The sequence below is a fragment of the Lepisosteus oculatus genome, chromosome 5 (assembly GCF_040954835.1).
Source record: "Lepisosteus oculatus isolate fLepOcu1 chromosome 5, fLepOcu1.hap2, whole genome shotgun sequence".
NCBI lineage: Eukaryota > Metazoa > Chordata > Actinopteri > Semionotiformes > Lepisosteidae > Lepisosteus > Lepisosteus oculatus.
This window is the reverse complement of record NC_090700.1, coordinates 3,995,277-4,116,281: the sequence shown is the minus strand read 5'-3', so window position 1 is coordinate 4,116,281 and position 121,005 is coordinate 3,995,277. Positions and strand designations below refer to the sequence as shown.

Sequence of the window (121,005 nt, the reverse complement as noted above, 5' to 3'; positions counted from 1 at the left end):
GAACTCCACAATCCTCAAGCAGCATTCCAGTTTGCAGGACACAATCCCCGCTGTGGCACAGACGCACCTGAAGCATTGCTCATGCTGAACGGACTTTCCCACAGACAGCGAGCGGGCTGGAGCTGGGCAGTGTCTTACCACCGAGCCTCCTTGGTCCCCGCTGTCCGTGCCGTGACCGTCTGCCCCGCCATGGCCGCCTGACCTTTGAACTGATGCCGCTGCCATAGCAACAGAAACATCTGCCCCCATCTGGGCGTTCACTCGCTCCCAGACGGAGCTAAACGATCCTAGGCACTCACCTGGTTTAAAGAGTAAGTCATCTTTCACCTGGGTGGAAAAAAAAATATTTCGTTGTTGTTGTTGTTGTTGTTGTTGTTGTTAATAATCATCATAATAATTTGTTGCATTTTTATGGCATTTTTCTTCCAAAAGGATCCCAAAGTTCTTTAGGAAGGCCAGAGAGGAATTAGCCAGGACATTGAAAATATTATCCTTACTCTTTGAAAAGGTGTCATGGGAACTTTAATGACCAGTGGAAAGAGCGCCACCTACTGGTCCACCCACCCCACATGCAGCCACAGTCTTGTTTTCATTGGAGGTGTCTTCTCCCAGTACTGACCAGATCTGACCCAATTAGGCAGGCAAAATTGCTGCCAGAGGTATGCTGCCATCGTTTAAAACTCACTTATAGACCAAGCAGCTCATGAAAGCCTTTAAACTGTAATTTAGTTCCCACTGGGGCTGGTTGCTTTGTTTTTTTTCCGTCTGTCAGCTGTGATATGTGTGACAGTGTACAAAGAGCCCTGAGGTTCTTGAATCGTATGCAGATACTGTAGTATTATTGCGTTTATTATAATTAGAGCATAGTACAACATCTGTCTTAACAGTCCCCCCCCCCCCAGAGGGCTCGCTTTGTAGGCATGTCTGGACCTCATCCAGCTGGACTTGATGGTTTCTGGGTGTCAAGCTGACATCAGTATCAGTGCCTCTGGGCGCCTCAGCGGAGGCTCTGAGGACCGGAAGCCAGGCTCAGGGGGACAGAAGGCAGGGCCTGTCTCCTGCCCCCAGGAGTGGGTGTTCCTTAAAGGCTGCAGTGTTGAGCCAAGGCAGGCCGGTCTGAGTGACCGTGGCGGTGTGGGGAGTGACATTGCACCTCGGCTGCCTCACTATCTCCTTCTGCCCGTCCAGCGCGTTGCACACACACACCCCCGCAGAAACAAAGACCGAAATCCGGGTCACACATCCCAGGTGACAATGTCAGGGCGTCCTGAAGGCTGGAGGCGGGGGGGAGGGTAAGAATCCGAGCTGCCCGGGGTGCATAAGAAACCGCCGGACAGTCCAGTGCATGGAGCCTCTGCCCTCTCCCGCCTCGTGCCAGATGGGGCGAACAAGGGGTCAGCGCAGCCTGCTGTAATGACACCAACATAGAAACAGGATCAGAGATCAGAGCCCCTGCCGGTGGCTGGATTTAGCTCCTGCTCCGCTCTCAGCACTGCCTGGGCTCCGCCATGGCCTCTGTCTCCGCGCTCTCCTCCGGCCCCCTGGCCACGCGCCTCCTGATCGCTGCCTTGGCAGGTAAGAGCACGGCGACTCCGGTGCGCGCGCCCGCTCCCGCAGGCTTCCCCAGGGGCTGTGCAGAAACCGGCGCCGGCAAACGGGAGCAAAGCCTTACAGCTGCCCGCGAGGCAGCACAGCGTTAGCAGCACCCTCCTGCTGTAGTCTGATGGTCTTCACATTGTGCATGATTCTTCCCAGGCGCTTATCGGGCTGTGCGGCTACTGGCGTTGTTCTTGTGCTTCGGCTCTCCTCTGTGTGCATGCAGTTACTCAGGAGCCTTATCAGAAGCAGACCATCTAAAGAAAGGAGGACGTGCACAGGAGCCTTGTGGCTTCTGTCCTGTCTGAAAGTGCTGTAGGGGCTTTCGGCTTGATAGATACAGCCAGGAGGCTCATTTCTGTTGCCTTTTCTGTGTTTTAAAGTCGGCCGACACTGCAGCATGGTTTACCAGGTGCTCTTTCCAGATGTGTATTAGATTTTGGCTGATACAGTACACGTTTAAGGTGTCAGGGTTTTTTTTTTGTCAATGCTTTTGCAAAACTAGAGTGGAGAGTAAAAGCGCAGCCTCTGAAAGCTTCGGAAAATGTTTTGAAATTCAAAACCCCAGGCAGTGTCAGAGAGAGTATGGATATCCCTAAGTAAGTGAACTTAACACATGAAACAATTTTGTTTATCAATCGTACTCCAACTAAATAGACACGGGATTCAGGGCCCATAGGAGGAGAAAAGTTTTCTTTCTTCCTACATTTTCTACAGTTAATAAGATCGCCCTGCTGCTATTCTAAAAGTGGAGTCATATAACATTGACTGAATTTACACAAGCTCTCGTGTGCAGGCGGTTTATTCTTTTTCATAACCACATCAATTAACTGGACATTATTAAACCTGGCCGAAAGACAGATAGGTGCAGTATTCTGTTTGCACTGCAGCTGTTGTTTTCTCTTCTTGGTTTGATTTACTGCTTTGACTGAGGGTCCCCTTGTGTGCCTGTTTTAATAACTACTGTGTTTACGAAGATCTTATTCATACGTGTCCCAGTCTAAACAGTGGTTTCTCTTTACAATCGGCATGTCTCACCAATATCATCAACTGTGGGTTTAAACCTCAGAGTATCTAATAACAAACTCAGTGCCCATAAGGTTAGTATAAAAGCCTGTAAATCCTAATTTAATGTAGCAGGTGTATGCAGAAAGTTTAGATTAATGTGTACTGCACGGCTGATGATAAAGCATGTGACTTGGTTTCTAATTTTAGAGGTCTACTTCTAGCAGCTCATTGATATTTATAGCCAGGGGAATAGCTTCAATACCTTGGCTTTACAAACACCCTGGAGTGGCCCTGTCAGCGGAGCAGGTCCTGCTGCCAGTGGCTCCTGGAACAATCGAGGCAGTGTTCAGTATCTGACAGCTGTACCGAGACAGGGAGAGATGACACTGAACCCCACTCCACACTCCTGAACAGGCTGTTCAGTGCATGGAAGTGCCATTTTCTCGGGTTGAGGTGATTCACACTGTCTACTTCTTTTTCAGTTCAAATGTTATTTTCCCTGGTCTTTTCCTCTGCTTAACTCCCTGAGCTGGTACCTGCCTTTTATAGAAGTGAACTGAATGTGCCTAGCCCTCACAAACACCGGGGCTGCTGTAACTGAGGAGGCTCTTGCAGGGCAGCGTGGTCACAGACAGACAATGGTTCTACAGTGGAACCGTCATTCGGTGTCCTGCTTCACCGACAGCAGAAGCTGTCGACTCCAGCTGTAGTACTTAATATTACTCCAAACACCAGGGAAGCAGAGACACAGAGAAAGCTTTTGCCATCACCTGTTGTGAATCTGACAGAAGTGCTAGTTTTGGCACTGTTTTGAGCTATTCCACACAAAATCCACTTGATGACAGTTTTGCACAGGAACGACAGCAATCCCACAGTGATGAAGACGAAGAGCACTCTCCAAAGTGCCATGATGTGACGCATGTTAACTCCAAGTGGAGTGGCTAGTACAGGTTCTGTCATGGTTTTTTCTTCAAACCTGAATAACAATAAAACAATGCCTGCAAATCAAAAACCGATAAGCATGGTACTGTACATGTGTGTTCTTTAAATAAAGGATCAACGGACGTTCATTCCTGTTTGTCCTTCATTTCCCAGCGGCTGCTTTAATCCTAGTCAGCCATGTTGCTGACGGAGCCACAGTTCCCAGCTGGACGGCTGTTGCGAACGCCGCAGATGACCCTAAAACCGAGGGTTTGGGGACGCCCCCCAGACCGGTGATCTTGGGAGCCCGGCTACCTGACAACAGCACGGAGCAGCCGACGCCCACAGAGACAGTGGGGCACTGGCTGGAGCAGAGCCCCCAGAAAGAGAAGGCGGTCGAGGGGGAGAATGTGGTCTTCTCCTGCCTGCTGAAGCCTCCCAGCCGGGGCCTGGAGGTGAAGTGGGTGAACCAGCAGGTGGAAGCAGATCTACAGGTGCTGGTGGAAAACCAGACGGTGGAGGGCGGGGGGTACTCCGGGCGGGCCTTCCTCAGTGGAGACCCGCAGGCGGGAGACGCCTCCATGACCCTCCTGAACGTGACCTCGAATGACTACGGCATCTATTTCTGCAACGTCACGCTGCCCAGCGGCGAGACTCTCAAGGGGCCTGGCACCAAGCTGAGCATCCGGAAAGGACTAGGTGAGTCCAGCTGATCTTGGACAGTCTGTGCAGGGGGACAGAGGCTCTAGGTGAGTCCAGCTGATCTTGGACAGTCTGTGCAGGGGGACAGAGGCTCTAGGTGAGTCCAGCTGATCTTGGACAGTCTGTGCAGAGGAACAGTGGCTCTAGGTCCGAACCCAATGCATAACCAACCTTCAGAGGACTATATTAGCTTTAAATGGATGAAAACTCAGACTGCCCATAACAGGAGCATGACAGCCGACAACCAAAACAAGCGACAGTCGCAGAGCAGGATTCCAGTGCAGAGCTGAAGCTCTCTGGAGCCGTGACAGAGAGTGCCGGAAATAGAAAAGAAAAGGAATGTCTTGGTGCAGAAAGAGGAAAGATAGGTTTCTTCAAAGGCTTTATTTTACATGACTACAGAAGGGTCCGGCAGAGGAATCGATTTGACCTGCCCTGTCAATAGCTGAAGATGACATGACCCATGCTGATGGATTGCTAGATCGCTTTCTGAATAAAAAACTGTTAATCTGCTTTAGCCTGATTGCAGGAAAGACAGTTCTCCCCCACAGAGTGGTGCTGCAGTGGGTTCTGAGGATGCAGTCAAGTTGCCAAGTAAGAAGAACAGGTCAGGCAAATGGGAGATGCTGAGGATATTCCCAGGAGGACACAATTTGAGAATCTCTCTGTGTCCTGCTTGCACCTGTGATGATATATTGTCAGGTATCTGATAATGTCAGTATAGCACACTTTAACACACCAGTATTCCTTCAGGAAGTCGAGACCCCAGCTCAAGGTATCATAATACTATGTGGCTGCTTTAGATTCCTGTCTGAAGCTGCTGACAGTGACAACAGTTTCGTTGCAAACTATAGAGCCAGTCTGGAGGGGTGCAGGCTACCCCGAGAGTGGCTCTAATCCTGGGGTGCTCTTCCCTGCTGCTGCCCGGCAGGTCTGTTCGGCATGGAGGAGTCCGTTGGCACAATTATCGGGGTGGTGGTGGCGGCCGTGGGGGTGATGGTGGGACTGGTGACCATCATAGTGCCGCAGTTCCGAGAGAAGCTCATGTGTCTGAAGAAATGAACAGATCGACTTCGGGTGAGTAACCGAGATCGCCAAGGTGGGCAGCAAGCACACTTCCTGTCGCCATCCCTGATGGGTGGGCGCCAGTGGCTACCCCCTGCCATGTGATTGAAGGACACAGGTTCGAATCTGGTCTGTTCCACAGAGAAACAGATCTCAAGGGTTCCGGTTTTCATTCTGAGAATACTGCTTGTGCAAATATCCCCAATGTGTAAGTCCCTATTTTTTAAATTTAAAGAAAATAAACATAACACTTATATAGTGCTTTTCTGGACACTCCACTCAAAGCGCTTTACAGGTAATGGGGATGCCCTCCACCACCACCACTGTGCAGCCCCACCTGGATGATGGGACGGCAGCCATAGCGCGCCAGAACACTCCCCACACACCAGCTCTCAGTGGGGAGGAGAGCAGAGTGATGAAGCCAGTTCAGAGAGGGGGATTATGAGGAGATTGGTAAAGGTGGATTGAAAAGGTCCCTTGATTCATGATAAATGCAAAGATTAAATTTCCTCTTATGGCTCCTTTAAACTCTTTCTGCTGTCTTGGCCGGTTTTGGGGACAGGTTCACTCTGTGAAAATAAGGAATAAAAGGATGTCCTTTCTCTCCAGCTCCCTGCACTGAGGGAGCACTTGGAGAGCTAGACCTGGGTGGGGGCAGCTGGGTATGTTTGATTCCTCCTCAGCCCACGTGTATATAAAGCACCCCAGGACGTTTACGTACGTGAGCTCTTAAGGAGCCATGGGCCAGCATGATGTCTCATCCACTTTAGGCTGTCTATGTCCCAAAAAAGTCCCTGGTGCCTGAGGGTTCAGGTCGGCTCCATTGTTTGGCTGTCAGACTGGTCCCTGACGTCACTGTGGCTCGTGGATATTATTAAGCCTGCCCTTTGGCTTTTTTCTCTGGCTGACAGGCCCCCGGAGCTGTGCCAGGAGCCGGCTGCTCCCCTGTCACGTCCCCAGAAATGTCCTTGGGATGATCTGGGTCAGGGAGAGGAGTGACAGCTGCAGGTGACACAGGGGCCGGTGGGGCAGCTGTCCTGCCTCCGCATGCAGCAGCAGGCGGGTAGTTTGCCCCCCTGTGTAGAGGGCAGCCGCTCGAGATCTCAGCCCTGCTCCGTGTTACCTGGGCTGGAGTGGACCCGTTATTGTTTAAACACCCTGGTTCTCTGTGCCCGGGGAGAGGGGTCAGGCTTCACACAATTATGCTGAACTCTTCTGTCCCGGGAAAGGTCCCCTAGATCCCTAACCACAGCTGAGCCGTCATTGTCGATGTCTGTCTGGATTTGTCCGGCCGTGTAATTCTGGAGGGGCTGCCGAGAAGGACAGTTTGTGCACCAGTGTCATTGCATTGTCGTTTGCATTGTTCTTATGGCAACCCAATAAACAAGAGTTAAACAGAAGGCACAAGGTATCTTATTGCACACTCATTTCCCCCGGACAATACGTTTTGTCCTTTAGAAAGTCGTTTTTATTCGTTAGTGTCCTGTAGTACTCAGGAGGGTGCTGGGAAGAGGGAAACTGTTTTACTTTTCTAAAACTGAATGTTAATACCAACAGAATTGAATATTTTGTTTCCATGCTCTGTGTTAGGGATACAGTATCCGCCAGTATCGTATTGTGGAGGAGGGAAGAGGGTGTTCTTAGTGGTTTTGTTCCTAAGCTCTTGCACTGCTTGTGTTTCCCAGGCTGAAGAGGCTGGCCGGAGGTCTGCGGCGCGTGGACAAACCCATTCCCAGTGTTCACGCCTTCAGCAAACTGATTCGTCTGACTCGAGACCCAGTACTTGGGGATCGGTGCACAAAAGGTGGACTTTTTAAAATAAAAACAGATACCATAAAAAGATGCTCAACAAGACCAGCAGGGTTAAAAAAGTTAAATATTTATTAGGATGTTCTTGAAATAAACTGTTGGGTTTTGATATAAAAGGCTCTGAGAAATTTTGATTCCTCTGACAGAAACTGAGTTTTTATCGAAGCCCTAACAACCCCCATCAGTACATCCTGAAAAATCGCATTTCATGTCTAGCTTTTATATAACTTTAATACTGGGTGTTGTTTTCAAAAGTCATCTGTGAACTGTTCATTCTTCACTTAGCTGAGCAGGAATGTGGCAAGACGCTATTGTTGCTTTAGGTATCCGGTTAAATCTTGTTCCGCCAGGCAGCACTGCTGATAGCTATCTCACTCCTCCTACAGGTATGGGCCCAGATTAGTAGCTGTCAGTGACCAAAAATGTAAGTCGTGACATCCACCTCTCTCGTATCTCGAATACAGCGGATGGCTGTATCCTAGGGTAGTTTGTCCCGTTACCCATCTACGAGATGCAAGAAGGAAAGAAATGTTAATTCAGCTGACAAGGGGCGCAAACCGTAATTCCACTGTAATTATTCTACGACAAGAAGGGACTGCTTTTTGTTTTGCATATTCATTCTTTCCTCTCCGTGCACCTTTTTAACTTTTAGTGGGCCATCCAATTCCAGAACCAGCACTGTTCCCATTAGGAAATGATATGTTGCTCCAACCTGCAGCTCTTCCGTGATGCTGGTTGGCAGTGTGAAGCCAGAAACTAATCTGGCAAGCAGACGTGGGCTGGGAGAAGACAGACCCATAGGGTTTACTCCCAGAAGTGAATGTTACTGGCTCCACACTTTGGCTAGAGCACTGACTGCTCTGAACACGATGCACTACATTACAATGAGCGGCCGTTTCTTTAACACCCTGTATATACAGTATCTCCCGCCCCATCTGCCTTGCATGATTACTGGGTGATGTGACTACTGGGGAAGAAGAAGGAGGAGAAAATGACTTCCCTCCACTCCAGCATGGAGTGCAGAACAGAGCTGCTAGACAGCGCCAGACCCCAGCTGAAAGGGTCTAAAAACTAAATGCCCTTGATGAAACTATGAACGCTGTTGTCCTCTCCCTCTCTCCACTGGAGGGCGCCGTTGAGGCATGCTTGCACGTGAGCTGGGGTGACAGGCAGATACACAACCGCACTGAGCTGAATGCGGAGGGGCTCCAGCAAGCTGGGCCTCGACCCCTGTTCAAACCCATGGGCTCAGGACCCATTAGCTGGTAGCTGTGTCTCAACCAAGGGGGAGATTTAAGAGCGCAGCAGGTCAGGAAACTGGAAGGGCAGCTTAACACGAAGGGTTGTGATGGTCTGGAACACACCTGACGTAGTTTTCTTAGGATAAGATCTTTGGATTAACTATCAGGCACCCAACTGGCTAGGTGGGTCAAATGGCCTCCTTTTGTATGCAAACCTCTTGCCGGATTTCTCTTGCATATTGTCAGCTCTTCTTCTTAAAAGGCTTCACTCCTACATGGCAGCCCCTTTATCCACACCCCGCCTCAGGTTGTAAACGTTTTGTAATTGTTACTCAAACAGATGGAGGGGTAATTGATTTGTTTATGCTACAGTATTTCTTCTCCTTTGCAAATGTACTCAGGAAAACGTATAAAATTTGCTTCGAGACACGGAAAACTTCAAAGACGCAAATGTAGCAAAGGGTGACCCAGGTTAAGACAAAACGAGAAACTCGTCTATTCTCCCCCATTGAAACATTTTTAGAATTAAAGGCAAATTTTATTTCAAGGTAGCAAATCACAGGAAAGCTTTGCATTAGTTTAAAATACTTGAACCATGATCCAATTTGTTAAAAACTTTAGCAATGTGATTTCAGTCATGTATGAGGTGTTAAGCAGAAGGTCCAGCTGCTTGGAAATAGTGTTTTTTCCAAAACACCACAAAAGAGGATAATCAAAATTTCCTCTCTTGGATGTGGGACTGTTGGTCTAATTCCCCCAGTTTTCCTATACTTTTCTTTGCCCGGTCTGTCAGGGGTCACACCAGGCACTCACTCCTCACAATAGCTCCAGGACAGACTTGTCTTCTGTAGAAACTGCTCTCTATAACATGGACACATGACAACACAACGCCAAGAATAACAGGCAAACCAATTAGATCTGATCACTTTATTCTTTGGGACTCAAACAACTTAACACATGAACCACTGAACAGGACATGAAAAATGTGCACCTCGGCGCACAACCACACACACAGCAAACACGATTGACTAAACCGTGAAAAAACAAACAGAAAAACACCTGAAAATACAGAACCACAAACAGGCCTCTGTAGCCTGCCTGCAATAAATATACAACTGTTCCATCCCTTGTTTCAAACTTGAAACATCTGCAGTTTTTAAGTTATGACTATTAAGTTGTTTTTCTTTATAGAAGGAACATCAACAATAAGTACATCCATTGTTTTTTTTATTTATTTAAATCTACAACTAGATCTATGAGATGATAGCAACGCCAAGTAAAAAAAAGAAATGGAAATGTTTTGAAATCAGAGCTGGAGAGTAAATGGGCTTCAGAACCGCAATGTTGAACTGGAACAGGGACAAGAGGGAGGGAGGGAGGGAGAGAGAGCACGCTGTGTGGACACAGACTGCGGTCAAAGAGCAGGACAGCGGACAGCCGCAGAGAGGGGCGGTGGACATGAGGCACTGCAGTGTCTCGGTCCCTGTCTGGGCCTGTGCTGGGGGTAATGGACGCTTCTGACAACGGCCACTGCAGCAGACCACTCAAGGTCAACCCAGTTGGCCAAGTACACCCTTTATACCCCTTATTTAGTTCCTGTTCCTAACTGGCCATTTCGCCTCGTCTGTGCTTCTGGCCATACTGGAGAAGATGTTCAATAAGTTTCACAGTTTCAGGTTGTAAAACTATTTTGTCTGAGCCCTCAGGTCCCCCTGTGCATTCGAGCGCTGCAGGTATCGAAGTGTTCCTCCCGGCGGCCTGAAACAGTGCTTCCTCCCTCCCGCATGGACGTGCGTGGAGACTGCACGGGACGGGCCTGGGGCGAGAGGCACACCCAGCTGGGCCGCCCGTCCCTCGCCCTCCGCCTGCATGACCGCTCGCACGGAGCTGGGGCCTGCCTCCCTGACACACCCCTCGGCGGGACAGCAGGCCTCAGACACCGACGATCCTTTCACACGACATAAAGGCAACTCAACACATTTTAAATCTCAACAGAATTTAAAAATTTCAAGAAGGTTAGGAGAAGGTTATAGAGTTTAGGAATGTACAGCTGTGGGGGGGGGGGGGTTGGAGACACCAGGGTGTTGTTTTGCTGGAATACTGCACTGCACAGGGAGCTCCGACGCCCGCGGCGCTGTCCTGCAGGGGGCGCTAGTCCTCCAGGCTGCGGAAGCCATTCTGCATGTCCTCCAGCAGCTGGGCGTAGTCCGCCTTGATCTTGGCCTCCCCGTCCTTCACTGGGTCCTGGAACACAGCCGGAGGCATGGTTGACACCGGACCAAACACTCTGGCCTCGGCCCGCTGAAACTCTTACTTTACTGTCCCAGGTGGGAACTTCGCTTTGCAGGCAGGATAAAGACACGGAGGCACAGCGCTTTTAACACAACACGGGCCCCCTAAACAAAATTAGGGACAAACTGTCAATTGTCCAAATTGAGCAACTTAACAGCTGTGGGACTAAAAGATGGCTTGGTTCTACTGCACTTGAATCTGGGCAGTTGAAATCAAAGCCCAGACGGGAGGGGCTCAGGTTCACCATGCAAGGGGTGGTCACGACGCCAGCCCTCGCGCAAGTGAGTCGCGGATTTTTAGTGCAACTTGACCCGCGACACGTTAGGATAAGTTAAACGGCACGGGAGAGGTGCCGGGCCGCCTGCTACCGAGGTACCTTGAACTTCATGGAGCTGAGCTTGTAGAGCGTCTCGCCCATGTGCTCGCGGATCATGGCCCAGGTGACCTTGTTGTCGCTCTGCGCCGTGGACTCCACCGCGTGCCGCGCCATGTCGTAGAAAGCAATCATGTTGGAAAGGATGCCCACCGTCTTGTAGAACGGGCAGAACCTGAGGAGAGGGCGACAGGGCGCGAGTTAAGAGCCTGGGAGCGCAGTGGACGCTGCCCGCTCACGACGGCACAGGGACGTGTCCGCAGACCTGAGCTTGACCAAGAAGGAGCAAGCATGGCACCACAAGCCAAGACTATACCAATCCTCAAACATCCCTAACCCATTCCAACAGCTGCAGGGCTTTCCAATAATAATAATAATAATAATAATAATAAAATCATAAAGCACCCTTAGGAACCCAGGGATGCTGTACGTAATGATAAAAAATAAATAAAATAGAACAAGAAACTACAAGACAAACTGTAAGACAAGCAGACATGGCTCCTAGTAAAAAGGTGCATTTTAAGTTTCGATTTAAAAGCCGTCAGGGAATCTGCCTCTTGAAGAGACCTAGAAAGGGTATTCCATAATAATGGAGCAGTGACAGGAACAGCGGGGTCACCAAACTGTCCCTCTTTCAGTCCCCGGTTACGAGCAGAGGACCAGCCTCAGCTGAACAGAGCCTCTGGGAAGAAGTATATACTGCACATGCAGGAGCTCAGAAATGTATAATGGGACCAGTCAATAATTCAGCACCCCAAAAATGAATGGGTACAAATGTTCCCTTTGTGACTTTTTATGCCCTCGTACAAATGGGCCAAAAACCCAGACTAAACTTCTGCCAAAGCGGAAGGCGATTCTTTACCTGTCATACGGTGTGTAGCCGTTCTGCTGCAGGAAGTCATCTTTAATCAGCTTGGCCACTTCCAGCGTGATCTTGTCAGACTCTGCCAGAGAGGCCTACAGAAACACAACCAGGTGAGAAAAGCCGACAAAAACGCTCAGCGCAGATCTGTGCGAAAGGCGAACAGCAATGCCAAGGTTTCTGGGGCTGATCTCTGGCTGTAGTCGGCCCCGGCAGGAATGGCCTCAGAACAGCTGCAGGTGGCTCCCCTTCCCCTGGGAGAAGGGGCAGAGTCTGAATGAGGAGCTGCCCTGAGACTGAACCCCAACTAAGCCTGCGTCTGTATCACAGCTGTGCAACAGGGCTCAGTGGCCCCACTGCTCCATGGGCGAGTGGTCCAGACTGGAGTCAAGTGCTGTGCAATGGGAGTCTTACTGCTATGACAGGGCACCCCTATTGCTCGGGGTCTTGGAAGCCCCTCTCCCTGCTGACCAGTGACCCAAGCGGTGCTGTCCAGCAGCTCGGTCATGGAGGCCCCTCTCCCTGCTGACCAGTGACCCAAGCGGTGCTGTCCAGCGGCTCGGCTCCCCCACAGCTCACCTTGCCCACCAGCTGCACGATCTCAGCCAGGTCCTCCTCCTCCTGCAGGATCTCCTTGGCCTTGGTGCGCAGGGGCACGAACTCGGGGAAGTGCTTGTCGTAGTACTCGTCCAGCGCCCGTGTGTACTTGCTGTAGCTGATCAGCCAGTTGACCGAGGGGAAGTGCTTCCTCTGAGCCAGCTTCTTGTCCAGACCCCAGAACACCTTTCAATTAACAAGTCAAGAGCAAGACAGAGAGAAAAACAGGGAGACAGAGAGAACAATAAAGGATAAATGAACACAAAAGAACAATAAAAGAACACAGATAAAGGATACTGTGAACCAGTGACCATAGGTACTGCACATCTAAATGTGCAACCTCTATGAAAAATGAGCATGTGAGAGCTGTGCATGGTTACCTGGACTATACCAAGAGTGGCTGAAGTCACGGGGTCTGAGAAATCACCACCAGGGGGCGACACACTGAAAGAGAAGACAAACTTTAGCAAGAGCACAGGGCTGAAAATCACACACTGATTTTACACACACTGGATGAATGGAAATTATTCCGCGTCTTCTCAGTGACGCTGAGATCATTCTAATCCAGCATCTCCAATAAGAATTTTTCCCATGGAGCGTCAGCGTGAAACCACTACCTTCAAGCCCAAGAGGAGACGACCAATCAAATCAAACACGAGCGCACATGAACGGCCCCCTTTGCTGTGAAAGAACGGTCTTAACCCACTGGACACTCCAGCTCTCCTCGTGTTCCCTGGTCTGTGCCAGCTTCTCTACTGGGGGGGGGGGGGTGAGGGGGCGCTCTAAAATCGTCACTGCTGTATGAGAGTGAGGAGATGTAGTTTCGGGGGTACACTTACGCTCCCACGATGCTCACGCTGCCTTCTCTCTCCGGGTTACCCAGGCATTTGACACGGCCAGCCCGCTCGTAGAAGGAGGCCAGGCGGGCGCCCAGGTAGGCAGGATATCCGCTGTCTGTAAAACAGCGAGCACACGTTTCACAGAACACCTCCGTTTCCGGTTCCGATCAAACCGACTCCCAGAACCAGAACCAGAACCAGAACCAGAACCAGCCACGGCTTTGCAGAGCAGCATGCCCAACAGCATGAAGCGGGCGCTTCTGTGGGCTTAGGACTGCTCAACTAGACAGAGAGCTTCCTCCTGTCAGCTGGTTATTAGAAACCTGTGGCCCAGACTCTGACCCATCATTAATGCTGAATCATGGCAGCGGACAGTTTTGAAACCCAACTGCTTTTTATTTATCTACAACACAGACTCATATCTCAACATAGACTGTCACGATAAAGACCGGTCTGAAGAGGTCTTCCCACAGAAAGAGAGCACAGGAAGATAATGAGATGAGATGATACGGCCCCTCTGTGCTGTCCCGCAGCCGGTAGAGCTAAAGGGAGGGATCCCCACACACATGGCGAGCGGGCAGCGGACTCACCAGCAGGCATCTCCGCCAGACGGCCCGAGATCTCCCTGAGCGCCTCGGCCCACCGCGAGGTGGAGTCTGCCATCATGCTCACGTTGTAGCCCATGTCTCTGAAGTACTCGGACAGCGTGATCCCTGCGGGGGGAACCGAGAGAGACGGACTCACCCTCCTGTCTCCCCAGGAAGCAGCCCGACTGTACGGCTCTCTGCCAGGCCGCTTCAAGGATTTCGCCCAGCACCTCCCACACTGGAGGCCCGAGACTGAGCTGCACTAAACTGATGAATGAACAAGTGCCACTGTGTGTGTTTTTTTGCCAAATGCATATTGCAGCCATAGCTTGTGACCATATGCACTGCTCTGTTTTTCAGGCAAAAGACATTAACTAGAAACAAAGACCTACTGGTGCTAGAAGACTCTTCCATTCTTAAAAACCATGCCTCATGAGGGTGTTGCTGTCACCTACTGGCACGGTGGTATAACTACACATGTGTCTAAACCACTAGAAACGCCCGATTTACCTCTAAACAGGCTGTTATTCTTAATGTGCTCAGCAGGTGCCTTATTCAGGAAAGCAACCAATAAATAAATCAACAGAAATTCTAGCAGCTACATAGGTGCCTTTAAAAGACAGATGAACTATGGCATGTTGGGTTTGTTTATGATCAAAGGAAACATTATTTCCATGAAAAGAAATCTCTCTGGAAAGCAATTCTGGTTAATAGTATTAATAGTATTAGAATAAGGCAGTGACTGGCAGCGGTAAGTCAGTGGCATTGGCTGGGTATTGCTGGATATTGTGCACCTATACACACTGCTACTGTGTAGCAGAAGTTCAAGTAGGGAACTGCGTCAGCGTGTGGAGGCTGCAAAGGGACAGGTAAAGGTTAATTTCATGCTGAAATGAAAAGAAAAGAGATGCAACATTTCAGCTGTGGAGCTTTTACACGCCTGAAGAAGGCTCCACAAATGAAAAGTCATGTCTCTTTTCCTTTCAGCATGGAATAAACATTTACCCCTTACTGTGTAGCAGTGTAGTTTAAGATTGGTTATAATTGGATGTGGAGATTGTCACTGCTTGCAACTGGCTAGTGGGTACCACTGGAGATAGAATATGGGTTGTACTAGTGGAGATGGAAGCCGGGTTATGATTGGATGCCGTGTGCTTGTGCAGATGGAAGCAGGGTTATGACTGGATGCCGTGTGCTTGTGCAGATGGAAGCTGGGTTATGATTGGATGCCGTGTACTTGTGCAGATGGAAGCCGGGCTGTGATTGGATGCCGTGTACTAGTGGAGATGGAATCTGGGTTATGATTGGATGCCGTGTACTTGTGCAGATGGAAGCCGGGCTGTGATTGGATGCCGTGTACTTGTGCAGATGGAAGCCGGGCTGTGATTGGATGCCGTGTACTAGTGGAGATGGAATCTGGGTTATGATTGGATGCCGTGTACATGTGCAGATGGAAGCCGGGCTGTGATTGGACGCCGTGTACTTGTGCAGATGGAAGCTGGGCTGTGATTGGATGCCGTGTACCTGTGTAGATGGAGGCTTCTCGGGCGGCCACAGGCATGTTGGAGGTGTTAGCAACCAGCGCTGTCCTCTTCATGATGCTTTCCACCTTCCCATCCACCTCCATTGTCAGCTAAAAGCACCACAGGAAAAGAAAGCGTGCATTAGATTTAGTCATATTAGTCATCAAACAACTTAGCCAGTTAACTTTAAACTAAAGGCTCGAATGAACAATTGGAGAACCCAGAACCAGTTCTTCATTGCACTTTATTTATCCTAACACCATATTATTTTATTACTCTATTCCTAGTCATTCAATGAACCAAATACCATGCTGTAGCATTCACAGATACTTCTACATGTTTTCTCAAAATCCTCTTGAATGCAAGCAATGGAAAGAACTTAAAGTACTATTTTCCGAGCAGGGCTGCAGCGTAAAGGGACTGTATTCCCTGAAGACGGCGACACGGAAGCCCAGGGCTCGGGCTGAAGGACAGCTTCCGGGGGGCCTGACCTCGGGGAAGTCGCGCAGCACTTCCGACATCTCGTTCCCACGCTCCCCGCAGCCCACGTAGATGATGACGTCGCTGTTGGAGAACTTGGACAGCGACTGCGAGATGACAGTCTTGCCGCAGCCAAAGGCTCCTGGGATGGCGGTGGTGCCGCCCTGCACACACCTGCACCCAGAGAGAGAGAGAGAGAGAGCAATAACCTTTCACCTCTGACCTTTCACCTCCAAGGCGTGCTGCTGACAATGCACAGGCCGTGCAAGCCGGATATATAAAAAAGTGCAACTCACAAATAGCCCCAGGTGGCCACCTGTGCTCCTAACTCAACTGTATTCTCCAGTCTGTAAGAAATGCCGGCTTGTTTCTGCTTTTCAACACAATGCCCCAGTATGAGGATAAGGGGTCACAGTGCTGCAGGAACTGCATCACCCCTGGTAACATCCAGAAGTATGGGGGTGTTAACCCCAGTGTCTGGACGTGCACAATCTGACCACCTTAAATTCCTCCTCTTACTGGACTGGTGAAGCGATTTCTCACGTCTCCACACGACCTGCTGTGGAGTGGGGCTGCTGGTGCAGAATGGCTGCCAAGTGTCTCCCAGGTGGCACCGCTGTGATCTGGGCTGGCTGGGAACTCACGGGAAGAGTGCGTCCAGGACCCTCTGGCCAGTCAGCAGGGGATGGTTGGCGGGCAGCTTCTCAGTGACCGGGCGCACCTGTCGCACTGGCCACACCTGGACCATGGTGAACTTCTCCTTCACGCCCTCGAACTCCAGCTCCAGCACCACGTCCTGCGCAGGGGGGCAGCGGAGAGGCAGGCGGGGAGAAACAAAGTGGTCAGTGCCTGCAGGGAAGGGCTGACTGGACACCCAGGGGTGCCGGGCGCATTTCGAGCCCCGCGTTCTGCACGAGCAGCCTACCTGCTGGACATGTTTGCTTAGGACTTACGCGGTGAGTTTACTCCTGCACTGGCGCTGCTGCCCCACGGCAACAGCAAGGGAAATGGCCTTTGCTGACAGAGGCCCTAAGCGACAGGCGGCCCGATGGCGTAACCGAGCCCGAGAGAGCCTGGGGAGCGTCATCACTCACCGAGATGTCGTAGTGCCCCGGGGGTGCAACGTAGGTGACGGTGCCCCTGTTCCGCGGCGGCAGCATGAGCTTGTGCTTGATGAGGGAGTTCTCGTACACCAGGCCGTAGATATCGCCACCGGTGATGTGGCTGCCCACCTGCGCGGCGGGGGAGAGGGAGGAGCAGTGAGAGGCAGGAAGCGGAGAGTGGTGCTCACCGTCACCGAGGTGGGAAAACGGAAAGGAGGCCGGGGGGGGCGGGGGATAAACGTCCAGAGACGGCCTCACCTTCAGGTTCTTGAAGGGGGTGAACTCCCACTTGATGTCGTGGCTCAGCGAGCTGATGTTGACGCCACGGGGGATGTAGATGCTCTTGGTGAGATCGTTGATGTCCTTCAGGGGACGCTGTATGCCATCAAAGATGGAGCCCATGATGCCGGGGCCCAGCTCCACCGAGAGGGGCTTCCCCGTGCGCAGGACGGGGTCCCCCACCGAGACGCCGGCTGGCGGGGTGGGGTTAAGGAAAGCGAAGGCCAGCGCTCTCATGGGCCACATTCACACCACCCACCTCCTCACAAGACCAAGCTGACGCCTCAAAGGCCTTAAGCCACAGCAGTCCTGGGGGGCCGCAGTGCCGGCTGCTTTTTGTTCTCCCTCTGCTGTTCATGACCTCACTGAGCTGAACATTTGCTTGGATCTGGACCTGTTTAACTCTTTCCAAAAGTCTCCTGGCCGTCAAATTAAAGAGACTTAGGGCACCTGCTGGGTTCTGGCCATCATGGAAATGTGCATCTGTGCTTCCCAACCATGGCCCTGGTGACCCCCACACTTGCTGGTTCTCATTGCAGCCCACCTTAAATAAGCTCATCGAAGCTTCAATTGATCTAAGAAGCCGCTTCAATTGTAGCAACATCTGCATTTCATTTCTAGTCAGAAGTTGGGCATTTTATTTCCACTCACACAACAGAGCGGTTCAAGACTCCAGCATGTCTAAGAGCTGGGAACAAACAGTTCAGATTAATATGTTGCTATTATTAGGTCAATGAAGGGTCTGACTCTGGACCCCAGCAGGTGTGTGTGTGTGTGTGACCTGCGTCCCTGGTGCTCAGACCGGTGCTGGAGAGCAGCGGCGATGAGGTCAGCGAGCCGCTGCGCTGGGCCTGCCAGGCCTCTCGTCAGGATACAGGTTTCTTCGTAGACCTGGATGGTGGCCATGTCTCCCTCCAGCCGGATGATCTCGCCCACCAGCTCACAGTGCCCCACGCGCACCAGCTCGTACATGGCTGCGCCCGCCATACTGGTGGCCGTCACCACTGCCGGCACAAACAGGGGGAGCAGGTGCCACCGCCAGTTAACGCCAATTAACTAGAAGGTGCTAACGAGCACCTGAAGTGAAAAGGCAGGGCTGGTATCCCCTCCCCCCAGCTAAAAAGAACTTCATGTTGGTAAAATATTTAAAGGGAACAGGCCAGTAGATGAGTTTAATGCCAGGCAAAACTAGCAGGACCGAGATGCTCACAGTCTTTGGCTACAGACTGTCAAGAAGGAGATCTGCCTCACTTCACTGTGGAGAAAACCAGATTCCTAAACTCGACCAGGGAACGTAAAAATAACTGCATGGGAAGCAATCTCAGTCATTTTATTTTATCATCTTAGCTCAAGTTATAAATGTATAGGATTAAACATCATACCCATGTTATAATGTTCAGTACTAAAGATTATAATCAGATTAACGGTTTATTAATTTTAGTAAAACAAGATTAAAACAATAAACGGCAGAGTTGTTACGGAATTTATTAAGCTCTGTTAACTGATGTCAAGGACCAAAAAAAATAAAGTCAGATGTACCGATAACTTTGCACCAGAAAGTACTGGCCCAAATCAAGCACTGATCCTAATGACCACTCTATTGAGTGTCTGAGAACACATAAAAGCACTGAATCATCACTGAAATGGAAGTGCAGAATGCCTTAATCTGTCTGCAGTTATACTGACATTTACAGCAACATGGCTGCAGATTAAAATTAATTTTGAAATTATTCTCAGAATTAGTTACAGTACAATTGACTACAACACAACCATTCTTTGTTTTCTAGCTTGCTTATTTCTTCAGCTAGGCAGTCACCAAAGAATTAATCTTTAACAGGACAAAATCGGGAGCAAAAAATATAAACCTGACAAAGGGGAGGAAAAAATAATTTTACTGTTAAATGTCAGCCTCCAAGAATGATCCAGCCAGTGGGTACTGTACCTGCCCAACCTGCTTGCCTACAGTGAGGCAGAACCTACAGTGACTCTAATTATTACCAATCTTTTTGCATAAACGAGAACAAACTGTCCTGTTGGCTACGTCTAATGCACTATTAGAAGCTGGAGTTCTAAAACTGTGATCAAGGCTACTTTATACTGCGGTAGGTCCAGATTACATCAGAACTTTGACCTGCTACAAAGATCACAAATAAAAAGCTGGGTTTTTCTCTGCATGGAAGTAAGGAGGCCCAAGCAAACAAGCCTCCCATCGCAGTAAACGGACAGAATACAGGCTCATTTCAACATATTAACTTCAGTATTTTTAATTGGATCACTGTATTATTGTAATCATTAATCACAGAGGTTTTTGCATATAAAGCAACGTTATTTCATCCAATTAATATGATTTTCGTGAATGTGAGCCGTTTAGTTTTGCCGATTTGTGTCTGGGCGCGGGCAGGAGCAGGCCGATCCTGCGATCAGTTACGCTGCCGCACCCGAGACAAGCCGGAAAGAAAAGTGACTGACCAGGTCCCGACACCCCATGCACGTATCCAAACTCGCTCTCCCGCTCTTCATCGCGGATCTTGGGCAGCTTCGAGAAATCCATCCTGGTAATTTAAATCTGGAACATAAAAGGAATAAACGGAATTAAAAAAAAAATAATCAGTGGTGGCACAGCTCAGCAGAGTCTCACTTCACTGCAGCGTAACATGGAGAGCTAAATCTACCCTTTTCTCTAACGTAGCCTATTTGATTCCAAAACTAACAGGTCACAATGTTTTTATACACAACATCCTTCTGCATCCGTGTTTGTATTTTTGCAGCACTCCTGCTTCAGTCTGGTTTCAGGCACTGCTGTCCCCTCTGAACTGCCTGCGACTGGCTGAAGCCCACAGAACCCAGAACACAGGGCAGCTAGTTTAACAGTTAGTTTACGGAGCGGTGGCTCTGTGGCTCAGGATCTGCGCCTGTGGCTGGAAGGTTGCCGGTTCGTATCCCGCGGCCGGCAGAGGAATCCAACTCCGTTGGGCCCCTGAGCGAGGCCCTTAACCCCAGCTGCTCCAGGGGCGCCGTATAAATGGCTGAACCTGCGCTCTGACCCCAAACTTCTCTCCCTGTCTGTGTGTCTCATGGAGAGTAAGCCGGGGTATGCAAAAAAACAAATTCCTAATAAAAAAAAAGAGCAACAAAGCTCGATGCAATAAGGCTATTCTAACCATCTAACTCATGTGGCTGCTTAGAGCTAGTAAATAAGAGAATCTCATCCAGATGGTCCTTGAAGGAAAGGGCATTGACTTCAACATGACTGGGCAGCTTGTTCCAAATCCCTACCTCCCTTTGCATTTTAGATGCTTAAAAATGTCCCCTATTGTCAGTTTTAAATTCCTCATAGTTTCCATGTGTGTCCTGTTTCGTGATTCATTGTTGACTCAGTAGTCTATGGGTTATCTCTGTCTATACCATTGAGAAATAAAAGAATGGGGTTCTTTTCGAGACTAATACAATTTTAATTCTTAATTTTCAATTCTTCCTACAATTTTAACTTTAAATCATAAAATTCTCATTGGCTTTACTGCTTCTAGACGAGAGCCTACAAGACATAAATGAGGTGTCAACATAAGCGTCAAGGTTCTTCCTTGAGTAGGTAGGAGGTTTTTCCAAGAATGGATTCTTGAGGCTCACCGTTTCCAGTCTTCTGTCCGGAATTTTGTTTTTGCTACACGCATGGAACGTTTTTATACATGCACGTACAGAAGTGTCATCAAGATGAGTCATATTCAAGATCTTCGTTCCTTCTCATCATTCTTCAATTACATTCAGGAAGATTTAGACATAGTCTACGGCTTCTGTAGCCTTTGCTGATAAACTTAACCAAATCTGGAAGAGCACCTCAATTTCATATAGCATCCACTATCAAGATCTGAAGAAATGGGAAGCTTCTGTAATGTGTGGATGACGAAGCCCATTCTGGACCAGCCCATGTGAAACAGTGACCTTACATGCTTCCACCCATGACACTGTGGGATACAGCTCAGGCCAGCGCCCCAGCCTTCCACCACCCCCCTTCCTGCCCTCCCCTCCCCCATTCGCACGGCCTTGAGGAAGGTAGCAGGGCCATGTAAAGTCAGGATAGGATGGCAGGGTGCACTGTGTACGGACAGCTCACCGCTCTCATCCAGGCCCAGCACAGGGGAACCCCCAAACTGGAACACGCAGGGGAAGCCACAGTAACAAATCACCACACATATTAATGGACTTGTTTGACAAAGATCAAAGCCTAGAATGACTTAACCTGCGTATTCACAAGATCTTTCAGTCCTATATGTTGTTATAGGAGCAGATGCACGTCCTGCGATAAGCAAAGTTCCACAGTTTTTCCCTGCAGTAACTGTTAATTTTTTTTATTGTTAAGAAATGGAGCCTGAAAAATTTTACATCACCTCACAGATTGCCATTCATCCTTTAAGAAAAAAAAACAACAGTTTGATTCACCAGCTTCATCCCTGCTGCTCTTGATTAAACTGCAAGAACAGGAGAAGAGGGAGGTAACCACTCACCCGGAAGAGTCCGACTGCAACAGTACACTAAGCATACACACACAGCTTAAAAAATGAGGCTGGAGCTGGATTTCAGCAACTGGTTTTGTAAACTGAATGCTGTTGTTTCCTATACAACACATGACAGACCTGGGGAGGTGAGAGATTCAGCTTTCGCTATCAGATTACACAGTTTCTGCTTGCATATAAAGAAAACCAGAGAACAGATCTTGCGATGTGTCAAAAGCTTTTCAATCTGGTTAATGTAGTCTTGCAAATGTCTCCCAGAAACAGAGTAATAAAAAACAAAATATTGTATAGGTAGATCAGATCCAGTAATCAATACAACCTTTCTATCTCAATGAAGACTTCTTAGGCAATACACACCATCCATTTTTAAGATGTTGGCGAAATAGACTGCATTTACTACAAAAGCACTGGACTGTAAAAACCCACTGTCAGAACCGAGTGAATAAAAACCAGTATTGCCAACGGGTGACTCACTGCCTCATTCCATTTAAATAGCTGCTTTTGATTTAAAGAAGTCTTATTATTCAGGCATCAGAAAATACCATTTAGCGACAATAACACTTGGCTAGCATTACATAAAATGATCCAACATCTAATCAAGAGACAGACAAACCAGGCTGCGGCCTCCCACGACTCTTTTCTGGTATTCTAGTGCTTCGCAGTATGTTATGCACATCCATCCACCTGGTAATCGCTAAATAAACAAAACCAGATGACTGACGGGAGACGTACACAAACAGATAGATCTGAACCGAGCCCAGGAGCGGGGAGCCCCTCAGAGCAGGCACCTGCGTGCTCCAATCCAGGCCTTCCGCACAGACGCAGCGCCAGCGCATCACTCCAGCGCCACGCAGCGATTCTCCCGGCAAGGTGACCAGCGGCTCACGCCTCCGATGGCTCTCATTTGTTTTAAGTTCCATTTTTTTCCCCAATGATTCTGCATTTATAGCACGGAGCCTGACCCTGTTCACAGGAACGTGACAAAAATGCTGGGCCTCTCAGAGCAAAAGCACAATGTAAAAAAAAAAAAAAAGACCACTGCGGCGCACCACCACACGATCTGTGTTAAGAATACTCTGCCAACTACACCGCGCTTGGCTGGGGCCCTGTGCCTGGATCTTACCTGGAGCCGTATAATGAAGCCCGGCTGAATTCCCAGCCTTTCCCTGGGAAACGCAGAGCTGCTGCTCCGAGGAAGACGCGACTGTAGCCGCAGCAACAGCAGGGGATCACACAGCGCGTGCACACACACACACACACATACACACTGTCAGCTGACCCGCTGACTAATCTGAGCTCTCGCATCCCACTCAAGATCAGACTCTCCCCCTCCAACCCCCCCCACACACAATCTGGAGCTCTTCCCCTCTGCACTGACGCTGCGCCACGCCAGCGCCACTGTTCCTCCCTCGGTGTCCCCAACAGCCACGGGCCCCGTTCGTCACAGCCAGGCATCGCCCCCGGCCCCGTCACGAGGGACAGCATCACCAAAGGACACTACCAGGCCCCCTGAAGCCCCAGTCTCGCAGGCTTAGCGGGGACGCAGGGACCTCCACAGTTTTGGTGTTTATGTTCAAGCCACATGTAACCTCTCTGTAATCATCATCACTGCTCTTTGGTTCAAGCGGTCTCTGGGTCGTAAGCGAGATGAGTAAAGTACGCATTTTAAATATGGTTACAAAGCACTTTACATTCTTTAAAATCATCAAGAACAAAAGCACTGAAAACTTCAAGTCACTGTGTTATATCATAATCGCAATTAAGCAAGAACTGGATGGTGAGGTGTGGGGAGGAGGACTTGTTTTGACCAGTTCAGCAAAAGTTTTAGTCCAGACAGCATCACCACCTGAGGCACTGATCTCCCCAGAGCTCAACAAGGCTGGGCCTGGTCCGTACTGGGATGGGAGGCCACCAAGGAAAAACCTGTATGTGGTGCCGGTGGACCAGTAGGTGGCACTTTTCAAACCTCTTCCCCAGAACGCTGACAGGGAGACACCATGTTGTAGGAGATGCACCCATTCCTTCAGATGTAATATTAAAGCAAAGGTCCAGACTGCTTGGCCATTAAAAATTCATTAAGCATTAAAATTCATAAAGGGTCATTAACCCTGGTACTCTGGCTCAACTCCAGTCTGGACCTGTACAACCTGTCCTTAGATTTTACTCCTAGTTCAACTGGAGGAGCAGTTTCTCGCTCCTCCACCTGATCTTCTGTGTTGGTAAGATGCAGACGCCAACCACATGGGAACTGTACTTTAATGGTGGATGAGGTGGACCCCACCATTTTGTAGAGAGCTTTCAAACGCCTAGGGATGAGAAACGCTATAAAACGACCATTTTTCAAAGAAGGGCTGGAATGAAATCTAGGAGGGGCTGTGACCCCTGCAGGCACGATACCTAAAGCACAAGAGAATCACCCCTCTTTCTACACACCCCCTTCCACAGTACTGCCACACTCGGACCGGGACATTCTTTTCTTTCCCTGCCTACAACTCACAAGAAGAGAAGCCTTCATTAAGCAGAACAGCCCAATTGATCCTTCACACCTTCACAGGCATGCCTGGTCATATCTGTTAAAACTGCAAAAAGAACAACAACAGTTACCACAGCTCGGCAGACAACTGATGACAAAAGAGAACAGAAAGTCCTGATTAAGGACAGATTTCCCCATGTTGCCACATGCAAGCCTGCACTTCCTGGACTGCAATCCATTACAAGAACCCGTCACAGCCATTTCTCCATCCACCCTGCCGCACTCGATGAGCTAGCGGAGGATCAGGAAGCTGACCTCTTTGTTATATACCTGACCTGCCACTACATGCATTACAACTCTGGACAACATGTGTTCAGAAATACCAGCACTTCCTCTCCTTCCTCAAGTGAGGTCACTTTACTGTCTATCTGTCTATGTTTTTGCAAAAAGCAGTTTATTCCTGGCCAGGGTTGTGGCAACCCTGCGTATATCCCAGTGCCAAGGGCACAGGGCAGGACCACGCGAAGGGGACACACACGTGTGCACAGGGGGCACAACTTACAGGAACCAGTTACACAGGTCAGGGTGACTTTGGAAGGAAGGAGGAAGTCAGGCACTGGAGAAAAAAAAACAACGTAAACATGGAAAGAACATGCAAAACAGATTTGTTATTTTACCAACGACGTACCTGCTGCACAGAAGACCTGTGCGAGAATGAAGTGTCACGGTACCTAACACTGGTTTCCTGCTGTACTGTACCTATCCATTGTGCTACAGGGCTCCTGCTACACAGCTCTTTGCGTGAAGAGAGCTGAAATGAAAGCCACGCAGAGATTTGAAGTTGAGATTTGGCATTGCCAACGCACTGGCTGGGCTGCTGGATGGACAGCCTGCATGATTTACGCTCACCCGTGTGGAGACCGACCCCCTGATGTGGGCTCCAGCTGAACGAATAATGAACTGATCGACAGTAAGGGGCTTTGGGAAAAACGTCTCACTGCTCGGCTCTCAATGTGGCACCCTCCCCCCTCCCGGTGCAGCTGTGTGATCAGGCACGGTCACGTGACCTCCTCTGGCTCTGACTGGTCAGTATCTGTGGTTGGGCTGCACGTTCAACCACTGATAATCTGATCTGGGCAGGGGTCTGGACACAGTCTTCACTCAACTTGGCCGTTGGTACAGTATTGTTGTCTGTTTTGTTAAGCACCTCATAAGACGTTTACTTGGAGGCTTTGCCCAAGATCAGCATGTTTGCGCAGATTTTGCGGCACAAATACAATCTGGTGCAGATGAACATGTGCAGGACACCAGCCAGCAGCTTTGGACCCCTCGGGCCATCATTAGACCTAAAGGGGGACCTTTGTTTATCCAACCCAGACCTATGCACTGAATCACAAGGTAGCGATTACATGACAGTGGAACAACTGCATAGGATCATGCTATAAAAGAAAGAAACATTAAAGGAACTTCCAAAATGGAACAATGCATCAGAGTCACCTTCTCATTCACGGTTATGACTCACTTACAGACAGTTTCCACTGATCTTCCGTCAAACCCACCAAGTTCACTAACACTCCACATCAAAGCACAGTAGTGCCAAAAGTGTAAAATTAAAATCGGGATCTTTGACCCATCCCTGAAAACTGCTCATACTTCATTCACAGGAGGGTAGTAAGCACATGCTCTTGAAGCATTCCTATATAAAAAAAGGCACTGGCTCGTTGCAATGCAGGTTCTGAAATTAGGTTCGTCGTGAGACTGACTCACCGCTGTGCTCCCCTACCACAAACCCACCCAGCCGAGGTTCTGTCACTCTGGAGCTCACAGTCCCGCTGCGTCACAGCGCACGAGGCTCAATGGACACCTCCAAGCCTCTGTCCAGCTTGCCGTCAGCGATGGTGAACCATCGCCAAATGAAATGAACAGGGCAGGTGACTCAAGGGAGTATTGAGGGTCCTCAAGGGCACAGACAAAGTCAGCCCAGTCGGCCTCTTCTGAACGAGCAGTGAAACAGGAACTAGAGGCCAGTGCATTGGAGACGAAGAACAGCAGGCACTCCTGTTTGCCAAGTCAAAGAGTTTCAATGAGTTCTACTATTACAGCAAGGGTCCTACTGTGCCAACAAGAGCCCATCTGGAAAGAAAGCCAGCAGGAGTGGGGGAACCCCAAAAGCAAAGCTGGGAACCCCTGCCTTATCCTGCATCACCCGGAATGGAAGACCATACTCGGGGCACATCACCCTTACAATATCCACACCACTTTTATGTAAAACAAAATGACAAAACTGCTAGACCGATCAGATGATACAAATGGACTACAATACAATACATCATTCATAATAGATCACTCCGTTTTCTACGTCAGATCATAGAATACATTTTAGGGGAATGCAGTTCTGATACCGCCCGGCATGTGATGGACCCCCATATATCTGTTACGCAGCAACTGTACACCCAGCCCCACTCCAGACACCCCATAAAGATGCTGAGCGCCCTTCGGAAAATTTCGCCCGGTCTGCTGACTCGATCACATGACGTGTCGATCGTGTCTAATACACATTTGTTAAGACGAGCCAACCCTCCGACAGAGCGAAGGCAACTAAATGCATAGACGGGGAATGAGACGGTCACCGCTACAGTTCAGTCCCGTAAAACAGGCCGATACCTCTGAGGTCTGAATCCGTTCAACAAAATCTAGTCTAGGGTACTTCGTCTCAGCAATACCCGTCAGGATACGTTAGCTATCCTCCATCGACGTAAACACGCAACACATTCTTAACTTGAGACATCTTTCCGCATTGCAATTATTCCTATTCCTCTAAAACTGAAACCTACACGACCCCTGGCAAGCCCAGCGGTATTTACCAGCAATGCGTCCGAAAACACGTTTGCACCCACGAACAAACCTCTGTTGCGCAGTGAACTCGCATCTTGACACTTCAAAAATACGATCGGCTCTGTAATTGTGATCGCTCAGATATTAGCGTTCATCGAAAAAGCGTAATCTAAAATTATTTCATAATACGGTATATCACACCGAGTCTCCATCTGACGAGCACAACATGCTAGCCGATATGGAAGAGTGTCTGCTAATAATTCAGACGCTTACTGGACTACAGTACGGTTAGGATGTTTTAATACGACTGAAGGACCGATGTTGCATTTTGTTTTCAATTATTTTTTTCACAACTGCCGTACAGTGCAATGGTGGCCGAGGACGGTTTCGACAGCTAAAAGAAAAAAACAAAAACGAAGGCCTGTGACAGTACTGCCGCACGAAGCGTGAAATGAAAATTGTTTTAATTTATTCACATCAGAAACCCGCAGTGTTTATTTTGCACATATGGATCAGCTGTCCAGCCTGTCACTTCAGCGGCGCATAGGTCTGCTACCGACTTACAATCTGCATTTCATTGAAAATGTAATTTAAGACACGCAGCAACACAATAAAACCGGCTAAACACATACAAAACAGTGATTAAAGAGTCAAATACCGTTACGTTACCTTCGAGAAACGAAATTATTTAAAGCTTTTTCTCTCCCTCCTCCAGCAAGGAACTTGTCAGCAAAGCGAGAGATCGGGGAGTCAGCTGACTTCATTCACCGCAGGCTGAACTACCCCTTCGACAGGAGAGGAAACTGACACCATACTGGCTCAAAACTGGATGCTGGGCTGCACCGCTAAGCTAAGCCGTTTCTAGAGCCAAGATGGAGATGATTTAGGCCCAGTTTCGTCACTTCCCCTATATATTTCGCACCCTCCGTCAAATTGAAAGAAAACAGCATTATGGGATATTGGAGGAACTTTATCGAACGCGTGTTATCCAGTTTAGTTCTTGATAAAATAATTTGAATAACTAAAACACTATTATGATTCATAAAGGATGATGTACTTAGCTTTTAACTATTCAAAAATATGCGTCTCATGTAGGGAGTCATTATCTTACCAAAATATTTTTTAAAATATTAACCCGTAACCGGCGTCCCAAATTTATAATAACGTTAGTATACTCGAAAACTGTTTTTGAATAATTGCCATTGAAGATACCAACAGTAGCTGTTAATAGATAGCCTGTCAGTAAAATAACAGATTAGTTAGTTCATTAATTTCCATAATTGCGTAAAGAAATATTCAGATATATTACGGGAGGGCACGTGTGTGTATTTCTGGTCACGTGATCTATCCGATTCGCTGTTGGATTAGATATTTTCCTTCAGTTCAACTCAAATGATTTTTAACATTTAAACATACTGTCGCATTTCCTCGCAATCAATTTATTTTTTTTAAATGCGGTCGTTAAAATATTTTAATCGAAAACGGCAACGTCGGCCCGAGTCAAAGGTCACGGCCTTTGGACGTTTTTTAAAAAAACAGCCGTTAAATTCGTCGCTTAATCGAATCCCATTTTCAAAATATTTTCACGCACTGAAAACCGGTCGCAAACCGCGTCAGGGTGGCGTTGGGGGACGGGCAGGCGGTTTTGGGGTCTCCGCGGGGGAAGGCAATATTTTTATCCGGGGTAGGGGGGTGCGGAGCGAGCGGGGTCAGAGTTCAGCCGTGTGTGTGTGTGTGCGCGCGGAGGGGGAGCGAAGTTGATCCATGTGGTTCTGGCTGACAGCGGTGCTCAATCCTCACCCGAACTCAGCCCGAATCCCCCCCAAGGACGAGCCGCTGCCCTCCGCTTTGACCGCGACACCCCCGGGAAACAACTCCTGTCCACCATGAAAGGGTGAGTAGGCGCCGTCCGCCGAGACGCCTCTCTCCCCATCACGGATAAAGTTTTTTTTTTCTCCTCTTTTCTCTCTCTCTCTTTTTTTTTTTTTTCCGGAGAGGGGTGGGGGTGTTGCGATGAGCTTTGCTGTGTGCATGCTCGCCTGGTGCTGCTGTGGGAAGCAGGAATCTGCCAACGCCAGCAGAAGCGTTGTGACCGCCGGGCGCCTGGTTAGCGAGCGGCGAGTGTCGCTCCTGTTTTCTCATCCCCAAGATGGCAAAAGTAGGATCGCTGGGGTTTTGTTTCCCAATCCCCGTTTTGGTTTTCCCTCGCGAGGACCGGCCGAAAAACAAAACCGCTGTTTGTTTTAATCGGATCCCTTCTGTATTGTGTGTGTGTGTGTTTTTTAAAATGAAAATAACGTAGAAGCGTTTGCTGTTGTAAATATTAATTTTCAAGTCTCCCCCCACCCCCCTTAACTTTATAACCAGTGTTTTTTCTTCCGCCTGTGTCTTGATAGTGAAAGATCCTTAAAACAGTGTACTAAATGGGTTAACGAAGGTGTGTTTGAGCACAATTGTCCGTTGGATCCCTTCTGAAGTCACGCAGTGGGCGATATCGGACGCAGGTCGGTTAGTATTTGGGGGTGTAATAGCGCTTCGGCCGACGTCTTCGTTGTGTATCACGGTTGCGTTGGCTAAAAGGTTAAGACACGTTCCCCCGCCCCGGGGCGTCACCAGTAGATCGACTGTTATTTGTTGTAGAAAAATCAACAGGTAAAATCCGGGGGGGGGGGGGGTCCGGGCGCGTGCGGGGTCGCCCAGCCCGGGACGCCTTTTGGCGCGCGCTGCAGCAGTAGAGGAAGAAACCCCCCCCCACCCCCGCCACGAGACACCTGTCCACACCTGTCTCGTTGTTTACCCCCCCACTGCCGGGTGGGGAGCGCTTCCCTGGCCCCTGTGAAGCTTTGACCCAAAAGCTGCTTTTAAAAGGGCGGTTCGGAGGTAAACCAGCAGACAGGAGCCTTCAGTGGCCGTGTTATTGGTTGACGAGTGCATGCTGGGTGGGGGTTCGTGAACATGATTCTTCACGAAGAGAAAGCAAAACCAATTTAAGTGGGATGTTGTTGTTTCCCCCCCCCATTCGCAGTGGAGTGCAGGCGAGAAGATGTATCTGCAGGCAGACCTATCAGACACTCCATACAGCATGTCTGCAGGTGTCTGTGTCTCTCCCGATCCTGCCTGTGCGTCTGGGCTTGCTCGCTTGATTGAGGTGTTGGACTGTAACTGAAGGTCACTGAGGGGGGTTATAAATGAGAGGAGGCCCATCCTGTTCATTAACCAAAAAAACGTTGGTACATTAAGAAGTTCGCAGAGAGAGAGAGAGGAGGCCATTTGAGTGAAAAAGGCTACTTCGACGCCCCTGTACAAAGCACTTGTTTCGGACAAGCCCCGGGTTGCCCTCCGGGCGAGGCGCTGCAGCGTGGCATGCGCTGCGGGGGGCCCTGGACAGAGCGGGGTCCTGCCAGCGCCGCGTGCCGCCCTCCTGCCGCCAGCTGGTGCGGTATCTCGTGACCCGGGCAGCTGGTTTAAAAATGGAGTTCCAGCCCCGGCCGGCCCCTATAAATACACCAGGGCGCGCGCTGGGCTCGGGGCTGCCTGGGGCACAGGTCCAGCCAGGGCGGGTGGGCCCTGTGCCGAGGAGGGGGCAGCTCTCTTCCCAGCCCGTCGGCCGTGCGGTCGTCCTGTGGGGGTTCCTGATGCAGAGCTCAATAGGAGAACAAGGGCCAAGTCTGACCTGAGCTGAGCAATGGATGTCCAACTTGGTTCTCTTCGCTCGCTGCCTGAGACTTTTCTCCTCAAGTCTGCGCCCCCTGCCATCGACAGCAATGGCTGCCCCCTGCTTGCTGAAGTCTTTTTTTTTTTCTCGGAGTTACCCAGCTGTTTTTGTGTCTTGCTCCCGTGTTTCTGTTTTTCTGCACAAAGAAACGGAAGTCGACCCTCGGCACGCCCGTGGCGTGGTGAGGAACTGAGTGCGGTGTTCAGCACCGGCCCTCAGATCTCGGCCGCCAGGGAAGGAGACGGCTCAGCTGCGGTATTGTGGACGCTGCGCGGTGCCCAGGGGCATCCTGCAGCAAAGGGGCTTGAACAGTTCCTATGGAACAGGCTGAGCAACACCCTGACTCGAGGAGATCGTTGGATCAGTTTGCCTACTAACCACCAAATGGGCTGGGCCCCTCTCATTTGTGACAACTCGGCTGAGAGACTTCGCTTGCCTGGAGCCCATTCCCACTGCTCTGTGAGCTGGGGTCCGGCTCAGAACCTTCTGCCGTGCAAACAGGAAAACGAAAAAGGCAACAGTAAACGTAACTGCACGCCGTCGCTTTGAAAGAGAACGGGACTGTAGTAATAATGGCCGGGACTGGGATTTGAAGAGAGGTGATAGTTCTGAAGTGGTGCTAATTTGTGCAGTTGTGAACCCAGCGCTCACTTGCTGGACATGGTTCATAGTTTTTCTTTGCCCACATTTCCATGACCTTTGGTCCCCTCGTTGAAGAACACATCCAAGCTCGAAGACTCTGGGCTCGGTCTGGACTGAGAGGAGGCAGCTGTGCCAGTCCTGGAGAGCATGGACATTGGCGGGAGTGCGTCCAGCTCCGCGGTGTAAAAGCTGGCCTGGCTGTGGGCTCTGCTGGATAGCAGTGTGTACAGCTGCCGCCTGCCCTGGCTCTGCTCGCGGGCTGCGAGGAGCAGCTGGGAGGTGTTGGCGAGCTGGGCAGCTCTTTCAGTGCTCTTTGAGCTCATGTGCTCGTGGCTCACCCGTGCAAGACAGCACCCAGGTGTATCAACGTTTCAGTCCTTTTGTCAGGTCTGCGGATACGTTTGCACGGACAGACGCGTGCTGTTAGTGTCATTTGAAAATATTTGCATTTCTGCTTCATCGGTGCGGTTTGTTCTTTTGTACTGGTTTAGCCTGCAAAGAATCAAACTGCTGTGCAGGCAGAGTCTTCATTTTCCCTCTTTGCTCTGCCCCCTGCCCATGCTGCTATTCCATACAAGAGCACCACAGAACGCACGGCCACACCTGGAGTTTCCGATCCTGCCTGTGCGTCAGTGAGATGCATTGTGACGGGAAAATTCTTTACAGCATTAAATAGTTTGTTCGTTGATCACAAAGTTAGTCAGTTAATGTCTGCGCAGCGCAGGAAATGCATTGGAAATGGGTCTTCCTGCCGATCCTGGGAAGGGGTTTTCACCACGGCAGTGGTGCTCAGCTGGTGTCCACTGTGGGCACGCCACAGCCGTTGACCAGTCTGGTTCTGTTCCAGTAGCCGGATCGAGCTGGGAGACGTGACGCCACACAACATTAAGCAGCTGAAGCGGCTGAACCAGGTGATCTTCCCAGTCAGCTACAACGACAAGTTCTACAAGGACGTGCTGGAGGTGGGGGAGCTGGCCAAGCTAGGTGAGTGGAGCTGGGGGTGTCCTCGATTCTGTGGGGAGTGCGAGGGGGGGGGGTGATTAAGGGCCGCGCAAGGGCAGCGAGACGTGGGCCGGGGAGGCGAGCGTGCGCGAGGAGGGTGGGGGTGGCGTGTCTGCGCAGGGCCTGCAGGTGCAGGTGCGGGTGCGGTCCGTAGGGGGCGCTGGTGCTCATGGGCGAGAGCTCACTCTCGCTCTCCGCTGTGTTTCAGCGTACTTCAATGACATCGCAGTGGGAGCAGTGTGCTGCCGGGTGGATCACTCTCAGAACCAGAAGAGGCTCTACATCATGACCTTGGGCTGCCTGGCGCCCTATCGCAGGCTGGGGATAGGTATGACTCTGCCGGCCTGCTTCGAAAGGCGCTCTCTTCTTCAGGACGCAGACTGGATGTTTTTGTTATTTTTTTTGCTGTTCGTATGCGTCCCACAAATCGGAAGGATTGTGGCCCGTGCTTTTTATCAGCAGCTGCTCTTCTGATTTTGGAAAGAGCTGAGAGAGTGGCTGACGGAGAGGCGGGGCTGACAGCGTTGAGACATGAAAGGGAGAAACTGCTTAAAATCAGATTGGTTGAGTTAAATACATTTTTATGCATTCCCAGGGGGATAATTTAAGCACATACTTGTAATATGGGCCCCAATCAAAGTGTGCAAAAAAGTTTGGAAAAAAAAAACAGGGTTCTGTGGTTGCCCACTGCAGTCATGAGCCCCAGTTAAGGGAAGACACACACGGAGCACCAAGCTCGTTCAGTCTAGAGACTCGCTACAGATCTCTGCTAACACTTTTCGAAAACATCACGCAACACGTTGTGAATAAAAGATGCATTCCTCGCGTTTCAATTTCGAAGCTTTGCGGGTGTGTTCTGGTCCTTTTAATCCACAGGCCAGGTGTCTCTTGTTGTGCCCCTCTGAGCTCCCTGTATGCTTTGTTTTATTCAGGAACAAAGATGCTGAACCACGTGTTAAACATCTGTGAGAAGGATGGCACTTTCGACAATATCTATCTGTAAGTAATCCTGGTTTGCAAAGAATAAATAGGAAAAATAGCTTATTTCCTTGTGCATGTAAGATGAGAGTTGAGTATTTGTTTTTTCTTACAATTATAGTCTTTGTTTATAAGTTCACAGACATTTGGAACTGCTTTTCTAATTGCAACCTGTCAAGTATTTCCACAAGTATTTCCTGTGGCCAAATAACGTTCTTAGAGGACCAACATGCATTAAGTTCCCTTCAGTTGCACACCTTAGCAGTAATGCCAAGAGCTCTGTCCTCTTTCAAGCACGTCTGCTCTCTGTCTGACGGGCAGTGCGGCTTCTCACTGCTGTTTTCTGTTTTTTTATTGGCACGCAGGCATGTTCAGATCAGTAACGAGTCTGCCATCGACTTTTACCGGAAGTTTGGTTTTGAGATCATAGAAACGAAAAAGAATTACTACAAGAGGATAGAGCCAGCGGACGCCCACGTTCTGCAGAAAAACCTCAAGAGTCAGTGTCCGGCCCCCAGCGGCGATCTGCAGAAAGGCAATTAGGACTGAGAAACGGGCGGACGAGCTCTGGCGTGCACTGTCTCCGTGCCTGGACTGTGAGAGGCTCCTGGTGCGAGAATCCGATGGCTGATGACACCTTTACCACTTTCTTCAAGGGACATTTAAGTTTACTAGACAAGAACAAAAAAAAAAAATGCTGCGTTTCTTTTGCAAAACGGGAGCCCTACTCAAGTTGCAGTCCCCCTCCACCCTCCACCCATTCCCCTTCCTATTTTTTTTTAATTAGTTGAAAAACAAAAATTTCAGAATTCAGAAGTGCACTAGAAGAAAGTGTTTTTTTTTTTTCCCAAAAGGAGCAGTCTTTCCGAGGGCGAGGGTTATCGGTTGCCGGTGGTGGTGGTGGTGGTTGTTTTTGGTTAAAATGTTTTAGAATATGACATTGAGGGAGTGAGTCGCAAAAAAGAGCGAGATCAGGAACCGCAGAAAACCCTGACACAGTTCAACGGGCGACAGGGGCGAGAGGCTGTCGCTCCCTGTGTGGCAGGACCCCGAGGCCCAGTTCTGTGTCTTTCTCGAAGGGGGGGCGAAGGGGAATCGCACAGGTTTTTCAGACTGAACGTTTTGCGTTTTAGCAACGCGCCGGCTTGGCATTCTGTGGCCGTGGCGTTTCCCAGGCCTGCTCCTTGTAGCCCAGCCTCGCTGGCCGGCTTTGGCCCCAGTTTGGTGGGGGAGAGGATGGGCGGGGCCGAGACGGGGGGGGGGGGGGGTCGGCGCGGAGGTCTGGAGTGAGGCTGTTGGGGCGATGCAGAGAGGGGGGGGCCCCGCGGGACACCACCCCGTCGTTGCTAGACTCCACACTCTTAGTTTCTGATTGTTTTTTGTTTCTTGACAATAGATTTTTCTTTTTATCCCTCGGAACGGGCCGAGTTTCTTTTTTAAAAAAAACCCTGTTCTCCCCGGTTTCTTTCAGTGATCCAGGAGCAGGCGGCGGCTGGGAAGGTAGTTAAAGCCCTGGCTGTGAATGATCCTGGGAGGTGCAGCCTGAGCTGTAGCAGACCTGCAGGGGCAAGTTAGCGACATCAAACTGGGACAGATGGGGGCAGCGGGGACGGACGGACCTGCAGACCCAGGGCTCAGTTTCCTTCAATAAATCTAGCAGTTTTTAGACATGGGGTCTGTGCCACAATATTGCCCTCGTTTCTCGGCCCTCTGGCCTTTCCGAACACTCTGATACTCTGCACGTAAGATGCTGCACAGATGGGATCCTAAGCCCGTTTCCGACAGCCGTGACTTTTTTTCCTAGCTCAACGAAAGGCGGTGCTGAGAACAGTACTGTTCCTGAGCTGCTACTGAACTCATGAGCTTTCTGTGCAACAATTTCGGCATCATTATTGGGAAGTTTTTTTTTTTAAGTGAAGCAATTGTGTGCAGAAATGTCCCCCCCCCCCCCAAAAAAAATGGTGGTACTATTGGTAGCCTTTCACCACAACGGAGAGAAAGCTAGAAGGCCAGAGAGCTGTTTTATTTTAATTAATGAAGGCCCTGCATTGAAGAGCTTAACATCTAGATTTGTTTTTGTTTTTTTTACATATTATTGAATTTCGTTTTAAAGCTTAACATTAAAACAAAAAGTGGGAAATGATGCCAGATTTGACAAACACCTGGGATGTTTATGTATACGTATACATGCCTATACAGTGGGCTGGCGTAGTGGGTACATCTCTGCGCTCTAATCTGGTGGATCGTGGGTTCGAGTCCAGTCCCCCGACTGTATTAATGGGTGCCAGCGTTGCTCTGGGTAAGCTCTGCGATGGGCCGGGAGTACCGTGCTCTCTGGGGGGCTTAGCGCCACGGTAACCAGGACAAGCTCTGTCCTGATGAGCCGAAGTGGCTCGGATGTGGAAATGACCTCCAGCGCAGCGTGCGCAGCCACATCCGATAGGAAAGGAAGAAACCGAGCAGTAGGTTTTACCCTTGCAGAGCTCCTCGTACCCCTGACACCCAGGCATCGGTGCACAGACACAGCAGTTCAAGTTAAGAAGGTTCAGCGGTTCGATCACTGGCAGAGGTGAAAGAATTGACCTCTGTTCGGATCAGCGGGTTTGTTTGACGATTGTTGATCATTTAGCGTTAAAAGGGCGCCGTTTTGATGTCCTGACTCGGTTACAAGATGGTTATTTTAAGGTTATTAAGGGTTGTGGAACGTTTTTTTGGCTTTGGTACTCCGAACTTTCTTTTTACCTTCGTGTAAGTGACGTGAGCCCTGCACTTGCAGTTCTGAGGCAGACTGGGCCTTCTGCGGCTGACCTCCGCGGGCCTGCAGAGCCCCTTGCCCTGAGACAGGTGCTTCACTGCGCGTTTTCCAAGGTGCCGTCTTGCCCACACGGTGACTTCCTGGATTTCTGGATTCCTGTGGCGCCGCCGAGCGGCCTCCTCCCTCCCCATGAGTTTTTTTTAAGAAGACCGAGCGAGAAAGATCACAGAGGTTCCCAAATCTAAAAAATGTGGACGGTTCTGCATAGCTTTTTTTTTTTCCTTCCTTAAGTCGTACTGAAAGTCTGCGCCGTACAAACTCGGCACTACTACTGCCGCTCTGTAGTGGGTGCAGCCGACTTGGTCCCAGGGAGAATGACTGTCTGAGCCGGAGCCTTGTTTCCTGTACCATTTAAATAAGCCGCAGAGCACAGAAACGTGTTTTTCAGAACCTGTGCTGTGATGGCCCCTCCCGCCCGTTGCAGTTAAAGCATGTTTTGTTCCCTCTCTTTCTTTCTTTGAAGAATTTTATCTTTTTTTGTTTTCCCCTGGAGCTCTATATTATAAGACTTTTTAACCTCTCTAAATAAAACAGAATACTATTTGCATTACTTCTGGTGTTTCTCAAGAGTTGTCTTCACCTGCTTCTGTGGCCTTTGTCGTTTTGAGATGGATGGTAAGGGGAGTGTGCAAATTCTCTTGCGGGTTTGCACTTTATCAATAAATTTGGAGGAAAAAGAATTTTGCTCTCCGTAATCAGGTAAATAAAGTTACAGGCTTGCTATATGTTTAAGCGAGGGGCCTGTAGGCATCGTATGCACTGAATGTCTTGCAGTGCATGTTTAGAAGTGATCGCAGGACTTAAACACATAGGTCAGTCCTGGTCCCTGCAGAACCACAGCAAGGTTAACGCCTGCAGGAATGTCCTGTTTAGCCCATTAAGGACCAGGGCTGGCCATGCCTGGCCTGACTGGGCCATTTACCTAACAGAATTGAGACCTCAAGTCTTTTTTGATTTAAGGGTGACCTGTAAAACTGTGACTCCAGGACCAGCCCCTGACCTGACTCTGGACAGGACTGGAAGGTCTATCGGTCTCCGAGTGGGTTTGCTCTCCTTGCTCGTGTCACTAAGCACGATGACCTTATGCAGTGAACATGGGTATTGTCACTGACCTGAGAGTCTGGCATGCCTTGTTCCTTTTATTTCTGTAAAATTCAAGGTCCAGTGCACTACACCAGGGCTGTCCAGTCCTTGTCTTGGAGGGCTGCTTGTGTCCAGCAGATCTAGTAGTCGGCTTGTGTAGCTCGTTATAGAGCTCAGCTGAAATAAAAACCTACAGGTAACACTGGCCCTTCACGACCAGGGTTGCCTGTTCTGGCTTTCAGCAATTTCCCCCAATTTGGTAATGTCTAAGGTTTTGCAGGTTTAGCATTTTAATTACTTGGTAACTATCTTGGGGGGGACTTTATTTTCCTTTTTATTTAATATGTGGGAGTTAAGGATTTTAATCGCTTTATCCAACTACTCTTATGAAGGCGAGGATTTGCCAACGTCTTTGAGAAGCGAGAAAGAACACGACTTTTTTATTGCGAGTGCCCTTTAAGAAAACAACAAGGGACATTTCCCACCTAACAGTTCCTGTAATCCTCAACCTATCTTGGTGTGAAAAGCAACTCCTCCATCTGCAGGCCACCAACCAGGGGCCATGTACGGCAAGACCTCGCCTTCGCTGAAAGGTGCCTTCGCTGTCTGTCAGGATAACGGGCCTATCGCTTCGCGCCGCAGTTCTTAACTCCGCCTTCTCCGCCTTCCTATTGGATGTCGACGGATTCCTGCGTCACATGATTGGACAGCTCTGCGGCATTCTCCGCCCCCCTCATCCTACTGCCTCTCCACTCGTACAACCTGTGGGTTAGGTTGAGCGAAGAGTTGATTTCCAAGGAAAACTAAAGTTTTGGCAGTGAGATGAACCGAAGATGGTGAAGCAATTGGTTAGTTGCGCATAAATTTGATTTTAGTTTGACCGTTTCTGCCCATGGGAAGGCAGTCGGGGTTTCGTAATTACCAGGCACTGTTTTCGAATCGCATTGTTATTAACACCCATACGGTGCAGTCACCAATAGTGGAAATCGGTATGCAGGAGTCTGGTGGTGGAAATATTTATTATTATATGTTATTGACTAGTGTATGTGTGGTTTAGCGCAATGCGAGGTGTGACCTGTTATGTTTCTGAAAATTGGTGTACCTGGGGTGTTGGGGCACCAGTGGGGGGCGTCACAGGGTGTCTGCTGTTGGTAGAGCACGGAGAAAGAGCCTTAAAATACATGTATTTGCATTTCCTAAAATGATTTAATAGCTGACTGCAGAACTCTCGTATAAAACATACTGTGACTGAGTACTGTACACCTGTCTTTTAGGACCGCCGTGCCAGTCAGTCTGTTTGCATCCATGCCGGCCGTCGAGTTATAATATTGTAGTATAACCGTGTGTGTTTGAAAGCTGTGTGTCTTTGTCTTGGTTTTTTGAGAGTTCTGAGTTTTAAAACTACAACACCATGTGTCATCGGAGAGCACTGTACTGGTGTACTCAAGAGTAATAATAACACCATTATTGTTGTTAAGAAATTAGCCGGCTCAAACAACATACCCCTGGAAGGAGCAGTTTACGCCCAAGTCTTTTATTTGATTTAAGTGTTTGTTCAGTTTTTGCTCTGGTTATGTATTGAAAATGCGACTGTGTTTTCAACAGTCATTCCAAAACAATTAAAACCCCCTGCTTTTTAATCCTGTGTACAATGGCGCATGTTTCTGCATCTATCGCCAAACAACCTCCGATAGCTCCTGGGGTATTCTGAACAGAAGTACTGTATCGTCTTTACTCCTCCCATTGGGTGGAAATTAAACCGAACCAGAACGGTGCCTTGCTAGTACTGCAGTCCTAAGGGTCAGAGTCCCTGATAAAAACCGGCTGAGGACAGGGGGCTGGCCTGATGCGTAGGTCTCCATGAGAAACATTGACAGCACAGGACAACCCGTGCATTAGGAGACAGGGGGAAGTGGCCTGTATAACCCGGAGCGCACGGACGTGGGGGAGGTATGCTTGTCAGGCATGGGAATCAAAGTGTATTTTTGTAGAAGCTCAGCATATACTGTGGAAATCTGTAGATTAAATCATCAACTTGCTGTGACAGTAGGGTCGGCCGGTGAGCACCCTGACCCCCTCAATACACACACACTTGTGAGCAGTGAACTACCTGCAGGGTGAATTTACAGATTGCTAATGCTTCTTATAGAGGTCAAACATAATAAACTCTCTGTGCCCTGTTTGGCCAGGCAAAGATAGTCATAATTTACAATATGCATTTGTCCAGCTCTTTGTGTACATTCATGAAAAAAAATTAAATGAAAAAATTGATATTTTTACACTCGATGCCAAAGGCACAGTGATGAAGTGAACAATTAAAACAACAAGCAGTGTCCATACACGATTTCAGAGAATAAAAGTTTTTCTAACCTAATCAAATGCAGCATTAACCCAGTACAGGAGTATGTAGTCAATGCTGACTAGTCTGCTCGGGTGAATGTTCGTTTTATTTGGCAAAATCAGTCTCAAAATAGAAACCTCAACGTTCCTAAATGCTTGAAGAGGAGTTTAATTATTGACTTACTTCCATGAATGATCATATTATCAAACGCATACCCATTTGGAATAACAGTTTGTCGCTCTGGCGTTAAAATGCCAATAGGAGTTGGATGTACAGTATACTCAGTGGAACGGGCTGGGCGTGGGGGGGGGGGGGGGGGGTGCTCATTTTCTTATGGCTGGGCTCCGTGTCGTTGCAGGGCTGGCAGCGACGCCCGTGGTGTGATGGCCAGGGGGCCTGCTGACCTGAGCTGCACCGCACCAGGAGCTGGGAGCTGCAGTGGGCCGCCTGCCTGCAGTGTTGCTGAGGGCCTATGGTGGGTAAGCAGCTCTTCCCAGCTCTTCCTGGCCCGAGGCACATGTTCAGTGGGCACTCCTTCACGTGGTGATGGACTTCGTTCCACGTGGGTCCAGTTTGCACCATTGTCCAATTAACGTGCCTGTTAAACAAAACTAGAAACCACGAAACCCAGCCCAAAAGATCAAACTGCAACAGCTACGTGCAAACACCGCAGGTTCTCCTCTTTCATTCCTAACTACGAAGGTGTCTGCTGAACACGCCTTTTCTGTGGTTTTATAGAAATGCGTGCATGGTTTTATGTGGGACACAAGCTTCAAAAAGTTTATTTTGAATTCCTGGTGCTTGTGTGCCTTTTCTGTTATTTAGGTGGGTAGCTGCGTCAGCATGCGTAGGCTGCAAAGGAACAAGTAATAGGTTTATTCCATGCTGAAAAAAAGAAGAAAGAGAACACAACATTTCGGCCGTGGAGCCTTCTTCAGGTGTGGACACCTGAAGAAGGCTCCACGGCCGAAACATTGTGTTCTCTTTCTTCTTTTTTTCAGCATGGAATAAACCTATTACTTGTTCCTTTTCTGTTATTTGCCTTGCTTCTTTAAGTGTACAGTACTTGAAGCAGATTCGTCCTGGTCTCTTAAGATAAGCGCTGCATGGATGTGTATTTTTCACTGTCAGAAATAACGGCGCACGCTCTTCCTTTGTGGGAGGACTGGCAGCAGATGCTCACCTTTTGGGAAAAATCACAGCCTCGAAAACTGAATCGGTGACAAAATCATTCCAGCATGGTTTTCACTGAGGAAAGACTGAGAACTGGCAATGCCCTTTCTGAAGTAGATTTATCCAAAAGTTTAGTTGCCTTGTTTGGAGATGGTTTGCACAAAATGCCTGAAATGTGTCGCTATGAGCTAACCAATCTGTAAGCAGGCCTAAAGAAAATAAAGTTAGTCTGTTACATAACTTGAGTTTCAAAATTGTTGCAATCCAGTTCTTGTTTTTCTGGTCTTGAAAATCATTTTTGTGTCACCTGTAGATAAGAAAGATGAAGCCGTGTGAGCTTTGGGAGTGATGGGGCTTATCTCTGTAACATCAGATATGTAAAAGCAAGGGGGGCTGTATTTGAAATCTTCCTCCGGTTCTTAGGAAAATGTTTTTTTCTTCTCCGCATTGATTGGCAGTGGAGGCATGTGCGTGAGTCCCCCTGGGAAGCAGTGTGACCTGTCGTGTGTGCGCTACAGAATCCCGCTTCTGTGAGCATGCCTGAGATGACAGAAAACCAGACTCCTGCCAGCAAGCCACATCGGTGAGTTATGGCTTCGGACAGCTCCCATGACTTCATGCATTGTGTGCAGCTGCTCTGGAGAAGTGTGGTCATGCTCCATTCTGTGTGGTGATCATAGTGGAGTAGCAGCAGAAATCATAACTCAGCAATGCCTTACAGGTTTTTTTTTAAAAAAAGGTTCATTTGTTTGTTACGGTAACCTTTATGAGAAGTCATAAGTGTCTTCCACCTGTCCATGTTATGAGGTTGTCTGTCCAGCTTGGTAGGAGTTGTGTTTATACGTGCACGGCGATCTACAGTTCTGTAATTCTTTGTTTTTTAACTTTGTTTGCAGGAAAAAAAACAAAGAGACTCACAATGCAGGTAAAAGGGGATTTTTTAAACTTTTGAATGTCTTTCCATTCAAAGGGATTTGTGAAAATCTTTTCCATTAGTGCCTTTTTGACCATGAACTTTAGGAATTATGTGCAGGAGACATAGGTGCAGTTTTAAGGACCCACCTGGGCCTGATTTGCTGATTTCAGAGGCTCACTGTGAATCAAGCTTCTTGGCATAATGCTCTGCCTTTCATTTTTGATTTATTTTTTTTGATTGAGAGACATTTAATACTATTTTGTGGAAAAACTCTGGCAATAATTTCTGGTGTTTCAATGGTAGATATAGGTGCTGATGCGTAGAATGGTGTCTTTAAGGTTCAGGTTAGGTTGTATTTTTGTGACTTGAACATTTGTGTTGATATTGGATTGTATTTCACCTTAACCTTATATATATATTTTTCATTTAGTAGGGTTACAAAGTCTTTGCTTTGAAAGGGAGAAAGCTTTGGAAAGAAAGGGAGTTGAAGCTTTAGAGTAGAGTTTGCTAACTGGTCCCGAAGGTCTAGTAAGTTTTAAATGTTACTGTTGAAGTATCATTTTTTGAAGCCTTGGAACATTTAAGGTTTGATCAGGTTAGTAAAGTGATTCAGGTAAGTTAGGAATGGCCAGCTGTGGTCCTGGAGAGCAAAGGGAGCTTGATCATTTCTTTGCAATTCATTTCTAAAACAGGAATGGGCAGTCCCAGCTCTGGAGGGCAAGTGTGTCTGCAGGCTTTCATTTCAGCTGATCTCATAACGCAAATCAGCTCAATATTGACATAACAGGATCAATTTGACCACTTCTCCCAGCTCTTCAGATGCTGCTGCCTTGAAAAGCTCTAGAGAACCCGCAGACGTATTAGCCCTTCATGATCAAGATTGCTCAGCCCTGCTCTAAAATGTTTTATTGCCCAAATTGCCCGATGATATAGTCACAGCGAAAGTGTTCTGTGTGTTAAGAAATTGATGATGCTGGACGGAGGCTCTCCAGGACCACAGATGGGCTATTCTAGAGCTTGAGTTGTGGCCGCAGAGACCCCAGCTTCACTCCAGAGTAGGGCTGGTCAATCACGATGCTTGAATTCAGTTCTACTCCGGGACTTTAATTCTTCCCTTATTACTTAACGAGTACAGGCGCCAAAGAAAATGGTATTCTTATGGATGAACTGAAGCAAGGGCTTGCAATGCAGCGTAACTGCTGAGGCCGACTGCCTTTGTTCTTGGGCAATCAAAGCCCATCATCACTCTAGAACAGGGTTCGAACTCCGCTGCATCCTGGAATAGAGATCAGAGCACAGTACGTTGCTGCCCTGTGGGTGCCGGAGCAGTAGCTTTGTTGTTACTGGACAGGCGTGCAGAGAAGTGGGCGGAGTGGTGGCTCTGTGGCTAAGGATCTGCGCCTGTGACTGGAAGGTTGCCGGTTCAAATCCCGCGGCCGGCAGAGGAATCCTACTCCTACTCCGTTGGGCCCCTGAGCAAGGCCCTTAACCCCAACTGCTCCAGGGGCGCCGTACAATGGCAGACCCTGCGCTCTGACCCCCAGCTTCTCTCCCTGTCTGTGTGTCTGTGTCTCCATGGAGAAAAGCTGGGGTATGCGAAAAGACGAATTCCTAATGCAAGAAATTGTATAGGGCTAATAAAAAAACATTATTAAAACATTACATTATAAGTGCGCGGTTTTGCTCATTCTCCTTTCCTTTATGCAGTTGAGAGGCACCGAAAAAAGAAGATCAATGCAGGAATTAATCGAATAGGGGAGCTCCTGCCATGTTCACAAGCCTTAAAGCAGGTAAGCTGTGTAGCAGCTGTCTTAGTGTTTTGCATTTTGAAGTGTAGTTTTTTCTCCTAACACTGTTGGATTAGAAACTTATATGTATATATATATTTCCAGCTGCCGATTATTGCCCAACAAATAATGTATTAATTTTTTTTTTTGCTTCAGAGCAAGAACATGATTCTGGACCAGGCGTTTAAGTACATCACACAGCTCAAGCAGCAAAACGACGAGCTGCTTCTGAATGGAGGAAACCGTGAACAAGGTAGGCAGAGATCAGTTTTGCCGAGCAGCTTTTATTTACTAATCGGTTTTGAATTGCTAAACCCCTTAAAAGAACGTGAAATAGTAAATAAAGGAGAAAGGGAGAGAGATGATATTTTTTATGTCATGGGTCCAATTGAAATACTAATGTTATTTAATCGATATATGGGTGTTGATGTTCAGAGTACATTTTCTCAGATAAGTGTGGTTTATCCTCTAGTATATGAGGGTAAAGCCTTTCAGGCTTATGGAGCTTAAGTTGTGTGTGGGGCATTGTGTGGGTGGGTGTGGATATGTTTGTTTTTTGTTTTGAGGGGGAGGAGTTTGGGTGGGTTTGATGGTTGGTTTTGTGTATTTGATGGAGAAACAGCTTTCCATTTCTCTCGGGAGTGTGCGTCTGTGCATTTGTCACAGTACAGCTAGCAGGTCTGGATTGCACGTGTTGTGAAGGCCTGGAGTCGCAGGCTTTTTGTAATCCGTGCTCCTCGTCTGAATTTTATGTGTATAGATCGTGTTTACGCTAAGGTAGTGTAAAGGCTTGAATGCCATCGGGTGCAGTGGACGCCACGCATGAGTCTGTACCTGTGTAAATGAATTTGGCCATTGTTTGTCTCTTTTTGTATATTTTGTAGCGGAAGAGATAAAAAGGCTGAGGAGGCAGCAGGAGGAACTTCGGCGGGAGAACTCTCACTACATTGAGCTTTTGAAGGCCAACGGCATTAGCTTCATGGACGATCCCACGATTCACTGGAAGGGCAAGCTGAAATGCACGAAAGTGGCAAAGATCCCTACCCATCAGGTTCAAGAGGGGATCATTGTGTACTCCAACGGCAACATCATCTGCCCCGGCCGTCAGGACAGCCCTGCGCAGAATGTGGTCTTCAACGTCGGCCAGGATTTGAGGAAGCCGGCTGCCGACGCTGTGATTGTGCAGCACTCCTGTGATTTGACGGCGGCGCCCGTCCCCAGGAAGTGCTCGAACAGGACAGATCTGCAGAAGAAAGCACCAGCCAAATCTGCAAAGCCGACACTGCCTCAAGCCAGTGCTGCTCCTGTTGTTGCTGTTGCTGCTCACAAGGTGGCAGGAAAGTCTACTCTGGAGACCCGGAAACAGTTACCTCCCTCGGTCTCCTACATCACTCTCCAGAGATCCACAGTTCCTACGTCTGAGCAGAGCCAGCCGGTGGTTTCTGGTAGCTGCAGCAAACTGCTATCGGCCAACCCTACACAAGTCACGGTAGCATCAGTTAGTCCCGTGAAGGTTTTGCCACTGAAACTGCAGCAGGTTAAACACTCTAACCTTCAGCATTGTCCCTCAGTGCCTCAGGAACTGGCCCCACAACCTGTTGTACAGGCTCCTCCTGTGAAAGCATTACTCACTGAAAAAAGGGCTGCGGTTACCCTTGAGAGCAGCAGCAGTGGTCTGTGCCACACAGTGATGCACACGGCTGCGTGTTTGCCTTCTTTAGCCTCCCCTGCCAATGGAAACGATTCAAACGGTGTCAGCACCCTCACCAGGATGACCTCCTCTGGCAACACCCAGACCACATGGACAACACTACACCTGGCGGGGAACACGGTGCAGCCCCTGAACCAGATGGCTTCCAGTGTTCTGCCTCCATCGGTCAATGACAACTCAAGCTCGTCAACAGATAGCAGCAGACAGGTGCTCAACACTGGCAGTGTGGCCGCCACACCAGGTTTAAAGGGGGTCTCTTTGTGCTCTGTACGAAGTAAGCAGGTTCATTCCCAGTTGGCAGCGGTTACTTTGCCCTCCATTCAGCCAGTACCTGTTCAACCATTATTAACACAGCCCCATATCCCAGTTCAGACTCAGCCAAACGTACTGCCACTGCTGCAGGCTATGCAGGTGATTCAGATGACAAACAATGCCAGCTCTGCAGTTCCTCAAGCTGCGCACAACCCAAATGTTGTTATCTTGCAGCCAGCAAACCCATGCCCAGCACCTACAGTGGTGAGGGAGGGCTTGCCCAGTCAGACGCCATGCCAGCAGATCGTCATCATCCAGGCAGCAAATCAGAGTTCAGTGTTACAGAATCCACAAGCCACGGTTGTGCCAGCTGCTGCTCCAGCTGTGGCTCCGGCAGCCAATCAGATCGCTGCTTCAAGCTGCTCAGCTCCCATGACCAGTGTCCAAACTGTGGGGGGAAAACATCTGGTGCATATACTTCCCAGACCCCTCGTGTCAACCGCTTGTAAAACCACTGGCTCTGCACAGACACCGCAACAGCATCAGCCCCACACCATTTCAGTCAATGGTCAGATTTTTGCTTTGCAGCCCATGAAGCCATCCACTGGAGTCTCCAGTCAGAGTCCTATGCAAATCATCCAGCCCACCACCAGCGAAGATCCTAACACCAATGTTGCCCTGAACACTTTCGGTGCCCTTGCCAGTCTCAATCAGAGCATCTCGCAGATGGCTGGCCAGAGCTGTATGCAGATTACTGTGGCTAAGGCTGCTAATAAGGCGGCACAGGCCAGCAGTGGGCAGGTTAATATTCCTCTTCCTTGCACCACTGCAGTTTCACATGTCAATACATCCGGCAGTGCATCTTCTGTCAGTTCCACAGCTCCCTCCTCTGGGCCACTGGGCCATAGTGTCCCTGCCACCGGCAGCACGGTGAAGCTGATGTTAATGAAATCCAGCATAACCTCAGGAGGTAAACCCAAAAGGGCGACTTCAAAGAAATCTGGCTCGGCCAAGCCGCCTGCCACCAAACAAGGAGGCGGTCCTCAGGTGAATTCATCGAAACCTGCAGGAAAGCAACCAGCGGCTGCTGAGATTCGACTGGAGCCCGTGAACAAGGATGGGTCAGATGTCACAGAGGACTTGTCAGCTGCGGTAGAAGCATCTGCATTACCTCACAAAAAGGGAGACGTACATCCTCCAGAATCAACCGTGCCTTCAGTGGTGTTGTCTTCTCTAGCAGCCCCTTCTGTTGTGAGTAAGGCTTCCACTGCGCAGCTTCTTGTAGCAACCACATCTGCTGCTGCTGTGACATCCTGTTCCACGGTGTGTGCGCCAACAACAGGGCCACAGCCGGGCATGTTTCCCACTGTGTTGTGTACCAAGGAGAATATGCCTGTCACTCAGGAACCCAGCTTAGCGGACAGCCAGGCCCCCTCTTCCACAGCCTCCACGGCCTCAGACTCCCTGTCGACAATAATGACCAGTATCTCTGAGCTGTCTTCCCCAATCTCTGTGTCTCGCCAGAACACTTCTTCACACGCATCAGGATGTGAAACCACCAGGACCGATCGCCATAACGCAGGTAAGCTGGTGACATGTGCTAATTCTGTGGTCCCTGAAACTGTTCCTGAACATCAGACCAAGAAAGCAGGGTCCGCTGAGCTGTCCTCAACCCACGCCAAATCCGCACCTGCAGTCGCAAAGCAGACAGAAGCAGCTTGCTCTGAAATCAACAAGGGTAAGATCCCGGCAGCGCAGTTCCCAGTTGCAGGTGAATCGCATTCAAAGCAGCCATCTACTGACGAGGCGATTGAAAAGGAAGATGTAGAGGCAGACCCTCTTTCAATGAATCGGAAGGAGACCACTCCTCAACAACAAGTGTGTGCTTTGGACCACGATACATTGGGCAGCTCCTTAGTGTCAAGCAGGCAGACGGACTCGCCGATGTCGACCAGTTCTGGAAGCAGCCGGGGATTCTCGGTTGCCTCCATGTTGCCCAATACCAACAGAGAAGAAACCCCTTGTGTCAGCAGCTCCACAAACACTTTCTCCAGCTTCAGCTTCTCAGAGCAGGCTGATATCTTTGCTCTGGCTGCCAAGGCCATTTTTGACCATGATACCCAAAGCAAGAAAGTTGCCACAAGCAGTGTAGAAGTTCCAATAGTTTGGGAAGTTTCCAAAAGTCAAGAGACTTCCACCCTCAGCAAAGAAAGACAAGGCAGTCAGCAGCCTAAGCTTTCAAAGCACTCGGAGGGTCACACAGGAAAGGCACAGTCCCAGGTTCAGCTGAGTGGTGAGAGGCCATTGGTATCAGCAAGTAATAGTCCTGCTGGGGCCAATCACCATTTATCAGTTCCATCATCGCAGTCTTCTGCTCCTGTGGGCAGTCTGAGTGTGAATAATTTGATACGCCAAAACAGTGTCAGTCAGTCTTATGCCTGCTCGTCCACCCTGAATCAGCCCACCGAATCGACGTCTGTGTCTGCTGCTGTCCATGCATCAAGGTCCTCTTCTGCCTCTTTGCTTTCACCGTGTTCAGCCGCAGGACAAATGCTGGAGTACACGCCTCTTAAAAACGTGCCCATGAGGGGCCATGTTTCATCTGAATTGCACCTGAAACAGAGCAGTGAGCACCTAAAAGACGCCTCCAAGCGCCCTCCGCAAGAGGACCTCCTCCTTTCAACAAGCAAGCGGCAGAAACAGTGCCACAACCCCAATATTGGAAGGCTGGACATGAAGTCCGCTTTGGGCAGGACCTTAGACAGTGTCCCTGATCATCCTCAAATGATGGTTAGCCAACTTCCCCCCAGCTCTGTGACCTCTGTCTCCTCTGTCAGCAGCAGTCGAGGACACCCTGAGGGGCTTAGCAACTTGTTCCCTACAAGCAGTTTCATGAATACTGTCCTGAGGCAATCGGACATGCACTGTGCTCCCCAAGCTGTGATCCAGGAGCAGCAGCAAAGTCAGCAAGGTGGTCCACATTTACAGCAGCACGCCCAACACCCTTCAGCCCCTGGGGGGCTGCACTTGACCAGCGGAAATCCCTATCTCAAGCAACAGCAAGAGCAGCAGCAGCAGCAGCTGCAGAGTCAAAGACACCACTTATACCAGCTACAGCACCACCTCACCCAACCGGAGGGCCAGCCCATCGCCCAGCAACACCATGGCCTTCACCAGCAGAGGTCCATGCAGCAGGAGGCACAGATACAGAAGAAAAGGGGCCTTGTGCGTGGGGGCCCCCCCGTAGCTCTGCAGCAGAAGCAGCATCATAGTGGTGCAGGGGATCAGACTCTGCAGCAAAAGAGTGGGGCACAACAGCAGCAACAGCAACAGCAACAGCAACAGCAGCAGCAACAGCAACAGCAACAGCAACAGCAACAGCAACAGCAACAGCAACAGCAACAGCAACAACAGCAGCAGCAGCAGCAGCAACCACAGACATCTCATTCACGCCATCAGCATCTTCAGCAGCAAATGCAGCAGCAGCATTTTGGAGGACCCCATTCTGACAAGGGCTGCGAAAACCAGTCTGCTTCAAGGAGCCATCATGGTGGGCATTCTCAGAGTCATCTGAGCCAGGAAATCCTCCATCAGCAACATCAGCAACATCATCATCAGCAGCAGCAGCAGCAGCAGCAACAGCAAGACAGTGGAACGGGTCGGCAGCAAGGAGCGCAAGTTGATCATGTCCCAGGACAGAATCCTATGCAGAGGCTGATGACCTCCCGGCCATTAGAGCAGCAGATGGCTTCCCAGCCGAGCGTTGTTTCCCGATCGTCTGATATCATTTGCACTCCGTCGAGGCAGGAAAGAAATAGGATTTCCGACTATTCTGCAGAGGCCCTCATTGGGAAATCTCCTTCAAATACTGAACAGAGGATGGGAATGGCCATCCAAGCCTCCCGCGTGAGTCAGGAGCAGTCTGACATGATAACATATCTAGAGGCTTCCAGGAGCAAAGGCATTGTACACAACATACAAGGCAGAATCCCAACAAAGCACCCTGTATCTACGGATGTCCAGAGGGTCTCTGAGTGCCCTCCCTTCAAAACAATCAGCACAACCCAGCATCAGATGGCTAGTTTTGAGGTGCAAGCCTCAAGGAACAATGAAATGGCATCGAAAACTGTGCCCTCACACAGGAGTGTCCAGTCACAGAGCTTCAGAATAGGACAGGGAACATCGATTGACAGGCAGCAAAGAGGGGCTTATCCACCACCTCAGGGCATCCAAGCAGGAGCTGGCATTCAGCCCAGAGAGAATGATATCTCCTGCCATCAGAGCTTTATGCAGAGCTTGCTAGCACCCCACCTTGGGGAACAGGTTGCGGGGAACCAGCGGATATCTGACCACCAGAGGGCTGCACAGTGCTGTCCTCCGGTCAGCATGGAGTACAACTGTCCTCCCTCACGCGAGGGGGGTGTCCACCTGAGGCGAGAAAGTGAGGCCCAAAACCGGGACAGCTGTGAGATGCCGCTGGGGCCAATCAGCTCCAGGAGCAACTCCATCAACATCACCTTCACTAGCTCCTCCACAGCAGGCGAGATGCAGGGCAAAAACGCCAGCCCGAACGTCTCGGGCCAGAAGCCCAACTCCATGAGGATAAACGACAGCCAGGGCAACAAGGGCCACCTGAATCCCCAGGTTAATGTGAGCATGCATAGCAGTGGGGTCCGACCAGTGCTGCCTCACCCCGCGGCGCCCCACAGCAGCGCAGAGCCCGTCCGGTCCTCCGTCCGCCCCCAGAGCACCGTCAGCCAGCGATCCAGGCATCCGGTGCAGGACGGCCAGAGCAACAAAATCCGGCCCGCGGAACGGACGAGATCTGGAAACCTGAGGCCGGGGAACCCCTTCGACCCGGACGGCCACCTGCCCCTGACATCGAGCAGCGGCATGATTCTGAGCCGGCAGCAGGCCGCCGCGGAGAGGCGGGGCAGCATCGTGCGCTTCATGGCCGACAACCCGCAGGTGGGCGGAGACAACCTGACCGCCGACCAGCACGGCCTCTCCCAGAACTTCGGCTTCCCGTTCATCCCCGAAAGTGGCATGAACCCTCCTATCAACGCCAACCCTTCTTTCATCCCTCCTGTGACCCAGCCCAGCGCCACCAGGACGCCCGCCATCATTCCGGTGGAGGCCCAGAACACTCTCCCATCCTTCTACCCTTCCTACTCCCCAGCTGCGCACCCCAGCCTGCCTAACGACATCTCCATACAGTACTTTTCCAACCAGATGTTCACCAGCCCCAGCACGGAGAAGAGCAACAGTGGCGGGCTCAACAACCGTTTCGGCTCCATCCTGTCACCGCCCCGCCCCGTGGGGTTCGCGCAGCCCAGCTTCCCCCTCCTCCCGGACATGCCCCCCATGCCCATCGCCAACTCCTCCGGCATCACCCCGCACCTCTCCAACTTCAACCTGACCTCGCTGTTCCCCGAGATCGCCACGGCGCTGCCGCCCGACGGCTCCGCCATGCCCATGTCCCCGCTGCTGTCGCTCTCCAACGCCGCCGCCGCCGACACCAGCAAGCAGCCTTCCAACAGGCCGGCGCACAACATCAGCCACATCCTGGGCCACGACGGCAGCTCAGCTGTGTGAAGGAGCCCTCACAGGGCATCGTCTGGGCAAGGGGTCACCAGGTGCCGCGCCTCCTGGTGGCTGACCACTTCCGTGCTGAGCTCCGGTATCCTCCCTGAACTGGCCTCCTGGCTTAGCTGTATTAGTAGTGTTCTTCTGCTCTCCCTTTGTGCTGAACAGCCCCTGGAGTGGTAGCGCTCATGGCGACCTGGAAGTTATCCCGATCCGTTTCCTTCGCCGACTTCGGCACAAGTCGATTGGCCTCAGACTTCACCTTGGGACGGCAGCAGTTAAGAGGTCGTTGCCTCTCTTTTCCCCCAAAAAAAAATTTGTGTGAAAATCAGAAAGTCACTTATTCCAGGTGAGGATTCGAGGCTCCATCAGCCCGTCTCGGAAGCACAGGCACAAGGTAGGACTCCACGATGGGACACCTGCCCACGCTCATGGACAGTGCAGAGACACCAGTCAGCAGTGACTTGCTTAATGAACACGGTGCACAGTTTGTCGATAGCAGTTTTATTGAAGATTGCACTCTATTTTCTTTTTCCAGTGTTATTTTTCTATTTATTGTTGTTTTTGTCCAAGACTAAGGTTATTCACAGTTTGAGATTGAATCTTGTTTTTGTTTGCCAAAAAAACTGCACCCTTGTTTGACAAGAGTTCAGTTGTGGCAAACGGGAGTGGCAGACGCACTCGGCACGCTGACATACTGTAAAACACACAAGTGAAGCGAGTTGGTTTGGGTAAAATTCATGGCAAGGAATGGAAACCCCCCAAGATGTTTAGCATTAAACAGCTGAGTGACGAGGGGTTTTATCAGCTTCATATAGGCTCTCGGATGATGAAAGAATCTGTTTTGTTCCAGTACACAGATTCTAAAAAAAAATGAATTCAAAGGTACTGATTTTTACTTTTGATAGCGATGGAACTTTAATCTATTGGAATTGTCTTTGGAACAAGATGTGGGCTTTGGGGGCCAAAAAAATAATTCTACTGCAGTATGGTTAAGAAATAATTAGTGATCTACCAAATGGTAGGACATCACCTTAAATGTTAAAAGTTAAATGTTAACTATAAAAAGTATTCAGGACACCAACCAACAGGACACCGAAACCTGCTACACTGGTGAGCAGCCTGGTTGTGTTATGTAGTTAAACCCAGTTGAGCTGCCAGTTCCAGTTTTAGGCAGAGGAGGGCGCTGCACACTAAAGTAAAAAGTCGAGACTGTTAACTCGACCTTCTCTGGATGACAGAAAGCTAAATCTAAAAATCTAGGCAATGCCAGTTTCTTTATGTGGGAGGAGTAGGTTTGAATAAATTGACACCTTAAAAATGATCACAGGAGGTAAAGAACTTCAAGCTTTTCTTTTGTAACTGGAACATGAAGGTGTTAAAAAGAGGCACTTATTGTTCACGCTGTACAGACTACAGCTGGGGACTTTCAGATTCTACTGGGAGGTGTAAGAGTCTGCATTAATTTCAACAACTCTTGTAATAATGATAAATTTATTTCTATAGCACTTTTCATACACATTTTTGCGACTCAAAGTGCTTATGACAAAAAAAAGAACCATACACACACAAAACAAATAGAATTCAAATCATAGAAGAAAAACCCAATTAAAAGTTAGAGTAAAAAAATATGTTTTAAGCTGCCATTTAGAAATATCCACAGAGCCAATCTCCCTAATATTTTGAGGAATACTATTCCACAGTTTAGGTGCGTAATAGAAAAAGGCTGCCTCTCCAGTCATCCTGTGCTTAACTTTTGGAGTATTCAGTAGACTAGCACCTGAGGAACAGGAGACAGTTACATTCAACAAATGGAGAGTTTCAAGTCCTTTCCAAATGACTGCTGTTGTTTGAACGTATGTTACGGTGTTTAAAATCTTGCATTTGGCAATAACAATAAGAGTAAAGCACAGTTTTTGAGTCAGTCCCATTGTTTTCACTATATCGAACACTAATGCTTTGTAGCTGTTGAAAAATGGTTGTTGATCTAGTGAAGGAGGGAAGCTAAAATGTACTAAACATGTAAAATGCTTGCTTTTGTTTTTCGTAGCTGAATACAAACATTAAAAAAGGAATGATAGGCGCACAGAAAACTGTGCTGAGGGTATCAGGGTGTACGTTTTACAGGAAAAAACTTTGAAACTGTAAATATTTATTTTTATTTATTTTTATTTTGCACTATGTTTGTATTTGATGTAAATATCTGTAAATATATAAAGTTGATTATTAAAGATCTTTTTTATTCAAAAGATGGGGGCAGTTCTTGTTGAAAAAATATGATGTTAAAGAAGAGCAGTTCTAACTTGTCCTCTAACTTGTCCCCAGCAACTTTTAAAATTAAATGAGCTCATCTTTTTTATGTTTTTAAAAAATGTTTCTTATTTACAAACTTTAAAGCTGTTTTCAGTTGTGTAAAATCCACCCCATGCTTTCTAACTCTGTTAAAGCCACTGCACAGTGTGAAGAAAAACCAGAAACATGAAATGATTCAGTTTAGTTTGTCAGATATGCAGGAGCTGGGATTAGACCAGCGTGTGGCAGGACTGTCTGACCCTGCTGATGCTGATGCAGTTAGCAGCCCTGCTCAGTACAACAGGATCCACAGGACCAGACATGGCTGAAATCCACCAGTCCTACTCCGGAAGAGGAGCACAAGCTCGATCCGAAGAGCTACTTCAGTCCCCCTGTTAAGAATCTTCTACCCGAGGGCTCACAGGTACTGCTTGTGCTGTATAAGAAGTTTAATAGCTGAGCTGAGTTCCAGCTCTGTTCCTGATTTATAAACCAGTACCCTGTATCTTACCTCACTGGGGTGCTGGGGCGTCCACTTGCTAGGACGCGAGAGAGACGTGTGACTTCAGAAGAGGTGTGACAGACGTCTAGTTTCAAAAACAATTCTGTTACACTAAGTCTGTGAATATCCTTCCACCATGTAGCACTGCAACAATGAAGTCATTAGGTTTGGGTTTTTTTTTAACAGTACAAAATGTTAATCCCCTTTAAATGTTGTGGGGTTTGTTCATCATCATCATTTATTAATCAATACTAATCCACAGAAGCCAGTTCCCAGTGATCCCACTGCAGCCCCAGGATTACTCAGTCTCACCGTTCCCAGTGGCAGAAGTTGCACAGCCCAGCCTTCACAAGTCCGGTGAATATCTGTACTGCAAGGAAGGAGGCTAAACTTTGTGTAAGTGGAGACCGCCTCCGATTTCATAGTGAAGCGTAGCTAAACTCAAAACTTTCGGTGCTGTGTTTGGAGTTTGTGAGAGCTGGGTTGAAGGTTTGATTTTGATTGAAGCCAAAAACAATTGGTGTCTAATTATAGAAATGACTTCCAAAGACTCATGAACTGCACATACGCACAATTCTGCATTTTTGTTTATTTTACAGAAATATAACTACTTTTAAAAAGGCAATTAGCAGCTATTATATCTTGACTAGCGAAAACATATTCACTTCCCTCTGGGCATAGAATTATTTTTTGTCATTATTAACCATGATTATTTATAATTTATTATTATACAAAATCTCCATGTTGTTGAAAAAGAATAGTGCTGGGGTGTCCTGTTCAACAGTTGGCAAAAATAACTTCTGTGCTATTTAATCTTTGCTGTCTGCCCTGTCTTCCTCATACCTGAAGAAGGCTTCATAGCCGAAACGTTGTGTTTTCTCCCTTCTCTTTTCAGCATAAACCTCTAACTTGTTCCTTTGCAGACTACGCGTGCTGACGCAACTCCCCGCCTGAACTACTGTAAATTATACATATAGATGTATACCAAACTGACACCAGTAGCAGAACTGAATGCAAGTTAAACAGGGGCTGGGGTTAGTATCCACATCACCTATAAACACTTCAGCAAAACTCCTGGCGGGTGACATAAGTGAAAAGTGGTTCACCTTATTTCAGGATTAGACTTGGGGGTTTTTTTAGCAGGGATATCCCATATTTCCTGCAATTTATCTTGATGCCAGAAACCCTTTGACATGATTGCAGGTGTTTTTACAGATCCTGTTGTACTTGTCCAATGTTGGTAGCCTCTTTGGAGATTTCTCTCCCTGGAGAAGAGTCTCCAGCCCTTGGGTTCATGGGAAGCATCCTGTGAAGGAAAATGTTCTGTGACACTCTGAATTTAACAAGAGCCCTCCATCTGAATCTAGGCTAAAGAGTGAGAGCCGTTATCCACCCCGCACTAGAATCAGACCCTTCTGAATTCTCGCTGTAGAGCTAGTTTGTATAGTTTACATGGGCCTGGAACGTGTCTGAGTCCTCTCCTGTTCAGCTTCTTGTCTCAGAAGACTGCTGGGGGATTTACCAGCAAGGTGCAGCTGTTGGGCCCTGCCGTGATCTGATTTTTGCCTTCTGGTGTTGGCTAGAGAATTCAACGTGCAGCAGAAAGCTTTTTTTGGAGGTTGTAGGATGTTTAAGACGTTCATTGCTGTGCTTAAATGTCCCCTTTGCAGTAATTAGCCTTTTAAATTGTATATGTGAATCTCCTGCCACCGATTTTCTTTTTCCCCCCAGTAAATGCAACCTCCTGCAGGTGCTCGCTTCAATTCGGGGTACCAGCTTGAGGAGGGAAGTTGGCGTAAGTGAATGCAGTTACTGCTCAGTGCGGATCCATCCAGCTGGGAGCCGAGATCGTGTCAATACCACTGCTTCTCCACTCGCCCTGTTGTGCAAGAACAGCTGTGTGCCATAAAGTGTGAAAAAAAAACCTGCGGCCTTTGAGAACGGACATAGCTGTGACTCTTCCAGCTGAGCTCTAGAGCACTAGTGAAGTGTGGCGCGATGTGAAGGACAACAAGACTGTGAAGACCAACACGGCATCAGTTTCTTCAGCTTTATTTACAGGCGTTCCTGCTCGGAAAGCATTTGCTATTGTTCTGAAATACATATAATGTAATAAAACAGTAAAAGATAACCCTGGGACACTTGATCTTGGAAAAATAATACAGAATCCTTCATCTCTGAGGCGCATGTTCTGCAACTAAAGATTCCAGCTAAAACAGTGCCTGTCTTTTCACTTCTGTGTTGACAAACCCACCCCTACGTGTCCCGTCTCACAATACACTTAATATAGAGCTTTAAGCTTTCTTATACAATAATTCTGCTAACTAATACATCCGTGGGGACTTACAGATCGTCAGACTCACAGGAAACACTTCAGGCAGTACTGGCTCACTCAGCAGTAGTGTTATTGTTTTGAAAGAATAAATGATACGCCCTTAGGAAAAGGTTCCTAATGATTTAGTGAAGTTAAGTAAGTCCCATCCATTCAGTAATAAACATGAGGAATGTCATTAAAAGCCAGTTTTATCAGAGTATTCCACTTTCAAAGATACATTCAGATTTCTAAGAGCATCTGAAGCCACCAGAACTAAACAAAAGCTTCCTTTCCCTTCCATGATACAATAGGCAGCACACTTTTAACTCACATTCATGGTTTCCGTTAATATTGTTAATGCTCCAACACATCACATTCAGTTATATGTAAGGCTGTACAAAATACTTTGACCATGCAAAAACTAATACTATACAATAAATGCAGACAGTTTCTGCCATCTCACATATACAGTATCTACAGAGCACAGTGGGGCCCGAGCCTGTGGCGCAGTTACAGTGATCCTGAAGGAAGCGCAGAACGCGAGACGGGAAGAGGAGACAAAGCAGGTGTCTTCACCGCGCAGCTTCGCCATCTAGTGCCCCACGATCTCACACACGGCTGCTGCCTGGGGGTGCCGGTCCTGTCCCATCTCCGTCATGGCCCTTGGAGGGACTCGGTGGCTGAGCCGATGATGCGTTGTGATGGGTTTTTCCCCTCTCCATGTTTAATGCACAAACGTTTAAGAAACATATTGCAACTTGGGAATTTAACTCCAGCTTCTCTACTTGTTGTCAAGGAAAAGTCAAAAATATAAATTGCGTGGGGAACGCTTGTATTAAAACCAATAACGGGTGTGGAGCATGAGTTGAAATTTCCTTGCTACAAGAAGAAATTGGAGCCACAACAGAAAAACACTCCCTTTATCCTCTAGAGAAAACTGTTGTTCTGGGAATTGTACCAGGATAGATCCATCTCTTTTTATTGGTTCTATAATTAAAAAAATAAATGTCCCCCCCCCATATGTACAGTATAACAAAACACATATCACTATTTACAAAGCATAAATATATAAATATGTTTGTTATACAAAAATAAATACTTTTTTTTTTCTTTTTGACAGTTCTTACTCATCCAATGAGTTCTGCGCCCCCCTTTCACCCAAGTCTGTTTCACCGTGGCCCGTGTCAGCCACTTCCTGTTCCAGGGCATGCTGGGACCACGGTCTCGACGCACCGCAGCAGCTCTGACACTGCAGGGGCTCTGGAGTCTCGGCCTCTTCCACCGGAGTTAGGACCGCGCTGCACGGCAAGCCTGCACAGAGGGGAGGGGGCGTTACAGGGCACAGGCGCACAACACGGAAGAAATCTGAGAAATCCCGCTCGCCGAGAGAGGCCACGCAACACTCACCCGCGCTAATGGGACGCTCTCCGCCTGTACCCTTTGCCCCACAATGGGAGTCGCCTCCAGTCACCTGACACAAGCCAGGGGGCCCCGCAGGGGTGCGGAGGCCCGGGCAGGCCGAGCCATCGGCAAGGCAGCACTGGTCATCTGGGTCCGCTTCGGGGACCCTGCGGAAATTCCCGAGCCAGGAGTGAGAGCAGAAGAGCCGTAACCCCACCAGCACGCCCGGCAAGTCACAAGCGCTGTATAAAAACCCCCAACTGCTATACCTCTTCAGCAGAGCTGCACGGCCCCTCTCGAATACAGAGGGTCAAACATTAAAATCCCCCCCCAGGGATGATCTTGCCTCTACAAGCTTTCAGGCAGTTCCGGACTTGTGCTCTCAATGGGCCACTGGTATTCTGCCTCCCTACACATTTACAGCAGCCTGTCCGCGTCGCTGGTTTTAAAACCACAGAAAAAGAAACGTAAAATAAAGCGAATGCAACCTTGTGTTTTCATGTTAGAGACTTCCAAGTGAAAAAATTGAACTGGAATACCAGATCAAACAGGCTTTTGACACCATCAATGATTTTCCTGGGGAGAAAATGGGGCGTTACGGCACGCACAGCCCTGGCAGCCTGGTGGCGTTTCGGTGAAAGGGGAGATGCTGACCTTTCAGAGTAGAGGCAGGCAGCCGGTCTGCCATTGGGAGCCTGCGGGAGCAGGGCGCTGCACTCCATTGCACACTCCACACCACCCTGGAACAGAAGGGTTAACAAGAGTCAAGGCCACGGCCCTGGACAGATCTGCGTCCTCCCCCCCTCCCCCCTCTCCTCTCACAGACCTTCTGGAGTCTGTCTTCCTCCACACAGAGAATTCTGGGTAGGTTTGCTCAACCGGCTCGCTGCACGCACGCCAAGCCTAGAACAGAGCTCTCCTTTCGCAGGCTTGCAGAAACGAAACTGAAAACCCCCAATAATCCCAGAACGTTCACCGCTTACGCCACTGCTCCTAATAAGAGTGACGTCCAGCCCATAGTAAACAAAACGTCCTCTGTGGATATTTTACACACGTCCCATCCTCACCAGTCTGGGACAGAACCACAGGAAGATGAGGAGACCAGCAGATGTTTGTCTTAAGGAATTCGGTGTAATAAGTCCCATTATAAACAAAAAAAAACAAGACTGCGAAATCTCCTTTTACACTGACATCTTGAGATGGCTGAGATTGTAGTCTACAGCTCTACGGTCTGGATAAAGGAAACATCTTTTCATCTTCTGTCTCCGAAGAAGCAACCATTTCACCTCCCCTTTAACCACTCCTGAGGGGTGCTCATGTGTTATCCATAAAAAATGATCCTGTTTTACAGGATCTGTACCGGCTGTACCAGAGATTTGTCTCACAGGACGCAGACACACAGGCTGTAGGAAGTTCTCCGCAAGTATCAACACACCGCAACGGGGCTGATCTGATGAGAGGCACGAGCATGCTCACCTGGTGCAGGTCGGAGAGGCAGTACCCAGGCACCTTGCCGTTGGCAGTGTAGTCACCGAGGGGCAGAGGGAGGTGGGAGCTGGAAAACTGGGGCAGGAGGGCAGCATCTGCAGTGCAGTGCCCCGGAGTCAGCACCACACCCTGCAGGGGCACCATGGTATACTGGCACGACGACACTGGGGCAGCCACAGCTGGGAAACACAGGTCTGTCGTTTGCTCTGCAGGCAGACCAATGAAGATCATTGCAATAATACAAAACAATTAAAAGAGGAGAATGTCATTTGTGGGTCTGGTCTGCAGTGAAAGTTTTACAGTCGTCATCAAGCAGAGCATTATGCTTTCGTTGTGATCTCGGTTAATGAATTGAGAGCTTTGTGTAGAAGCATTTGTGATGACTGGAGGTGTGATTCGCTGTCATTTCTTCTCTAGTGCTGAACGGATCTTCAGAAATAAAACCGGAGGGGTGAAGACACTCACTCTGCTTGGCCCAGGCCCTCCACAGGCAGAAGGGGATGAAGGCAACGATGATGAAGACGAGGGCCCCCAGCACCACGCCCACGATGAGGTAGGGCAGGTCGCTGGAGCGCGGCACGGTCGCCACAGCGCCCCCTGTCTCTGTGGAGTGAGAGGTGGCCTCCACCGGCGGGGGGCGGGAGTGCTTGCGCGCTGCGGGGCAGAGGAAACGAGACGCGTGAAGCTGCGGGAAACAGATCCACTCGAGATAGTCGCGCAACCCACACGAGCTCGGCACCCGTCCAACAGGGCAAACCAGCGAACCGCGAAAGGTAGAATCCTGATGAGGGACGCTTATTTAAATAAGATAACGAGCTGAACCTTTGTTCCGGGGGGGTCGAGGGGGCTGCAGCCGAGCAGACTCACCTTTGGTCTCCAGGATGACGACGTTGCCGAACTCGCTTTCCCCGCCCTCGTTGAAGCACTGCATCTTGATGTCGTACGCCGTTTCGGGCTGCAGGTCGGTGATGGAGTGCCAATAACGATCGCCTGGGAGAGAGGGGGGCAGCAACACGGTCAGGGGACACACACCTCAGGCCGAGGCCGGAAATCAAAGGATCGGGATCAGTGCCGATCCACTTCCTTACCCTCCACGACGTCCTTCTTGTAGTCGCTGTCGTTGTCGCTGTCCGTGGGTCGGTAAAAGATGTAAAACCCATAGATGGGAGTGTTGTTGTTCGTAGGCGTGTACTGAGAGAGACAAGGCACAAAAAGAAATCCCCATTTTATTGCGATTCCGCTTTTCATTCACCTCCGGCCTTATGTGGCGTGATGACGTCGCCCATCTGCGAGGTCAAGACCGGCTCTCCTTACCGTCCACTTGAGCATGATGGTGGTCTCGTTGATGGCTTCGTTGTAGGTGATGTAAGGGCCGGCCACGGGGCGCTCGTAGGGGCGGTGCCCGCTGCCCGAGACGGTGTAGGCCTTGGAGGGAGCGCTGGGTGGACTTTCGCCAAGCACGTTGACCGCGCGCACCCGGAACTTGTAGGAGGTGCCTGTGCGAAGGAGGAGACCCAGCTGTCAGAAAGACGCCCCTCCGCTCGGACACTTTCCGGATCCCCAGCCAGACATGCCGGCACGCGCGAGCCAAAAACCCCACGGTCCCGCAGCTCCGAATTCGGACCCAATCCGTACCCCGCAGACGGGCTACGACACAACACCGTCGGGAAAAGGAAAAGACGGGAACGGCCGGCAAGTCCGGTCACCTCCCGCGGGGCCCGACAGAGACGCTCAAACGCATGGCTAACTCCCGCGCCACGTTCCCCTGGAGCGGCACCCGAAACCGAACTTTGAACCGGGGGGTGGGGAGGTTAACCCGCGCACCGGCTTTCCCCACTCGCGGCCGCTCCCTTCCCGCCTTCCCGTACCTTTCTCCAGCCCCGTGATCTCCACCGAGAGGCGGGAGGGGGGGATGTTGGCGACGGCGACGACCCAGTCCCCTCCCTTCTTCAGCTTCTTGTGCTCCACGCGGAAGGACTGGATGGGGAAGCCGCGGTTCCCCCGCGGGATCCAGGTGACGTAGGCCGAGGTCTCCGACGCCATGGAGATGGTGGGCCGGTCGGGTGCTTCCGGAGCTGAGGGGCGAGACAGACTGGCGTTAACAACCGGGACTAGTGCTCCCTCACGAGCATTGTGTGCTACGGCAGCAAAACATCAGATGAAGGAAATGAGGAGCTTACAAAAATGAGTGAGAACCCTTACTGTACTGTACTCCCAGAGCAGGCAAGCTAATGTAAAAGTGCAGCTTAGGAAATATTTGCCTCCAAACCCACACACCTACCACTCACTTCAGCATGAACCCATTATTACAAGCATGAAGGACCAACAGAATACAGTCAAACACAAGGTACAGCTGCATGCACAACACTTACGGCCTGGTTATCCTACGCCCGATACAAGAAAGATAAGAAAAGAGAAAGAGAGAGAGAGAGAGAGACAAATCATTAGGGTTAATATGACGAGAGAAAGATGTTTTCTCGATCTCGAAGAGGTTTAGTTCCTGTGCATGCTACTACAACAGCATTTGGTATGAGCAACAGACTTCAGGAGGGCAGCGTTATGAAGACTAGGCTGGAAGGGCTGAGGAGGAAAGTCCCGAGGATTAGAGACGGCAGAGGGAGGCCGGAGACTCCGCAGGCAGACGTACGGGACAGGCGGGCCTCCATCAGCACTTTCCCCTTCGCGAAGTCCTTCTGAAACTCTTCCTGCCCGCTGAGGCCCGGGACTTGCACCTTCTGCGCGTTGCTGCGACCTGGGAGGAGCCAGAAACGGACACGGACTAGTTACCGGCATCAGGAAGTCCGGAGTGCGACGCGAGATCTTGAGAAAGGGCTCTGTGCGGGTGTCGGGGGGCCACGGGGGCTCGGTTACCTTTCCCGGTTCGGAAGGTCATCATGGCAGCCTGGCCCAGCCCGGCGCAGTTCCGGGCGGCCATCTCCACCTCGTACAGGCTGGCCGGGTCCAGCCTGGTCAGGGCGAGCTTGTGCAGCGTCCCGGGGACGGTGAGCATGGTCCAGTCGTCGGAGGAGTCTCCTGCCTGGGGAGCGGAGGGGGACGGCCAAAGTTTGTGTCAGCCAAATTCCCTTTCATGATTAACGTATACAAATGATTTCACCCCAGGTCAGCATCATGCAAACAGAAGATGAATTGCACGCTCAATCGCTGTCCTGTTCTCATGCAGGCATCAGCTGACAACCACCAAGTGCCCTACAACAGCAGCATCAAGCCAGCAGCCATATCGCAACTGGCAGCCCACTGAAGCTCAGCAGGTGTGAGCCTGGCCAGTACCTGGATCAGAGACCTCCTGCGAAAATCTCAGGTTGCTGCTGGAAGAGGTGTTAGTGGGGATAGCAGGGGGCGCTAACCCTGCAGTCCTAATGCTCCAGTACAGTGACAGGGAGACTATACTGTAAAAAGGCACCATCCTTCGGATGAGACGTAAAACCGAGGGCCTGACTCTCTTTGGTCATTAAAAATCCCAGGGTGTTTCTCCAAATTTCCCATTGGCCTTTACCAGTCATGGTCTCCTAATAACACCCATCTCTGAACTGGCTTCATCACTCTGCTCTCCTCCCCAGTGAGGGCTGGTGTGTGGGGAGTGGACTGGTGCCGTCGCATCATCCAGGTGGGGGCTGCACATTGGTGGCGGTGGAGGGGATCCCCATTACCTGTAAAGTGCTTTGAGTGGAGTGTCCAGAAAAGCACTACAGAGGTGTGAGGAATTATCATCTAGACCCATTTCTTTGGTTTACCTTTCTGTACTTGACGACGTACTCCAGGACAGGAGCGCCTCCATCATGCCTCGGTTTCCATAGCAACTCATACGAGTCGGCCTTGCCGGTGCGGGGCAGGCTGAGGATGACCGGGGCCTCGGCTGGCGACACCTGCCCGGAGAGCCCTGAGCAGTCTGGGGGACCGGCCGGCCCCGCGGCCCCAGGCTTCTGCGAGGTGCGGTCTATGAGGATCTTGTCTGGGCTCAAAGGCCGCAGGACATCGGGAAGAGGGAGGAAGTCCACGGGGAGCTGTTTCCCCGCTTTGGACGCCGTCCCTGTGAAATTGAAAACAGGCACGCGTGAAAAAAAAAAAAAAAAAAAAAAAACCCTCTTCAAGAGCAAAAATGAACTCGGCCGAAAGGCGGATTTAGATTTGGAAGCAAGTGGGGACAATGATACTCTACGTTGATACTTGAAGACCGACTCCTGTAATTACTGCACCATTCTGGAAATAAACAATTTTACAAAAACTGGCCGTCTCAAGCTCCAAGATGGATCTTGGGAAATTAAGTCTTGGAAAACGAATCCAGCTGAGCGTTTCAGCAGCTGAGTTCACTGCTGTCTAAGCCCTCTCATCTGGCTTCTATTTTCCCGTCAGGAATTCCAGAGCTGCCAGCTCCCACACAGTACTGCCTGAGCCGGAGCACCGCGGGCCGCCTGGAGCTCGCACAGGGATCGTGCGCTTTAAACACGCCCCACGTTGCACAGCCTCAGAGCCACCGCCTCACCTTAAAAAAGACGGTCGCGGAAAAATTAAAAACGTATCGGCATTACCAGCCACCGGCTCCGAATTGACTGGACATCTTCCAAAAGACAAGAACTAACAGAAATACAACCCCGGTGGTCCAGGCAGATTCACGGAGACATTTATTTTCCCTCCAACGCGATTCCGCACTTGACCCGATCACGAGAGAGGCAGGGGAATCACAAAAGACAGGTGGGACTCGAGAACGAGCTACCCAGCCAGGGCGATGATAATGCCCCAGCCACCTTTCCAGACGCGGCCGGAACCTCTCTCGTGGTCTTCTACAGAGAGGCGGGGGCTACACTGCCTTCACACCACCTGCGCTTTCTGACCAGGCGAAGAAGGTTTACTTCTTCCGTGGTGGAAGACCAGCTTCTCGGGGCATTTGGCTAAACGAAGGGCGGTCGGAAAGCCGATCTGGACCAGTTATGACCTAATAGCATAATTAGGCTAACGATCACACAATTGCTAAAGCAGGATGTTAGTGGGGGGGGTACTGACCGTTCGGCACGGTGATGAGGCGGGCCGCGGCCTGCGAGCTGCCCACCCCGTTCTCCGCCATGCACTGGTAGATGCCTTCGTCCTGCGGCCCCACGCTGAGCACGCGCAGCAGGCGGGCGGACAGGCGGTGGCGCGGCGTCGGGGCAAGGGGCCGGGCGTTGTGCAGCCACACCACGGAGGGCGGCGGGTTCCCGCGGGCGCTGCAGCTGAAGCGCACGGTCTCCCCCCAGGGCACCAGCTGCTGCGGCGGCGGCTGCAGCTCCACGCTGACCTCCGGTGGCTCTGCAGGGTAGCGCAGGGCGGAGCGTGAGGACAGCGCATCACCCCGCACAGAGACGAGCCCCTCGGGCACGGCTCGACCGCGCCGGCAAGGAGACGAGCCCCTCCCCAACACCCCCAGAAAACACCGGAAAACACACCCCAAACCCCAGACCACGGCCCTGCGCGTCCTCGCAGTTCCATTCTGTTTTCGGGATTCGGGAAAACAGCTCACCAACCACCGATCCCAAAGAACGAAGCAACAGAACGCATTTCAGTCGACTGACTGGTCTCCGTCTACCCGTCGTCCGCAGTGCCACGGCCTCCCAAACACAAACCACCCCGCTGTCCAGCTCGGGCAGCAGGGCAGCAGCAGCCGCAGCCCTTCCAAGGCACAGCTGTGATGCGGCTTTCACGGCCTCTCGAGTCCCGCTATCCGGGCGGGATAGGTGCAACCAACCAAGGCCCGGCGCCACTTCCTGGCGCGAGGCTCCGTGCCGGATCCCGGAAGATTCCGGAAGAGCCCGCCGAGGACAACGAGGCGTGATAAGCGCTCGGAGTGAAACCAAGTGCCGGTGTGATGGTGCGAGGTTGCAACGACGGGAAAGTCGAACGTAAAGAACTCTGGAGTTTCCACGTTAAGAGTCTGTAGCTTTCATAACCCCGAACGTCAACGGTGTTTCCTTACACAGTGCACGCTAAACAGAAACAGCTCAACGCTGACTCTACAATAACATGCCAGTCATTTCTCTTATTTACAGAACAAACTAACGTGATGCGCCCAATGAAGTTGATGGTTGGCTGAATCTGAATCCGTTTCAATGCAGAAAAATGCTGGTTAGACCAGGAGCAATCTGTTAGGATATTAATAACAGCTGCCCAGAACCTGAGACAAGCGAAATCTTTATTAAAAACAAAAGCTATTGGTATTCAGTTTTTATTTCCAGACACAAAGCCTTATATTAATTTTGCTTTTAATTTTTGTTTTTTCCCCCCCAGTGTTTCACTCAATGAAACCCAGAGGCTACATTCTTTCTCGTTGACACAAGATCTGAAGAACACACCCAGGACAGTCTGTCAGCAGGCGCTGGAAAACGCCAAGCAAGGCTTTCTGTGAGGGAGAAAATTCCCCCCTTTGCAAGATCTTTAGGAAGGACTTCTTTACACAGCGGGTGGTGGGAGCGTGGAACAAGCTACCCAGCCATGCCGTTGAAGCCGATACCCTGCCTGCCTACAGGCGCCAGCTGGACAGGAGATCCCTGACCAATAAGCCGCTAAACACCGGACAACCTTCCCGCTGTTCTCGTTTCTCTCGGGAGCAGAGGCGGCGCGGCGCAGCGGCACGTACCCAGCACCTGCACGCTGTACACGATGGAGGCGGTGCCCAGCGGGCCCATGCCGTTGTCCGCCTGGCAGACGTACGTCCCCGAGTCGGCCTCGCTGGTGGCGTCGATCAGCAGGTTGCTCAGCAGGAAGCGCGTCTTGTTGTGCGGCCGCAGGTCGGCGCCGTCCTTGGCCCAGGTGACCTGCGGGGGAGGGATGCCGCTGGCCACGCACTCCAGCACCAGGCGCTGGCCCTTGGTCACGATGATGGACCGCGAGCCGGGAGGGTAGATGATCCGCGCCGCCTCCGCGCTCGCGCCTTCAGAGGAGAGAGAGAGAGGGGGGAAGTTACCGCCGAGCACAGAGACGGGCCCTGTGGAGCAGGCCTGCGATGTGACGTCCATATATCAAGCAACTTTATTCTTACACACAGTGTTCTCAAGGAGCTTAACACAAATCATACAGTAATTGACAGTACTGTATCCAGAACATATGTGGATTAGAAGCATGGGCCATATTGTTGTCATTGTTCTTTTCCTCCATGTTGGCTTCACTGTACCACATCAAACGTGTGACCCTGATGACAGAGCTGCCTCTAAATCTCCGCCAAGCGCCCTGGAAGTACAGAATAGCGTGCAGCGCGTGACAGCAGCTGGTTTGCTGCTGCTGCCGCACCGGGCCTGGTGCAGCCAGGAGCTCCTGGGCGCGGGCGGGGAGAGCCTTCCCCAAGCCTCTGCTTACGTCTGATCCGCAGCCGGTCTGTGGAGGAAGAGGTCTTCACTTCCTGCGTCACGGGGTTGTAGGCCGCGCACTTGTACGTGCCCTCGTCCTCCTGGGTGGCGTTGACGATCTGCAGGTTCCCAGACGGCATGATCAGGTAATTTCCTGGAGAAGACAGGGGGCACTCTCGTCACTTCCTCGCGCACCGGGGCGTGTCGACATCGGAGCAATAGCTAAGCTGGTAAACTGGTAGGAGTTAAATTTGGTCTTGACAAGCTTATTTTGTTTTAAAAGGCTCTGAGGAAGAGAGCTCTTTTTTCTTAAGAACTGCAAAAATCCAAACTCAATGAGAAGACAATCAGTTCATAATTGCATAACGGTGATGGCTGCTTTTTTTGCCCCCTCCTTAAAGCACAGCGCCATCGATCTGCAATAAACTGAAGCGGTCCTTCTGCAACGAAGGAGTGAATCTCCAAATGATAAACAAGCTTCTGAGTTTCAGAATTCTCTGAATAACTCCCTCATCTGCCACGAGAGTCTTCCAGATTGACCACACAGCGAGCGCTGCAGTATGGACTCGCTGCCGGGACCACCAGGCAGTCCCTAGGAGGGGCCTCGAGGGCTCACACGGCAAGGAGATTAATTTCATCAGCAGCTCTCACCCAGGGGAGTACGCCACAACACCCGTCCCGTCTCCTCTGCCTCCCAGCCGTTTTAAAGCTTCAGCTGCGTGAAGGCCAACAACAGGCTCCAGGCGCGGCGGCAGATCGGGCAGATCGGGGGCCTCACCTTTCGAGGTTTCCAGCCACTCCTGCTTGACGCTGTAGCGGACCTGGGCCTTGGGCTGGCTCTCGGGGAGGTGGCACTCGATGACTGCCGTGTTCCCCTCGTCCACCTCGATGTCCTGCTGGTCGTCGGGCTCGAAGTCCCGCAGCTCTGCGCAGAGACACGGGGGGCGTGACGCTCGGACCTGGTCTGGGCGCCTCGCCAGGTCTGAGCGCCCCGATCGCCCCCCACCGGACAGGCGAACACCTACAGCAGTCCGGGGAATGAATTAAGCCAATACTTTCTGACGCGTTACAAGACTGGCTCTCTGGCGCATAAGGCTCATCCTAACACCTGTTAAAAGAACTTCTGCGCCGGCCCTTAAAACGAAAGGGCGTCCACGGTTTTTACCATCTGAAGTTAACCAAACAAACGAGATCTCTGTCCCCAGAGAAACCATCTAGGCAGTGTCGCCCTCTCGACCTTAAGGGAGCGGGGGTTGGGGAGACAGTGTAGCTCTCCCCTGTTTTGGGGGAAAGGAACACCAGTCAGAAGGGAGGCTCCAACATGTGGGCACAGAGCGCAGGACCAGCACCGTCAGACATCAGCCATCACGCCAGGGTAACCAACAGGGCCTGGGTGGGGAGAGGCTAAACCAGCCTCTGAACCCCAGAGGGGTGGAACTGTGGAGGGGGAGGGACGACAAGGAGCAGAAGCAGGAGGGGAGAGGAACACTCAAGGGGGCAATTACAGGAGACAACAAGGCCTGCATGATTTGGAAAAAAAAAAAAGGCGGTCTGTGCCAGCTCCCTTTTGCAGACTACTGCCTTCCCAGAGATCCTGGAAATATTTTTATGTTCAGTACATGCGAATTCGCCGTCTTGTATCACTTCAGTGTTCCCTGATGAACATACCAGAGCACACTGGGGACTCTTTTGTAATGAATCAGTTTCCTGGACACTTGAGGATCCATCAAGAAGAATCAAGGTAATTTTGAACAGAACTTGATTAGTCAGAGAAACAGATTAGGCACACTGCATGACTGCCTGTTAATAAACTACACACCAACACGGTCCGGAATGAGAAAACACATCTGCAGACCAGTTCAAAAGTTCGCATGTCTTCTGAAACTCAAGTGTTGTTGGGATTCCTTTCGATCCAGCAGGGTTTCTCCCCCTGTGACTGACTGGCACTTTTTTTACTGCTCACTTTCCTGTCAGCGCATGTAAAACCACTGCCCTGAAAGGCTGACTCTTTCTCCAGACGAACGGCTGCCTTTTCTGCTCTCTGTCAAACAGCCAGCGCACTCCTCCGGTCGGCAGTGACAGGTACTCTGTCCTGCCTGCATTCCTGCCTCCTCCCACTGCCAGGCAAGACGTGGGGGCTGGAGGGCTCTGCGGGTCGGGCCGCCCCAAGCCAGGAGAAGTGAGAAACTCAGGATGCTGGCTTGCCTCTTTCGACAGGCTCGGGTTTCACAGGGGAGACGAGACAGCGCCTGCATACTGCTTGCTCTTGCAAAAACCATTTCGCCCTTGTTTTCACAGTCTCCCCTGCCAGATCCCTGCAGCTACACCTTTCCCCCTCCCCCGCTCCCAAAACGCACCCCCCGCCCTCTGCAGGCACCGGGACAGTCACCGCCATATTACAACACCGATGGCCTCTTGAAGTGTGATTGAAGACGCAGTCCCGGGTTTAAAGGAATGTCCGACAGGGACAGGAAACCAGGAACCGGGCCTGTTTAGTTTAGTCTTCAGCAGAGAAGATTATAAGGGCCCCTGATCCAAGGACTCAAAATCCTCAAAAAGGGTTGACAAAGTCAGCCCAGCGGAAAGGCTTGGAACGAAGAGAGAAACCCGAAGCCCAGGACACTAGTGAACGTGGAAACTACGAGGAAGTGCATTTAAAACCGAGCACCGGGGGGTTTTTCACGAGGCGCTTCAGGGAACAAGCTACCCGCTCGTGCTGTTGAAGCCGAAATCTTGGGTTTCTTTCCAGAAACCTTCAGATGAGACCCTCAGAATAATTACTAACGACCAAAACGTGTTACACGGGCTTAATGCCCCCCTCCTCTCGTTTGTGACCTCGAGTTTGTGCCTATGAAAAATTCCAGTAAGAAAGCGGTTCTCGTTATGTAGAAAAACAGAAAAAGTGAATTATGGAGCTCGAACAAGACGGATGTTAGAGGTGTCTGCTGCCAGATTACGCTTCTTGCAGTTCAGTGTTTAGTAAACAGACAACACATTATTATACTTTGCTGTTGCCTAAGATCTAAGATCACACACAAACACCAAGAAGGATACTTCAAATACATTTGTTTTAAAATTACTTGGCAAATTATTTCGTATTTCCAACCACTTGTTTTACATAATGTTTGTTGGCGTTAAAACATGATGAGCAAAGCTAACTTTTTTCCCCCCTTTAACACCGTGAAATTAAAATTCGGTAACTCCTGGAAAAAAGCTCCAGTAACTGCAGAAAATCAGACCTGAGACAGGCTGCTCACGTAAACACAGACAAATTAAATCAAGAGCCATAGATTAAATCATAGCAGCGCATAACCTCAGTGCGTTTTGACGTTATTCAAAGTGCCTGGAGATACAAAGACGTCCTTGAGTATTCTGAAGTCGTATTTCAGTTTGAACGTCTTCCCCCCCCAGAAAACATTTGATTTTATTCTTTTAAATCCCAGTCCAAGTTGAGCGGTGAACAAAGAGAGGTATCTAACTTTGAAAGAATTTCTCTGAACCGACTCCCAAAGGAAGGCTGATGTTGGTGGGTTATTTAAAACGCTCTGCTCAAATCCTTTTGAAGGCAGCAACCCCAAGACCCCCCACTCCCACCAGCTCCCCCCACATCGACACACACCAGCATCTCTCACTCGCCTGTCCCTCTGCAAGTCATAAAAGTGATTAATGATCTCTAAACCTTCAGACTTTTTAAGAAACCTTTGCCAGCCAGACGTTAAAAAAAGAAGCTGAACTATTTCATAAATATCATTAATCCTCAATGACAACCAGAGCAGGAATTGCATTTCCATGACTTCAGGATTTAATGCAGGCGCTGGGCCTCTCCCCAGGAGGGAGGGAAAATCATATTTCAGACTTGGGCGATGGCTGCACGATAAATTTTAACTAGTCTCTCAAAAACCATTTGGATACGATTATTAAAAGCATGCAGCTAAAACGCTCAGCTTTAACGCACACGCCAGCGTCTTCGACTGGTCGGGAACAGGGAACAGCCACACTATACTAGAGCAATGCAGTGCCCACGCATTAACGATATGTCCGTAATCATTAATCCAAGCACAATAGCCGTCCGAGAATTTACATAACTGTCCGCAACCACAGCCGGCAAGAGTTTTTAAGACGGTTCTTAATCTTGACAGACTATCCAAAATTCAGGCAGTGTCGCTGTCGGCCAGTCCGAAATGCCTGGGGAGCCCGCAGGTGCTGCTCTACAGATGCTCCCTGCTCAGAAATGGCTGGCAGCGCGGAACGTGTGTTTGGATAAAGTGTGAAGTCAGCAGTAAGGCGTCTCACCAGGCCCGTGAGTGCTTCTGACTTCACGTCTGCTGGGCAGAGAGGGAGATGAGCTGCCTGTCTAAACCAGCCTTGAAGAAAGGCATTCCCCCCCAGCTGGCAGGTTTCAGGCCTGACTAGACAATTCAGAGAGTTCATGAGCTTGATTTCCCACCATGCCCCGCGGCTCGCCTCTCTCGTCCGGCTGGTGTCAAGGGAAAGTGGCCCGGCCACTTCGCCCGTCTCCTGCTTCCACGCCAGGCTGCTGACAGGAGGCTCAGAGTCATGCCACGCTCGCCTTTCCACCCAAAACAGAATAGCTTGGTCGGGCATTCTTAATCTCCAAACTCGCATTCCACAGTTTTCACGTCCTGTTTACTGCTTGTCATCTTCCCCTCTGACCTTTACAGTAACAGCAAGGGGGAGGCGGCGGCATGCCTGTGGCGAAACTGCAATATACCGTTTCTGAGCGATTTATTTTTTCTTGGGGGGGGCAGAACAAACTGAGAAACCCGTTCCAAACGCCCAACGCGATTCTTTTCACCCTGTTGCCTTAGCACTCCCCACTCCGCCACGCTCGGCGCTCGAAGAAAAACAATTCCTTTCTGCAGAAGAAATGATAACCATTTGTATAAACACCCGCGGCTCCCTGTGCCCTCCCTGCCGCGCGGTCTGAACGACCCTCTTTCTTCTTCAGCTCGTTCGGCCCTTCCGAGAGGCTGGCAGGCCCTGGGAGTAACTCAATCCAGGCAGGAGGCCCCCGGCTCTGGTCCTCAGAGGCGGGAATCAAAATGACGGATCCCAGAGCCGCCCCCTGCCTCGCTTTCCAGACCTCGCGCCCTGGGGAGGGGGGCCCAGACTCCCCCCACAGCGCTCAGCTCTTCTTTTCGCATCACTAATCCAGTGAAGAGCCCCTGCCTCACAGATAAATGTCCCTTTTCCAGGTGGGTGGTGCAATAACCTCGATTCCCAGTTTTTGTTGTGCAGGCTCTGATTATTTATATGTCCTTACAGACACGGGCCAGCATATTTCATCTTGCTTTTCCGTGCACACGGCTCTCCTTTGCCAAGCCTGGGTGGGGGGAAAGCCGGCGTGCAGAGGAAGTGTGGAGCCTTGTTAGTCTAAGTAAAACGGGAACGATCTGTAACGGTTTTGCTCCAGTCTTCATGTTATCAAGCTCAGACTGCTGACCTCGCCTCTCGGCTCACCGGGAGGGGCACCAGAGACACTTGAGCAGCCAGGGCAATGCAAACATGCTTGCACTGAGTTATTGATCTTGTTTAATTAGGAAACAAAACCCTGAGCAACGGGGCCATGAACAGCCCATGAAATGATGTCATTTTTTCCCCCCAATTCATTTCCCGCTGAACACTATTTCCAGATAGCTGGAAGACGCATCTCTGCATTTCCTAAATAGCTACCCTATAAATGCCGAGACATTTAAATTGAACCAACAGAGCTACCCTCGAATATCTGAAAGAATCGGATTTCTGTCATAGAGTCATAGCAGTGCAAAGCCTATCCCAGGAGCCCTGGGTTCAGGGCGAGACTTCTTCCTGAATGAGTTGCCAGTCCATTGCAGGGCTCACACATGGGAACTCAGGACATGCATTAATCTAAAGGTAAGATCACTTTATTAGCCATATGCAATTTCTCGTATTAGGGATTTATTCAGATGACAGGATCAGGAGCCAGGCGTGGACGTACTTGCTGCAGTGACGTTGGCGGGGACGCTGGCGCGGGCTCCCGCGACGGTCGTAGCGATGCACTGGTAGCGCCCGACGGTGAGGTTGCTGAGGGACGGGATGACGAGGGAGTCGGGTTGCACCAGTACCCCCAGACTGGCATTGCCCTCGCCCAGCTCCTGCCCATTCAGGTGCCAGCTGACATTGGCTGTTAGGGGCTCCACGCTGCACAACAGGGTGACCCTGCCCCCCATCTTTTGCACCACTGAGGAGGGCTGCACTGTGAACCTGGGTATGTCATCTGGAAAACAAACAGAAACAGTGTCAACCACGTCACACCACCTACAGCCTACAGAGCCTACAGCTCTCCGCCCACAGTCACACCTCGCCCACAGCTCTCCGCCCACAGTCACACCGCGCCTACAGCTCTCCGCCCACAGTCACACCGCGCCTACAGCTCTCCGCCCACAGACACGGCGCCCCTACAGCTCTCCGCCCACAGTCACACCTCGCCCACAGCTCTCCGCCCACAGTCACACCTCGCCCACAGCTCTCCGCCCACAGTCACACCTCGCCCACAGCTCTCCGCCCACAGACACACCTCGCCCACAGCTCTCCGCCCACAGACACACCTCGCCCACAGCTCTCCGCCCACAGACACACCTCGCCCACAGCTCTCCGCCCACAGACACACCTCGCCCACAGCTCTCCGCCCACAGTCACACCGAGCCACAGCTCTCCGCCCAGTCACACCGCGCCCACAGCTCTCCGCCCACAGTCACACCACGCCCACAGCTCTCCGCCCACAGTCACACCACGCCCACAGCTCTCCGCCCACAGTCACACCGCGCCCACAGCTCTCCGCCCACAGTCACACCTCACCCACAGCTCTCCGCCCACAGTCACACCTCGCCCACAGCTCTCCGCCCAGTCACACCGCGCCCACAGCTCTCCGCCCACAGACACACCTCGCCCACAGTCACACCTCGCCCACAGCTCTCCGCCCACAGCTCTCCGCCCACAGTCACACCGCGCCCACAGCTCTCCGCCCACAGTCACACCTCACCCACAGCTCTCCGCCCACAGTCACACCTCGCCCACAGTCACACCGCGCCCACAGCTCTCCGCCCACAGTCACACCTCGCCCACAGCTCTCCGCCCACAGTCACACCGCGCCCACAGCTCTCCGCCCACAGTCACACCGCGCCCACAGCTCTCCGCCCACAGACACACCTCGCCCACAGCTCTCCGCCCACAGACACACCTCGCCCACAGCTCTCAGCCCACAGTCACACCACAGCTACCCACAAACTAAGAGTGGTTAGAAATTGTCATTTTACTCTCAAGGGTTAATAATGCACTTTAAAGATTTTAGTCCCACTAATTAATAAAATAATAATAATAATAATAATAATAATAATAATAATACTATTATTAAATACTAATAAATACTTCCTTATTAAAATATTTTTTAGGTGCAGATCTGCTCGGGAGCGCTTTCTTTTTCATAGAGTTTGATTTGCTAAAGAAGTGCTCCTGTGTTTTGGATTACAATACCTTTTGCTATGCACACTTAAATCATTCTGTAACCCCAGCTTTTACAGTACCATTTGGCAGTGCGATTTTTGTTTTGGTCAGCCACGCAGAAAATGCTGTCTCCACTGTTACCAGTCGTTTTTGTATTGTGGTAACTCTGACAATCAAGTGAACTGTAGCTGGAAAGAGCTCACTCAGGCAGCACAGGCACATGACGGGCCTCTCTGTAATCAAAGGCACTTTCAACACACCATAAACAACACAGAGCCCAGAAAACGCAGATTATTTTACAAAATGAGATCGTAGAACGGCCAAGTAAAAGGCGGAAGTACCACCCATTTTAAAATAAAATAACGTAAACAAAATCCGGGTCTTGCCAAGTGTCATCACTTCCGTACAAACTCCTACGCACTGACTTCTCAGACTCTCTCATTCATCCCAGCCGGGTTGTCCGACTGAGAGCTTTCCCAGCTCTGGGGAAACCAGATTAGTGCCTGGAAGGTTGGGAGACAAACAGCAGGGATTGTGGGACAGCATCTCCTCGTCTTCATCGGTCTTCCGCTCTCCGGCCAGTGTCCGGGCCACAGTTCTCCCGCTCTGAGCTGAAGGGTCGAGACTTGCTGAACAATGGCCGCGGAGAAGGTCGTGACCTGAACTCCAGGCTGTATATTTTCCTAACCAGAATGCCGCCTGCTCCCGCGGCTCCGAGTGACACACCGCAGCACATGTCTCCAGCCCCAGCTTCCACAAGCAAGGAGCTGCGTACACAAACACATCCTAACTGCAGGGGGGCAGAGTGTTACTAAAACTGAAAACACTAACAAAGAGGCGAGCAGATTCTCACAGACCCCTCGAAGCCTTGGGTTACTGTGCTCTGGATACTTTTGCCCAAATGGTAGCTCTTTCTGTAGACTGAAACAGCGGTAAAGTCTTTGCTGGAGGTACTGGTTTGGCAGACTCAGATGCCAAACATTAACATGGCTGTTGTGTCCTGCGTTCCGACTGCGGAATACCAGCGTTTATAAGGGACGTCGAGTTCATGCCGAGTTATTATTACCACTGTGACTGGAATAAAAATTCCAGTTCATTACACATCCGAGTCTGAGGAGTTTGGGGATTTCCCTTTCCAGGATGTCCGCTGGGGGGGATTTGGAATAAACACTTAGCCGGTTGTCGGGATGCTCCATGCTCCAGGAGTCAGCGGACCCCAAAAAAATCCTCCTAACCAATCCCAACCTAGTATGGACTGTGGAGGTTGGGAAGACAATCACCTCTTCAATTATTTTACCTATTGCTACTTCAATCATTTATTATAGAGTACTTTTCATGGCTTATATGTGAAGCAATTTTAAATATACGTGTCAAAAAGGCATTAAAATTTTATTTAGGGCCTCATCTCATTCATAACCTTTCTTTTATTCTTGGTAAATCTTAAACTGCTGCCTTCAGTATCGGCATATAGACAGGCATGATCTTGCCTAGTGTCTAAAGACCCCTTTTCTATCGCTAGAAGATTTCAGACATCGACTGGTCGATGCTGTCAGTCTGACAAGCACAGAGGCAGCCCGCAGCAGAATGCTGGACGGGAAAACAAACACTGAATCTTCGGCCTTGGAAAGACAACTTGAGACCAAAACACACTGGCCTGGAGTACGTCCCAAACCTAGCATGTAGTGAAATGGAAAGGTCTGACCAGCACACGAGCTGTCAGGGAGTACGGAGTACTGAGAGTATTCTTGTAGGAGCAGGGAGAGATTTTTCAGCCAAGGTAGCAGTGGGTAGCAACACTCTTCAGACCACATCTCCCAGATTACAGGCCACCCCCTGGAGTTTAACAGGCCATGAGCCTTCAATTGTAACTCACAAATATCGAGCTTGCGAGAAATGTGGAACACTGCCTTTCTAGGGTTTAAAAAACTTCTGCTTGTGGGAAACAAACTACGCTTATTTTCAAGAGCTGCGAGCCAGGAGCTGCATCAGCGTGCGCTGGCTTCTGGGGAACAAGTAAAAGTTGCATTCCTTTTGTCCAACGTTTCAGCTGTTGAGTTTATTTTACGTCTGAAAAAAGTATGCAAAACTATTACTAGCGATGGCTCAACCGCCAAATCATTGTGTTATGTCTTTCTTTGTACTCTACAGCGTGGATCTAACCTTCGCTTATTTATTTTGAAGGACTCGTTGATGGATGCCGACTGGTCTGGCCTCACAGGCTCTTGATTTCAAGAAGGTGCCCAGCCAGGTCAACGGTCCGACCGGGCACGTGCCCGCCTGGGCCACAGCTCGGACCCCCTACTCACCGCTGGTCGAGGGCTGGCCGCGTGCAGCCGCCAGCAGCAGGACAACCACCAGGGAGCCCGTCCTCAGCAGCGCCATTCTCCTCCAGTCCGACGGAATCGCGTCTGTCATCATCCGGCACAGATGGCGGAGGAGTGCTCTTCCATAAACCAACCACTGGGGGGCGCTCACTGCCGGGGGGGGAGAGACCGAGGGAGGAGAGGTTAGCGTGGAAGAGAAGGCGTCTCCTCGTAGCCAACCACAGACTGACTGATAGTACTGACAGAGAGGACAACGTCTTTCAACCCTAAGAACCTGTCGGCGACCTTGGTTCACTTTAAACGGGAGACCACACGAGCAAACAGCCCCCTACAAGTCCCATAAAGACCCAGCTAGCACCGAGAGGACTGTGCCGGCCTCCTGCTTTATGGGAACAAGGGAACAAGAGAAAAATCCCACAAGCCTCCCTTCCTCCAGAAAGCACATACATGAAAGAAATGGCTGAAAGCTTTTATCTGGAGAGCAAAAATGCAGCCAAGGGCGCTACCCCTATGCATGGGGAGTCTTTTCACGGCTGTGCCTCTGAGGGGCCTCAGTCCCAGGGCTGCACCTGCATGAGGTAACTGACCCCCCCCTCCCCAAGACCAGCCAGCGTGAAAGCCCCCCACCCCCCGGCCCCTCTCGGGCACCGCGCAGATGTAACCGATACAGGTAGAGCAGGGCAGCCCGGCGGCGGGGTCACTGCTTTCAGGTAGGCTGGGCGACGGAGGGAACAGAGCCTGCATTCTCCCCCCCTCTGGCTCCCGGCCTCTCGCATTCCTCGCGCCCCGACAGGCCGGAGCCTGAGCCCGACACCCGAGAGGCCGGCTCCGAGAGGAAATGGAGAATTGGAACAGAATCCGGCAAGAACCGTGGCCACCCCCTCCCTCCCCCGATTTCAAATTAAGTACATTCCGCAGAGAAGTCTCTCGCCAAGTCAGGAACACCAAAGGGCCTGAAGGAGTGCAGACGCTGTCACGCATGTCACACTTCTCCTGGAAGTCAGGAACGGGATGATCCCGAGCTGCTCCGAAACCCAAAGGGCCGGCGCACCGAACGACCACACTGCTTCCGAGTCGGAGCACCTCGCTGACCAGCACAGCAGCTGCAGCTGCTATTCTAGAACTCCGAAAGTTATTTTTGTTTTTATCCTCCGCAGGAGAACGGAGCCCGTGAGGTAGACAGGGGCCTTTGTTGCAGTAGGTCATCTGCGCTGGGCCGCCCCCAGGCTGCCGAGCCCCGGGAGCCGCGGACACCCGGCGTTCCAGAGCAGCGGAGACGCTGCCGGGGGGGGCTGCGGGTGCTGCCATCGGTGCCCTTCCCCGAACCGGGGGCTTTTTCCTGGACGCACAGCAGTCAGTCTATTAACAGTTAATGCAGGAAAAGCAGCTCTCTGCCAAGTTTTCCGAATTCTTTCCTGTCAGGTTAAACTAACAACTTCCTGTCAGGATAAGGAGGGTGGTCTGCGGGTCCCACACTGCCAGCAAATCAAGATTTGCTTCAACCTCCTCCCAGGCTCCCCCTCCTTCCTGACATTCGCGCAGGATAATTAATAAGGGTGGTACGAGACTCGGGGCCATCAGAGGTCCCAACCAATTCAAACACGGGCAAGCCTTTCGCTGTTTATTCAGCGCAGAAAACGGTCTTTTTGCAAACAGAAGCTACACTGTGTGTGTAGATCATGACTACCTCATCAGCTCCCACCTGCAAATACCAACTGCGCCAGGAAAAAGGGGAATGGAAAAGCCACGCGGCACAGCACTACAGAAAAAGAGCAGGGGCTCACCTAGTCCACCAACATCGCCAAAAGACACGTTCTCCAACTTAAGGAGCCGAGATGACACCTCGATGTGGGAGCCCGCCAGACTAACCTCCAGCCAGGCGGGTTGTTCTGGCCTACTAATGGCCTATTAAGAGATTGCTTGAAACAATGGAAGCAAGTATCATAACTCTGCAGAGAGCAGAAACCTTAACATAGGAGACATAAGTGAGAAATAATCACAGGGGAGAAATAAGTGGGAAGAAAAGACTCCAATCATAAAGCATCCTTAGATGAGGCTGACTAATCTGTTTTGGGATCATGTTAAATGGCTCTTCCACTGCCATTGTCATAGGGGGTGAGGCCTGCGTGTTCTTCACACAGCTGAGAAGAGACCAGGAAGGTTCCGCACTTTGACCTTTGACCCCGGCTTTTACTACCATTGTAGCACCTGTTGCAGCAAAGAAGAGCAGAGAAGAGTCTTCTTCCAGCGGGTCAACACACGGTAACAAGCCACTGTGCTCTGTTCTATCAGGAATCAATCTGATTCTAACAAACACAATGACACTTTTCCCCGAGATTACTTGAAAGGATACTGGTAGAAGATCTTTAAAAGGGGGCGGAAAACACAAAAAACACTTTCTTTCTTTGGGAGAAACGAAATTTCTTTCAAATGCTCTCAGAAACACATATTATTCAGAATCCTGCTGGTTTTCATCAGGGGGAGAGGGTAGGACTTAAAACCACACACATCTACAAGGAGAAAGAAAAAAGAGCTCATGTCATGATGTGATCATTGTGAACATCTGCCCTTTATAAAATCTCATGAAACCCAGCCTCCAGCGAGGGCTCTGCTGCAGGCGTGTCTGTGACTCCCCGTTTCCAGTTCCTGTCCAGGTGGGGACTGGAGGAGGTAGCAGGCAGGACTGCCCCGGACAGGATACGAGCTCCGTTTCTGGCAGACAACGGACAAACTGGTTTTGCTCAAATTTGCTCCACCTGGCCAAGTAAAACCCCTGGAACATGAAAACAAGCACTCTAGACCTGCTGGTCCTACAGAGCCAGCGAACCTGCAGACGCCTTGATCACTGCGCAGGGCCTGATGCAGATGCTGGCGTGAAAGGCTGACTATTGGCACTACTGCAGAAGACAAAAGTGGAAATTGCACTGTGGGATATGTGCATTCAGTCACACTGAGGTCATGATGAAATCCTTAAACTTAAAACACTGCATGGGAAGCTCCTGCACAGAAAACTACATACTTGAGTGTATTTTTGGTAGTTCTACTTCTTGGAAGTATTTGGCAGATAACCTGAGTCCGTTATTATCGTTATCAGTCGGATTCTCATCCCCACATCGTTCCCCCAAAACTCAATTCAGTTTATGCGTCTTGAGCTAAATGTGTTAACTACTGGGTTGACAAGAGAAGCAAGTGCTTTCCTGGACCACGAATTTCAAGAACAGTCTGAGGCCATCTAGGATCTGAAGCCAACAGTTTCAAACCTTTTGCTACAATCTGGACTTCATGCACGTCTTAAAACAGACCGAGACAGAAACAGACGCACTGAAGCACTGAATAATACTGCAATTCAAGACAGGCACACACAACCAGCATATTAAATACACATTCTGGGTTTTATTCTTCCGGATGCATCAGCTCTGTGCTCCGTGTTCACTGGGTAATCCAAGCCCAACAATACAGTCTGCCAACTACTCTGGAGAACCGTATAAACAGCTAATCGACAAGCCAGCAGCAGAGTGATCAGCACATAGCCTGTACTGCAAGGCTGGGACTGGTCAGCACTGGGATGGGAGTACTCAAAAGAAAAACAAGACACGCCGTTTTAACAAGTGTTGTTTGGACCAGTAGGTGGCGCTCTTCCAGGATGTCCAAACCAACACCGCGGTATGAGGCCAGGGACACTCTGCCATAGGAAGCACTGTGCTACAGACGAGATGTTAATCCAAGGACCCGACTCCTTGGTCATTAAAGATGCCCTGGCACTGTTGTGCCATTAACTCCGATTCCACTCTGCACCTCAACAATCTGGCCTCCCTCTTCATTCAGCTGGTGAAGCAATTCCCCACTGCTCTGCTGATCTGCGGTGTGGCACACTCACGGAGAGAGCGTGGCTGATATAGGGGGCTCCCTCCTGTATGTTAAGCGCTTTGAGATCCTTTGGGAGGGACAGAGCAGGGCACATGCAAGCAGCCTGTACACAGCTACAATATGAATTGATACAGAAGATGCATTCGAGCTTGCACCAATACATCCACTGCAGCAGCTGTCACTGAACCACAACCCTTCCCGTTTCGAGGATCATGACAAACGCGGGGGCAGACATGAACTCAGGTAGCTGCTGCCGGTCAGAGGGGTTTCCCCACCTTGCCCTCCGCTGCCTAAAGCGGAGATCACGCACATGATCGACACCGGCCCCCCCCACCAGAATCTCACCGCTCTCCCGCGAGGGGACAGAAAGCAGAGAGAAAGGAAGGAAAAGAAAGCGAGGGGGAGATGAAAGAGCGAGCTAATCTGGGTAGCGGAGTGGCCTTGACCAGGGGAGCCCACAAACCGGCGCCGACCTGCGGAGAGGCGACGTCGGCGAGTCGTGTCCTTTGTGTGGCAGTGCCGCGCTCCCCCAGCAGGTTACACTCCGCATTGTTCCGGGCTCCGGCCGGATAAATTCATTTTGACAACCCTGGTAATTGGATAAATACGACCGCTCTCCCCATGGAAATTGTTTTTTTGTCATTTAACATTCCATCTGCTTTGGGCGAGGGAGGGCACCAGGGAGCTTGGGGGATGGGGGGTTTTTATCTGCTGAATATTCATGGGGAGGCACCCCTCCCCCCTTCCCCCTACAAACCCCCCAATCCGCACCCCCTACTCTTTCCCTTTTACACTCATTACACAGACACACACCCCAACCACGCACACACCGGCCCCCCTCTCTCTAGATAAACAGAGCCGGTGTCAAGTGTGAGGAGTGCGGAGTTCAACTGCCAGCGAAGGCCCGGGGCCTACAATAACCAGCTGCATAGCTTTCATACAGGAGCCCGGTTGCCCCTGGCGACACTAACAGGCAGAACGCAGCTTAATAGAGTCGATATTCATTGTAATGCAGTGAGCCGGTGGAGGGACAATTACCCCAGGGGGTTGTTTTTTTTAAAAGAGAGCAGTTTTTCTGAAGAGCCAGCATAAGAGTTGATGGGTGCGGCTCAATAGCAAAGGAGGAGGGTGGTGTGCGAGTGTGTGTGTGTGTGTGTGTGTCCGTGTGTGTGTGTGGGGGGGGTAAAGTTCGGCAAACCACCATACATCCTTAAAAAGGGCTCAAGTCCTGGAGGCGGAAGGCCTACCCACAGCGCTGAGCGAAGGGAGTTTGTGAAACCAGGTTCGATTGGTCAAGGCTCCCCAGAGAAGGATCAGGTGTGGTTGAGAGCTCTGCTCCGTGGCGACTGCTGCAAAGCCCCGACCGGTACAGCACAGGACGTCTCCAGCCAGGCCACACCTTCGGCTGCGTTCCAAACGATGGCGGCCATTTTCTACGACGCGAGAGCTTTGCCTTCCCCCACCGCTGTCTAGGTCTTTAAAAGAGGGTTTTTAAAAAAACACACACACACACACAAGCCCCCCAAAAACAGCCGTAAAAATGAAACAGAGGCAGCTCCCATTGCGGTTAAAACCTGCGCAGAAAACCATTCACGTCAAGTAAGCCAAAGCCACATGCTGGGGCTCGGGAAGATTTTGACAGCTCTTCCCATCGGGTCAGCCTTCCTGCACGCAGGCCGAGGATCCGCCCCCCCAGGCCGCCGCTCTCGGGGTTCTTATCCGCACGTCGGGACCTAGGCCACAAACCCAAGAGCAAGTGCCACGCCCTGTACCCCGAGACACCCCCCCTGCCCCGGTCCGGGCCATACCAGCACCCTTTGGGTTTGGCCGGGCCTGGGTTCGACAGTCCGCCATTGTTCAACCTGTGCGCCAACACCTTTCACCTCCATCCTCTATGACGGCACAAAGCAGACCGAGCACCAGTGCCTGGAAACGCACTGCATGGGTGTACGAGGCAATAAGGGACCGACAGAGAGCAGTGATGGGACCTTCCATGTCAAGCCCCATGCCACAGGACTTCCACTGCGAGACTGGGGAGCAGACGCTCGAGTGGCGCTCCTCTACATTAGCACACCATGGGGCCAGGCCTAATGACACAGTGCTAATTTTGCTCTTGCTCTAAGTGTAGGTACTTTACTAAATGAAACGCTGCAAGCCGTCAGTCATCCTGTATGTATACTGTGAATCATATAATTTCACGGGCTGTTGGACCAGCTGAAAGTCCCAAAAACAAGAGGCCAAAAAAAAAAAAAACACGAGAACAAAACAGAAGAGAAAAAATGCAAAGCTGAGAATAGGGACGGGACAGTTTCAACAATCCCAAAGTGTGTGTGTGTGTGTGTGTGTGTGTGTGTTGAACTTGATTTTTTCCGCACACTCACTGTTTATTTCCCTTCCCCCGTAATTTGCGGCAGAACCTCCAGAGCTCGGAGACGGAGCGCGCTCGCGCTGAGCACTCTGGCCCCCCGACGCTGGTCTGCGCTTGCCGCCGACTGCGAACGCGCGCTTCGCAAAAGGAGGTGCTTCTCCACCTGGTTTTCGGAACCGGATGGGCTCCAGAGCGGCTCGCTGTTCTTGGGGCCGCGGCGGCGCTGGCCCACCTCCCTGCGAGGCCCACCGCCTGCTGGGCGCCCGTGTCCCTCCCGCACAGAGGTTCCCCGAGACCCGGAGCCGCAGCTTCTGAATGACCATATTTCTCACTCTTTACAAAACCTGACCCCCGTCTTAAACCCTGGTAAGAGTGCAGCACCAGGAAGTGAAAGCATGGCCTGACACCCTGGCACAGAACCGCAGATTCCCCGTGATGGCCTGGGAGTAACAGGCTGCTCACTCTGGGGAAATTCCCCAGGGAATCTTCCACAAGGAGAGCTAAACTACCCCCGCACAAAGAACCGCAGAGCTCGGAGGCCGACTTCTCGAAGCTACTGGCAAATATCTATGCTGTGGGAACAAATGATGTGTCCTCAGAGCTCTAAAGCCCATAACCACTCTAGCGCGCACCTGTGTCATGTTAACATGTAACCCATTCCTCACTAATGCCTCGGAAGTCTTTCCACTGTTTTTTTTTCCGCTCAAAACGGGCAATTAGGGGGGAATGAACTGCAACGACAGCAGAAAAGAGCTCAGTCAGTACGAACACCATAACGCTGCATCAAAACTGCCCGATGGGGCTTACAGGTTCACTTTTTGTACACCGAGAATTTCAATCAGTGCGTTCCAAAAACACCTGGCATCGGTTTAATAAGCGAGGAATGAGGGCATTAAAAAGGATTCCATAGGACAGTTTACATGTGACTTCAAGAAGGGGACAGATATTATACTGCTTCCATTTCTCAGACAATATCGCTGCTGGTAAAAGCCTCTGTTCTAAACAGGATATTGACAGACAGACATCTCATCTGGAATTAATCCCAAACACTACAGCGAGTTTTCTGAGCACAAAGGGTCCAATTCTTTTCAGAAAACAACACCCAGGCCTCAAGTCAGAGAATTTGTTTTTAAAAATTCTTTGAACTGTTGAAAAATAAGCTGACAGAAAACACAGGAGAATATGGCCTAATTATCCAGACCCCATTCAAATAAAGTTATGCTCCAAAATACAGCAGTATTGCCAAAACCATCCCTCCTGATAATTAGTCACACCAACAGCTCCTTCTGAAAATGTTGCATTATGACAGATCTACCATGGGCACATATCTAGCAACTGGGTAGTCTAATTTATTTGGCTGATGGTTTCATCCAAGATGACTTACATTAATGCCCACACATACTGGGCATTAAGCTAAAGCACCATGCCCAAGGCTACAGTGGCTCATTTGGGATGTGAACCCACAACCTTCCAGTTACAAGTCCGCAACCCTATCCACTACTTCACGCTGCTTCTCTCCCAAACGAGAAGAAAACGACTGACTAAAGAAAACAGCTCCCTTTCCCTGTCCGCACCGAGCGTGTGTGATCGAGTTACAAGGCCAGAGCACGGACCACAGCACAAGCCCAGCGAGGGACACAGACCTGGGAAGAGGCCAGCACACATCAGACAAGCACTCCATGGTGAAGGAGAGGGCAGGGAAGAGCCCACAATGGCACCTTTGTCACACTCCTTTCGAAGGGAAGAGCTCAGCTTTCTTTTCTTTAATCCCAGTTTATACAGGGAAGTGTGGACATGCAACCGTGAGCCGGGGGAGGGGGCAGGAGGGGGATTTGCTCTGAAGGAATTTCTTTCCTCTTTTCACGGGGGGTAATTTCACACAGACATTCCCGGCCTGGAGCCCAGGAGCCCTCCCGGAATCACACATCGCAGCCATGCTGACCAGCCCAGAGCCCCGTCAGGCAGCGAGCGCCACAGTTCTCCCGTCCCTGCACAGCTGAGACAGACAAGCCCATGAACAAAACAAAATGAGCAGGAACTCGTGCACCAATTAAAAACAAAACCCTGTATTGATCCCAGTTTATTATGGCAAGATGTGACTCTTGTAAAGAGTCTCTTCAGTCTTTTGAAGAGTTAGTAACAGTAAAGATAATAATAACTCAATGACTATATGTAACAGCTTTTATCCCAAAGGATCCCAACGGGTTCCACATGCTGCAGATGCCCCACTTCGTCCACCACTGACAAGCAGCTCCCACTTGGGTTTCTGGGTGAAGCTGTTCTACACCTGCAGCCCCACTATACAGGTGCAGGAAGGAGAAATTCCTTCACCAACTCAATGAAGGCCGAACATTTGAGAGTACAGATTGTGTGAATTTAGTCAGGACACCGTGTTCGCACCCCAGCTCTTAAGAGTAGGGCCCTGGGATCTCTCACGCCCAAGTAATCAGTATCCCACTTTATTATCACATCCGAAGGGAGGCACAGTGTGGCGTCTCCAGTCGCCATACCAGGGGCATGGGATCAGACACTCTTGTCCCCGGTGGGGAAAAAATGACTTCAGTGCGGGCGGTTCCGAAACGCTTCCAAATCTCTCCTTGATCAGCATTTGGCGAGGACCACCCGACTAAGATCCAAGTTGGCCGGATATCGTGCAAAAATTGGTCCAACGATCCAGATTTCATGCCAGTCAAGGGGCCCTCTCTGGCGGAAAATTAGAAAGACGTCAAGGCCCAGCTAACAAGCTGGCTCCCCGCGCCACCAGGGCTGACGCACAGCAAGCACTGCTCCAGCCAGCGGGCTTTTGCCAACCCACCAACCGCCATCGCAGGCATCTGCATCATTCCTGGAACTAAGCAGAAGGAGCAACTGCGTGTTCATGAATCCCTTAAGTGTGTGAAAACTGTTTACAAAAGGTCTGTGCGAGCCGCAAGAGACGCTCAGCTTCTAGAAAGGCCGCCACTTGACGATTTCATCCACACGGGTCCACGTCCGAGAAGGGACGTCACCAGGCTGTCTGGAGGAGCACTCGAGCCCCACGTGCCCGACTCAAGGATGCCACTGCTTCAACCCACCCGGGATTCGATCCCACAACCCTTCAGCACCCTTACCGCTGTGCCACACTGCTGCCGTGTTGGTTAGTGCACAGATCCATATCGTTCCCGGTCGGACTGACAGACCCCCACACAGGACAGGAGCCAGGCACGCCGCACTGGGCAGGATTCAGCTCTTGCGCAGTGCCACATCCTCAGAAACTGCCGTGACTTTGAAGTGACAGAAATACTCTTGAAACTGGCTGCGCAGTCCTCTGTATCCGGGCAGAATCAAAAAGGAGCTGGAGAGCCAGATTGAAACAATCTCTGCAACCAAGAAAAGCAAGTGGTTCCAAATTCATCTCCTTAAACCCTTTGTTTTTTTTTTATCCAAGACCTTTAATGATTCAAATATATGGTGCAAATGACTTCATAAAAGTAGTTATTTGCATGTAGTACTCAGAAATGCTCACTCTTTAATTACCTTAAGAAAACTTTGCTCCTGCTGTAAACACTAGCTAGACTAATCTATACCTCCAAGATTGAGAGCCAACAGCAGACTCCGTAATCTGCACTTCAGCTTCCAGGGACTACTCAACTGCTATTCTAAATTCTATGCGATGCCCACAAAGGATTGCATTTCATTTGCCTAATAATATTATTCATTATTTATGGATATAAACTGTGCTGTTCATCCCAAAGCACTTCACACACAGGAAGGGGTACCCTTTATCCAACAATGGGCTGCCCCTGACTAGGAGACACATTCTGCACCAGCAGCCCCACCTGGGAGACACACAGTGATCATTCTGCACCAGCAGCCCCACCTGGGAGACACACAGTGATCATTCTGCACCAGCAGCCCCACCTGGGAGACGCACAGTGATCATCCTTCACCAGCAGCCCCACCTGGGAGTTGCTCTCCTCAGGATAGGACTGTTTACAAGCAGTTATAGACATTCGAGCAAACTTGCAGTTATTAGTCAATTAAAAACGATCCAGAGAGGACTGACCTGAAGAGTGGGAGATGTTTGATTATAAGGGCTGACCGTTCCAAAGGAGAAAGAGCTCCAGCTGACAGGCGATACCCAGGAAAGGCCTGCTCACAGAGCACAACTTACAGTCAAGACCCCTGGGATTGGTCTGCACCCCTTGGGGCAGTTTCTGTTTTCCTCACCTATGAAACTGGTTTCTGTAAATAGCTGATTGCACTTCAAACGCTCCTCCTTCTTATCTGCAATTTGTTTGGGCCAAGATGGATGAACTCTTCACCTTTCTTGGGGCTTTTAAGTCTTTCACTTCCTGTATTGATAAGACATTCATGAGCCTTTTAGACTGCAGCCAGGTCTTGTCAGTAGAAGCAATCAAAACTACTCCATCAGGGCTGCATTTAGAGCAAGTCTCCAGGCTGCCCCATTCACTGCAGTACACAGCCAGAGGAAAGGCAGCAGAAATTAAAGATCCAGGCAAGAGATGCCCCTCGAGGCCTCCTTCTTCCTTTCCAAAACGCAGGAAAGAATTTACTTTGCAATTAGCTTGATTTCCAGATTAGACGCCACTTTCTGAAATAATCGAGGCTTTTGTTATCAGCATCATTCTTTCTCTCCTCTCCATCGCTCTCAAACTCCCTTTATCCAAAATAAACTGCTTAATGGACCTTTACTGAGCTTTCCAGACCAGACTCAAGCTGAGAAAGGGCTGTCATACAGTAAAACCTAGACTTTTTATGCCAAGGGAAAAATATAGATGTAAGGTATACATGGATATACAGTAAACGCAGGATTTGTGAAAAAAATGTGAAACTTTATCTGGTTGTACTCAAATAAGACAACACGTGCTCCACACTGCCTCACAGATGACACACCTCAATCCGTCTTAACCCCACACCCCTTCACAGGCTTGGCTGGAATTTCAAAGAGATCTTAAACTCTGCAGAAGCCCTATTCAACAATGCAGGCCACAGTCATCAAAGTATAAAGAAGAGCTGTTTTAATAAGCCAGGAATCCTGCATGTCATCACACAACGAGCCAGCAAGATAGTTTAATCAGTGAAGCCAGCCTAGGAGATAACATTTATCCTTATTGCAATTCCTTCTCCCACACAAACACAAAAAGATGCTTACAAAACGTGCTTTTTGAACTGTGTGTCCGAAGGGACGTTATTCGTCACAGAACCAAGCAAGGCTGCTGCCTGCGTGCCAGCAACATGCATCTGTTGTATCTGTTTTCTCTTTTGGTTTTAGGACACTGTTTCTCTTCCTGGGGTCACGGGGGCAGTTTTCCCCAGAAGACAGAACTAACCAACAGCACACAAAATGGAGAACTCTAATGGCCTTCAACCCAGACTGAAGATTGTAAATCTTGTAAATTTACAGTTCTTGTAAATCCATCGGGACTCCCGGGTGATCCGCGCTCGGAAACAACCACAACGGGGCCAGAAGAGGTTCTGTCAGCCTGGAGAACAGGGAGGCACTGAACGCCATGCCACTTTCAGCAACTGGGACAGACGGATGTCGGACAACTGAACACAAACTTTTCCTCCTCCCAGACGAACGTCGGCAGTAGTTGGTCTTGTTTGGGACAGAACGGGCTCGATTCCAGGCTCCTCGGCCAGCCTAGACCACTTGTTCGCTGCAAATTAAAAGCACGCTGAACTAGAGGAGACAGCTTGACGCGAGAGTACATTTCCAATAAGATACAAACAATGTTTAAGAAACAAAACACAGAGGCAGATGAGAGAAAACGACGACGGCACTCCAGTCAATACAACTCATAGGGGAGGCAAAAAGCTGTTTGGGTCCTTGCTGTTCTGACAGTTGCTGTCACAGCCACATGACAAACTTGAAAGCAAGAAATTGCCAATTTGCTCCATCACGGACAAGAAATAAGGAGCTCCAGAGGACTGAGCCTGTCAGCACTGAGAAACACAGAGACGATGCCAGTCAGGAGCAGCAACACGCCACTTCGGTCTCGTCAGAGGCTGCAGGTTCCCATTGTTTGCATAGCTTTTTACTGAAAGCCTATATTTGAAGCAAATGTTTTCTTTCCATAATTATTCCCAGCTATTGTTTGGAATCCAAACAGGAGAAATGGCCCTGGATGGAGAAAGAACAGCACCGAGTTGAAACTGGAGCCGCATGCTCGAGGAGTCAACCGACTCTCCGGGCTGCGTCTGGTTTCTCTTAGTTTAGGGACAGGGGCCTAGAAGATTTCAGCCTGGAAATCTTTTTCTGATTTATACGCAGCACACAGGCCCGCATCGGAATTAATGACGCAGGAGAATGGAACCAATTACAGATTAAGAGCAATTTGAAAAAGAAAAAATGGAGTATAAATTAAGAAGGCCACGGGGAGGCCGGCGGTCTCATTTCCTGACTGTGCTGAGGAAGTCCTGTAGACCCTGGAGCTTGCCGAGCAGCTCTGCTCGAACGGGGCTCACGAGTGCACGGCGAGCTTATCGAGTATCGACTCGAAACTACAACTCCCAGCCTGCACCCTGACTCTTCCTTCCTGTCAGCAATCTTGAGAACTCTGACCCCCGTTTAGACCAAAGCCGGAGTGAGCCTTTGAGAGCGGGGTCAGTTCTCAACCTGCTGAGTACAAAGAACAGTGGGGACCCGTTTCAGTCAAGAAGCGAAGCTCCTGGAGGTCATCCCTGCTTCTGCGGCTAACAAAATAATAATAATAATAATAATAATAATAGCTTACACTTATATAGCGCTTTTCTGGACACTCCACTCAAAGCGCTTTACAGGTAATGGGGACTCCCGTCCACCACCACCAGTGTGCAGCATCCACCTGGATAATATTTGGGTAAATCCACCTATGAAAATATTTGGGTAAAATAAAAACTGTCCAAAAATGTCCGTATCAGAACTTAGCGAAAGTAGGAAAAACACCTTTGCGTGGGGCTAGTTTTGTTTTAAGCATTCAATCACCGACGCACCCGATGGCCTGAAACCTTGTCGAACAGTTTGCCTCCGGTACCAATCAGCGATCCCGGCAAACAGTGCAGGACCCTTAATGTAATGCAACGCAGCATTTAGAGCCGTTTCTCAAACGGCTTACTTTCCTTCCAGCAAGTTAAATGGGGGAAAAAAAATGAATGAAGATAAGTGCTTGTATATGTGTTATACATAAGGTTAATGTACCGTGCATCAGAGATTGCAGGCTATTTTTAGCGGCACTAAAAAACTGTTTTTTTATGCTATAAAACCACACAGTTATTTTTAGCTTGTAAACACTGGAGCATTTAATTAAGCTTGTCTGCTGTTTGGAGCCGTCCAAGCACGGATGTAGTCAGATGCCTGAGCGAACACATAAATAAATGAACGGGCCCAGCGAGCCCGCAGATAGTGGAGATAGTACTCCCGGCAGCGATAAAGAAAGGCTGTTGCGCCAAGGCAGTGATTCACCGGGCCAGAGCTGATGAAGGCTGCGCTCCTGTCCGGTCTTACAACTCGGGAGACTAGGAGACGAGCGTCGGTGTCCGAATACTGGAGGAGCGATGGACCCTGGGGCGCGGCGCTGACCCGAGGCCCAGGAGCACGAGTGCACGACGGACACAGAGGCCTTGAAGCGCCAGGCCAGCTCCAGAGGGCTCAGCTAGAGCCGTCGTCGTGCCGCCTGCCCCCTCCCGAGCTCAGCCCAAGCCCTGTTCCTGCAGCGCCAATGCGGTTGGCCCAGTGTGGCTTCGCGTTATTAAGGGGGTGACGCAATCGGGAATGGTTGATTCAAACCGCCTGGTGTGTAAGACAGCAAAAAAAAAATCTAATGTTGATGGCAAAAAGCAAAAAAAAAAAAAAAAAAAGAAGAAGAAGAAACCATAAAAGGAGCAAAGTTTAAACCTGTTGAGAGGCCCTGCCTGTTCTCCGCTTTCCACTCTGGGGGGGGGAGTTTAAGCCTCAGGAGTGAAAATCTAGAAAGGCTTTTCAAAACCACTTGTTACAGGAAAAGGGAAAAACCGAAAATGTAAAAACTATGAAACCAACTCTAATAATATTCAGACCACGATGTGTTTAATCAGCCCCATTTTATGGAAGAGACCTCAGCCTGTCTGAATTGCCACGAACCTGCCATCAGGTGGTCTCCTATCGGATCAGGCCTGACACAAACATTATCTCACCCCCCGCCCCGTGCAGAAGACGAGCACAGTCCTAGAACCCCAAACCTTGGGCTCTGTAGAAAACGAAAAGCAGCAACACAAACTGCAGCCCAGCAAACAGCTGCCATGATACCGCTGTGCGTCAATTCTTTATTTTTCTCCCTCTGGTTTTACGGTGTGCAATTATGCGAGAGTGGCAGTTAAATTATGGCGTCTTAATGAGCCAATAAATCACCAGCACAGGAATGGCAACGCACACACCTCCAATGCAACCCCCACCAGCTGGCGCGGTCTGTGCCGCACGCTGCAGTCATCTGCCTCCTTCTCTCGCCCCTGGCAAGACTCCTGGCAGCTCTGCTGTCGTTTCTTGGCCCTGTGCGCCCTTCCTTCCAGGCTCCTTCAGGGAGTCTTAATCTCCAGACAAATAACAGCTTCAAAGGAGACGGTTTACCCCGAGCACACATTCGCTGTTTACCTGTCTCTGGCTCTGCTCATTGTCCTCAAGGCCCTTCCTGAGCAAGTGTGTGTGTGTGTTTACTTCTACAGTGCCAGTGGCAGGAAGCCATGCCTGCCTTTTACTGGAGTTTAAAAGAGGGTCTTGTGCTCCAGGAGAGACAGCCAGTGCTGAAGGAGCCCCAAGGCCTTTCCTGATCAGACCGCTCTTGGTACGGGACAGGCTCGGGTTGGTTTGCTTCGCAGGAGAAGAGGAAAGCACTGCTTGATGCCATGTTGTGTATGTTCTCCGTTTGTAAATCACTCCCCAGTCTCTCATGCATCAGAGTTGTTTCTTAATTGTATGAAAACTTTATTACGAGCTAGTGAATAATTCTATATGAACAACGAACATTGGCTTTATTTAAATGATTAAAACAACTTTTAATGTGAACACGTCAGGCGATGCATTAGAAGGAAAAAAAAAAACTACCGATTGGGAAAAACCCTGATTAAATTGTGAACTAAAAACCGATTTAACTTCTTGAAAGGAGCCTAAACCACTGGCCTGTACGAAAATAAAACACTCTTCCCCTGGCTGGGATTTAGCTGGAGACTTCACGCTCTCTTCAGCGCGCACACCTATCAGAGGGCAGCAGTGTGGAGCGGTGAGCCATGTGCTGCACTCATACCTGGAAGATCATGGGTTCGAACCCCCCCCGAGCACAGTGCTGCACCCAGATCGCGGCAGTACCACACCCAGCAGCTTAGGACATTGCTCCGGAGGCAAATAAATTAATTTAAAAACACAAAATAAGAGTCTCGGGGACCAGAAGAAGGAAAAAAACACATGGCGTTGGCTGCACAGCATGTCAAGGCGCATCTTAATGAGCAAAATCCCAAGTTCATCCTACATAGAAAATGGGACGTCTGGCTGAAATACTCAACACTACTGTGAAAGAGCCCTGAGGGATGCGAGCTCTCCAGACCGCGGGGGCGTGTTTATCCGTGCTCATTGCCGATCCAGGGACCGGTCCCCCGGCGACTGGCTGTGGCTTCCTGGGCCGCTTGACAGCACTGCAGCTCCGCGCCCGAGAGACCTGAACTTCTGCAGGCTTTTAACCCTCTCAAACCACAGGCTGACCAAGAGAATGCACTTCTGGTGGGAGCCACGCCGCTAATCAGATTTTTTTTTAGACTCCCAAGTAAATATTAAATACCCCATGAAAGAAGAATGTGCTTATTTTTTTGGCAGTGGGTGAGTAGGAGCACATCCAGCTTTATATATAGTTACTCTGCGTGTGTATACATTCATGTATATTCGCGTGTGTAGCCTTCATCTTTTCTAAAAGATGCGGCACATGCACACGAAAGATTGATCGAATTGATCAAGACCTCATCCCTGCTGGGGCTGTACAAGCCACGCTCCCAGGGTTAAAATCATCTTCCAACCATCCATTCCAGGTTCTCGGAATTACAGCTTCGCGCTCAATCTGGAAGCCCATGTTAAAAACCAGCCAGCGCTGTTACGGCGAGTCAGGCTCAACTTTGATGCACCGGTTAATAAATGCACCCCGGAGCAAGCAGGCTGCAGAAAAGGCCGCGGACCAGCGCAAGGGGCAGGTGGGCGGGCGGAGTGGTGGCTCTGTGGCTCAGGATCTGCGCCCGTGGCTGGAAGGTTGCCTGTTCGAATCCCGCGGCCGGCAGAGGAATCCTACTCCTACTCCGTTGGGCTCCTGAGCAAGGCCCTTAACCCCAGCTGCTCCAGGGGCGCCGTATAAATGGCTGACCCTGCGCTCTGACCCCCAGCTTCTCTCCCTGTCTGTGTGTCTCATGGAGAGCAAGCTGGGGTCTGTGAAAAGACAAATCCCTAATACAAGAAATTGTATGTGGCCAATAAAGTGATGTTATACAGTATGTTATATGTTCAAAGAAGAACGAGAGGAGATTGTGTCTTTAAGCGATCGGCTGCCACCTTAATGAGGCAGAGGGCCAGAGCAAATCCAAGCGACAAAAAGGAAGAAAAAAAATAATCGGGAAAAAAAAACAGTTGGAACGCAGAATAAGAAGTTAAGCCCCATCTCTTATTTTCTGGGCTTTTTTTTTTTTTAGTGTTTTGTGCATTTTTCTTTTTGAAAGAAAAAGAATGCTCGGTCTTTACAAAGCAGTTTGGAAACGATTTAAGATGGGAAAAAAACAATGATTTTCTCTTTTCCCTGGTGGTGTGTGTGTGTGTTTGTGTGTGTGTGTGGGGGGGGGGTAGTCTAACTCTTTAAAAGAAAATTAAATTCTGGCTAATTGCCAAAGCTGTCCTGGCCTTTATCTTTCTGCATGAAATGCTGCAGAAAAACATCGTGCCTGGAGTAGCTTTACCCCAGAAAAAAAGCTACAGCCTGTGGAGAAAAGAAACATGCTAAACCCCTCCTTGCTGGAGACGATCTGGCCTTTCTTCCCCAGACAAAAACCACACAGCTCAGGCTGAAAACGCACCAGGACCCCAGCTTCTCAGGCAGGCGGGGAGAGAGAGAGCCAGCACGGCCATGACACTGGAATAAAGACCGGAGATGGAGAAAGCAGGGAGAGAGGAAGAGGATAAACAGTAGGGAGGACAGAGGAGAGAGACCATGGGAATAAGGAAAGAATAGGAAAGCTGTAAGGAAGCTTTTGAACGAACAAACTTTCATCTTTCCCCATACGCCATTTACTTTCTCATGGAACACCCGAACTGGCCAGCTCAAAGAAAGCTGCCGAGAACTCCTGTACAGCAGCTCCAGAGACATTGCACATCTTTACCCCACACATCTGTCCCAGACACCTGCCACCGCGTTTCTCCATACGAACCCTGAACACTTCCACCCCACCCGGGCCCGGATACTGTGCCCTCGAGCCCCCCAAGGACAGGAGGTCAGCCGTCAGCCCCTCCACTCTCCCTGCCTGCCTCACACCAGCGTTTCAGACAGCCCAGCTGTCCATTCTGCTCTAGGCCAGCGGAGAAGAGCAGCAGATCAGCATCCGTGCTCTTTTTCAGGACCTTTAATCAACAGCCTCTTCAGAAACAAGAGCATCCGGTGTTGAGGCACTATCTCCTCACACACCCATGGACCACAAAAACCTGGAATGGGAGCAGGACAGACACAGCAGTCCGCGCAACAAGTTTGGGAAAACCTGCAGTTCTGAGAAAATGCTTTTGTGTCCCGTGACTGGGGGTGGAAGAGAATCTTTTTTCGGACAATTCGGGACTTGAGCCCAGCACATCGCAAGCTTTTCAGATCAGAACCCCGGGGTTTGGGAGCCCGTGAAAGAAAGCCGATAACCCTCTTGTTAAGACACACTTCCAGATAAAATAAAGAGACTCTTGCCAATCGGCTGATGTGACCCAGCAGCTGTCAGTTACAAGTCACAAGGCCATGCCAGCACAATCCTACAGCACAGATGACCAACGCAGGTGCTACAGTGCAGCCAGCCTGTATTCTTCAGAAAAAAGACCAGCCAAAAGTTTTGACCGCATCGGTAAAGTTCACCCAACAGCACAATGTTCCACAGACCAGCCAAAAACATACACTTCAGAGATCCTCCTCAAATCCCTATTGTATTTTGTCACTTGACAAAAACACATATTTGCTTAAGACTGTATAAACGACCACAAAAAAAACAGTCAAGGGACTGAGAGGCAGGTAAATGTGCAGTAGTCAATGTAGAGGGACACGGGAGCCGACCATACTCTGGAAGTCAAACTCCGTACGTGTGTAATACACGGAACATGATGGGATAGAAGTGCACAGCCCGAGTCCAAGGAGATTGCAGAACAAGACTGTTACTCACTGTGTAAGGAAGAGAAAAGCAATCGCAATCGTTTAAATACCTCAATTACAATTGCAAAAAAAAAACAATATTCTAAACATAATGAGTTTGGTGACCCAAGGACCTTAACCTTAAAGGCTAATCCGTGCGCTAATTGCAGAAAAATACAGGAGGAGTTGGGAAAGACATTTTTAATGTGCATTTTTCCAGACGCTTATGCGTGTACTAAGAACAGAACATGTTATGTGTTAAGTGTTGTGTGTACACTTCCGAGAGCACGGATTGTAATAACCGTACCCAAACACGGCAGCAGAAGAACAAGAGATTTGAACAGGTTTCTGGTACCTGTACAGTCGAAATATCGGTAGGACTGCTCGGATTTTTCCCCAGAATAAAACACGTAGGCAGTGGGGCGGATTTCACATTATAAACACCACACTTAAACAATTCCTCGGATTAAATACAAGGTTAAACAGAATTTAAACCAGGTTTACACGACTTTTTTCCCCAACAATTCCGTAAATACAACTACAGATGTATTTGGGGGGGAGGAACTGTTTAAGTTCTTCAAATGTTTTTAAACATTTTCAAAAATACAAAAATGTTTACGTCTTAGAGATCCATAATACAATTTAACGCCATATATAATTTAATATGTTAAAGGCGCAGTACAGCTATTCACTTCAGTAGGATGTTATCTGTACCTTTTGTTGTACAATATCTTGAAAGCAAATAATTTGAAACAAAAATACCTGTATTTGACAGATTTATCCAATTAATTTTATACAGTAATGTCCTTCATATAGGCCTATAGGCCTACAAAGATCGTACATTCTGAATAATTTAGTTGAATAAGTAAGAAAATATATAGTCTACAGCTCAAAGGATTTGTAAACCAAAAAAAAAGAGAATGAAAACAGAATTTACCATCCACCACTCCTCGTAAATTCATTCAGTCCGTAATCTGAAAACGTTATATTAGTAACAACCGAGTGCACAGATTATCATAATATTCGGAAAATGCAACATTTCCTACTTCATTTGTATATTTCTACTATCGTAACAAAGTCACTCTCGCATTCTGTCTCAAAAACTGTTTTTACAGTCGAAACCTTATCGTAAAACGAGAGAAAACGTGAGAATCACTAATTGTCAAAATACCGTAAAAAAAACTTCCTAGATTGCGAACCTTAACTTCGCTACCCGAAACACTCTGCATACCCACAACAACCAAAAAACACACACCTCAACATCGCGTTTTCACTGAAAAATGTTTTTTACACATAAATAGTAATAAAATATTCGCTGTTTTTTTTCCCCACACCATGATTCAAAACAGAGAGGGGGGTTTGCTGAGGAATACAAATGGACCGAAATCTCGAACAAAATCCACTTACCGAAAGTTGTGTAACCCGTTCAAAAAAAAAAAGCGTGTGTAGATTTCTCTCCCTCACTTTCTGAAAGTTAAATCCCAAGCCGTAGGCTGTTTTCTCTAAAATACACCGAGTAGCTGCTACACTAATTCACAGCGATACCTCAGACATTTTGTAGGTCTCCCCCAGCGCCCATATGGAAGGACCATTCTTGGATGACTGATTCCTAAAACAATTCCTTCTTTTGCTACTCCTACTTAAACCCTCCCACTTCCCAAGAAAGGGGGAGGGATCGCAACAATAGTGCCTTTTCCCTAAATCCCGAAGTTGGTAATGGCTTTCGTTAAAAAAAAAAGCCGAGAAAAGTTTTGAAACGGGGTGTAGAATCGGTTTTGCTGAAATGTGTTTGGTTTCTTTGAAACCGGAGCGCTGCGGGCACGCTGTTTTCACGGGGGTAGATTTAAAGTGAAAGGAAGAGGGCAAGTTTCTGAAAGTTGTGCAGGACTAAAAAAAAGGCGCTCCTCCCTCTCTCTCTCTCGTCCCTGAATTGGTATGCCGTAGTCCCACTGAGAGCTTGGACCGACCCCCTTTTCTATTGAAGCCTGCCGTCGCCGCAGCAGCTGCAGTGAGCGGGGGACCGCAGTTCAGACCTCTATCTTGCACACAACACTGATCACAGCAAGACTCTCTGCGCCTTTTCAGCGAGGAATTCTCTCGCCCCCCCCCCGCGCAGAGAAATCCAGGTCTCCTTCTCCCCCTTTCCAGCTCTGACCTTCCCCAATCGGAAGAAGGACACGAAATCCCACGCTCGCGTGGTGAACATCCCAACACGAGCAGCTTGGCGCTCCACTCCAGTCACCCCACTGCCATATCGGGTCTGTTCAGTCTTAAACAACCCCAGCTTCTGGAAAACTAAACACAAAAACAAGGCGAAATGTAATAGTGGCTGATGATGATTGATAACCATCGTAGTGGCAGTAGTACAGTGACAGTGACACCATTATTAGAACTACGATAGCAACATTACTGCTTAATAATATGAAATTCTCACACACTTAATGTGGAAATGGATTAAATGACCCAGCGGCAAGAAGCAACTACTTATACAGTCCGATAGCAACTTCTGCATTAGCACTGGGGAACTAACTTACAGCATTTCAGTACAATCTAGTAACACATCACTATAGTTTCCCCTAGACTGGGCATCCCTGTGTGTTACAGTATAATATTTACATTCTCATGCCTTGCTTGCCGTTGTTGCTTGGTTGCGGGTGAAAGCACAAGACAGGGCAGCTCTGTCAGAGGGAGAGACAGGCTGAGTCCCATGCACAGAGGGCTGTAGAGCAATAGATGAAGTCAATCCAGAGACGAAGTCACCTGCCTTCTTTGTTTCTTTTTTACCTTTGCACCAGAGTGAGATGTTAACACGGCTTCCCCTCAAGCCCTGCGGGCAGTGCAATCAGCCGCAGAGAGCAGCTCCAGAGGCAGAAATCTGAAAGACAAATTGGCTCAAAGCATTACCTTCCATTGTGGGCCGTTTAACTCTCACTAATCCCCCGCCTAAGCGGAGAGTTGAGTGGCTGCAGACCGGCTGAGGTTCTGAGGATGATCTCTATCGACCGGGACGGATACGGTCCTGAAACAGGGACGAGCTCGTCTCCCAGGTTGTGATACCCCAGCCTGTTGGCAAGTATGGTGCAAGAACATGGCCACAGGCAGCTCCCCATGCCAAGCATGGTTGCCTTCTGTCAGCTATTTTGGTGGAAGGAGGGGAGTAACCAGGTTCCAAATAAAACGGCTGCAGAAGGCACTGAATTTCCTACCCTGTGCAGAATGTGGAGTAACATAACCAGCCTGTCAGGAGCTACCTCACCCCTTGCTCAATCAGAAGTTTTCTAAAGGCAATTGTTGTGTTCTTTCTCCGTATTCATGCAGGGGAGAATATGTACTGTACTTCTATTTTCTGCTTATGATTTATGATTATTGTGTAGACAGCGGCTATAATGTCCCTGTTATCTAAATTAGCATTGCCTCAAATGCTATCTACACCATCCGAGACCTAATTTCTGATAGTGATAGTGACAATGAAGATGATGGATGTCTTTATTATTGGACTTGGCAGTATTTGAGCTTGTAACTAGTTGCATTTTAACCATAAGTCATGGCTTAGGTTAAAATGCAAGCTTTTAAAAGGGAGTGACTCGCATGCCTTTATACTGTAAGGAGAAAATTGTGTATTGACCCTTACCCTCCCGATTGTTTCAAATAGAAGGGACTTTGAATACCTTCGGTTCATTTCAGAGCATATCGAGATTCAACCACACCCAAAGCAGCTCAGAGACAGAATTGCAACAATAACCAATTCTGAGATGTGGTTTATTTTAGTTGTGTGATTTTTATTATAGCAAAAATAATACTGAGATTCATACATTACTGTGGAATATGATTTTCTCAGGTGGGCACTAGCTCCTGAAGAGTTTAAATATCACACAACAAGAAGAGTTATATTTCTCCATCTTCCTCAGGTGCAGTTCCTGACCCCACCACTATCAGAAACAATGACCTGGAGTCGGTTTTTGAGCTTCTGTTTTTAGCATTTCAGTTGTGCTTCTGTCACAAGAAAGCAAATACACACAGCACCGCATCCACACAAACTGTATCGTTCACTTGGGAGTAGACTATCTTGAAATAAACAAGCAGGGAGAAAATGAAAAAATAAGCAAGAACATGTTCAGACAAAAAAAAATGATCAGATACTTAGAGTTTTCTTTTTATTGCTGGAGGAAATAAACATTTCAGATGCAACATGGTTGATATCGTAAGCAGACCTGTGACTTTCCAACTCATAACTGTTTATTAAGACATGTAGATAAATAGATGAACTGCACTTCTACAACACTAATTAGAAACTTTATCTCCTAAGATGTATTTTAATGACAAATTAGCTCAAAGTACTAATTAATTAATTACAGACATATCAGACAACATGCATCAATGTTTAAAAAGAAAATATATCGCACATCATAAAATCTGCAGGAATGCCAGTTTCAACAAGCGCACAGCTGTGACCTTCACTCACATGCTCGCCGGGACGTCAGGAATATAAGGGGGAAAGACTCTCTTAGAAAACCCTTTGAGGTTTTAAAAGTCAGGAATAATAGTCTGAAGTCTCTACAGAACTCAGCAGTTTCCCAGTGCAGGGAGTTCAAGACAGGAGCTACACTGTCCAAGGCTGAACTCGGGTTGTTGTGTTTTGAACACCTTGGGGCTCTTGTCAGGTGTGCTCTGACAGCCTGGGACCCACAGTGCAGGGGCAGCCAGGACTGGACGTAGCCGTTGCTCTGCCCAGGCCGCTTGTAGAAAGCCACTCTTCCCCAGCGAAGGAAAGGCATTGTGGGGGCGTGCTGGAGATGCAGCCAGCCTCAGTCTTATTGTTCTATCCAATATTTGCGAGGCGAGCTCAGCACAAGACTAATAAAAAGTCCTAATTTGATCGCGGGAAGGCCCCGACCGGCCCCTGCGCTGACTCCAGCTCCTCGTCCCTGCGCCACCTGCCCCTCCCCCACCCTGCCCGCTCACAGGGAGTGCAGGCCGAATTAGGCCTGAACAAAGCCCATTGTCTCAAGCCCATGAAAGGCCCATTAAACCATGCTGGAGCAATAAAAGACAGGCCTTCTGGTCCTGCTCTGGAGCTCGTGATTGACTGGGAGAGGAGAAAGGAGAAAGGCCCCCTCTCTCCCACTTTCCAGACATGTGCTCCAAGGTGAAAACGCCCCCCACCCGAGGCAAACCGCGCAGGTACTGCAGTCATGCAGGAGGTTCTGTCCAGTGGCCCACGGCACACTGCAGTAAGAGTAAATTAGTCAAATTAGTATGTTTTTAATAGACAACTGAACAGAACATCAGTTCATCTTTTGGCATGCTACACGCTTAGGAGTGACGTCCAGGTGGTTTGGAGCCAACAGGTGGAGAGGTGTGTCTTTTTACTGATCCCACCTGGGACTGCAACCCGGGAATACCCAAATATTGGGCACAGAGGGCACAGGGCAGGGTCACTCAATTCAGCTCAAGAAGGTTTTGTATGTATTTGTATTTCAGTTTTTCCAAAGCATATATAATCAACACAATGCCTATAGGTATTCAAGTAGGGAGCTGCATCAGCATGTGTAGGTGCAAAGGAACAGGTAAAGGTTTATTCCAAGCTGAAAAGAGAAGAAAAGAAACACAACGTTTCTGCTGCAGAGCCGAAATCGTTTTCTTTTCAGCATGAAATTAACCTTTACTTGTTCCTTTGCATCTATAAATCTATGCATGTATTTACAATACAGACACATAATAAGACATTTACATACCACATATGTACCATTACTGAGAGACAGGCTCACCATTCCTCAGCCTGTGACAGAAGATCACGTACTGGGCTGCCAGTTCGACTGAGTTCCCTCCCCCCTCTCCCAGTAGGATCGGGTGCTGTTCTGATTCTGGCAGGTGTGGGAATTCTGGGATTAGATTGGTTGCTTTGGGGAAGAATGTTTGTCTAATCCCGGAATATTTGTCACAGTGCAGTAGGAAGTGCAGCTCTGTCTCTGTTTCTCCCCGCAGCCAGGTCTGCCTGTGTCACCCTGTCGCCATGGCCAGATTATGGTCACTTTTCCACCACCGTCCCCAGCAGCTCTGAGCGAATTGTGCATGACTGCTTGCGGTGTTCCAGGCCCTGGTGGTCAGTGGCAGGACACCTGGATCGTAGCGCCTGTGCCGTTAGGGCACTTTTGCAGACTGAGCCAGTCAGCAGCCTGCTGATTTTAACCCTAGTTTATCCTGGCACTGCCACTGCTATGGTAATTGCCTTTATAATAACAGGACTGAGCTGTGCAATACTTTACTAAGAAATCGATATTTTGCCAAGGCAAGGTATGAGTTTCTAATTGAATCCCATGGTTTACATCAGATCCATCTGCACATGCACCTGTGTAGCCCAGGGGTGGGGAGTCAGATGGCGACCACGTCTACAGAGGGTTGCTCACTTGTGCCAAAAACTGATTTTAATATCATAAAGACTCAGAAAGACAAAATCCCTTTCATCCCCTTTCAAACAAGATAAACAGCTTGAAATCGTCATGCAGGAAATATGCACCCTGTGGCAGGGGTACTAAGAAAGCCAACTGCTCCTGAATACCTCAGAGGAAAAGAGCGATTTACTTGTACCTTGGAGTCTGGGGGGGCCCTCGCTTACACATTTGGTCTCGATTTGCCACAATTTTCGGAATTGTTTCTTAAGTACAGCGCAGTATATTAAGGCTGCAAGCATTCCCACTCAGCATATAATCTCTTTGATACCAGACAACCAGCTCTTTGCTCCCCCTGTCTGGAGTATTATTGCAGTTCTAATAAAAGCCAGAGGCCCTCTGGATCCCCTGGTATCCACATCAATCCGTCAGGAGACTGCTGATAGGAGCCGTGGTTCTGCAGGTGTGGAACCATGATAATACTTTCCACATTTCTGCCAGCACAGCCCACGGAGCGGCCCTCCTGCCGGGGCCCTGGGGCGCTGACCCCATTTTACAGTTCCCTGGAGTCCCTCAAGTCACAGGCCGTCGCTCTTGGATGAGATAGCCTGCAAGGAAACGAGCACGTTGAGACCGATTTTCATTCTCCACTTTTAAAAGTTCTCCTGCTGTAAAGTTCAGTGAAACTGTGTTGCAATTGTGTGTGTGTGTGTGTGTGTGTGTGGGAAGGTTTGTGTTTAGCACGTGTTTCACCTATATGGACACTGGGGTGCGTAGTTTGCGTCATGTTTTACGAAGCTCTTGCCCTGATGGTGCAGCGGGTCAATTCCTCAGTAACCAGCTCTAGGGGTCCCGCTCGCTCCTCACTGCTCTGTCCATGGAAGTGCGTCTCTGGCCAGCGTGGCTGCTGGGAGCTCTCTCCCAACCCAGAGTGTCTCCTCCGCCGAGTCCTGCCGCCACTGAGAGGGACCGGGCTCCTGGCTATTTAAATCGGCACCATGGCAACGGCCCCCCTTCTGGGTCAGGATCTGACCTTAGCAGCTGTGACGCTTCCTCCCCCAGTGCCAATAAAGGGGCCAATCACACCACATTAAAGAATAGAAAACCATCTACAAGTTTGTGCATTGGCAGAGAATTTCTAATCATTTTTGTGCCCTGTGACAACAGACTTTAGCTCTAGTAATTGAAATGAGAAAGTTGCACTGGTGTACACTGAATCAATATTGATTACTCAGTAATAGTCAATAAGAAGCTTGTTATGTCTAAATGTTGAGACACAACATATTACTGTAATAGTTCGTGTACATGATAAAAACCGTTTGATATCCCAGATATGAAGGTATTCATAAGATAAATTCGTAGGTTCTGTATACACTATTGTGTTCACAATGTTATTAGAGTAACGCTTACGGCCGACAGGCACTGTGTAAGAGCCGGCTTACCAGAGCAGGTGACGTCACCGCCCTTCCCTGTGATAGCAGGACTACAGCTACTGGGCTGTGGAGAGATCTCTCTTTAGCTCACCGGGCTGGGTCCCTGTTGAGTGATGTGGGAGTCCCGGGTTCGAGCCCCCGACGGTGGGGCGCCGACCTAATGCGGCAAGGGCGCCCTCCTGAACCCCCGTTGCGTTACATTAGACAAGTGGTACTAATACTTGTAATAACACTGTCATTGCAAGCAGTGCACATGCAGGTAGAGAGTAATAAGTGAGCGTTTGCAGGGATGAGGAGCAGAGAGTGTTAACTGTAGCTGCAGGGCCTCGCTCTGCTGTTGATGTGGGAAAGGAACGGAGACCCCGGAGACAGAGTGCGGTCCTGAACTCTGGAGCAGGCCAGTCCAGCCTCACGGGGCCTGGTAATGTCAGCCAGCCTGCCTCCAGGGCTCTTCATTTCCCGGCTATTTCATTATTAGTAGTATTTCTCTCTCTCTCTCTGTCTCTCCCTCATTCCCATTCTGCAAAGTGAACTCAGATTACAATCGCAGAATTTGATTTGGATCGAGGGGGTAATTCTTTCCAGATGAGGGCTGCTTTTCTGCTAATTGCGCCCGGAGCCTTGTGGATTGCTGCTTCAATCAGCACAGCAGCTCGTTAATATCCACCCCAGCTTTGGCTGGGCCTCATAGGAATGATGTGGAAGAGAAAGGAGCCAAGAAAGAAAACAGAGCAGGCAGGGTGATAGACACAGATAAGGGTGGGGCAGTTGGCTCTTTTCACCTCTCCCTCCTCCGTCCTTGTCTTCTCTCTGCTTCCCATCTCCTGCTTTTATTTCGTTTTGTCAGTTTCTCTCTCTCTCTCTTTGTTCATTCTGTCATTCGCTGTGTCTCTTCTTCTCATACTCCTCTATATGTCCTTTCCTCTCCCTCCCTCTGCTCTACTGTGACCACTGCCCTGGTCACAGTGAGAGTGGCAAAGGTACCGCGATCTGTATTGTCCCTGGGGGAATTTTCTTGCACATCAGGAGCTCGTCAACGCACACGAGAATAATACCATACAACAGCAGTAAAACACCACCATACAAAACATTGTTCAACAGCATCGCTCAATCAGAACTCTTCTAGTGTCATAAGATTAAAAGAAAAACTGACAATTAGCTTGTTAAGAGCTCGTAACGATGCTCTGGTAATCTTGCCACCAGTCCTGGTAACTTTTTCCAGTTTATGATTGTTCTGCAATGACAAGCCACTCTCCTTGCTCGGAGTTAACCAGAGTTCCAGCAGGAGACTGGAGCACCATGGCAGAGGAGTGCGTTTGCATCACCAGGGTCTCAGCACTGCCACCTTCAGCCCTTCTGTTCAACACAACTGGTTGCATGAGCATGAAAGACCAGGAAGTACTTCACTGTATTTACACATGCTCTGGTATGCATATGGTGCCGTGCTTCTGGCTGAATTGTGTGTGTGTGTGCTACCACCTGCATGTGGCCGAATTTTACGAAAAATATCTCTGCTATGACAATAACTCCTGACAAAAATAAAGTGAGCAGAACCTCCAAATGATGGAAACAACGATTACTTTTTAAAAATATATATACATTCTTATTAAATCTAAAGGTGCCCAAAATATGTGTTGCCGCTCAATAATTAATAATAATAATTGCTTACACTTATATAGCACTTTTCTGGACACTCCACTCAAAGCGCTTTACAGGTAATGGGGATCCCCTCCACCACCACCAGTGTGCAGCCCCACCTGGATGATGCTCAGATTTCACGCTGGTAGAAACCAAAAAGGAAAAAACAGAGTCAGAGGAATGAGCTCACAAGACAAGTACACATTGTGTATATACAAGTCTAAGTGTTTTGGAAGGGGGGAGAAGGCAAACTCACAGGGTTTATCAGATATAAGACAGCCAATCGCATCACCATCCTCGTGAGTCCTCAAAAATGAGGTCAGGGACTTCGATAGCAATCTGAGCACTCAGGACCTTCCACAGCTAACTGTCCGGTGACACCCCACACTGGCCCTCTCTCCAGCCACAGTGTGCTCAGAACGGCCAGTGTAACATTATCACTTCATGGAAAGGCTGTCCAGTGGGAGAGCCAGGATTATGTCTGGGCTCCACAGCCTCTATTAATCCAATTCAAAAGCTTTCATTGCTCATGCACAACATTGTCCAGCTCTGCATGAGCTCCGTCTCATGGCCGCGGCATTATTAATAACGTCGTTGCATATCAATATCTTCTTTCTTTTCTATGTGCCGAGTGTTGCCTCCTGCTCGATGTGCTTTATCACATTCTTTTTTTCAAATTTTGCTCAGGAGAAACAAAACACCCAACCCCCCCCGCCCCCCTCCACCAGACAGCCCATCAAAGGTATATTGTCCCCTCACCCCAGTTATGGTGCAGCTGCCCCAGGGGCTGAGTGCCCAGACAGAAGCTGGCGCAGAATCTCTGGGCACTCAGTGGCACTCCACCCTGCAGTCTGGGCAGAGCCGATGAACCATTGAACGCGGTTTCTGGAGGGGAGAAAAATGAAAAGAGAATCCTTGGAGACAGACCTATCCTGGGCGTTTGGGACGTCATTCTCTGATTACTCAACAGGAACCCCAGACTTGTCCAGACTCACAGCCTTCCTCTCTGGGCTGATTACTCTCCCAGACTCCACTCCTCTGAGCCCTGCCAGCTTTCTCACTACCCTGTAGTCTCTGCCCACACTGGGACCAGCACAGCCCGGCGCCCGCCTGCAGAACACTGATTGAAGGATGATTGTTACTGTGCCATTTTTCATTCGGTGTTGCTGTTTGTCTGCTTCCAAGCCCTCACCCTCCAAAGGAGAGGAAGTTTGACATGTTAGAATAAAGTAATGTCATTTCAGACAACACATTTCTCACCTCTATGATATTAATCAACGTCATTTGAGATTACTGCACCAAGTGTGAGCACTGTTGTAACTTGCCCCTATATTTGGGTATTCAATCCATATTTAAGTGATTGATGTTCCTTCTGGCAGCTTAAGTGGGGGGTGTTTTTTTTATTCATCTGGGAAAGTTTTTTTTAGATCCTAGTCTAGAGTACAGACAGACAAAATAATTGCCTGAAGTTTTGGGGGAACAAAAGCTGCCTTCTGTTCCTGTCGTTCTGAAAATGCTGTCCGGATCTCAAAGATCAAAAGACATACCAATGTGATAGCCAAGTAAGGTTCTTAGCCTTGCACGGTACGAAAGGGATTGGACAGTGTGTTATGAAATAATTATCCCAAACAAATAAAGAGCAAGGGCTTTCAGAAATTCCACACCCCACACTCCCAAAGGATCATGCTGTCACGGGTTGCGAGTGTCTTGAACAAGGTGCCCAGCGGTGTTGTTTTGAATGATTTCAAGAAACACCAGAATGAGATCCTTGGCTGGATTATCAACTAACTACCGAAGGGCTGGATAGGCTGATTCCTCAGAGCTCCTCTCATTTCTAACCATTCTTCTGTCATTTCTATGCACAAAAGAAGTCACAAAATAAATCAATGTTCAGTACTGGCAATGGTCACAACTCCAAACTCACATTTCTTCTGTGGGAATGCAATACCTGTCAAGAGTGCGAACCAGAATCTTTTCCTCTCACACCAATTTAAGGTGAGACAGAAAACCATCTGCAGTTCTAGGGGTAAATTACAGCACGCCTCTGCAATTAAGCTAATGACAGCTCCAGTGGAATTTCAAATTGAATCTGCTGGGAAAAGCCTCAGATTAAACATGCATAAATATATGTGGCACAAGTAACAATTTAATTGGGTTTGCAATTTTGTTTGCAAGTTTGTTATAGGGAACATCTCCTTATAAAACATGACAATTTCCAATTATTATTTCTGCCATTATCCAGCTCCACAAAATGGAACATTCTTTTTGAAAAGGAGGAAACCAATTTAATGTGCTGCATAGGATTAACATGTCATTTCTGATCTGCAGGGTAAGTTGTGCTATATTGTTATCCATTGGTAAAGGAAGGCGTGACAAGTCCAGTAAAATGAGTAACCAGGAGTGGGTATCTGAAACAAGGGCTGAAAATCCTCTCTCAGAGGCCACTGACTTCCTTAATTTACAACACAGCGCCTGGTGTCTTTTCGAAGATGTTTAAAAAATCTTTAAAGTGAAGTACGTGCTCAGAGGGGCCCTGCCCTGGCTGCTTTCTGCCCTGATTTATAGGTCCGTCTGAAAACATTCCCAGAATCCTCTGAGTGATAGATGGGGCCAAATAATGAACATGTTAAGCTCGGCCCAGTGTCTCTCTCTCTCTCTCTCTCTTCTCTCCCAAACCTGCGAAACATGAATCCATATAAAAATTTGCGAAGGAAAAAAAGCCAGTTTGTTTCACACCAGCAGATCAGGGCCCGGCCTGCACTCTCGGCGCTTTGATTGAAAGAAAACAACGAGCGTGGCAGCGACTCTGAGGCTGCCCCGACCCTCCTGCGGGCCTCTGTGCCTCGCTCCTGCAGGAGTGCCAAGCATCTTCTGCCTATGACGCTGGCACAGAGCGGGGAGGCTTTCCACTTGTTGCAATTAATCTAATGAAATGGGATGAACGCGGGGGCATGGAAAACACACACACAGAACAAAAAAAGAAACAAAGAAAGAAAAGGCTTTGGCAGCCCAGCCTGGGCTTTAATTAGTAATGAGCTGGCAAGGCCTGGATAAAGGGGCAAAGTTCTCATATTCCTTTATGAAGATATCCCATCTGTCAATGCCAAGCTGCCTACGGGGAGCCCGCAGCGCAGAACCGAGAGGCTGGGATTTCAATAAAGGTCTCCGGGGGACAGTTTGTCAGTGTTCTGGAATATCACAGGCCCGCCGAGTCAGCGTCTCCATTTCAGCTCATCTGTCGCTCGGCGGAGGAATCCAGTCCTCTCAATCTCCCCAGGTGGCGGAGCAAGGAGCTGGTCTCAGGACCGAGTGGCCGCCCCCCGCGGTCCACTGTCCCAGCGCGAGCACGGGCGTCGGAATGCCAGCCTCCCCTGCTGGAGATGGGGGCTGGCCGAGACGCACACGTTGGGCTCGAAACCGCAGGAACACGATGGCACCATGGAGGGCCTCTGAAACCTTGGACACTGTCTTCACTGAGCCAGACCAGGGACTCCAGTCTCAACAATCTGAACATCTTGTCTCAGCTGTCTTAATCCTGTCCTTCACTCAGGCTTGTGTGATGGAAACTGCTCTCAGATTTCACCAGGGGCACCAGAGGACCAGCTAATTTTCCTTTAATGACCTTAGAGTGTCGGATACTTAAGTTTTGATTTGTCTTGATGCCAAATAGCACAATTCCCTGGTGGTCTATATAATTAAGGCAACTAAAAATTCACGGCAGCAAAGCTGTCAGACATCAGGAGTTTTAAACCGTGCAGGAGATTTGTTGCTGAGTGGTAACTGAACTCTGACTTATCTCTTACTCCAGCTGTGACTGAAGTCGACACCAAAGAAGTTCCCTTCCCTCCCTGAGCCAGCCAGTCTTGAGGTGCAAACTTACAACTAGAGACGGTCGCAGGCCGTCGCGCAGGACTCCCTTCTAAACCCCCGACTCGGCCGTATCACGGAAAAGCAGAAAAGGAAAAGACAGAAAAAGGCAACAAAAGTGAAGCCTGTGAAATGAGTCGCAAGACGTTATTGCCTCCGACTCGAATTGGCTCCACAGAGGTGATGCCACCTTCACCCGGACTAGAAGCTCCTGTCCTGTCCCCCCTAGTTAAGCAGCTCTCCCCCATGATCATCCGCATTTCACAGGCTCCTTTCACCCTCTCCCTCCCTCTTTCCTCCTTTCCCTCACTCTCCCTCCCTCTCGTTTCCTGTGCTCCGGGCTGCCAGACGGTCCCGATTAAGAAGGAAATGATCGCCCTGCTGGCTCTCTCGCCTCTGACCATTGGGGCCATTAATGGCCGCGACTGCAGTGATTGCCCCGGGGGTTAGGGGCTCAGCGTTTAACCCTGTGCTGCTCTGCGGGCTTGCAGCTCCTCTGCACATCTCAATGGCCCTTTATGCTAAGAGGCAGGTCATGAGGCATGATCTCATTTTTAATGTCACATCAAACAATAGTCCAGTTTTTAAAATGTTGAAGTACAAGTCTTTCTATGTCCCCTGGCCTGCTACATTTTGCACTTACTTGAATCATCGTGGTTATTTTGCCCATGCCTATGAAGAGTTTCATTCTAGGTTGGCGTGAAGGCATTTGCTTTATATCCAATCATTCTTGTCGAGCTGCGAAAAAGCACATGCATTTGCCACACAGTGGTAGAGTGTGTGAATTCCCAGTCACAACAGCTTACCATGCTGAACACTATGGAGCAAGCCACTACACAGTACATATCTAGTTAGATTTTGTATATGTTTTATATATTTAAGTTAGCCAGCTTATTGGTTGGGGATGTGAAAGGATGGCTGGTATTGAAAATTTGAGTTTTTAACTGTTGTGGATGAGCAGAAGCATGACGAAGAAGAAAGAAAGGAGCTCTGGTGAGAGGCCAGAAGCTGCCCTGTTTTCCAGGAAATCCGAGTCTTTATTCCCCACGAAGTAAGTGGGGCACTTAGCTTTCCCAGAGAATGTGAGGGGAGTCGGGTTCTGAGTCTCTGACGGTCGCTCCAACATTTCAAAGAGACAGAGGAGGGAGCCCAGGGGTTCCATATCAGCACTGCAGCTACACAAGGGCTCTGTTGGGAAACCTGGAATGTGAGAGTGGTGGAAAGCACAGACAGAGCACAGAAGGCCTTTAAAGAACACTGAGAACAGATCGATAACGAGGCCTCTGTCAAGAGGAATGTCTCGTGTGAGACTAAAGCCCAGGTTAAAGACCGATGCTGCAGTCAGCTCCAGAGTCCCTCTTTACCTGAGTTATCAACAATGCCTTTATTCTCTCATCACAGAAGGCTATTCACTGTGCTCGGAATGCATGGAAAAGCACAAGAAGGCTTTCTCATTTTAGAAGGACACATGATAGCAGATGGGGCAATATTTTTAAAAAGCAGGTCTCTCTCTCTGTCAGCTCTCTTTTGCTCCCTGTTCTCCTGGGCCGTGTACAATATCAGTGCCCTCTTCGCAAAGGAAGACCTCCGAGCCCAGCAGATCTTCAAAGGGCAAAGAGCCTGATCAACTGAGAACTGTAGCTGCACTGAAACCCCAGCCAGTCTTCCCTCAGCCATGGGCAGTCAGAACTCTGAAACTGTCTGTATATTCTCAAAATAATAACAACAGCAATAATAATTCTGCAGTTTCCACACCTCGCCCGGAATACCAAGGCCCCAGCGCTAACAGGAGATGACACACACACTGGAATTCGAGCCCCAGGCCAGGCCTGCGTGTGAAGGTAGATATTTCTATGTGGTCAAGCAAGCAGCCCTAACACCCCAGAGCCTGCAGGCGCAGGAGGTCCCGTCACTGGGCTTTAATGGGGGCGAATTCTTGAGTCAACATGCCTGTAGCTTGTGTTCTCTCCAGGCGGATGAACATTCCTTAAAAGCGAGCAGGACGGTTACGGGGCTCCCTATCCTTGCAGGTCTTCCCAAACGCAGCTCTGATGGAGAAGCGTCCTCCTTCAGGTGGTGCCCAAGAGATCTCTTCATGCCTGTCAAAGCCCACTCAACAGCGAAGGGATCTTAGTGTTCCAAATGCAGTTGCATTCAATTGCAACTTGTGGGAGTTTTTTCTTGGCTAATTTCTCTACTCTTTTTTTTTCATTTCTTATATATACAGGAAAGAACAAGTGGCTCCATACTGTGATGCATTCAGGCTCCTTTTCCAGTTACATTTCCATCCATGAATAATGACATAACCAGAATAAAAGGCTTTCATACAGGGCTTACAAAACCTGCCATCCCCCAGTCCATCCTGGCAAAGGAGATGAGCTGATTTCTAAAAGAATGCCCCAGAGCACAAAACATTACACATCAGTCTAGTTTTTCATAAACCACTCTGACAGCTCAGCCTCTTTGAAAGTGTTTGGTATTCTTTTTTTTTCTTTCTCCTGAGGGCATTGCATTGTAGCAAACCGACTTCATACGGCTGGAATGTTGTGCGAGTGGGTGACTTCAGCAGAGATAACCGTTGGAAACGAGGAATCTGCCACTCAGGGATGGATCGCGCTCTGAGGTTGTGGCAGGTTGATGCTGCGATGGCCCCAGTGTTCAAACGGGCAGCAGAGGGGCATAAAGACTGGAGGAGTGAAGTACAATAACATCTGTATTCATACGATCTCACTCCAGAGGCTTGATTATTTAGGGAGCCAGGGGTGGATCAGCTGAATGGCCTCTTCTACTGATCTAAGTCTTCCTTCTGTTTATAGTAATAATACTATCTCACCCCAGCAATGTTTCCATATACTGTGCAGTTTTATAATGAAATGAATTGCATCGCATCAAAGTGCTTTTCACTGTACTTAAATAACATTAATAGTTGACTGAATAAGTTGACTTTTCAAAATGTTACTGTGGGATGAAATGCTCACAATAAGATAAGAGATGTATTATTACACAGTGTGATGGAAAGACGGAGCAGAACCGCGTCAAGCCAGAGTAGATGCTCTGCAGAAATACCACCATGATCTGAGCTCATCATTTCAACACGGTCCTTGTGATTCACACAGCAGTCGGGCGGTGGTACTGGTCCAGTTGCGGAAACCTCAGGAAAGGGAGGGAGACAAATGTTCTGAGAAGGAGAAGCGGACAATCTGTTATGTCACTTAGTTAGGATTACCTGTGCTGTACCCGCTGTAATTTCGCAAAGGACCTCGTAGACAGTAGAAGTGTACTTCCTTTGTTATCGTCTGCTGCGTGTTTTAGAAGCATGGAGTAACGGATAGGCTGAGAACAAATTACTGTGTGCATCCTCCTGTGTTCCCTCAGTGCCCCCCAACTATGTGCTGGGAGTTGCCCCTAGTTCCCACTAGCCGCCCCTCGGTGTGTTTAACAGACAAACCAGCTTTGCAGTTTCTCCACCAGGCCAGGCTGAAGGCCTTGCTCACCACCCAGCAGCTCAACAGCCAATAACGAAGACAACTGTGTGGACAGACTGGTCTTACGGAGAAAATTGGCAGTTTTTTGTATGGATGGTTAAAAGGAGCAGGGACGAAGGATTGAGCTCCCTTTCTCCTTTTCGGTATGTCGTGTGACCTCAGAAGCAGGGTTGCGCTGAACCCTCCTAAACCATGTTCCAGGACAGACACACACCTGTCACAGTGCGGTCAGGGCCTGTTGTTGCAAAACCCTTGCCTTGGATGAAAATGTCAAGGGAAACGTGACAATCTGATTTGTTTTTGTCTTTTGTTTTTTTACAAAGCCGTGTTCTTCAGAGGTTTGTGGGTGTTTAGGTCCAGGGAGAACGTACTACAGTTCCACACTATCATACACAGGAGACAGGGGGCGTTTCCAAGCTGTCTGCTCCCGGCTTTCAGCTGCTGCCTCGTGACTAGCCCTAACCCTCTGCAGAATGTCCGAGCCCAGCTGTCCGACACAGACAGTGACTCACAGGAGCTCGATGCTAAAAGTAAGAGCGTTTTCCAAAGACCCCGTTAAGAAAACCGGGCCAACTAATCAGGGCAGGAAAGTCCCAGCCCGCTGCCCTTTTCTCAGTCGTCCCGCGCAGGCAGATCCGCGTGTGGCCGGGGCCAGGAGGAAACGACAGGGACTGTGAACGGACGCGCGTGTCGAGCACAACAGCACTCCTCCTGGAAAGAGGCCCCAGGAATTCTTCAGCCAGCGGGGCCAGGAGGACAAGGCCTCACATCTGCACATCATTTATCTGGGCCCCTTCAAAGGCCTGGAAGCTGCCACAGGTATGAGCGCTAATCAGAAAAGCCTTGCCCCCGCCGAGCAGCTCGGCAGCACCTTGACCCTCTGAGCCGTGCCTGAAACCTGCGCGCCAGAGAGAGCCCCTTCATCCCTGCCCTCCCTGCTGCCTGGGGCCCAGTTATTTACGGCTGCCTGTCGCGGGAAGTTAAAGGCATCTGGGCCTTTCTCAGGACGGGGAGAGTCTTAAATCACAACAGCGGGCTTGCATCTGTCTCGTAACACACCCTTAAACACCTGAGTGTCTGTAAATTTGAGTTTACTACCCCTTCTAAAAGGTTACGAGGGGAAATAATTTGTTGTTTTTTTATGGGAGGGATTCACAGTGATCTTAAGAACCTTGGTTGCATAGTCTTCATACACTGTGACACATTGTCCCATAAGACGAATGAATTGAGGCATTTATGATATAAATGTAATTATTTTCATTGACCTCACCGGCGTATGACGACGAGTCGTTACGGTTTGTTGTGGCACAGTATTAACTTTTTTTTCCTATATCTAATCTAATCCATGTCAAATATCTAGCAAGGAAGACGCCTCTGGCTCAGAGGCTACTGTATTTGCAGGAGCCACGACTCCGTGACCGTGTACAAGACGGGAAAGGAACCGTGCGTGGGGGCGCCCGGGCCAGCTCGTCACTCCGCGCGTGTGCGAGCGGCGGTGTCAGAGCCGCGCGTGTCAGTGTATACAGAGAGTTGTGAGCAAAAATAAACACGACGGACAAAAGCCCTCACGTGGCGTTCATTACCAGATTCTAAGAAAACATAAACTGTTTTTTTTTGCTTTATTATTTTCTTCACCCCCCCAGCCCCTTCTTCACCTCCTCCCCACACGTGTTTCCAATAAACCAGGTTATTTTTAGCAGTTTGGGATTTTCGGAGGAATTTCAATAACTGCTTGCACTTTTTTTTTTCTCTCTCCGCCTGATAGCCACGCTCGGTTTATTTTTAAAAAAGAGCCCCATTTACTCGGCGAAGGCAGAGTTTTTCTTAACTCGCGGAGCTGATGCTAACTGCCTCCGCGCCTTCCTGCGCCGACACCGAGCCCGCCTCGCACCTGCAACACTCCGAAGGCAAAAACAAAACAAGAATCCCTTCTGTGGGGACCACCTGACTGTCTCATAATTAGATACCGGGATATAGACTAACACGTGGCCAATAAAAGCCAGCTCCAGTGCGCTTGGCAGGAGAGAGTGAGGGTTTTGAAGCCTGTCGGGATGCTGTTTTCAACCCAGGCGATTTGACTGTGCTGTTGCATCCGGGTACATGACCTGTAATACACTTTTTGATACAAGGCCTAAAGAGAGCTTCAGGTTTTTTAAAAACGCCGTACTGGAGAGAGTCAGGCCTTTATTCCCAAAGGCAGACGCTTTCTTGCATGATGAAAGCTAACAGCTGGCAGTGATGATGAATCCAGTTTCGTCCAGTGATCACTGGGATCTACAGCCAACAGGCTGTGTCTGTGCGGTGAGCGCCCGGCTGTTTTCTGCGGGCTGTGTCTGTGCGGCGAGCGCCCGGCTGTTTTCTGCGGGCTGTGTCTGTGCGGCGAGCGCCCGGCTGTTTTCTGCGGGCTGTGTCTGTGCGGCGAGCGCCCGGCTGTTTTCTGCGGGCTGTGTCTGTGCGGCGAGCGCCCGGCTGTTTTCTGCGGGCTGTGTCTGTGCGGCGAGCGCCCGGCTGTTTTCTGCGGGCTGTGTCTGTGCGGCGAGCGCCCGGCTGTTTTCTGCGGGCTGTGTCTGTGTGAAGGCAGTGGTGGCAGAGGCGCAGTGCAGATGTGGGAAGGAGCTCAGCCAGTTCACAGGCCCGAGGGAAGTTCCTTGTGATACGTGGCCTGTGATAACCCTGAGATAGATATTGGCAGCAGTCCGTCTCGGGCTATGAGGGGAGGCTTTAGTGTCTTTTGGTTCCTTTCAGCTTTTGTCACAAAGCTAAATTAATTTTACTGCATCTTTTTTTTTCCAAACCAGAAATTCTTTGAGGGAGGCTGCTGTCTCAGCCTGAAACCTCATTTTCTTGTGCCTTTGAATCTAATTTATTCTTTGCCAATAACACTTTAATTGCTTCAAAATGTGCATTTGCAGAGCTCAATGGCATCTGGTCTGCATCCCATTTCCTCTGCACACTGAAAGAAATATGATTTCATATGCAAAAAACAAAGAGCAGCTGATCCCACAGGCTGCACTGTGGAAGGTCTTAAGAGTCCCTAACAAAGCAAATGGCAGCAGGGCTCTGAGACTTCCAATGTCTAATATAATTAACAAGACAAATATGAATGTATTCAGCAGCTGGTGTGTAGCTGAATAGTAAAACCAACATGTCTTCAATCCCAGTGTGACGAAACCCAGGAAAAGAAAACATCTTGACTTCCTAACTCCTGTACCTGCGGCACTGTAAACGTCACAGGAGAATTGGAGTCCACAGGCTAACCTGCCATTGAACACATTGCCCCTCTAGCCCACCAGGATAAGGGTATCCTCCGATCAGCCACTGGTCATTTCCCTCTCAATTAGGTGCTTGTATGGCCATTCTTCGATAGGTGTGTCTGAACTAACACAAGACCTACCCTTTTTGCAAACCTCCTTTACAGTTTATAGGCTACTCACTGATGGGAGGGCAAGCTTGAGCTTATCTTGTTAGTGACATCTCCTGGCTGTATGACTAAATTACAGACAGACAGACTAGCACTGTACATGTGGCTCTCAGGTTTCTGGTACATGAGGTTTCGTAACTGGGGAAAAACACCCGATCTTGCTCAAATTAAAATGAAAGTTCCCAGTCATGGCTGGAGTGCAGGTTTTTGCACAACCGCCCCGCAAAAATCAAGAGAATTTTCATTTCTTCTTCTGCCTTCTGTTCACAGCCCGGCCTGTTGAAAAGCTCTGTCGGATTTTGTTTTTCTAATGGAAGCGTGAGATTGTGTTTGTTTTTCTTATAGACCCGCCCCGTCTGGAACAGCTGGTTGTACACAGCCGGGAAGCAGGAGAGTCGGCGCAGACTGAGGGGGTGGCACTACCCCCGCTGGCATCACTGCTCCACCTGAAGCTGAGCAGAGCCGGTCTGGCTGACACCCACCCTGCTCCGGCCCACTCCAGCCCACTCCAGCCCACCTCAGTCTGACCCAGCCCACTCCAGTCCACACCAGTCCACCCCAGTCTACTCCATCCCACATCAGTCCACTCTAGCCCTCTCCAGCCCACACCAGTCCACACCAGTCTACTCCAGCCCACTCCAGCCCACTCCAGTCTGACCCAGTCCACTCCAGTCCACTCCAGCCCACTCCAGCCCACGCCAGTCCACACCAGTCCACACCAGTCCACTCCAGTCCACTCCAGTCCTCTCCAGCCCACCCCAGCCCACCCCAGTCCACACCAGTCCACCCCAGTCTACTCCAGCCTACAGCAGTCCACTCCAGTCCACACCAGTCCACACCAATCCACTCCAGACCACTCCAGTCCACACCAATCCACTCCAGACCACTCCAGTCCACACCAGTCCACACCAATCCACTCCAGCCCACACCAGTCCACTCTAGCCCACCCCAGCCCACCCTAGCCCTCTCCAGCCCACCCCAGTCCACTCCAGTCCACTCCAGTCCTGGCCCAGAGGTACAGAAGTACAGAGGCAGAGAGCACAGCCCAAGTGTGTTCCACTCATCCTGGCCAAATTTCCCCTGGCCTTTACCAGTCATGGCCTCCTAATAATCCCCATCTCTGAACTGGCTTCATCACTCTGTTCTCCTCCCCCACTGAGAGCTGGTGTGTGGGGAGTGGACTGGAGCACTATGGCTGTCGTCGCATCATCCAGGTGGGGCTATACTGGTGGTGGTGGAGGGGATCCCCATTACCTGTAAAGTGCTTTGAGTGGAGTGTGCAGACAAGCCCTACATAAGTGTGAGGAATTATTATTATCATTATTATTTCTCAGCTGAGGACGGTGCTCCTGGCCAGAGACTCAGTCAGACAGGTCAGTTACACCAGCTCAAGGGTCCTGTAGCCCAGACACAGACCCACCGTGACACAGCAGAGCTGTGTGCGAGCCAACCACCACCAGAGACGCACGGTCTCGGCCTTTTCATCTCATTAGCCCAGGTGAAGAAACGGGGGTTCAGAATTCTTTTTTAAATGAGAGAGAGAGAGAGAAGCCATCGATTTTGCACAGTTTGCATTTTGACAAGAGATTATTGCCTTTAAGATTATAACCGAAATAAATGATTTTTAAAATATATATGCTACAGACATAGCTCTCGATAGAATGGACTTTATATTCACCACCACCACAACCAACAACAATAACAACAAAATACCCTCACAATTTTCGGCATCTGAGTCAAACCAGCTTGACAGAAAAATAACGCTCCCCCTGCCTAACTGTCGGAAAACGTTGTGTTTAAAAATTCGACAATATTGTGCGTAACAGTGTTTGCGCGTTGAGTCGGTTGTTTTTCAGGTTAATTAAAAAAACGTCTGTAGCGCCGAACTAAAAAGACATCCAGACCCGATGTGCTCCCTTTCTTCGCTGACCTTCTTAAATAAACTGAGCCGCTATTATCTTACTGACTGGGGGCTCTTTCTGCAGCACGGGCGCAGTCATACGTCCACAGTCACTCAAGCTCAGCCTCCCGAAACTTTGTTCGTGGAATTGTACAGATGTTTTTTTTTTTTAAAAGGGAGCTGCCTGCACTAGAAATCCTCCACAGAGGTACTGTGGTCTGTAGGGCTGATTTCCCACAGGAAATTCCTGAAAAAACTAATAAGGGGACGCACACTTGAAGATGCCTACTTCCACACACACAGCCGGCGTCACACACATACAGCCTGATTAATCCGTTACGGGCTCAGGAAGCCGCACTTCACTGACGACTCAAGAGGCCCCAGTCGTGCCTCAACAATGCCGAGGGGAACCGTCAGCCCAGTCCCCCAAGAACCTCTCCAGCTTTTCTGAGACAATTAACATCAAAGCCGGCCGGGGCTCCGCGTCAAGAGCTTCTGGAGATCTTTTCAAAAAGAAATTTGTAAAAAAAAAGGAGGGAACAAGAAAAGAAAGTTTTCCTTTGCCCTCCAGCTTCAAACGTGCTGGGAGAAAGGGGGTAAAAAAAGACGAAATATAGACGCTCTCACAATCCCTTGAGGAGAGATTCTGAGCAGAGTCTATCTGTCCATCTGTCTGTCTGTAATGAGGCATTTTATAGGTTTAAGCGCATTGTGTTTTGCTTTTATTTAAAAAAAAAACAGCTGATGCTAGGCACAAACAGCCTACAGCCTATAATTAGTAACCAGATCGTCTCTCTGCCCCGGCTGCGCTCATGGAGTAGTTAAAACCAGAGGCCTGGTGAAACAGGGCGAGTCACAAGAAGGCACGCCTTCTCCGGAGACCACGGCGCAAATGACGACCCGAATGAGCGCCGCACTTTGTTTTCCTTTCTCGGTGAGAGCGAGCAGAAAACTTTCACCGAGCAAACGAACAGGGGAGGAGAGTGAGAGAAGAGCCCGTTAAATACCTACACCAGATCACTGCTGTAAACTGGGAGAAGCAGGGTCCTAGCACAGATTCCTGTAGTACGGCACTAATTACTGTACGGCACCCCAGTGTAAGCCTTCAGCCCCTATAAATGTCCTCTCCGTTCATACTCTCCCTTCCTCTCTATTAAACTCTGTCCGAAAGCACACATTTCCCCAGATGCCTCATTTATTAAATGAACATCAGAAAAGAGCAGAAGAGGGTTTGAAGGGTTCTGAATGAGAGGGCGAATCCAATGTAATTGATCAAATTGTAATTTAAACCACCACAAATGCTGTCATTGGCAATGACCAGCGTGGTATTATCACCCGCACATCAGCTCCGAACCTGCACCCCTCCTCTTCGGCGATGACAGATGTCTCTGCGTCACACACTTCGCTGCTGAAGTGAGCCCAGGCCTACAGGAGCAGAACAATCTTTTCTGTGGCAGAGACACGAGCACTGCCGAGCAGGGCCTTGATTAATTGTAAGAAAGCTCTGGCAACGTTGTGCAGGGTATTTAAACGAACATTGCAGTGAACTGTTTGGCCGTGTGAGATGTCCTGTCTTGCTGCTCCAGGCCCGGCCTGGCAGGAGCTCGGCGAGCTGGATCGGACTGAGCCACCGAGCTCCGGGCTCTGGCCTCGAACTGTGCAGGAGCTGCAAGAGCAGGTGGCTGCTGGAGAACACTTTGCTTGCTGGTTTGAAGACGAAGCAGATAGCAGTCTGGAAACCAGTCACCACCAGCACCCAGGCAACAGGGAGCTCTAATTCCTACTGCAGGCCTCCGGGATAAAAGAGGGATCCGCTTTCTTTGGCAAGCAGAGCTGCAGTGCTGACAGAAAGGAAGGACTTGATTAATCCTAGACACCTAATCTATGCCTTCTTGCCTCCTGCAAGCTGGAATATTGATCACTGCGGCAGAAGCCTTCCTGTGCTGGGCATTCCTTCCTTTCCTGGGGCTGAGAGCCGAGCCCAATCTTTCCTCCTGATAAATGGTGCTTGTGCAAGAGTTTAGAAATGGTTCCATTTGTCCCTGACGCAGTCCTTCCAGCTGATCTAGAGGGTTTTACGTGGGGCTCAGACAGGAGCTGCTGGAGGCCTGGCGGTGTCCCACCTATCAATAAACGCTCCAGCCACATAGAGAGCCTGCTCGAGCTCTGCAGACGTGAACGTGCTCGGGGCCAACGCAGCAGGTAGGCCCACACGGACAGTGCTTTGGAAATATGCGCTGCTAATTACAAGAGATGAAAATCTCATTAACTGAAAAGCGGCGAAGAGAAGCAATTTGATGCTCCGTGTTGTCATTCTTTGCTCTTTTCCATTTTTCCCACTTTATACACACACAGCTGTATATGTACGTACAGTATAAAGGGTCTGATGCTTCTTCAGCTCTTTGACGTTCTCTTCCCTCGGGTCACGCACTGGCACTCAGACATGAAGTGCCCAGATTCTCAAAGCTAAGATAACATTCTAACAGCAAGAGGAAAACTGTACCCAATCTGTCCAAGGAACAACATTCCACTTATAATGAGAAAACTGCTGGTGAATGTGAATTACTTTGGCAAAGGAGGCTCCTCCACCCTTCATAAAGGGAGGGATAAGCCTCCTGCAAGCCTTTGTTAATGATGGGGGCCTGTTTCAGGTGGCTCTTTTATTCAGGGGTACAGTGGTTCTAGACTTTCCTCTCGGGACACCCACGTGGAAACACTACAGCACGCGCTGCTACAGCCGACCTCCTTTCCAGCACTGAAAATGAACGTCGTCGTGCCCATCCCTCCTGTCGGCCTTTTCCAGTGTCCTTCCTGTCGATAGACACACGCCAAAACATCAACAACATGTTAGGTTTTTTTCTTGAGTCCGTAATCACAACTCCCCGGCGGCGGTCGTGCTAGGCGAGGTAGGCACAGCCAGGCTGCCGGGAGCCCGGAGACAGCACCTCACCGGGCCGCTCCTGCAGAGATCAGAGTCTGGAGATTGTCCCTGTCCTTGCAATGTTTCATTGACAGTCTCGCAGTTACAGCTTTCATGCTTTCATAGAAATATGTTACATGTATCTGTGGTATGTCCATGTCCCATTTCTGAGACAGAGAGATTGGCTACCCCCCGTGTAACAAACTGCTGCTGTTGTTAAGGGTGGCATTTTTCTGAAGCCACTCCCTTCATGGCAGCACCATGTGGAACGTATTATTTTGTCTGAAGGACTTTCTGACTATCCGCCTGTTCCATGCTTAACCCCGCCCCCACATCCTTGCAAAAACTTTAGTATTTTGTTTGGCTTTTTTGTCTCATTAATCAAACTCTTTCTAATTCCTTTGTCCTTTCTCAGATAAAATGAGGGCATTCATCAAGGATCGGCCTGTGCAAACACAACTGCTCCTGTGCCCCAGCCCTCTCAACTGGCTGAGGACCTCGAATCTTTGTTGTACCAGAGGCAGGTTAATGATCTCGCTATTTTGTTTGATTCCTCTAGATCCCTCCCACTTGTTTGCATGACCTGAACAAACAATCACCCAGTGTGCGCAATGGGGCTTGCAGACGGGGAGTATTCCTAATGAAATTCAACGCGCAGGGGCTGGATCACTTCATGAAGTTATTGAGACGTCTTGGAAGGCTGTGCAGTGTCCTCTAAGTTCAGTCTTAACACAGGCCCTTCAGATAGTCTTGGCACTAAGCTAACAGGAACCAGATCACATTACCGAAGGCTACAGTGAGAGAGGCCTAATCTGCTTTAATCTCTCTAGCTGCCTGCCGTGACAATCTGCTCGAACCCTTAACCCCGAGTGGCACAACATAAGAAGACCGCCGCTGAGGGCTGCGCTGGGAAAAAGGAGGACAAACGTGAGATGCTCTTTAGGACTGTGGCGCTCTGTGAGCCAGTGAGCTCCCAGGTGCACTGCTCTCTGGACCCTGTCCTGGCCAGCCTGTGCACCTGAGCCAGTGCGATCTGGGCTCCTCTCTGCTCCGTACGGGGGCGCAACCCTCATACAGCACTCCTGCCTTCCCCACGGCAACGTGAAAGATCGAACTAACGAGGG

At 49.6% G+C, this 121,005-nt stretch overlaps 5 protein-coding genes and 2 long non-coding RNA genes across 11 annotated transcripts; 4 read left to right on the top strand and 3 right to left on the bottom strand.

Moving 5' to 3' along the window:
* Positions 1-1,103: 1,103 nt before the first annotated feature.
* On the top strand, positions 1,104-7,217 carry LOC107076676 (uncharacterized). Its single transcript, XM_015341229.2, has 4 exons — positions 1,104-1,575; positions 3,700-4,224; positions 5,159-5,304; positions 6,978-7,217. The coding sequence occupies exons 1-3, from the start codon at positions 1,509-1,511 to the stop codon at positions 5,287-5,289; spliced, it is 723 nt and encodes a 240-aa protein (XP_015196715.2). The 5' UTR covers positions 1,104-1,508; the 3' UTR covers positions 5,290-5,304; positions 6,978-7,217.
* A 2,037-nt stretch (positions 7,218-9,254) lies between these two features.
* atp6v1ab (ATPase H+ transporting V1 subunit Ab) lies at positions 9,255-27,898 on the bottom strand. 2 transcript variants are annotated; one of them, XM_069189866.1, is made up of 15 exons: positions 27,766-27,898; positions 19,747-19,843; positions 18,153-18,281; positions 17,257-17,471; positions 16,990-17,127; positions 16,540-16,691; positions 15,907-16,069; positions 15,417-15,525; positions 13,896-14,018; positions 13,306-13,420; positions 12,847-12,910; positions 12,449-12,652; positions 11,870-11,964; positions 11,011-11,182; positions 9,255-10,586 (listed from the first exon to the last, which is right to left on the bottom strand). In XM_069189866.1, exons 2-15 carry the CDS (start codon positions 19,826-19,828, stop codon positions 10,494-10,496), a joined length of 1,854 nt encoding a protein of 617 aa, XP_069045967.1. In that variant the 5' UTR covers positions 19,829-19,843; positions 27,766-27,898; the 3' UTR covers positions 9,255-10,493. The 2 variants fall into 2 exon arrangements, with proteins under 2 accessions (XP_069045967.1, XP_069045968.1); XM_069189867.1 differs by lacking the exon at positions 27,766-27,898 and adding an exon at positions 22,912-23,034.
* A 731-nt stretch (positions 27,899-28,629) lies between these two features.
* Positions 28,630-36,798, top strand: naa50 (N-alpha-acetyltransferase 50, NatE catalytic subunit). Of its 2 annotated transcripts, none has more exons than XM_069189869.1 (5): positions 28,630-28,990; positions 32,304-32,437; positions 32,664-32,783; positions 33,388-33,454; positions 33,799-36,798. In XM_069189869.1, the coding sequence occupies exons 1-5, from the start codon at positions 28,983-28,985 to the stop codon at positions 33,974-33,976; spliced, it is 507 nt and encodes a 168-aa protein (XP_069045970.1). In that variant the 5' UTR covers positions 28,630-28,982; the 3' UTR covers positions 33,977-36,798. The 2 variants fall into 2 exon arrangements, with proteins under 2 accessions (XP_069045970.1, XP_069045969.1); XM_069189868.1 differs by having other exon boundaries at positions 28,660-28,990; positions 32,301-32,437.
* A 1,296-nt stretch (positions 36,799-38,094) lies between these two features.
* LOC102694202 (basic helix-loop-helix domain-containing protein USF3) lies at positions 38,095-53,346 on the top strand. Of its 2 annotated transcripts, none has more exons than XM_015341749.2 (7): positions 38,095-38,179; positions 40,031-40,147; positions 41,304-41,428; positions 41,742-41,770; positions 43,469-43,551; positions 43,705-43,801; positions 44,433-53,346. In XM_015341749.2, exons 3-7 carry the CDS (start codon positions 41,382-41,384, stop codon positions 51,104-51,106), a joined length of 6,930 nt encoding a protein of 2,309 aa, XP_015197235.2. In that variant the 5' UTR covers positions 38,095-38,179; positions 40,031-40,147; positions 41,304-41,381; the 3' UTR covers positions 51,107-53,346. The 2 variants fall into 2 exon arrangements, with proteins under 2 accessions (XP_015197235.2, XP_015197236.2); XM_015341750.2 differs by having other exon boundaries at positions 40,031-40,151.
* Positions 53,347-53,512: 166 nt separating this feature from the next.
* On the top strand, positions 53,513-55,833 carry LOC107076730 (uncharacterized). Its single transcript, XR_001477899.2, has 3 exons — positions 53,513-53,813; positions 54,154-54,287; positions 55,623-55,833. It is a non-coding gene; the product is annotated as an uncharacterized lncRNA (long non-coding RNA).
* A 94-nt stretch (positions 55,834-55,927) lies between these two features.
* Positions 55,928-96,877, bottom strand: boc (BOC cell adhesion associated, oncogene regulated). Of its 2 annotated transcripts, none has more exons than XM_015341673.2 (19): positions 96,236-96,877; positions 76,217-76,384; positions 72,406-72,684; positions 67,204-67,350; positions 66,436-66,579; positions 65,720-66,013; positions 64,114-64,395; positions 62,847-63,142; positions 61,966-62,131; positions 61,742-61,846; positions 60,963-61,169; positions 60,409-60,590; positions 60,183-60,285; positions 59,962-60,084; positions 59,560-59,748; positions 59,083-59,300; positions 58,261-58,346; positions 57,613-57,773; positions 55,928-57,516 (listed from the first exon to the last, which is right to left on the bottom strand). In XM_015341673.2, the coding sequence occupies exons 2-19, from the start codon at positions 76,326-76,328 to the stop codon at positions 57,329-57,331; spliced, it is 3,282 nt and encodes a 1,093-aa protein (XP_015197159.2). In that variant the 5' UTR covers positions 76,329-76,384; positions 96,236-96,877; the 3' UTR covers positions 55,928-57,328. The 2 variants fall into 2 exon arrangements, with proteins under 2 accessions (XP_015197159.2, XP_069045966.1); XM_069189865.1 differs by lacking the exon at positions 96,236-96,877 and adding an exon at positions 81,349-81,550.
* Positions 96,878-98,998: 2,121 nt separating this feature from the next.
* Positions 98,999-105,283, bottom strand: LOC138239109 (uncharacterized). The gene is made up of 3 exons (XR_011189547.1): positions 105,048-105,283; positions 104,320-104,430; positions 98,999-101,825 (listed from the first exon to the last, which is right to left on the bottom strand). It is a non-coding gene; the product is annotated as an uncharacterized lncRNA (long non-coding RNA).
* Between the last annotated feature and the right edge of the window lie 15,722 nt (positions 105,284-121,005).

Coding starts and splice junctions, on each gene's coding strand:
- LOC107076676 (XM_015341229.2), top strand. CDS start 1,509: ATGGCCTCTGTCTCCGCGCTCTCCTCCGGCCCCCTGGCCACGCGCCTC. Junction 1,576..3,699: donor CCTGATCGCTGCCTTGGCAG/GTAAGAGCACGG, acceptor TTCATTTCCCAG/CGGCTGCTTTAATCCTAGTC. Junction 4,225..5,158: donor GAGCATCCGGAAAGGACTAG/GTGAGTCCAGCT, acceptor GCTGCCCGGCAG/GTCTGTTCGGCATGGAGGAG.
- atp6v1ab (XM_069189866.1), bottom strand. CDS start 19,828: ATGGATTTCTCGAAGCTGCCCAAGATCCGCGATGAAGAGCGGGAGAGC. Junction 14,019..15,416: donor AGAAGCCTCCATCTACACAG/GTACACGGCATC, acceptor TTCCCCCCGCAG/GGATCACGCTGTCCGAGTAC. Junction 10,587..11,010: donor TCAGCTCCATGAAGTTCAAG/GTACCTCGGTAG, acceptor GCTGTGTTCCAG/GACCCAGTGAAGGACGGGGA.
- naa50 (XM_069189868.1), top strand. Junction 32,438..32,663: donor GGGGGAGCTGGCCAAGCTAG/GTGAGTGGAGCT, acceptor GCTGTGTTTCAG/CGTACTTCAATGACATCGCA. Junction 32,784..33,387: donor CTATCGCAGGCTGGGGATAG/GTATGACTCTGC, acceptor TGTTTTATTCAG/GAACAAAGATGCTGAACCAC.
- LOC102694202 (XM_015341749.2), top strand. CDS start 41,382: ATGCCTGAGATGACAGAAAACCAGACTCCTGCCAGCAAGCCACATCG. Junction 43,552..43,704: donor GTTCACAAGCCTTAAAGCAG/GTAAGCTGTGTA, acceptor TTTTTGCTTCAG/AGCAAGAACATGATTCTGGA. Junction 43,802..44,432: donor TGGAGGAAACCGTGAACAAG/GTAGGCAGAGAT, acceptor TATATTTTGTAG/CGGAAGAGATAAAAAGGCTG.
- boc (XM_015341673.2), bottom strand. CDS start 76,328: ATGATGACAGACGCGATTCCGTCGGACTGGAGGAGAATGGCGCTGCTG. Junction 66,580..67,203: donor GTGGCTGGAAACCTCGAAAG/GTGAGGCCCCCG, acceptor TGTCTTCTCCAG/GAAATTACCTGATCATGCCG. Junction 63,143..64,113: donor CCTCATCACCGTGCCGAACG/GTCAGTACCCCC, acceptor TCAATTTCACAG/GGACGGCGTCCAAAGCGGGG.